Source organism: Cajanus cajan, chromosome 1 (assembly GCF_000230855.2).
Source record: "Cajanus cajan strain Asha chromosome 1, NIPB_CcT2T_4, whole genome shotgun sequence".
Classification (NCBI taxonomy): Eukaryota; Viridiplantae; Streptophyta; class Magnoliopsida; order Fabales; family Fabaceae; genus Cajanus; species Cajanus cajan.
In genome coordinates, this window is record NC_138517.1 from 86,519,770 (window position 1) to 86,659,490 (window position 139,721).

Consider the following 139,721-nt stretch of genomic DNA (forward strand, 5'->3'; position numbering starts at 1 on the left):
CATGATACTTTGAAAACTATACAATATATATTAACTATATTTTACAAAAAAGCCTGATTAACTTACTATTTATTACTGCAATACTGATCAAGGTTTTTATTTACATATTAATGACATGATTTCAATAATTGTATCGGCTTTTATATAATTTTATTAAAATAATTCATTATTTATTAAATTATTGTTTTTAATTATGACAATAAAATAAATTATAAAAAGATAAATTAATAAAATTAGTAATTAATATTACATTAAAAAGTGAAATTATCATTTTTTTTTCAAATACTAAAACTAATCATTATAGGATGAAAAGGGTATAAATTTTTTTATGATTTTGTTTTTTATTTTTCGTAACAAATTTCATATTATCATTGTTTATATTTATATTTATTGACACATACACACACCCAAACATACAAAATAAATAAATAAGGTTACTCTCTTGCCTTAATTTTTTTGGCTCAAAATATAGTTAATTATGGTGTTTTACAACAACTCATCAGTTTCAGTATGTAATATTCCAAATTTTATTAAAATAAAACAGGTTATTTTGATTTTAAATATTTATTAAGATTTTTAGAAGGTTTATCATATTTTTATACATATTTTACCATTTACGTATACGTATTTACATATTTATGAATAATAAATATATTATTATTTTAATGAATAGTAAATATATTATTATTTTAATGAATAGTAATATATATATAATAATTGTAGTAATCATGAATTCAATCAAATTCCAATTCCTTTCATTTGAATAAAATATTATTATGAATAGTAGATTTTGTAATAATGCACGGAAGTGTGGAATCCAAATCCAATCCTAATTCTAATATAATATTAAAATGAATAGTAACTAGATGATTATAATATTATTATATGAATAGTAATCATTATAAACTTTTGCTATAAATAGGCTTTAGAATTGAGAAGAACATGCAACTGAAATTTGAGAAGAAAGCAAAGGTTTACGAATAGAAGAAAAAAAAAAATTAGTGAGAAGGAAGAGAAAATAGAGAGAGAGAGAAAGTAAGAGGGAAAGAGAGGGAATTCAAAAGAGGAAGTTCTGCTCAAGTTGTAGCTCTTGTTTATTTAGGTAAGGGGAGGAGAACCTTATCTTTTTAAAATTTTATATACTATTATGTATATTTATTTATGTCATTTACTTGATTATATTTATTTAGTGGGGTATCTCTAACCTCATCTATTTGCTTATATTTATTTAGTGGGGTGCCCCTAACCTCATTATTGTTATATTTATTCAGTGAGGTGTTACTAACCTCATCTAACTCCTTAACTTTTAATTACCCTGTTTATTTATTTATGTTATTTCTATTATTTAGTGGGGTGATCCTAACCTCATTATTGTTATATTTATTCAGTGAGGTGTTACTAACCTCATCTAACTCCTTAACTTTTAATTACTTTATTTATTTATTTATTCAGTGAGGTGTTCCTAACTTCATCTAACTATTTAACTTTTGATTACCATGTTTATTTATTTATGTTATTTCTATTATTTAGTGGGGTGATTCTAACCTCATCTATTTGTTTAACCTTTAATTACTATTACTTATTCTATGATTATTCTTATCCATAATAATTATTAATATATTCACATTTTATATTGTTTAATTATTTTATAATAATTGTCATTGGCATTTAATTAATTAGTATTCTTAATATATTTTATTTAAATTTGTGTTATTTAATTAAAACTTAAATAATGATAAATTCTTAAATTTATTTTGAGTAATTTTTTTATGATTAATATAATTTGTTAAAATGTCTTTTACTCATTTTAAAGATAATTAATACTCTATGGCCATAGACGATAAAGTTTGAATTATTTGTAGCTGGAGGTTTAACCTTGGGGATTTAAATGAGTAAGAAATGGAGGTGGAATATCTTTTGGTTGGTGTTATAATGATGCTCATTTATCCTGACTAGTCACTACAAGTATAATTCAAATTTTATTATATCAAGAAAATCTAATATTTAATCTGTATAAATATTTATTTATATATATATATATGTTAAAATTTTATTTATAAATAATTATGTTTATTCGTTCGAATTATTGTATTTATTGGATATTGTTCTTACTCCTTTCTTTTTTTTTTCTTTTTTTTTTTAATTAAATATATTATAAATAGATGGATCAACTTGAGATTCCAGATCATTTTGCTGTTATTGTTACTGCTGTCCTACATGGAAGGAAATTGGAATATGGAGGCTATTTGATGGATCTGTTATAACTTTACTTGTCAATCATATTATTTGTAATTTTCTTTCCGTTATGAATATATATATTGTATTAAAAGAGTAAGGAAAAGGAATAATGTGTAAAATAATACGATATGTTATCTATTAAATTCACAAGATATTCTTTTCTTTACTTTTATTTTTATTAAATAAATATATAGATATTGTTAATGATATAATTGCGAAAATATTATAAAACATTATAATTTTATATTGTATAATTTGAGTATTAGAATTAGGCGTTACACAGTAAAAAAAAAAACTCATTAATTCCGCTACTATTATTATAATTACTATCTTTAAATTTATACTTTTTAAAATGTAAAATATGCTTTCTTCAAATAAAAAATCGTTGGAGTTAAATTAGTGATTTTAAATTTAATAATTGTAATTATTTAAAAATTATTGGTAGGAAAATTATTTGTGCAAATATCTTTTTTTTTATTTTTATATATATATAATTTTCTCTCTCTATTTTCCTCTTCTCCCATTTCAACCACTACAATTTATTAATATTATCTCGCTTTTTTTTTCTATAACTTTTATTGTTATATTTTTTTTTGAGATATGATGGATTGACTTGATGTTCTTAAGATTAATTCATATTAGTATTAAAATAATATATAACTAGATGAAGTCATATTTTATGAATGTAACTTAATTATTGCTTATTAGTTTTAGAACATTGTGTAAAATGTTGACAAAAAAATAATGCTTTCAATAGTATTGGTACAAACGGGAAGTCATTAATTATTATATTAATTGTGATGAGTAACATTTTTTTAATGTTTCAAAACTATATAATAAATAATATTAATTATTAATTATTGTCTACCATATGGATATAAGGAAGAGAGAGATAAAAATAAAAATAAGAAATAAACAGGGAGATGGAAAGAGATTAAAAATATATAGGTGAAATAAAAGAAAAAAAATATAAATGATTGCAAAATTTTACTTTTTGGAGAATTTAAAATTTTATAATTTTAAAAAATTTCACAAATATTTGATTTTTAATTTTTCTTTCGTAAGTTCTTCGTCCAAACAAAATATTTATTTTTAAACCTTTAAAACTCTAAAAAAAAAAAGTAATTATCCCTTTGAATTTTCTATCAAAAAATGAATTACTTTTTTTTCAAAAAAATAATGGGAAGCACTTAAGAATTATTATTTTTAATTCTTTATATAAGAAACAAATAATTAATTTATTAAAATCAATAAAAACTAGTTTAGATGGTTATTTTTCATTAATAATGTTAGAGAATTATATTTAATTTCAAAAAATACTTTTTGAATTGATTGATTTAAATAGCGATAACATTAAATGACATCACACATAATTTGAAAGATAACTTTTTTCACCAATATGATTATAACTTGTATTATTAATTCATCAATAAATGTATTTACTTATACGAGGATATAAAAAAAATTATAATTAATATATTTTAAAATAAGTATTTATTTCTTATAATTAAAAAAAAATGTATTAATTATATATATATATATATATATATATATATATATATAAAGGAATGGAGGAAGTATAAATTACTAGTATAATTAATAGGATACAAATTCTTCGAATTCTTTTAATAAATTTATAAAGAAATTATTTAAATGATTTTATACCCTTTTAATGAATGTATCTAATAGTTGTCTCGATCACTTGATATATATATATATATATTCTCACTTTTTATCGCATTAAATATGTATGATTTTATTTTAACTAATTAGAAAATTGTATGTTTAGAAAACTTAACATTATTACATTGGGTTTTTTCACATGTACCTAGATTGTAGAATCAATACACAACATTGTATGTACGTGCAAATTTTTCGATAGTTTTTATTGAACTAGACACATTTTTTTTTCCAATACTTCCTTTCCTTTCGCCCCTCAAAAAATCACAACATTTAAGTTTAATGTTATGAAAAATAAATTTTCACTATTCTGGAGTACTGTGTAGGATAATGAAATTATTGTTCTAGAAAGAACTTTTCGAAAATGTATTTTTTACATACTTTCAAAAAGTATTTTCTTGAATAGTAAATTTATTGTTCTGGAAAATATTTTTCGAAAGTATGTAAAATAACACACTTCAAAAAAGTACTTTCCAAAATATTATAATTAATGTTCCAGAAACACATTTTTTAAAATAGTAAAATTAATGTTTCAAAAAGTATTTTCTGAAAATATATTATTTTACACAAAAGTACTTTCTAGAAAATATTTTACATAATTTTGAAAAGTACTTTTTAGAAGTATGTTGTTTTGCATAATTCTAGAAAGTGCTTTTCATAATAGTAAATTTAGTGTTCCGAAAAGTACTTTCTAAAAGTATGTTAAAAACTAGAGCTATCAAAATGGGCTCAGCCCGGTGAGCCAACCCGGCCCACCACGGGTTCGAGCCGGGTTGGGTTAAAAAAAATTTGAAAATTTTAGTGCGAGCCAATTTTAGGCCCGACTCACTAACAACCCGGCTCACCCGGGTTAAACCCGTGGTGAGCCGGGCTGACCCACCAACCCATTAAAAAAAACAAAACTTGTGCTATTGCCTATTGCCTATTGGGTTGGGCCTTCTAAAATTAAAATCTTTTACACCGTAACCCTAAATCCCTAATGTTCTCATTTTGATTTCTCACACACCCACACCCTCGTCAGCGCCGCAAGCCAGGAGCTCTTCACTCTCGCCGTCTTCACTCTTCATCGGCCTTGCGTGGAACTCCGACGTCGCGAGAAAGTGAACTCGCGAACTGCTCACAAATAATTTTTCCTCCTTTAGCTTCAGTTCAGGTAACGTTATATTCGCTCTCCACCCACTTCCATTCTTGTTCTGCTTTTGCCATTGCCCATCCAATGTTTCATTCTTTGAGTTCGGTGACCGTATTTTGTGCAAGGAAGGAGATTTCCCGTTGGCCTATTAACCCTCAAGGTCATGCTTTGTGGCATACTGGCTTGTCTTCATGGGTTTCAAAATTTTAAATTTATTTGAAATAAATAATTTAAAAAAAAAAACTGGTGGTTCATAACTATGGTTGTGACTTGTGACTATTCGGTGAATAAATATTGGGATATCCTTATCCTCTAATTTCATCTGACATGCATTGGTCAAAAACGAAATCAAGCTTCCCTTTTGTGGTTAGATATCTTGCATTCAACACAGTAAAAACGATTTATTTAATTAGAAATTTTGTGTACAAATTTTTTGTTGTGATTTGAAAGAAAATTCGTGATATTGTGAGAGAGATTAATTAGTTTATAATAAAATGATAAGAGATATTTTGGATTGTTCCATTCAAGACTCTAATGTTGTAGATGGACAAGTGACAACAATGATTTAATGTTAGATTGTAATTTCTAATTTTTAAAATTTTGGATTATATTTAAAGTTGAAAATGATTTTGGGTTGTATTTGAAATTTGAGATAATTTTTAATTATATTTATTTTTGATGTGTTCAAATGTGCTTGCAGTTTCCTTCTTCACATCCAGGAAAATAGCAGCGCAGGAAGAGTTTACTTGGGTGTCTGAGTTTCGTTCTGTATTATGTTTTGGACTTTTGGTGATTGTAAAGCAAATATGGTTGTATTACTTTCGTTCTGTATTATGTTTTGGACTTTTGGTGATTGTAAAGCAAATATGGTTGTATTACTGGCTACTAATTTAGTAAATGACACATTTTTTCAAATTAGGTAATTTTTTCAATTTAGGTGAGCCAACCCGTTTAGCCCACCAACCCGTGGTGGGCCGGGCCGGGCTCAACTTTTTCCAGCTCACCAATAAACGAGCCGGGTTGGGTTGGCCCACCAAAGGCTCAACCCGTGGTGGGCCGGGCCGGGCCGGGCCGGGTTACCCGTTTTGACAGCTCTATTAAAAACTCAATTTTGAAACTTGCTTTCAGTAAAATTATTATTTTGAAAAGTAGTTTTTGAAACAATAAAATTATTTGATGTTATATTTTTTAGGTGTGTAAATGAGAGAAGTGTTCAAAGAAAAAATGCACATTTGACTTGGTACTTTCGACATTGTCGAGAAAGTCACATGCACATATAATGTTGTCGAAAACTAATTCTACGTTTTGGGTGGCTGTGAAAATTAAAAGTGGAGAAGGAGAAGATAATAGTGAGAAAAGTGAAAGAGGTGAGGAGAAGAAAGTAATATAAAATTAAAAGAATTAAAACTACCTATCGAAATAGATAGGGATGAAAAAAAGGTAAGAGAGTGTATATGAAAATTGATAAAAGAAAGAAATGAAGTGTGTGAAAAAATACTAAATTAAATATTGAAGATATAAAATTAAAAAAAAATAAAAATTAAGAATACTTTAAAATTTTAATTTTTTTTTATAAAAGAGGTATACTTATTAAAAATATAAATATAAAAATATATATATATATATATATATATATATATATATATATATATATATATATATATATATATCATGAGACAATATGATATCTTGCTCCTCAATAAAACCAGACCCAACAAATATTAGGCCCAGGCCCTCGTCTGATTAAATAAATATTAGGCCCAGGCCCTCGTCTGATTAAATTTCAAATTAACTTTCAACAAAATCTCTTGCTGATGCACCGTGAATACGTGATCCTGAGCATGCACCTCGAGTAGATAAATTCATACAAAACTAGCTTTTTAAAATGATAAAACTTCAAAATCTAAATAAGAACTAATATATCTTCAAATCTCCATCTACAATCCTTTGACCACGTCATCTCCATCATCATGTCTATCTCCATACTAAGTTTAAATTTATGTAATAGAATATTAAATAATTTTTAGAATTTGTAAAAAAATGTAAATTTGATGTATTTTTATATAATATATTAAATTTTAATAATCAAATTATTGAATTAAAAGTTTTTAATGTATAAATTAAGTTTAAATTTTTTTAAATAAAAAATTATTTAATACTTCGTTTCATTAATTTAAATCAACATATAATATATTTTTATAATTATCTGTTAATTTGAATTAATAAAATAAAATATCAAATACTTTTCAAATTTTTTTAAAATTTATTTGACCTATTCATTAAGAACTTTTAATTTTACAGTTGAATTATTTAAATTTGATGTAAAACATAAATTAAAGAGTTTAGAATAATTAGACTCCTTCTCTCTCTCTCCCTTTATATATATATATATATTTGTGTGTGTGTGAGCGCCGAATAATTCACTTACTTTAAGAATAAATTTTAATAGAATTACTTTCCTCAATAACTTGGGTTTATTATGAATTTTAACGATTTAACTATTAAATTATAATTATTTAATGAATAAATTAAATTTATAAATTTGTAGAAAATTTTAAATTTATATAATACTTCATTTTATAGATTTAAATTAATGTATTATATGTATTTACAAATAATATCATCAATTTGAATTAATAAAATAAAATAAAAAATAGTTATCAAAATTTGTAAATTTTTCTTGTTAAGAACTTTTAATTTAATGGCTAAATCATTAAGTCTAATAACTCTACAAAAATTTATTCTTAAAGTAAAATTTAATATAGGATATAAATTATTAAGTGAAGTAAGTGAGTCATTCCCTTTATACAAACGAATTATAAATAATGAAATATTCATAATTTTTTAATGTCAAATTTTTAATGATTATTAGATTCAATTCATTTAAATAATTAACTTATGAGTTAATTCAACAAACATACTTAGAATGATAATTGAAAAATCAAATTAAATAGTTCACAAATAACTTAAGTAATTTATAACCTTACATGAATTCACTAGAATCTACCCACACTTACTAAAAGACAATTTTGATTTTGAGTTGAACAAATTCATAGCCATTAACTCGTAAGCTCATTTGATTTTATCTAAACCTACTGGCTACTAAAAGTCAATTTTGATATTGAGTTGAACAAATTCATATATATAATAACATGTAAGCTCGTTTGATTTTATAAGTTTGGAAAATAATTTTAACCGATAAAACTTAGGTATGATTTTTTAAATCAAGTTTTTTAATCAAAATTATAGTTTTTTACCTCATTAATGTGTATTTATACTTCTCGCACACCAGTGTTTTAAAAACCGAACCGGTCATTGAACCGGTGAGAGTACTGGGTCAATGGGTCAATGGTTAGACCGGTGGGTCACCTATTAAACCGCATGACTCGGTTTCTATTAAAAAAAATTTTAAAAAATATTGTTATACATATTTTATACCTATAAATTTAAAAAAAAAAATCACATCATACCTTAAAAGAAACTTCAAAAAAATTACAAAAACACATTTTAACATGATTTATTTAATAATAAATATCAAAGGAGCAATACACTATCTTTATTCTTTAATTAATCAAACAATTATGTATGCCACAGACCAAAATGTGCTACTAGCTATACACTATCTTCTGGATCATATAATATGATACACGAACCAACAAATCAGAAATGGCACCAATATTTTACAATTATCATAATATCATACACAAACCGACAAATCTTCTCCTTATTTCTTTTAATCCTTTTTTTTACAATTATCATAATATTTTAGAAAATGCTACCAATATCTTAAAGAATCAAAAAATCGCACAGTTTCAATAAACCTTATAACTTGAAGCAACGGCGCGGTGGTGCGACGAGGCGGCGCTGTCGTGAGGCGGCGATGCTGCGGTGGTGAGTGCGACTATGCGGTGGTGCAGGCGTGTAGTGGTGCGGCTGTGTAGCTGTGTGGCTATGCAGCAGTGCGGCGGTGCAACTGTGCAACGATCCGACGGAGCAACGATTGTGGCTATGCAGCTGTGACGCGCGATTGTGGCTTAAAATCAAACTGAAAAAAAAACTTAGGGTTCTCAAAGACGAGCTTAAGCGTGCAGCAAATGCGAGAGACATTTCAAGGTTTTATTTTTTAAATTAAAATAACGACGCCATTTAATTTTTTTTTCCAAAAAAAGTGATGACCTGGTTTGGGTCATGAGACCCGCGAGTCGCTGGTTCAACCGGGTTTTTAGCCGGGTCATACCGAGTCAGCTGCACGTCCGGTTTGATCACTGGTTCGGCTCAGTCCAACCACCGGTTTCCGGTTCGACCGGTTCGACCGACCGGTTCGAACCGAGTTTTAAAACACTGAATATATGTAATATACATTTGTATGTATATAAAACTTTAATTTTAATTAAAAAAATAATATCAATCATACTTAAAAAAACTTATCCTTGAATTTTATCTTTAACAAACATGATCTTATCTATTAAGATTGAAATCCTAGAATGTATTAATTTAAAAACTTTGATAAATAATTTTTGTTGCACAAAAAGTTAAGAAATTGATATGAGAATCGCCAGTTTGTATTATATTGATTCTCTCTAAAATTGTCATAGGTCCTAAATTTCTAGATACAGACATGGCAGACCTTGACATTTCATACATTAAAATAGATGTTGTAGCTGCTTAGTTTGAAAACACATATCAATATCTAGGGGTGGGTATACGGACCGGTCTGGCCTGTTTAAGGTCTGGTCCGTAAAATTCGCGTTTTATACGGGTTGGATAAGTCTGTTCCGTAAAATAAATGGACTTATCTTTTAAGTCCGTATCCGGTCCGTCAAAATCCGCGGATAACGGACTGGTTTGCGGGCTTAAATAATAGTTCAAAAAAATAAATTTTTAAAAATAAAAATACATAAAATTAGAAGAAAAAAAATATTTTTTATTTATAAGCTAAATTTTATCATACTAAAGTTTATCAATAATTAAAATGGTTTAAAATACTAAATATTAAAATATTAAAATAAAAATAATTACAAATACTTAAATAATAGTACAAAACTTTCAATAATAAAAACATCAAAATGTCATAAAAATAATTCAAATGACAAATATATACCAACTAAACATAATTTTAATGTCTTAATAATTTTTAAAAATTAAATACACAATTTATATTAAAATCATAATATTTAAAAATATTAAATATGAAGTCCACGGACTAGCCCGCGAGCCTGAGAATTAAATCCGTCAAGTCCGCGTACTTAACAGACCAGGCTAAAAAATTAGACATAATCATTCAAATTTGAAAAAAAGGGGCCTTTTGACGATATGCTTACACATTCACGAATGGCGGCTGCTTCAAAAATCACAAATCACTCCTAACTCCTAACTCCTGAGAATGATTCAACACGAAAGCCCAATATTGACCACACGAAATATGAGCGCATTCGGAGCTAAGCGAATTTCACCTTCATTCTCCAAATTAATGGCAACATAATCAACCTTACAAGAATTAAATGCAAGTTCTCAAAGGAACAGAGTCAACTCGTGATTCAAATTAAAATATACAGACCCAAAAAATGAATTTTATGCTGCGGGAATAATTACCCGTGTATATAAATTTGTAGATAAGGTTTGATAATATTTATTTTTTTTTAGGTTTCAAGAATAATTTTAAACTAATTTTTTTTTTGATAAAAAATGTAAAATTTATTTAAAATAATTTCCTGACTCAATGCGAAAATATATTTATAAGAAAATATTACTAGAATTAATTTAATCAACATAATTTGTAATGATAAAAAATACATAAAGGAATTAAAATTAATAAATTTAAAAAATGTCTAAAATTATTTTAATTAATATTTTTAGTTTTAAATATGATTTAAAAATAATTTATTATATATAATATTAATTAAAAATTTTAAAATATTATATATTTTTTGATAATATGTTTACAAGATAAAAAAGTATTTTTTTAAACAGAATTCAATAATATCAAATTATATTTATTTAATAAATGAATATTTTTTATTTATAAAATATATCATTGTACTTAAGAATTAAAAAACTTAACCACAAAATATATAACAAGTTAAAAAAAAATTAAATCCAAACTAAATTAAAATAATGAAAATTATAAATATTAAAAATTTATTTAACTGTATATATGTTTTTTCACTTCAATAATGTTAATTTAAAAATAAATTAAAATAAATTTAAACCAATTAGAATTATTTAAATAGGAAAGTCAGTGAGGTACTGAAATTAAAAAAGTTAGTGAAAAATAAAAAGGAAAGTATTTTAGCTGGTTGAGTTGAAATTTAAAAAAGAATACATTTCTTATAAGCTGTGAAAAGATTAATTTCTCCTACTAACTCAATTAAAAGTATTTTCTTTTAAATTTTGTTCTGTGAAATAAATTACTTATTTTTAAGAGCCTTAAGAATAAGATAAATTAAAAAAGAAAAAGGAGCTAAACTAAACACTCCATGAATTGACTTTTTATACTGCATATAGTTTTTCTTTTTGTTGCAATTATTTATTAAACTCCGCCAAGCAAATCTGTCCTAGGTTATATATATGAAGATTAATTTTAAAACTAGGCTGATTATATATTTCACTTTTATTTAACTACATTCGAAATGAATGCCCTAAATTTGACGTTGTTGATGATGCTGGTCGAAAAGCCATTTTTCGTCATTATTAGGATATACACTATAGTATGGACAAAGTAGCTAGTAATATATATTCTATATGAAGAATGAAATAGAGAAGTCATTACATCCGCAAAAATAAAGTCTTGCTATGCTATTAAAGCAGGAAACTAAAGGCTGCATACCATGACTTTGTCTTAAAATGATGTATTTTTTAAGCCATTTGCACCAAGCTCATTGCATTTTTATACATTATCATGAGTCTATATTTTGGTTAGGTCATTCTGATAACGTTAGGATTTAGGACTTATTAGTCTAATTACCACTTCATAAGCTTGACTTAATGTTTTCTATACCAAATAGTTTTCTGCTTACCAAATTTTAGTTCGAAGGGAAAGTAGATTTACAATGAAGTGAACAATATAATTAATACTACGTTTACAAGGAATTAGTTCGCTAAAATTGTATTTATGCATTTTGTTGACTTTATAATATTAGTAATAATAACAAGGCGCTTTCATCGGTAATAAATAGAAGAATAGTCGTCTCTATCAATTAATAATTTTTATATGAAATTAAATATATATTTTATATATAATTCAAACTGATTTTCCTTCATTTGTTCTTGAGACAAGCATGGATGGCCGAGCAATGCAACAGTGTTTTTTGACGGTCAACCATTTGGAAATATTTTTGCTATGGGCAGTGCTACCATGGAGTTTAAAGCCCCCTTTCTTGAACATACGCGTGGATTATATGGAAAGAAACTTCACACACCATGGTGATTTGTACATGGTTTGAATACATTTGGTCCAATATAGTTATATAAAATTAATATATTTTTTAAAAATGAAGAGTATGTATTTGATTTAATCAATTTCAGGTATTTTTGGATATGGTTGCCAAACATGACGAATAATTTTTCATTTTCTTTTTATCAGTGGTCAATGCACTACTAGAAAAGTATTATTTTTCTGCAAAAAAATATTGGCATAAATTTTTTGCAAATTTATTTGTGAAAAATAATTTACAGATATTTCTTACAAATTTTGCTACAATTTTAGTAATCATAGAAATTTTTTTCATGGTTAAAATTTGCAGAAAATATTGTAAGAATTTATTTTGTTTCTTGCATATTTTCTTGCAAAAATAAATTTGCAAGTAATGTGTTTACTAAATGATAGAAAAATTTTGCAGGTAACTTTTCCTGCAGATTTTCCTGCAAATTTTAATTAATCCGCAGGAAAAATATTTTTTTTTTTAAATTTATAAGTTTAATATTTTAAAACAACTTCAAGTCCCACATCGATTGAAAATAAAACAATTAAAGAGTATATAAGTTGGGACAACACTTACCTTACAAGTTGATTTTATGGTTGAGTGTTAAGCTTATAATCTACAATCTTAACAGAAAAATTTGTAGAAACAACATTTCCTGCAAATTTTTATAAAAAATTAGCAGGAAAAGTCGCATGTAATAAGAGAAATTCTAGTAGTAATGAATCTGGTTGAACCTGTGAAGGGATTACAGGTGTTAAGTAAATTTATCGACAGTAAGTTATATGGTAGATTATCGTGGGAGTTCAAGGTCTTGTAGTTATGAGTGTAAGATATCTTGGCATAATTTAGTTTAAGGTTTAGGATACATACTATTTTGTTGTTTACAATTTTAAAGTGTATATCTTAAAATTAGTATTTATTTATGACTTTTTGTGTTTTTTGTATGCAATTTGTTTGACAGCCATACCTTCAATATTTTCATTCTCTTATATTGTGTAGAAAACATAAATATTTGGAGGGCGGTAGTGCCCTCAATAGACTTTCATATAATTGAGTATCACTATCCTGACCGCGTGTGATGCGTTAGTTTGGCATGGTACAACACATTCCTCGTCCTCCACGTCGACCATATAATTTGCACGATCTAACTTTACGTGGTAAAGATGATATTGATTGGCGAGTTCAGTATGTTGTCTTTGTACACGAGTGGAAAATAAGGTTAGACCGTGTTTGGATACAAAAAACTTGTACTACTACATGTTTAAGTAGTAACTCAGAGTACATGGTGTGATATAAAAGACACACTAGATGTTGGATTGGGCGCATTACTACAAAACAAGGTTATGTGGTAAGTCAAATATAATGATAAATGTTTTATAATTAATTATTTTGGTTGTTTATATTTGTGTTTTATATTAAGTTGAATATGTAAAATTAACAAAATTTTAAATTATAGGAGGACACAATTGAGAAAATGTATCATAAGGCCAAAATAGAAGTTAGAAGCAATTTTTTAATGGAAGAACTAATTGATAATCTTGGTAACTACTTAGCGGTATATAGTGAATTCGACCGACTTCAATATCCCTCTATAGGTGCTCCACCACACCATCACAAGACAAGCTTGGACTAGTTGTTGTGGAAAATATTAGGGCGGGCCAACGAGAGGGTCATGGCCTTGGACATTGACGCAGGCCTGTAGATCACGGGTTTGTAGAGGTATTTGTGCCATCACATGACCCCTTGCGGGTAGTTATTATGCTTATCTAATGACACCATCCGGGTGTTATAGTTAGTATGTATATACTTCAGGTGATACTAGTGTTGAAGTCCTAGTTTTGCTGCTTACATTTCATCTTCGTTTGATACATAATTACCACTTACATCTAGTACATATGTTCTTTCTCCACCAAGATGCACTCTAGATGCTTATATAGGGAACGTGATGACTCTGTCAGCACTATATTATCCATTTAGATATGGCAGAGATCATATGCATGATACTTCTTTTGGTGGTACTTCTTTTGGGGTACTTCTTTTGGACAACCTGGTTTAGGTATGACCTAAACCAAGCCTTTGGAGGTGAACAATCGACAAACGCTATAGAAGAAGTAGAAGAAGAGGATCCAGGAACCCAGATTGGGGTGTTAGGCATCGTGGCCATCAATGTATTTCATCAACTCATGATCCGACAAATCCATGATGGAGGCCTAGGAGATTATTCATTTGTATCTATTTTATTTTTGTTGTTTTTAGTACTTTGAATTATGTAATGAACTATAATTTATAATTCATGGTATTCATTGTTGCCATTTGAATCCTTCAACTATTTGTTGTGTTCTCTTTATTTGTGTTTAGGGTTAATTTGTTAAATTTTTTAAGTTTATTAAATTGAAGTTTTATTTGAGCTTATTGAATTGAAGGTTTAAGATTTAGTATTAAGTTATAGTTATATCAAAGTTATTGAATTGAATAAGATATTTATTTGAACACATAAACCTTGCCGTTCAAAACTATCAAGCATGCACACAACATCTTTATCGTCTCAATTTTTCCAGCTAGATAAAAAACAAGATTAAGAGAATGCAAATATCTATAAGTGATGCTAGAAACAATTTGGTTATGATGAAATTTCAACTTTGCATGAAGTTTTTTTCTTTAAAGATTCAAAATCCAATCCATGATTTACACGAATTGATTTTGTATCACTTATAAAAATGCAACCTTAATCATTAATTGTTAATTCTATTACCATTATAATAGAGTAAGCAAATGAAAGACATTTTGAAAATGAAAGTAGACTTTACTAATGATGCACAGAAACAAAAACAAAAATGTTAAGAGATGAGATGGAGATATGAAGAAGAATATAGAGCTGGGATACATATATGAAGATTGAAGACCTCAGACACTTTTAATAAATAATGAATGGTGCTATGCAATGAGAGTTCACGGGAGCCATCGAGAGGAGACTAAACATTCACGACATTGCAACTTGAGTATAGCGGGACTGCAACGGATGGGACTCAAGCTTCACGGACAAAGATGCTTACAAAATGTTAGTGAAAATGATGTTTTCTACCACATGCAAAACGTCAATTTTGGTAACATTTTAAAGTTGATTGGCTCCATGAAGAGGACATCACTTATAATGACGTTTTTAGTCTTTTTCTGCATGCAATTCATATTCCTAAACCTATGCACAAAATGTATATAGGGTATCGTTTTTTTTTTCGTAAACCCATGTAAAAAATGTCAAATGGGATGACATTTTTAAGTTCGTAAAACCTTAAAAAAAAAAATCAAATAGAATGATATTTCTCTCTCTTCATATATAATAATTTATATACGATAACATTTCTTCATTTCTATGATTCTACATAATCAAAATAATTTATTTTAATAAATTATTTTTTAATTAATTTTTTTAATAAATTTTTATTTTTATTATTTATTATGACCAAAAGGCCCATCATCTCATGTACTCGTCTATAATGAGAATAAAGACAAATAAAATGATTAGCCCAAGGTCAGACACGGTTATAGTGTTAGAGATGATTTTCCCTTTTTAATATACCGACACAAATATTTAAATGACAGCTACTGCAATGACGTGTCACTTTTTTCTCTTTTGGGTTTAATGACACATGTCACGTACAATTAATGGAGTTTACAACGGTTACATAGTAATCCAAGAATGAACGATCTATGCTACTTACAACACAACCTTGTTCAAACCATAAATAAAATGACCATATTATAGTCTATTGGTCATTCTATATTTATTTGAAGAGGGGAAACTCTTACAAAACACTAATCAAGCTCTAAATAATTAGCTCACTTTTATTTTTGACTGGAATAATTAGCTCAACTGATATATTGATATATATATATATATATATATATATATATATATATATATATATATATATATAATTGAAAGGCGATTATAAATATAAGTGCACAAGGAGAAGTAACCAATGAATTGTTAGTTTGAGTATAACTACATTCAATTTCTTTAGATAAAATCTCTCACTAACAGTAAAATTATAATAATTAAAATTAGTAAAAGTGTACATGTTAGGATATATATACGCTAATAATTTAATTTTTTTTTATCAGTATTATAAGACTTTTTCTTAAATTAATTTGGTTCGATTAGAAATTGTAAGTTATATCATATATATATATATATAATATGTTATAAGTTTTTTTTTCTGTTTTTTTGATAAATTTGGACTATATTTTAGTATATGTATATGTAAAATAAAATAAGATAAAGATAAAAAATAATTATATATAATATTAACTATAATGTGGTTTTTTTTTTCAAGAAACAATAAATCTGTTTGAATAAATTGTTCCACAAATATATTTAGGAGAAAAAATAAGAAAAAAATAAAAATAAATTTTTACAAATTAAAACTAATTTATATATGAATTAAAAACAAAATTTTGGAGAGATTAATAAGAAAGAAATTTTACAAAATATAGAAATCGGATTCAACTCATTCTTTAGTCGGGTTGAGCTCATTCTGTTTCTCAAGACGTTCTTTGACAAAAAAATTTATAGAATATAGTTGACATGTTCAAATTGGAAAGTAGTACGTATTGATTGACCAAGGATACAACGTCAGCGGTATGGTTAATAATGGGTATATAGTAAGATCTAATTCACGAAGAGGCAACACACAGTAGAAGTAAGGATTTCATTAAGAACCCTTTCCTTCCAAATTCCAATTTCTTTTGGACTGGCAATTGCAAAAATTGATCAACCTTTTCTCTTCGAGAGGTCATCCAATAATCATGCAAAGTTCGGTGAGATTCTCAAGCTGCCGAGGCGTGGCCTTTGAGGTGAAACCTCACGCTGATCCCTTCGCCATAACAACTGCACCACCCCAACACCTCTCAGAAAGCAAACGTTTTTGGCCTTTTGACACTTCCAGAGTCTTCCCTTCTTCAACAGAAAGATCCTTCAGCAGCGCCAGTAGCCATTTCTGTGACCTTGAAGATGAAGACCAAGAAGATGCTCCAGCTGAAAGCATCCCTCTAGAAAACTACGACGTAGAGAAACAAAACCCACTGCCCCAACTTGCTGTGCACAACGCTAACAGCAAGTCTCAGCAACCGTCCAAGCCTGCTAGAAAAAACGAATCAAGAGTTTCTGTCATACTTTTAGATCAAGGCTTGTTCACGGTCTACAAGCGACTTTTCGTTATGTGCTTGGCCCTGAACGTTACTGGCTTGGTTCTTGCAAGCACAGGGCATTTTCCCTATGCAAGGAACAGGGCTGCTTTGTTCTCCATTGGTAACATACTCGCTTTGACTCTCTGTCGAAGCGAGGCCTTCTTGCGTGTTGTGTTTTGGGTTGCAGTAAAGACTCTTGGGAGGTCATGGGTCCCTCTCTTCCTCAAAACAGCTACAACTTCTCTTCTACAAAGCCTTGGAGGCATACACAGTGGTTGTGGCGTGTCTTCAATTGCATGGCTGGTGTACGCACTAGTCCTCACTCTTAAAGATAGAGACAACACTTCAACGTTGATTATCGGTGTCTCCTCTTCCATTCTTGCCCTTCTTTGTCTCACATCTTTGGCTGCATTCCCACTTGTTCGGCATCTCCACCACAATGTGTTCGAGAGGACACATCGTTTTGCAGGATGGATGGCCTTGTGTCTCCTTTGGGCCTTCATCATGCTCACAATCTCTTATGACCCTAAAAGCAGATCCTACTCAAAAGAACTCGGATCAAGGGTGGTGAAAAGCCAAGAGTTTTGGGTCACGGTGGGCATCACGGTTCTTATAATAATGCCATGGTTGACAGTGAGACGTGTGGGTGTGAAAGTGTCAAGTGCTTCTGGGCATGCTTCGATGATAAGGTTTGAGGGAGGAATAAAGGCTGGGATACTTGGAAGGATAAGCCCCTCTCCACTGTCTGAGTGGCATGCCTTTGGAATAATATCAGATGGGAAGAAAGAGCACATGATGCTGGCTGGTGCAGTTGGTGACTTCACAAAGTCTTTGGTCTCAAACCCACCAACCCATTTGTGGGTTCGCCAAGTGCACTTCGCTGGCCTCCCTTATTTGGTGAACATGTATGGGAAGGTCTTGTTGGTGGCCACTGGCTCAGGAATTTGTGTCTTTCTTTCCTTCCTTTTGCAGCCATGTAAAGCGGATGTTTACTTACTTTGGGTGGCTAAGGGGATTGAACAAAACTTCGGTAAGGAAATTAAAGAAATGGTAAGTGGGTACCCAAAAGAGAAGGTCATACTCCATGATACTGCTGTGCTGGGTAGGCCAAACGTCTCTCATTTGAGTGTCTCCGCTGCAAAGAATTGGGGTGTTGAAGTGGTCATTGTCACCAGTAATCCAGAAGGAAGCAGAGATGTTGTGAATGCATGCAAACAAGTTGGAATTGCAGCCTTCGGTCCCATATGGGATTCCTAGTTTCTTTTTCCTCTCTTACTCTATTTCTTGTTTAATTCCTTTCTCCTACCTAGGCTTGGAGAAAATACTTCAAAACTCTTTATTTTATCGATTTAAACATCATACCTTTTTTAGGTTCTAATTCACTTGTGTCCTTAATTTTCTACTTTGATCATTTCAAAAGGAAACGTATATATATGTTTCGAAACTATGTCAAAATTAATGAAATATATATGTAATCTTAATGGCACACAGATTATCTAATGATTTTCTGATTTTTTGTGAGCCCTTTGTCCCATACTCTCTCATCCATGCCTCCATGGCCTTTGACAAATATCTATTGCGATCATTTATAGCCTTCTGCTGGATCTTAGCTCACACTTTCAAGTTTCAATGCAGAAAAATGATAGCTTGACACGTATGCACCTTGAAGTAAAGAGAGATAAGAAGAAAGGTGAGAAAATAAAATACTGCTATGGGTAATATTGGGGGTGGCAGGTGGTGGGAGGAAGAGAAATAAAAAATGTAACTTGAGTGTAAAAAGAAAATAGAATGTAAAAGAATAATTCAAGTTGTTGAAAATACAGTGAATATGATAGCTAGATTGATGATTTAAAGTTTCGTTTATGCAAGATATATTACGTTACACTCCATTAAACATTTTAGTATATTTGTGTTAAGTGACTCTTTGGAGTGGTTTAATTGGGAGCGTGGTGTTTAACCTATGAGGTTATTATTTTTAATTCCTTAATAACAATTTTTTATAAGCTCAAACTCAAAGTTATTTCTCATTATTCTCTAATTTCTTTAACTTTTCACTTTTAGCAATTCATTTCCATTCTCTTCATCCTTTTTCTGTTCAATTTTTGTTTTTATTAAATTTAGAATATCATTATTTCAATGATTTATTCAATAAATCACTGGTACAAAGAATACTTTAAACAACAACTATTAGATCATTTACAGGGGATATATCACAATCAGTCAACATAGAAAATGTGTGCTTTGTAAATGAATTTCAAATTCGATTAAAAAGTACACTGGTTATAGACACAATAAATGCAGGTTTTTATGTTCATAAAAACAATGTATTTTTTATTATTTTAAATTGCATAGAAATTAACAAACGCTTTCCTTAATACATATATATAATAAATCACAAAACTACATTTTTATAGCCGGTTTCACAATATATTTCATAGTAATATACACTATTATTTACACAACACCACTTTCAAAGCCTAAGTAAATAATGAATTCACCGAACTCAATATTTACTAACATTTAAATATTATGCTGTACATTTTTTTGTTTACATATTTATATGTACATTATGAATTTAAATACATATGATACAGTACATTCTAATTAGGAGCTGTGGTAGTAGTTATAAATTAAGTAACCTCCCAAATAATTCTTCACAGAATATATTTCTTCTAAAGAGAAGGGATTTGGATACTCAAATCTATACAATTTAACAGCCACAAATTAAAAGGAAGTAACACGTGATCCAAAACAAATTAAGTTGTAAAAAAAAAAAATTACCTCAAAAGAAAACAATCATTCATGCTTTGGATGCTATTCAACACATGTCTTGTCTATGGGTCATCTAATTAACTAAAAATTGATAGGTGATAAACATTTTAGCTTGTTTGACCCGTCTTTCTAATTTCTCAACTCACTAAGTCAAATGGTGAGGCACGGTAGATTAACCTGTTGTCTAATTTAATTTTTAAATATCATTTTTAATTTATTTTATAATTTATGATATTATGATATTTTAGTTTAGTTTATGTTTAATTACTTTTTGTAGCTTAAAATATCAACATTAATTTGAGACGTGTTACGGTTTTATCATTTCGTAGACTTATCTATGTATAATGTATGAGGGGAAAACTCCAAAATTATAATGTGTGAAACTATGTTGTATATTGTCCTTGTGTGCTTTAAGTATTTAGATGAGTAGTCATGCTTGCAATCCCTACTAATACCTGTAACTATGAATCAATGAATGCCTATGGTTTCCCATGGGAACCTTAAGGATTGAATAAATTGGATTAGTGTGAAGTAATTTTGAGATGCAATCAAAGTTTCATATCCTTAAAACATAAAAATAAACATGAGTTTATACAAACATATGTCTCCATTAGTTAAAAGTTTTTTGTGTGATGACCAAAATCTTAATTACTAATGTGGAGTCGTGTGTGTATGTGGAAATCTCTTATGTACAACAAGTGGTATTAGAGTTGTTTGTTTGACCAAATGACCATCTAAGCAAGTATGATGGTTGGTAGGTGGATCTAGGTTTATGATCCCTTATATTGAAAGTCTTCCTAATGGTAAGCTCATATATGAAAGAAAATCATCCTATTAACATAGAGAGTTAAAAGGCATGTCACGCTATCATGAATTAACGATGGAGTAGCGATGCACATACATAGAGCATGACTGAGCTCTATGCACCACCATTGAATATACTCGTGGATTAGCTTTTGCTACAAATGGGTATGGTCCTTTATTTGAGGGAAAAATTGTTGGGATATAATCAAAGTCCTACATCTTTAGAACAAGTAAAATCATAAAGACTTAGTCCAAAGTGGACAATATCTTCTTAATGTGGAGATCTGTGTGTGTAGAAACCTTTGATGCACAACATGTAACAAATTTAGCATGCTAAATAATGGTTGTGTAATGCTTAATCGTGCAATTATATGTTTTGATTAATTGGAATTCGTAAAAATGTATGTTAATGATAATGCATGAAATTAGTTTTTTTTTTTTTTTTTTACAGTTGTGACTGTATTAATGCAGTACCAAACACCATGAGTGGTTGTAATTGGGTGCGATTGTGATAGAGAACATAAGTTATTCTTAATCGCAATTAATCTTTTTTTTTTTCCGTTTAATCATAATGGCCTTTAGTTTTATGTTTATTGGCAACATTTGATTTACTTTAATTCTTTGGCTGTGGCTTTAATAGTCATTCAAGAGTATTCATAATATTGTTTTTGATAGCATTTGACTATCCTTAATGAAATGTCAACAATCTAATATTTTGCTCTATAAAAGGGTACAAACATCACACTTTAGATAAAAAAAATTATTCTTTATTATTCAGTTTTCTCTTTATAATTTTTTGGGCATTGTTTAATTATAAGACTCTAGTGTGTTTGACCTTGAGTGTATGAGTTTGAACACATTGTTGTGTAAATCTTAGGGAACAAATTAGTTATTAGGTTGCATTGGGAGGTCCACAAAAAATTTACTTTTAGGGCAATGGTTTTTTCCACAACACTAATTTTTTTCTCCTATAATTCAAAAAATAAAAAGGTTGAGATCAAATAGGGATGGTGAATTTTGTGAAAAGAATGACATATTACATGAGTTTATTGCACCTTACAGACCACAACGAAATAAAATAAATGAAAGGAAAAATAACTCTTAAAATATGATGAATGCCATGATAACTCATTTTGGTATGCCTATCTATATGTGGGGAAGCTATTTTAGCTGCATGTTATATACTTAACAAAGTCCCTCATAAAAATTAGATAAAACTCCTTTTGAGTTATGAAAATGTCATCCTCCCAACCTTAATTTCTTAAAAATGTGGGGGTGATTGGCTAAAGTTGGACTACACCAAGTTTCAAAAGAATATAAATATTGGTTCTAAAACAATTGATATTGTTTTTATTGGTTATGCCAAGATAGTGTTGCCTATAGATTCATGTGCTTAAACAATAATTTTATATTAGAATCACAAGGTGTTGATTTTTTTGAACATGTTTTTCCTATGAAAAAATTGAATTCTTTGAATGATGTTGTTACTTTTATTTCTATACCCAATCTTGTGCAAAATGTTGATATATGTGAACCAAGAAGAATAAAACGATTAGAATTGAAGTAAACTTTAGTTCAGATTTTATAACATCTTTCTTAGTAGAAATAAAATATATAGATAAAATAAAAAAAAATTATATATACTATATGTTATAAGAGGATCCAAATACCTATGAGGAAGCAACAAAATCAATACACTCTATCTTTTAGAAAGAAGCAATTAAAAGTGAACTAGATTCCATAATAAGTAATAACACTTCCAACAATTGTAAAATCATAGGTAATAAATAAATTTTAAAAATAAAATACAAGACTGATGATACAATCAAACACAATAAAAATATGTCACAGACAATTAATTTTAATAGCATAAAATTTTATAAATAAACATTTATCCATGTTGACAAATAATTAAGATTAGTGATATATATATATATATATATATATATATATATATATATATGTTATATTCACAAATGTGTAAATCCTTTTATGTAAAATGAAAGTATTCAACAATAAATATAAAATGTGAAATATGAGGAGACATATCTTTATCATCTATTATAATTTTGTTTAACTTGAGCATGACTATTTCTATAAAAAAGTATTTGTGGTTTCTGCCTAAAAGGCTATGCAAAGATTTGGGTTCTCTAAATTAAGGAATTTTCACTTTTGAGAAAATAAAATATAATAATGATTATTAATTAAAAATTAATTATAGATATTATAATTAATTTTAAATTTTATTATATGTTTATTTATTTATATTACAATTATTAAATATTAAATTCTTAATAAAAATTATAAGTGCCCTTTATTTTATAAAATACATTATTTCACGTTAGAAGAACAAAATCCAATGAAAAATTATTTAAATTTATGGAATTATCATTAATGAATATCTCTAAATTAAATCTAGTGATTGTCTCGGTCACTTTAAAATTAATTTAATTTTATTTTACTTTATAACACATATGAAATACTTATGCTTTTAATTAAATTAAGTGGGAAGATATTTAAAAAACTTAACATTACTGTTTGCCTTTGTAGGTCCAAAGATGATATGTTCAACCTGACGATGAATAGTTGACCCAGGCCCTTTGCAATTTAAATTTCAAAGTGCCAATAAATTCTCTTGCTAACCAAAATTGGCTTGACCCCGGAATGCTTTTGTATTTGACCACTCAGTAATGAATTTAATTTTTCAAACGTTTCCCGCAAATATCAAATCAATAAATTAAAGAGCCGCAAGTTTATTACATGACATGGTATGAAAGGTACTCACAGAAACAGAATTGTCGAAATTTTATTCTTAAGTAGAATAATAAATATCTTCCAGTAAGACTTTCACTGTCCATATATCAAAATGGAAGTTGCATCTGCTTATCAATGCCCATAACATAAATTCGAAAATATTCAAATATAGGGATCACAAAAAAATAAAAAAAATCTGGACTCACAGATAAAATTTATTATGAATTTTAAATCAATTTTTATATATTAAATATAAACTTCTATATTGTTTGAGAGTATTTTTATGAGTTTTTCTTTAATGAAAAGATTTATAAGAATATTTTTAACTTTTTTTTCTAATTCAATTTTTATTTATCATAATTATTTATGAATTAATTATTAATATTTTAAAACAAATTATTAATAAATAAGAATATTTTTTTGTTATAATAAATATTATTTATTATAAATTTAAAATATAATTTATGTCTAAAAATATTTATGTATACTAATTTTAAATATAATTTATAAATTCAAACATAATGTTTATATATATATATAATTTATTATAAATTTTAATTATACAATAAACATATTTGTATATTACACAAACTAAAATATTAGTAAATAATTAAATGAGTATTGTTTAATAATAGAGTAGGGACAAATAGTAAAATTATGAATATCTACACTTTAAAAATATTAAATATTCTCTTAGTTATATATAAAGTAGTTTAGTTTATTTTATTTTTACATTAAATATATAAGTCATAATTTTTTATTTTAGTATATATTACAAAATTGTTTTAATGTAAAATATTTTTAAAATTATTTAATTTTAATTTAATTTAATTTTTTTTTTAACTTTTTTATTTAAAATTTTAATTTTTTTCAAATACTGTGAATACTTACGAATATATAAATTTTTCATAGGTATTCAAATATCCGTACTAAACAAAACAGATTATGAGAAAGTGTTGCCATGCATCCTACTAGCCAGAGACTGGTTCTTCTAAAGAGAATAAGACATATGCTTGTACATTCAATTAATTGCAAGAATAATTCAACGTAAACCCATTGACCACGCCAAATATGAGCACACCGGATCTAAGCAAATTTCTCCTGCATAGTATATTCTCCAAATCACGACTTACTGACACTTGAAAGAGTTAAGTTTAAGTTCTCAAAGGAATTGAGTCAACGCTTGGTTTAAATTAAAATACACTTACTATCATCTTTATGTATTTTAAAGCTATGAGGCTGACTATTAATAATGCCCTAAATTTCACGTTGTTGACAATGCTGAGCCCAAGCCTTTTTTTTTTGTTATTATTAGGATACATTCACAAGTAGTTGCATGTAGTAGTAATTAATATTCTATAAGAATGAGATTGGCACCTTGAAAACCCATGAATGACAGAGCCGCAAATATCTAAAGTCTTTCTATACGGTGGAAAATTGCTATGACTTTGTCTTAAAGATGATGTGTAGAAGTAATCCAATAATTAATCTGCGAGACATGCATGTTTCATCTTTAACATTAGGACTTAATCTAATTACTGCATTAACTCGTTTTATTTTTCTATACTAGCTAGCAAGAAAGAAAGGGAAAAAATATATTTATATACTATATATTACATAAGTTGCTTGTTTAATTCACTAATCCAGTACATCATTTGTAGTCAATTCTGGAAGTGATCTAGAAAACACTTTTTATATTGACTGATTCTACATTCCCTAAAATCAATTAAGAAAGTTAGAAACAGTCTATGTAGACTATGCTTAATTATTTTTTTTTGGTGATTCAATGAATAAATTAATCCGTTTAAATTATGACACTTTAATTTTAATAAAAATAAATTAAATAGAAAAAAGTGAATATAATGGAAATAAAAAATGAGGAGTCAAAAGTAAAGAAATTAGAGAATAATTAATGAGAATAAACTTTGAGTTGAGTCTTTTTAGGAAATTAAATGAATTCAGTATTATAGAAGTTACAATGATTCACACACACTTACTTACCTAATTGAGTTATTCGTTACGTTGATTGACTTTGAGCTTATAAAAGTTTGTTAACGGCAAATAAAAAGATTAACCTCATTTGTACGATTGCAAAAGAGTCACTTAAAGACAAATGCGCTAAATTGTTAATGGGATTTTGCATGATACCTTACATAGATGAAACTAGAAGTCTTTAGTTTATTATATTCACTGTATTTTCGACAACTTTTGATTTATTTATTTATTTATATAATTGTATTATCTTTTAACTAAATTTATTTATTTTTTATCTCTCTTCCCCTTTCCCCCATATTTTCGGATGCTGATATTAGATATAAACAAATTAAATTGTAAATACTTATTATTTTTTTTATGTCTCTTTCTCTTTAATCACGCCAATCATATCAATTACTAAATTATTTATATATATTACATGTCCTCGGGTTCTATCTCTCTTAAAATAATTTCTTTTTATGCATGTCAAACTATACTATAAGAAATATTACATACATTAATATACAAAAAAAATATTATTATAAATACAAAATATGTAGATATAAATTTATTTAATATATGACTATAGAATTTTATTGTTGATTTTAAATGAGATTTAATAATATATATTGTATATCACTATATATTGAAAAAAACTCAAGTCCCACATCGACTAGAAATTAGATAATTAAATAGTATATAAGTGGAAAACAACTCTCACCTTACAAGCTAGTTTTGTAGGGTTGAGTTAGGCTTAAATCCACCATTGATACATGCATCATGGGTATGAGGGGGTCAATCCTAAATCATTAAAAAGGGTCACTTACCATTTGTTCACGTACCAAGCTCAATAGTGCTGGACGTGAGGGGAGTATATTAGAAAAAATTCAAGTCTCACATCGACTAAAAACAATAATTTTTTACTAAGGGAATAAAATCTGGGTCCCCATCCCCGCCCGCGGCGGGATTCGGGTTTGCTCGTCCCGCCCCGGCTCCTATTTTTTTTTTTAAATAAATATGAACAATTTTTAAAAAAAATAAAAGAAAAGTAAAATAAGATAAATTTTTACATATAAATATTTTTAATTTTGGTTTATATATATAAAAATATTTTTTTAATTATATTATTAAGTGGGGCGGGGTGGGTATTAACATCCCCGTCCCCGTCCCCGCCCCCGATTTTATCAATCGGGGAAAACCTGAACCCGAACCCAACCCGAACCTGATAAACACGAGTTTTTTTCATCTAAATCGGGGCGAGTATCCACGGGTTAGATTCCCATGCTTATTGTTGACAATTGTTTTGTAGTGTTGTCAATTTTCTATTTTCAAAGCGTTAACTAAAATCCAGCGGAAGACTAAATTACCGGAAGAAAAAGATGTTTGTGAAAGGCCATGGATGGGGAGTATATATGGGCCTGACCCAGAAGGGCTCACAAAAGATCAGAAAATCATCAGATAATATTTGTGTACCATTAAGAATCGTTCCATTTTGACATATAGTTGCGAAACATACACGTTTCTTTCTTAAATAGGGTATATGTATGATGTTTAAATCGATAAAATAAAGAGTTCTGAAGTATTTCTCCAAGCCTAGGTAGGAGAAAAGAATTAAACAAGAAATAGAGTAAGAGAGGAAAAAGAAACTAGGAATCCCATATGGGACCGAAGGCTGCAATTCCAACATGTTTGCATGCATTCACAACATCTCTGCTTCCTTCTGGATTACTGGTGACAATGACCACTTCAACACCCCAATTCTTTGCAGCGGAGACACTCAAATGAGAGACGTTTGGCCTACCCAGCACAGCAGTATCATGGAGTATGACCTTCCCTTTTGGGTACCCACTTACCATTTCTTTAATTTCCTTACCGAAGTTTTGTTCAATCCCCTTAGCCACCCAAAGTAAGTAAACATCCGCTTTACATGGCTGCAAAAGGAAGGAAAGAAAGACACAAATTCCTGAGCCAGTGGCCACCAACAAGACCTTCCCATACATGTTCACCAAATAAGGGAGGCCAGCGAAGTGCACTTGGCGAACCCACAAATGGGTTGGTGGGTTTGAGACCAAAGACTTTGTGAAGTCACCAACTGCACCAGCCAGCATCATGTGCTCTTTCTTCCCATCTGATATTATTCCAAAGGCATGCCACTCAGACAGTGGAGAGGGGCTTATCCTTCCAAGTATCCCAGCCTTTATTCCTCCCTCAAACCTTATCATCGAAGCATGCCCAGAAGCACTTGACACTTTCACACCCACACGTCTCACTGTCAACCATGGCATTATTATAAGAACCGTGATGCCCACCGTGACCCAAAACTCTTGGCTTTTCACCACCCTTGATCCGAGTTCTTTTGAGTAGGATCTGCTTTTAGGGTCATAAGAGATTGTGAGCATGATGAAGGCCCAAAGGAGACACAAGGCCATCCATCCTGCAAAACGATGTGTCCTCTCGAACACATTGTGGTGGAGATGCCGAACAAGTGGGAATGCAGCCAAAGATGTGAGACAAAGAAGGGCAAGAATGGAAGAGGAGACACCGATAATCAACGTTGAAGTGTTGTCTCTATCTTTAAGAGTGAGGACTAGTGCGTACACCAGCCATGCAATTGAAGACACGCCACAACCACTGTGTATGCCTCCAAGGCTTTGTAGAAGAGAAGTTGTAGCTGTTTTGAGGAAGAGAGGGACCCATGACCTCCCAAGAGTCTTTACTGCAACCCAAAACACAACACGCAAGAAGGCCTCGCTTCGACAGAGAGTCAAAGCGAGTATGTTACCAATGGAGAACAAAGCAGCCCTGTTCCTTGCATAGGGAAAATGCCCTGTGCTTGCAAGAACCAAGCCAGTAACGTTCAGGGCCAAGCACATAACGAAAAGTCGCTTGTAGACCGTGAACAAGCCTTGATCTAAAAGTATGACAGAAACTCTTGATTCGTTTTTTCTAGCAGGCTTGGATGGTTGCTGAGACTTGTGAAGTGGGTTTTGTTTCTCGATGTCGAGGTTTTCTTCAGGGATGATTCCAAGGGCATGTTGTTCTTCATCGTCGAGGTCACAGAAATGGCTACTGGCCTTACTGGAGGATCTTTGAGTTGAAGAAGGGAAGACTCTTGAAGTGGCAAAAAAAGACCAAAATGGTTTGGTGTTTGAAGGGTTTTGGGGTGTAATTGTTATGGCAAAGGGATCAGCATGAGGTTTCACCTCAAAGGCTACGCCTCGACAGCTTGAGAATCTTACTGGGCTTTGCATGATTCTTGGATGGCCTCTAAGAGGGTTTCTTACTTGTAGTTTGGGGTTGGCAAATGATGTTTCTATTTATAGACATCACTACGTTATTGCCGTATAGCTGACGTTGTATTCTATTATTATTTGGTTCATCATAGTATTACTTTCACGTTTGAACATGTCAATTTGGAGAAATTATGCCATGCTCCGCAAATGACATGATCCTTTTGATTGCTTAGAATATTCATGATTCGGATTTTTTTAAATATCTAAATTTAATTAAACCGATTGATTTTATATAAATAGATTAGTTAATCAATTTTTTTTATAAAGTGGATTTATTTTAAAAATATAAATTAAATTTTTTAAAATTGAATTAATTCAGTGCATTGTAATTATCCACTTTATATTTATATAGATCGATTTTTTTAAAAAAAATTGAACTAAATTAAACTAATTCACTTTGTTTATTTTTAAAAATTAATAAACAAATAAAAAGCTTTTCCATATTTTTATATATATTAATATGTGAAGATTGATAGGAAATAATAGGGATACGAATAATTCACGAATTCGATCCAAATCGACTCAATGAATTTAGAACTGATCCAACATAGTCTAATTAAAATTCAACACAATACAAGTCAAATAACAGATTTTGTATTCTTTTTTTTTTTTTTATCTATAATCCAATTCGATTCAATCATATAATAATAATAATAATAATAATTTAGTATTTTTATGACTACTTGCTCAAGTCTATTATTTGTCATCATTAACGAATTTTGTATTTTAAGGTTGATAACATTGTAATAATATAATATATTTATTTTAAAATTTAATTTATATCATTATTTACTTTATAAGTTTATAACATTACATTTGAAACAAAATATCAAATGATTTACATTAATTATAAAATATTTTTTTAAAATAAATAAATTTAATTATGTTTGACTCAATTAATCCAACCCAATTTAACTCATTCGTAATCGATTTGAATTGGTTAAATTTAAAAAAGAAATGCACAAATTCAACCTAACTCAATTTAATTTGTTAAATTTTTGTTGAGTTGGATAACACATCCATCTAAATTCGATCTAGCCTGACTCACTTACATCCTAGATAGTATGAGATCTTTTATGTTATATTTTTTTTTTGTCCACAAATTAACTACTCCAAAAATGTTTTGTTAATTATATTTATACAACCAATTTTTTTCTTCCTCTTTTCTATTATTTTTTTTTATCCTTTTTATTATATTTCCTATCAATTATCATGATCTTCGTTTTTTCTCTTTTTATTTTTTTTTCTTTCTATTTTCTACATTTATCCACCTCAAAATCGAAGTATATCTTCATTTTTCACTTTCGCGTTCTTTTCTCCCCTTTGTGCACATTTTGCCGTCGTCTCTCCCACTTCTAACGACCTTAAAATTTCCAGTATTTTTTTTTTTTGGCGCTGTTGAGCACGGCAGTGTCAAGCTTTGGTCTCATTTTCTCCTCCTTTTGTCAATATATTAGTATGAGGTATTTGTAAAATGTCTCAAATATATTTCTGCTTAAGTTTTGGATTTTATGGAGCCAAAAATGTGTGGTGTGGTTAAGCATTTAGCGGCCACACCATTTAAGGACCAAAAAATTAGTTAAAAAGTGAGAGTGGTTTAGAATAAAAGAGGTGGATACAATAATACCAAGATAGAAATAATAGAATAGATAATTATTTAAAAAGTGAAAATGATTTAAAAAAAAAGAAATATAAATAAGCTAATTAGAAGTAATTATAACTTTTAAATGTAAAGCAGTTTAGCAATTGTATATAAAAAATATAGAATCATTTTTATATAAGTATAGATAATTTGATAGTTTTGTTGTTCTAGAAACATGAATGGAAAGTAACAAAGTAATAAGTTGATAGTTCTAACACTTTGTTAGTTAATTAACGATAAAAAGAATAGAGAAAAAAAATGACAAAGATAGAGAAAAAAAAGGTGGTTTAAAAATGTGAATAAGAATTAAAAAAATGTGAAAAATTCTCCCAACTTATTTATTTAGTCAAACGAAATTGTTAGTAAAAAAACTATGAAAATTATATACAAAAACTTTTTTAACTGCCCTGGCTCAACCAATATTTCAAACTACTACTTCAAATAAAGAAAATAAATATTGAAAAGTAGATAAGTTTTCTCTTCTCAGTTGTCACCCATAACCACGAATCATAAATCTCATGTGAAGCGCAAAGTTTATGATCACGTGGGTTTTAGAAAAAGTTTTCTCCTTAATAATCTCCAAGTTTCAAAAAATGACATGCATTTCTCCGCTCACTCTCTCGTCTCTATTTCTTTGGTCCTTAAATCATCCACCCATCATATCCAAATATGAAGATGAGCTGAACCCACAACGTTTGAATGCCAATGCTACACTTGGTACTAGTCAACAAAGAATTGCTATTGAAAGTTCAGGTCCTACATAGATGCATTTGATTGGGAATCAAATTTATTGTAAAAAGCTTTGAGCCACTATTATAATCCAGGCATTACTACGTTAAATCTGCCAAACATTTTATTACAAGGAGGTCACTATTATAGATTTTTTCCCGATGCAGCGAGAAAATTTGTTGATAGCTAGCATAAACTCTAAGCTATCTTATTGGGAGAGGTCTTGAGGGGAGGATATGAGAATGGACCGTTAACTAGACCTTGGGCAATGTATCTATAAGCTGCTTCTGTCAAATGAAATCCATCCCAGTTTGCATATGTGGACGAATTTGCACATGCTTTTGAACCATTGTGACCACACCTTGCGGACATATTGAAATTGTAGGGTCCACCTCCGCCACAGCATGCTCTCAACGCTCCATTAGTAAACCCTGTGCATGCATTTAAGGTATGCCAATTTAGGTGAGTTCAATAATTAGAAAAGAAATTGGTCTACCCACTACCCAGCGACACTGACAAAATTTTCAAAAAGAAAACACATAAAATAATTTAATTGGTAAATCTATTGCGTTCAAACATACTATACTGAAGGGTAGCTAGGTAGGATAAATGAAAATAAAAAATAAAACTAATTAAGGACTGACCATGGTGTCCTGGTGCATGGTAAAAACGATTGGCAGCACCATAATAATCAGCATACAGTATCCTTGCTTGAGGATTCTTCTGCCTTACTGTCTCCAAAGCTTGGTTGAGTTGCTTGTTGTAGTACGCTGCAAAACCATTGAAAGTTTTCAAGCATCCACTTTCATCATAGTCCTCCTTGTTCCCACTTCTAAATAAAGTTAGGTAGAACGCAGAGCATCCAATTGGAAAATTCCCTGGCACCAATAGCTCTCTTGCTCCTTCAGCTATCAATTCCTGGCAAAATAAGGGGTAGAAAGTAGAATGAATTTGATGAATAGAATATTACATTAATGTAATTGCTATCAGAATTGCTTTTTTAACAAATTGATTTGAGACAGATATTAGTGTCTAAAAGAATACACTGATAGCCCTTGTTATTGCTTCAACGACCGGAGGAACGATAGCTTGAAGTTGAGTAATATTTCCCGCAAAGGCAGCATAGTTGATATCGTTACCGCCTATCTCCCCCACCAGAAAGAGAGAGCGACTGAAGTAGCTATCACAATCTGTGACATGTAAGTGGACAAAAATTGAATTCAAATTTTAATTTTGGAAACTTCATAAAAGTCATACATATGCAAGTGTTTGCTTTGGTGGTCAATATTAGCATATATGTTACCTTGTTTGGTGGTGCAAAGGGAGGGTTTCAGCTTCTTAAACCAGTCAAGCTGAATGCTCAATGAGTCATTTGTCCATAGAAATTTCTCAAGACCTGCCTTGATGAAGAATTTTGAATCAAGCGCTGTGGCTCCAGCTACGGCAAAATTTACTCCAGCATGAATGTTTTGGTCTTTGGTTAGTGCCAGATAGGGTGGTAAAAATGGCAACCCATATGCCTCAGCTACATTCAAAATTCATCAAAACTGAAGTGAGTATTACATAATGAGCTTAACTATATGTATAGTATATCATTACTATTTTATTTTCTTCTCTCCCTTTTAATTAGATGCGAGAGATAGTGGTTATTGTTTCATATCACAAACCTACCACGTACCTATAAAATCAATCACTAGTCGTCCATCTGAGCAACGACCGGTTGCATGTTTAAAATAGGTTCGACCATAAGGAAACTTTCCGATAACTGGAAATCTGATGGCACCAGAGTCAAGAAAATTGCCAGTGTCACTTATAGAATCACCAAAGTTGAAAATTGCATCATATGGACGAGAAGTAGAAATTGAAGCAACTTTTTCAAGGAAACAAAATGTGAAGGAAGCAATGACTAGCAGAATATAAATCTTCATGGTGTATAGATGAAGATCAGAAGATGGTTGAACAAGAAAACGTATATAAGTTGAGTATAAATGATTAATTATGGGGTAGAGTTATATAAACCAATTATACAGTTGAGCTTTAAATATTGCAGCGTTCTTTTTTCTTCTCACCTTTCCGTTTGATGTGTGTGTCACTTATTGGTCAAACTATTAGATTCAAGAAAAAATAATCGTTCGTTGTAAAATTTGTGCTATTAACTGAAGTTTTTAATTTATGGATAAAAAAAATGAAATTTCCAATTTGATTTAAAAGAGGTATTGTTAAGCATTTTTTTAAAGAATTAATAAGTAACATTTTTTTTTATTAAAAATTACATTAAAAAAATTATACGAATACACTTCTCAATAAAAACTTTGTTTTTTTTTAATTTTTTATTTTTTATTTCTTAACCAAAGTCCTTACATTTTTCAAATAAAAACTGAAGTTTTTAATTTAGGATTTTTTTATCTTGTACAATTTGCACAAGTAACATTAAATATCCACTTTTAAAGCATTTTCATCATCTAATTAATTACTCATCCCATTTTTTTTTTGTAAAATTTTATTTTTATTTACTTGTTATTTTCAAATTTTAAGACAATATTAATTGTTGTGTTAATAATTATTATCTCCGTTTCTGTTTTAAAGACTCAACTTAAATTAATTAATTATTTATTTTTATATAAAATTCAATTCATATTATCTTACATATTTATTTTTGTTCTCTTAATTTAGTAAAATGCATTAATTATAAATCCTTTAAAAATATGCAATCTAATTGACTAAAAAAAATATGAATATTAATTAGGAGAGATAAATTGTATAGGATATGCATTCTAATTTGTTAGAAGATATATGAAAGACAAATATATAAGAATAGTTTTAAAATATATATATATATATATATATTAACAAGACAAATTTATTGTTATTGACTTAATAGACTACTTTTCTTAATCTTGATGAATTAGATAATTGAGTGTTATATATAGAAATAGAGGACTACAAAAAAGATTGGATTTAGCAACCACCAAAATCGGTCGCTAAATTGTTAAAATCGGTCGCTATTTGTCTTAGCGACCGAATTTAAGTAGTCGCAAAAATCCTAGTCGCAAAGCTATATAGCGACCAAAAAATTTTCGGGAAATTTTGGTTTAGTGACCGAAAATTTTGGTCGCAAAATGGTTGCAATGATTTTGGTCGCTGATGTGTATGGGGACCAAATTAGTGACCGAATAAATCGGTCGCTAAATCGGTCGCTAAAGATTTATTTTTTATTTTATTAAATTTTATAGATGTTGCAAATTCGGTCGCTACGAAATACTCATATTTGGCCTCTCAAGGATTCTATTTCACAATACTTCACTTTTCAGCATGTTTTGTCCTTAATTACACAATTTTTGGGAAACTTTCCAGAAGGTCACCCATCCCTATATTACTCAAAGTCAAGCACGCTTAACTGTGGAATTCTTATGAGATAAGCTACAGAAAGGCATATGCATATTGTCAGTATAGGTAGTACAAATTAATTCATTTAAGTCATCCTCAAATATACAATCTCATACTTATACTATCTTTGGATCCCTCTCATTTCGGTGTATCCGAACCGTTATAAAAATATAATAATATATTTAATAATTATATTACCAATAATAATAATTATATTATATTTAATTAATCTTTATTTATATATACTTACTTTTATAATTAAAAATCTACTTATTTCTATTTAAAATTAACATTATGATACAATTTAAATTATCTATTATAAATTTAAAATTTAAAATAAAAATTTTTATATTTTAAAATGAGAAGGGTTATAATAACACTGGTATAATTTTTACTAAGTATTACATTGTTCAATAACTTTATATTAAATGTGAATTTTGTAAATCCAACCGTTAAATTGAAAGTTCATATCACTTTATATGTTTATATCAAGTTTTGTTAAAATTGAACAACAACTTGAAGGTAATCAAAGTGTCTATATTTTAATATATTTTGAAATGTATATCTTACGTCAATTTTATTTTACAAGAATGAAGTATCAAATCATCTTGAATTCATATAAAATTTTGTATATATGATCTAAGAGTAAAAAACTTTCAATCTAACGGTTGAATTTATAAAATTCACATTTAATATAAAATTATTGAGCGATGTAATACTTAGTAAAAGTTACACCTGTGTTATTATTATAACACTTCTCTTTTAAAATATTATTTTTATAAATTAAATTTTAACATTTTAAATAAATTATTAATTAACTTAATATATTTATTCATCTTAAATCTAAGATATAAAATTCAAAAAATGTATTTATCCTTGTTTTATTTTCTAATTATCAACCATTAATAAAATACTAATTTAAAATCTTATCAAGTTATATCATAATATTTTCATATCAAGTTTAAAACCAGATATTAGTTATAAAATATGTTAATTTGTGTTGGAATTTTATTTCAACATGAAACTTTAAAATAAATGTGCGAATAAAAAAAACTTCGTTAAAACAGTCACATATTCTATTTGATAGAGAAAAAAGCAAGGAAACGCATTGTGATGTATTAAAAACTGATAAAAAAGAACCAGTGGGTGGTTTGCCCAATTAGTTAAGGGAGAAGACTTAAGATTTTCTCCACGTAAGTATGTGTGTGGATTCAAGCTCTACTGTCAGCAATATTAGCCTTTTTAAACAAAGTAGGTGTAATTGTAATAAAAAGGAGGTGTATATATCATAAGTTAAATACTATGAACATCTATGAGTAAATTAAAATCAAAGGATAATAATTTTTTAAAATTCCTAAAAAATATTTCATTTTATAATTGTTTCACAAATTCTTACTAATTTTTGTATAAGTCAATTACTTTTAAACAATGAAACTAACACGATTATATCAATTGAATTAAATGATTAAGCCTAACTTTTAAAATAACAATTGAAATAAAATAAGATTCATGAAAATAATTTCAAAATATATTAGGTAAATAATTTTTATATATAATAAAATTAAAGATAAGGATTAAAATAATCAATGGAGTTAATGTAATATTCATTTATAAATATTTAAATAAATTATAAGTAGCAAGGTATTATTTAATTGATGTTTAAAATAAAATATTTTATAATATCTAAATGAATTGATTTTTAAGATAAACTATTATATATATATATATATATTTAATTAATATAATTTTAAAATATATATGTATAATTAGATATATTTTAAATAAATATTTTTATATTAAAAATTAATTTATCATTAAACAAAATAAAAATATTTCAAAATATGGTTGTTGTTGAATCAGTTTCCCATGGTGAGATCATATTCATATATAATAATAGAATCATGTCTCCTCAAAGAAGCAATATCTACCCCAAAGTAGTACGAGCATAATCGAAGATAAATGGTATAACGTATTTTAAGTAATTGATCTCATGTGTTATTGGTGTATATATTTATATATATATATATAATTTTTATTTTATAATTTTTATTTATTAAACTAATGGAACATTAATTATATTTTATCAATTTTAGATTTGTTTGATAAATTTTTATTAATCCTTATATAAGCCAATTATTTTTAATTTAATGGAACTAACATGTATATATCAATTGAACTAGATGTTTTAGTCAATTTTGAAAATAATAATGAAAATAAAATAAGATTTATGAAAAGAAGTTTATTTATCTTAACAAAATTGGAAAACACAATAAATTATGTATTTTCATATTATCTAATAATGTAATAAAATATTAAGCATGGTAAAAGAGAAATAAATTTCTCAAGAGAAAAATAAATAAATTTTCTACATAAACTATTATTTAAATTAGTCTATTTTAAAAAAAAAGATTCAATAAAAAGATTATTATTTAATTTTCATTTATAACATTATATTAATTATCTATTTTAAATTATATAATTTGTATTATTTTAAAAAAATATTAATTTTATTAGGAGGGTATTGATTTTTATTATTTCTTATCATTAATATTTTTATCATTATAAAAATAATATTATATATTTTTATATTTGCTTTCATTTAAAAGAAATATATTTCTAAATTTTTTAAAAAATTTACATTTAGCGACCGATTTTAATTTGGTCGCTAAAAACATTTAAATAATAATTTTTTTATTTATTTTTTTAGCGATCGATTTTAATTTGGTCGCTAAAATTATTATAAATAATAATATTTTTATTTTTTTAGCGACCGATTTTAATTTGGTCTCTAAAATTATTATAAATAATAATATTTTTATTTTTTTAGCGACCGAAATCAGTTCCGTCGCTATTTTAATCAACAATTATTGTTTTAGCGACCGATTATTTGCCACTAAAAAATTCGGTCGCTAAATTGGTTTCTAACTATAATTTGCAACCAAATGATATTCGGTCGCTAATTATGTTGCTATTAGCGACGAAAAAAAATTGGTCGCAAATTTATTGTTATTGGCTTAATAGACTACTTTTCTTAATCTTGATGAATTAGATAATTGAGTGTTATATATAGAAATAGAGGTACTATATCCTAACATCTAACTTAACTTTTTATTAATTTATATTCACAGCTAATATATATTTATTATAAAGAAAAAATAAAGGAAAATATAATAGAAAACATAAAAATCATTCAATACCTTAAATTGATAGATACAAAGGAATAAAGGTAGTATAAAACTTTAAAAAACACAAAATTAATTCACTCATAAGTATTTATTTAACCTATCTCTTCTTTTATTATAAACTATTCTTTTATTTTAGAGTTTAACTGTTTGACATTTTTTCTTGATCTATGTACAGCTTTTGTGTCCTTCATTGTTCATAGTTTCTTTAACTTCTACCCCGTCCCTGATTATAAGATTTTTTCAATTAAATTATATATCTCTTAAAAATACTTAATTTAGTTAAAAACATTATATATGTCAACATTTTAAACTATTTTCAAAATTAACCTTCTCTTTTTTTACTTAATTATTTTTTACTTAATTAATTAATATTTAAAAAAAGAATGATGCCAAACTAGGTAGGAGATATCGATTTGTATTTATCTTTTTAATCCTAATAAGAGATAATGTTTTAATCTAACAAATTTCAAATATTTATTATTTCTCGTCTATAAAAATTGTTAATTAAATAAAGACGGGTATTACACAACAAAAAATTAATGCGAATGACAATTAGAGAAGAATCTTATAACAAAAGACAAACAAAAATAATGAAAAATCGCTTCTAGAAGTATGATTGAGAATTTTACACGTTTGCAAGATTGACATTTCATGATGAGTGTTTTGGACATTTTATGTTGGTTTGAGATGCGACATAGATCTCGATGACATAAAATATGATAGATCAATACACGACATAGAAAGTTCATATTTTATGTCGAGTGATCATCACCCATCATAGTAGGAGATACAAAATATGAAGATTTAATATATTGACATTCACATTTTATGACGAATGTGACGTTTCTTGTCATAGAATATGATTTTTTTTAATATGTTATTTATTTTATGAATTTTTTCAAACTTGCATAATAGATATATATTCTAGTATATTCTAAATGGTTTAATTCGAAAAATTATTGTTCAGTTCAATACTAATCTATATAATATACACAATATATATCATTTAAATTAAAACAATGTATAAACTAACATTTGTAGCAATAAATCTTGAATTTAATAATAATTGTCATTGATTAACAACAAAGTACACCAATAAAACTAAAATAATATACACAAATTTAACCTCTCTTTCTTTATTATAAACTATTCATTTATTTTAGAGTTTAATTGTTTTCATTTTTTTTTGTTTTATGTATAAGTATAAGATTATTTCAACAAATTGTCCCCTGTAAAAAATAGCTAATTTAGTTAAGAGCATTAAATATGTCAATAATTTAAACTATTTTTTAAAATTAACCTTCTCTCGTTTTACTTAATTGTTGTTCACTTAATTAATTAATAATTAAAAAAAAAAAAGAATGATGTCAAATTAGGTGAAAAATATCGATGTTTATTCATCTTTTCCATTTCTAATAAGCGATAGTGTTTTAATATAATAAATTTTAATCATTTATTATTTTTTTTTGCATATAAGAATTGTTAATCGGTTACTTTGGTTAGTTTAAAAAAAGTTACACATAGGTAAATTTTATACCAAGTTAGTTTGGTTAGTTTAGTGTATTAGTATTATAGTTAGTGTAGTTATTGGTTATGAAATATAGTTTATTTATTCTATTTAATTGGACTAATTAGGTAGTGCAGTAGTAATTAATAATAAAATTAGTTTAGTGTGTTAGTAATTAGATTAAGTTAATTTTTTTAAGTAATCATATTAATAACATGAAATATCTATCGACTTTATTGATAACTAATTTTTCATTGAAAAATTAATTTAATTGATTAGCTTTTGCATGAGATTTCTCTTTTTAATCACTTTTTTATCTACAAAATTTGAACACAAGAGTTTATTTTAAAAAAATTAAATTTAATACTACTCAAATTAACGACTTGCTGATAGAATAATTAAGTTAAAATAGTGTATTATAGTAATTAAATTAGTTTACATGCACTATTAACTAGCGGAATTAGCCTAAGTTAAATTAGATCATTTAGTTTAGTATGTGCTAAGTTAAGTTAGTTTAGATATTAGTTGAATTAGTTTAGTCTATTACTATAATTAAATTAGATAAAATAAATTAAGTTAGTCTTACTAAGTTAAGTTATTTAGTTATAGGTTAGTGTATTTTATTACAAAGTTAGATTAGTTATTAATTAGTTTAGGATTTCAATAAATTAAGTTAGATTAGTTAGACTAAAATATTATTAAATTAAGTTAGTTTAAGTTAATTAGTTTAATCTATCACTTAAATTAAATTAAATTTAATTAAGTTAGTTTAGTCTTTTTTAGCCATTAAAATTATAATAACAAAATTAGAATTTAAATTTAAGATCACGTGGGTAATATTCCATAGTCAAATTAATTATATTATATCTGACCAAACTTTTTGTTTATATATAGAGTTCATGACACGCTAGTACCATATGTAAAAAAAAATAAAAAAATAATAATAATAATAATAAATAAATAAATAAAAAAAATCAACCTCCAATCACTTAAAAAGTTAGTTTAATTTATTGCTACATTAAGTTATTTTAGATTGTGAACCTCCCAGATACGGTTGTAGACACTTCTAAAGTTAATATTAGACTTTTTTCTTTCTTTCTTTTTTCCAATCACATTATTACTTGTCATATTTATTACTTTTTCTCACTTTCATTCTTATATTTCTTTTATTGAAATCGTACTCTTTCAAAAAGAAAAAAACGCACTTTAAAAAATAAAAGCATAGTCGTAATAACTCTTTGATTAAAAAATGTAATAATTGAGTTTTTAACAATTTTAATTAGATATTTATTAGTATTTATCACAACTTTATAATTATTTTCTAAATAACTCGTTAAATACATTTTATCCTTTATTATTTCCTTTTCTAAGGTATATAGCATATAGACAATGTCAATTTTGTCGTTTGAAAAAAATATTTTTGATTACAAAATAACAAACAAACATGTATTTTTAAGAGTGAAGATTGAAACTAATAATTAAGAATGAAGATTCCTCGCTTGTAATTAGTTTTGTTTGCTGTTCCTTTCTTTTTTATTTATTTTTCTTTTCTCAAAACACCAAAAAGAACATATATTTTTAAGAATGAAGATTGAGAACAATAATTAAGAGAGAAAATGTTATTTAAAAAACAGAAAAGTCTTTCTAATTAATGATATGATACTTTTCTAGTTCTGAAAAAAGGAACGGAAAGTGGCAAAGTGAGCGGGTATTCCTGACAATTTGTTTAGTTAAAGATTAAAAAAAATGGAGAAAAAAGAAATGACAGAGATGGAGAAAAAAAATGTAGTTTGAAAATATATTATTTAGATGAATAAGAATTAAAAAAAATGTGAAAAATTCTCCCAACTTATCTAGTCAGATGAAATTGTGAGTATCAAAACAATATAAAAATTATATACAAAATCTGTTTTAACTGCCCTAGCTCAACCAATATTTTAAACTATCGCTTCAAACAAAGAAAATTAATATTGAAAAAATATATAGATTTATTTTCTCTACTCAGTTATCAACCCATAACCACAAATCTCAAAATCTCATGTGAGATGTATTCAGGTAGGGTTTGACCAAGGAGAAGGAGTATACCGAGAACTCTTTCATTCCCTACTAAGGACTATTCAAATAAACACCGACAATATAGTAAAAACATAAAATAAGTGTAATCAGATGATTAATATGTTGGTTTTATATGGTGGATGTAAAGATGGAAAATCTGAAGAACCAAAAAAATTTGTTAGATAAGTTTTTCTTAATGCGTGATGACACTGATCTTAAAAATTTATCCGTGATATACGTATAAGTGCCGCTCCAAGAAACAATTGGGAGCTCGTGTGAAGTTCGCAAATAATTCAAAAGTTAAAGAGAAAATTCAACTAAGCTAATCTAACTGATAGAGAATAAAATATTTGAGTTAGATAAAATTTAATAAAATAGATAAAATTTTGAAGACCGAGTCAAAATTAAAACGACCATGTTTTGGATAAGATTTGTCTCAATTAAACAAAATAATTTAAAGTAATAAAAAAAATTTAAATCTCATTTTTTGCACTACAATGGATTTACAAGGGCCATTTTCATGAATTTGAATCCTTTCCTGCAATTTTCTCTCTCCAGTAACATTAATAGTCATTAGATATATCTAATGGCTCAAATTTAATCATTTAAGAAATTCCATTAATTATAAGATTAAATTTGAGCCATTAAATATATCTCATGACTATTAATATTACAGGAGAGAGGCTAGAAAGAAAAAATTGCAAGAGAGAATCCAAATTCCATTTTCATGGGATACTAGTCCAACATCCATTACTTACCTCATTTAAAATATAAAAAGCATTTTGATCTATAAAGACTTGAGTCTTATTATAAGGATCAATCAATGACACTTTTTTTGAAATACACATATATCACACACATATGTAACAATAAAGTTTGTCATCAAAATCCAAACTCAGTGAAGATTAATACAAATAAAGATTTGTTAAGGTAAAAATATACTTTTAGATCATATTTATTACAATATTAATTATATGTCATCTTGATAATACTTTTAACTTTTTGCAAATAGACTCCTTTCCTTTCTAAGGTAGGTAAGGCCAAAGGCATTTACTGAAATTGAAAAGGTAAGATTGAAAATATATATCCCATTTAGACAAAGTAGACAAAAAATATCATCCTTTAAATAGGAAAAGCCGAAGACAATGAGAATACGAGATAGACATTAATGAAGACTTATGGAGGAACATTAGGAGCTTTAGGAATAATGATAAAATTACTCTTGTCCCCCCTGTGCAGATACAAGGCGCAAAATTTATCACGTAGATTCTGCACCCTTTTTCTCTCCTTAATAATCCATCAAAGTTTCAAAAACAAGTCATCCACCCATCATTTGAAGCCAAATGCTACACTTGGTACTAGTCAACAAAGAATTGCTATTGAAAGTTCAGGTCATGCATATATGCATTTGAATGTGAATCAAATCTATTGTAAAAAGCTTTGAGCCACTATATATACTAGAATCCAGACATTACTATGTTAATATCTGCCAAACATTTTATTACAAGGAGGTTACTATTATAGATTTTGATCGACGAAGCGAGAAAATTTGCTGATAGCTAGCATCAACTCTAAATCTTAATGGGAGGTGTCTTGAGGGGAGGAGATGAGAATGGACCGTTAACTAGACCTTGGGCAATGGACCTATAAGCTGCTTCTGTCAAATGAATTCCGTCCCAGTTTACATACGTGGACGCATTTGGGCATGCATTTGAACCACTCTGACCACACCAAGTGGACGAATTGAAATTGTAGGGTCCAACTCCACCACAGCATGCTTTCAACGCCCCATCAGTAAACCCTGTGCATGCATTTAAGGTAAGTTCAATAATTAGAAAAGAAATTGGTCCTACCCAGCGAAACATTGAACAAAATTTTCAAAAAGAAAACACATTATAAAATAATTTATTTGATAAACCGATTGCATTCAAACAAGTTGTTCAAACATACTATACTGACTGAAGGATAACTAGAAGGAGAATAACAAATAAAAATAAAACAGAGGACTCTAACCATAGAGAGCTGGTGCATGAAAGAAACGACTGGCAGCACCATAATAATCAGCATACATTATCCTTGCTTGAGGATTCTTCTGCCTTAGTGTCTCCAAAGCTTGGTTGAGTTGCTTGTTATAGTTTGCTGCAAAACCATTGAAAGCTTTCAAGCATCCACTTTCATCGTAGTCCTCCTTGTTCCCACTTTTATATGAAGTTAAGAAGAACGTAGAGCATCCAATTGGAAAATTCCCTGGCACCAATAGCTCTCTTGCTCCTTCTGCTATCAAATCCTAGCAAAATAAAGGGTAGAAAGTATAATGAATTTGATGAAATAAAATATTACAATAATGTAATTGCTATCAGAATTGTTTTCTTAACGAACTGAGTTGAGACATATTTTAGAATGTATAGAATATAACTTTTTAATTAGCTAAAATTCATTGAAATTTACAAAATTCGATAAATCTCGTAACATATTTAATGAAACTCTCAATTTTGTTATTTTTCAATGAATTTCAACAACAACAAAAAAAAGAGAATGTGTTAAGAGGATGTAACATAACATGGTACTATAATACTCCAATAATGAAAAATGCACTTAGAGTTTGATGTAAGATACATTGGTCGCCTTTATTACTGCTTCAACGGCGGGACGAATTGTAGCTTGAAGTTGAGTAATATTTCCCGCAAAGGCAGGATAGTTGATATCGTTACCGCCTATCTCCCCCACCAGAAAGAGAGAGCGACCGAAGTAGCTATCACAATCTGTGACATGTAAGTGGACAAAAATTGAATTCAAATTTTAATTTGAAGCTTCATAAAAGTCATATATATGCAGGTGTTTCCTTTGGTGGTCAATGTTAGTATATATGTTACCTTGTTTGGTGGTGCAAAGGGAAGGTTTCAGCTTCTTAAACCAGTCAAGTTGAATGTTCAATGAGTCCTTTGTCCATAGAAATTTATCAAGTCCTGCCTCGACGAAGAATTTTGAATCAAGCGCTGTGGCTCCAGCTACGGCAAAATTTACTCCAGTATGAATGTTTTGGTCTTTGGTTAGTGCCAGATAGGGTGGTAAAAATGGCAACCCATATGCCTCAGCTACATTCAAAATTCATGGTAAGTGAAGTGCATATTATATAATGAGCTTACCTATATGTATAGTATATCATTACTATTTTATTTTCTTCTCTCCCTTTTAATTAGATGCAAGAGATTGTGGTTATTATTTATATATCCCAAATCTACCACGTACCTATAAAATCAATCATTAGTCGTCCATCTGAACAACGGCCGGTTGCATGTTTAAAATAGGTTTGACCATAAGGAGGGTTTCCGATAAATGGATGTGTGATGGCACCTGATTTAAGAAAATTGCCAGTGTCACTTATAGAGTCACCAAAGTTGAAAATTGCATTATACGGGGGAGAAGTAGAATTTGGAGCAACTTTTTCAGGGAAACAAAATGTGAAGGAAGCAATGACCAGCAGAATATAAATCTTCATGGTGTAAAGATGAAGATCAGAAGATGATAAGTTGAGTATAAATGATTAATTATGGGGTAGAGTTATATAAACCACTTAATATTGCAGCGTTTTTTTCTCACCTTTCCGTTTGATGCGTTTGTGTCTGACACTTGGTCAAACTATTAGATTCAAGAAAAAAGAATGGTGAGTTGTAAGATGTTTGCTGTTAACCGAAGGTTTTTGTTTGCAGAAACGATACATATTCCGAAAAATTTTGGCCGAAAAATCCTCAAATGTTTAAAATTTTAAAATAATAAGATTAAAAAAATATTTTATTTAAAATTTTTTACAAATGTAAATTGAATGATTTGTAATAATGATTTGGAACTGTAATTTAGAATGCATAACACTACTCTTTTATTTATGGTTAAAGAAAAAGTCTTGCATTGGTTAAAGACTTGATAAATATAAATTGCATACACACTTATCAATAAAAAAAGATATTCTTTTTTATTTTTTAACCGTCCTTACATTTTCCAAAAACTGAAGTTTTCAATTTAGGTATTTTTGTCTTGTGCAACTTTGCACATATTAAGTAGATCCACTTTTAAAACATTTTCATTGTCTAATTAGTTATAAAACTTTGAAAAAACTAAATTAACTCACTCATAAGTATTTAACCTAAATATTTAATCACATCTAGTCATAACTATATATCCAAGCCCAAAATGTTATTATAATATTAATATAATGTTATTAAGAGCTAACTATTTTTTTATATGGAATATTTTGAGTTTTATTAAGATTATTTTAATTTTAAATTGAAATAATTACTTTTTATAATTTTAATTTTCAAATATCTTATTATATAAAGTGATTAATATTTAGATAAGCTTTTTCCTCCAAAAAAGGAAAAGTTGTCCAAATCATATTATATAAAGTTGTTAACATTTATAGAAATTTTTCCTTTAAAAAAGTTTGTCTAATAGATGTTACTAAAAAAAAAAAATTACTATGTATAGTGATACACATCTTATAGTAATACAATATGTGTAACTAAATATTACTTTTATTCACACTATAAATATAATATATGTTGATATATTGTAAAATAATGTAAGTAAAAGTTACAATGACATAGAAAATATATTTTTTAATCTCATTAAAAATTAATACTAAAATTGTTTGTGTATATGTATTAAATATATTTATACTTGCATATATTTTATCTAGTGACACTTTTATATATTATATATATAACATTTTTTTTTGTAGTATGTCACTGGTAATCTTTTATTTTAATCATTAATTATTTCAACTATTTTATTCTAATACAAAATCAATTAAAAGTTAATACATACTTATTTAATCTTTACCTCATTTTCTTCATTTTTTCTCTCTTTTTGGTATGTGAAATTTTTTTTTTAGCTATAAATGGAAGTACAAGATTAAGGAAATTTGCCTCTTAGTTTTGCATATTTTCTATTGATCACATGTGAGAATAAAAGTTGTTGTTCAAGTTTTTCTGCAATCCAATTTTTAATTTTAGATCACAGTGTGATGCATGCTTTCTCTCCAATTGAAAATTAAGATTGCAATTTTTTGTGTGTTTTAAATGTAGGTAGCATTTTTTTACCTGTAATTAACACTTTACTTTATAAAAAAAATTATCGCATTTTACTTTAATTGTGATTTTCAACTATTTTTAAAAAAATTAGGAACTATTAACAATTATTTAATATATTAACAAATTAGAATTAAATTTAAATGTGTTTTTGTCTCTATCTATCGTAATTATAAGAATTTAGTCTTCAAATTTTAATTATACAATTTTAATTTCTCAAATATCGTAATTGTGATATTTTGATCTTTTAATTTTTTAACTGAATAATTTTAATCTTAAAATAATATAATTCTATAATTTTAATTTTTCTTATTAAAATATGATATTTTTTTTTGTAGATGAAGTGTTACCAGGTGATATGATATATCGGTAATTTTAATCAAATTTCTTCTAATATATTTATCTTATTTAATACATTTATACTTATATCAAAATATATTAATATATATTGATTTATATTTATGAAATTATTAAATATTAATAATTATTGTATTATTTACTTGATGTGATATATGATTAATATTATAATTTTAATAATTATGAATATTTGAGAAGATGTCCAAATAAATAACACTGAATAACGTATTAAATGACATAACAGCTAAATATAAATGTCTGTATACTATTCAACACACCAGGATCGGACACCAAAACATGCTATACAGAAGATGTATCAAAAACTTTACTTATATCCGATCCAACCAAATTAGTTTGAAGTGTAGTTTTAAAATATTTGTGTGAAAGAAAAGAAGAAAAAAAAGCCTTATAAGTTGAAAAATAGATGGATTTTCTCTTCTCAGTCGGGACCCCCCTAACCACAAATTTCATGTGAAGCGCAAAATTTATTACGTGGATTCTACATCCAGAAAAAATTCTCTCCATGATAATCCATCCAAAGTTTCAAAAAAAAAAAAAAACAAAGAATTATTATTGAAAGTGCAGGTCCTACATAGATGCGTTTGATTGTGACCCTAATTTATTGTAAGACGCTTTATATTAGAATCCAGACATCACTGTTAATATCTGCCAAACATTTCATTATTTGGAGGTCACTATATATTATATAGATTTTTTCCCAATGCAGCGAGAAAATTTGCTGATAGGTAGCATCAACTCTAAGCTATCTTATTGGGAGGGGTCTTGAGAGGAGGAGATGAGAATGGACCGTAAATTAGACCTTCAGCAATGTACCTATAAGCTGCTTCTGTCAAATGAAATCCATCCCAGTTTGCATATGTGGACGAATTTGCACATGCTTTTGAACCATTGTGACCACACGTTGCGGATATATTGAAATTGTAGGGTCCACCTTCACCACAGCATGCTCTCAACACCCCATGAGTAAACCCTGTGCATGCACATCATAAGTTCATAAATCTATTGCATTCAAACATACTGAAGGATAGCTAGGAAGGTAAAATAAAAATAAAATAAAAAAATAAACAAGGACAAAAAAGTAAGGCTAACCATAGTGTCCCGGTGCATGGCAATAACGATTGGCAGCACCATAATAATCAGCATACAGTATCCTTGAATGAGGATTCTTCTGCCTTACTGTCTCCAAAGCTTGTTTCAGTTGTTTGTTACAGTACGCTGCAAAACTATTGAAAGCTTTCAAGCATCCAATTTCATCGTAGTCCTCCTTGTTCTCGCTTCTAAATAAAGTTAGGTAGAACGCAGAGCATCCAATTGGCAAATTCCCTGGCACCAATAGCTCCCTTGCTCCTTCAGCTATCAATTCCTACCAAAATAAGGGGTAGAAAGTAGAATTAATTTGATGGACTAGAATATTACATTAATGTAATTGCTATCATTATTTTTTTTAACAAATTGAGTTGAGAAAGACATTAATATTTAAGAAAAAATGTTGAAACTTTTGAACATATTTTTTTATTGATTAAAATTTATTACAAAATATAAAATTTGATAAATCTGACACTCAATTTAATGAATTTTTCATGATTTTGTGATTTTTTAATAAATTTTGACAAAAAAAATAGTTGTTAAAAAAATGTGACAAAGAGTGTGTTGTTAGCACCCGAATAATAATAAATGCATTTATAATTTGATATAAGATACATTGATGGCCTTTGTTTTATTGCTTCAATGACCGGAGGAACGATAGCTTGAAGTTGAGTAATATTATTTCCAGCAAAGGCCACATAGTTAACATCATTACCACCTATCTCCCCACTAGAAAGAGAGAGTGTTTGAAAAAGCTATCACAATCTGTGACATGTAAGTGGACAGAAATTAAATTCAAATTTTAATATTGGAAACTTCATAAAAGTCATATATATGCAAGTGTTTCCTTTGGTGGTCAATGTTAGTATATATGTTACCTTGTTTGGTGGTGCAAAGAGAGGGTTTGAGCTTCCTAAACCAGTCAAGTTGAATGCTCAATGAGTCATTTGTCCATAGAAATTTTCCAAGTCCTGCTTGAATGAAGAAATTCGAATCAAGCGCTGTGGCTCCGGCTACAGCAAAATTTACTCCAGCATGAATGTTTTGGTCTTTGGTTAGTGCCAGATAGGGTGGTAAAAATGGCAACCCATATGCCTCAGCTACATTCAAAATTCAGGACAATTGAGTATCATAAAAGACCTTATAATTATTTGTATATCTTTTCTATTGTATTTTCTTCTCTCCCTTATAGACGCAAGAATAGTGATTACTATTTACGCATCACAAATCTACCACGTACCTATAAAATCAATCACTAGTCGTCCATCCGAGCAACGACCGGTTGCATTTTTAAAATAAGTTCGTCCATAAGGAAGCTTTCCGATAACTGGAAATTTAATGGCACCCGAGTGTAGGAAATTGCCCGTGTCACTCAAAGAGTCACCAAAGTTGAAAATTGCATCGTATGGACGAGAACTAGAATTTGAAGCAACTTTTTCAATGAAACAAAATCTGAAAGAAGTAATCGCTAGCAGAATATAGATCTTCATGGTTCAATGATGAAGATCCGAAGATGGTTGAGCAAGAAAACATATAATAAGTTGAGTATAAATGGTTAATTACGGGGTTGAGTTATATAAACCACGTATACAATTGAGCTTTAAATATTGCCGGGTTTTTTTTTCCACCTTTCCGTTTACGTGTGATAATTGGTCAAACTATTAGATTCAAGAAAAAGAGAATCGTGAGTTGTAAGATGTGTGCTGTTAACTCAAGTTTTTATTATGGTTATTTGTTGGAAATTATTACATTCTATTTCAGCGGTGAACCATAGAGGAGGATGAAGGCAACTAACAATTATCGTTCAGAATTAAACATAAAAAGCAATTCTGGTTTTACTTCTTTTTCTTTTTTTAACTAAAGAGGAAAATAAAAAATTATTAACTTAAATGATTTGAAATATATGTTTTTTAATCAAGAATTGATATTCCATTTTTGATTTGTAATATAGATAGTTGCAACTGAATATACCACTTTAACAATAAAAAATGAAAATTTTTTAAAGAAGAATGAATTACATATAACTAACAAAATAGAGTTAACTCTATTTATATTATTTCCCGTGATATTATCAGTATACAATCAACTTGCACCCTGTATTATTTATGATCTTTTATTCTTAAATATAAAAGGTCATAAATGGCTAAACTGGAATATAACCACAAACAATTAAGTCAATATCGACTAAGTACATCAGCACACAAAATTGTTATTTAGCGACAAAAAGTAAGCAACTAAATAAATAAAGTCAGCCACAAAACCGATACAATTGGGTCTGATTAGTTGTCAAAATATGAACTATTATATACTATTATAACTTAACTTGCTGTTTGTTATATCAACAAGCTAGGATAGTCTTGTTTAATTCTTTATTTTATATCTTATTAGTCGAATATATTTTTTATCATAAAAAAAGAAGAAATAAATTAGGATGGAACAAAATAAGATATGTCTGTTCCCTCCTTTTTCTATATACATTATGTTATATATTATATTATATTATACAAAATAATAAAATATATATAATAAATATAGCAGCATATATGATATTAAAGATTAATTTATAAAATATATAGCAATATATATTATATGATATTTATTTATATTTTGATATATATAATATTATATATTATTATTTTTTATCAATAGAAATTAGAATGATGGCATCAAAATTTGTACTTTGAATTTTATATATACTATTTTAACCTTTACCACTAAGTTGATCGTAAGGATTAATATTATATACAATAATGTTTGAATAATAATTGTAATTTAAAAATACTGTATATTTTTATAATTCTAAGAAAAGTAATTACATAAATAAAAAATAATTTTGTATAATATAGTTAAAATATTTTTTTAATTTTAAAATTTTAAATTAAAAGTTATTTTTTTAAAAGGTTATATGTAATTTTAATGAAACAGAAAATTTTTTATTTCAACATAATTATCATCATATTTTATTGGTATATATGTTAAATATAAAAATATTGTTTGATTTGTTATCATAATAATATAAATCAAACATTTAATAGGATTAAAATTTATATTCCTTTTATCATAACCTAATCTTATAATATCTCATATATATATATATATATATATAGATATATATATATATATATATATATATATATATATATATATATATATATATATATAATATCCCTTACTGATCGCCAAATGTGGTACTAAATTTGGCAAAGCTAACCAACTCTAAGCCAACTGAACATTATTATTTATTATTATTATTATTATTATTATTATTATTTATTTACTCGTTTTAGAATCATTTATAGCTATATATTGGCTAAGTTGATACTTAATTCTAACTTTTTATGTTTTATAAAAATTAAAATGACAACAACAAATTTAAAATTTAAGATCTTATAAATATTACTCTAAGTAATAATAATTAAAAATTATATTACAATGACAAAAAAAATTCAAGTTTAATTACTAATATATCTTTAATTATTTTTAATTTTTTTAATATATATCTTAAATTTTAGAGACTCAAATATTTTTTTTAAAAAAAATACTTGAATATATTTTTTTTACAACTAGTTGAATATCAAATCTTAAAAAAAATAGATTAGTAGTAAATTAAGGAAGATATGAAAGAGATTAGTGAGAAGAAATTATTAAATGATCCTAAATTACATGATTCTCAACTAATCTTTATATAATATGCATGTAAGTATTATTAAAAAAATTATAAATTAAAAAAAGTACACCGTGAAAAATAATACTAACCTCTGCCAAAGATCATGAGCACATACAATATAAGTATTCTCCTTTTAACATAATTTATTCTTCATCCAAGATCAAGATTCAAAGTTTAAACAATTTGATTAAGGAACATAAATTGCTAAGTTGCTACCATTTGGGCATGTAAAATTATAGATAATAATCAATTGGGCATGTAAAATTAATTACCCAACCGGTAGCCACTAGCTAGAGTACCGACACCTTAAAACACTAGACTTACCGGCCAGAAATTTTTACTTAAATAATATTTTGTTTAAAAAAAATTACAAAAATGACACCTGTGCAAGTTTATTTACAGGAGTAGACCTGTTTACTGTTCATGCTCGGAATTCGGTTCTCCGGGAACCGAATTCTGAGCTTCAAACTTTTTTTTTGTTTTTTTTCTTCTCAGAATTCGGTTCCCGGGGAACCGAATTCTGAGTTAATTTAAATTTTTTTTTTTCGTGTTTGGGGCCGATTTTGGGCAAATGCTGAAAGTGGAATGGCCCGTTCCGGAAGCAGAACAGGTCGTTCTGTTTAAAGAAACAGAGTCTTTTTTTTTTAAATTAAAACGGGTTAAGAACGGGTCGTTCTGGTTTTGGAACGGGCCGTTGCAGGGCCGTTCCAGATTAAAAAAAAAGACGCTGTATCTTTCGCAGAACGGCCCGTTCTGCTTCCGGAACGGCCGTTCCACTTCCATCATTTGCCCAAAATGGGCCACAGACACGAAAAAAAAAAATTTAAACTAACTGAGAAGAAAAAAAAACAAGTTTGAAGCTCAGAATTCGGTTCCCGAGGAACCGAATTCCGAGCATGAACAGTAAACAGGTCTACTCCGGTAAATAAACTTGCACAGGTATCATTTTTGTAATTCTTCTTTTAAAAAATATTATTTACGTAAAAATTTCTACCGGCCAAGATCTATTTATTCATTCGTGTAAACGTAATGAAAGATATTAATTAACACGTGATTTTTATTATCATCCAAGATAGATATTTATTTTATATAACTAAAATTTATAATAAATAAACATTTTTAAATATATTAATTATATTATAATTAAAATTTATAAATAAATATATTTAACCTATAAAACATATTTTAATTTTTTGATAAATAACTTATATTATAATATATTTAAGGTTTAAGATTTTTCACACCCTTAAGAAATATTAAACACTAATATTTTAAGTCTAAAATATTGTCATTTGATATTTTTAGTAAGAACAATTATGAAAGTATGAATAACAATTAAAGAATTACTATTTTACCCGATCATATTTATAGGATTTTGATACAATCGATCAAATTTATTATGTCATTAATTCTAGACTATGTCATCATTTTACAATTTAATACTAATACTATTATATTTTTTACTTTAGTCCCAAATTAATTAAATTAATTTTACTTTTAAGTTCATGGAAATCAGGAACTGTTTAAGTGAGGAATGACATGAACAAAAGAGGAGAAGGGGAACTTGTTTTCGATGATATACTCGACATGGGACTTTAAAAATTCAACTGGTTAGAGTAAGCGTGTTTAGTTTTCGTTGGAAATTCACAAAATCACGTTAAGCGGAAAAGACAGAAAATGTTACTTTTTGATTTTATGCTTTTTGGAATGAGTGTTTTTTTCATTTAACAAAGTCGAATAATAAAACAAACATGCCATGAGAGAATGACTTTTCGGTAGTGTTTGTTTCTATGGATTTACTGTTCACGAGCAAAGAAAGGCGAAGAAACTTGTTGTTCGTTTCTGGTGATTTGCGACGACGAAAAGGCGAAGAAAAGGGGGGAGAAGCGTGATTCTCGTCCTCGCACAAAAACGAAGAAAACAGAAGAAAGCCACGTAGGATTTATAAAAACCCAAAAATACCCCTTCGCATGCATGCGTAGTGTGCCATGCAGCAGAGGAAGCATATACAAAGGAAGCATAATCGATTATGCAAGGCTACATAATCGATTATGCAAGGCCATAATCGATTATGTAGTCTTGCATAATCGATTATGCTTGGCCACATAATCGATTATGCTATATGTATAACATATAACATAATCGATTATGTTATATTATTATGTTATATGTATAACATATAACATAATCAATTATGTTATATGTTATACATATAACATAATCGTATATATATATAAAATATTAATATTTAATATATAATATATATTAAATATTAATATTTTATATATATATATATTTAATATTTAATATTTAATTTATATATATTTTTTAAATATTTAATATATATATATATAAATTAAATATTAATATTTTTATTTTTTCACTTTTATATATATTAAAGTTTGTTTATTTATATTATATAATTTTTTTATATTAAAAAAATTCTATTATTTAAATATTAATATGAAAATATAAAAAAAATAATACTTGTTTATAAAATTAAAATAATAATATTTTTTATTTTTATTAATATTAATATTATTTATTATAATTAGCATCATTATTATTTATTATGATTCTTATTATTTTTTTAATATTTATTTTTATTCTTATCATTATTTATTATTTTTAAAAAAATTATACTTATTAATATAATTTTATTGTAATTTATTATTTAATATTATACTCATTTTAATCTAAGGGTAAAAGTATAAATCATATTTATTTATTAAATTTTTAATTTTTATCTATCATTAAATTTAAAGTAAATATTTAAATTAAATTATTTTTAATATTTTATAATTTTTTAAATTAAAATTTATATATTTATTTTTTAATTATAATAATTATAAACTTTTTTAACTTAAGGATAAAATAGTAATTTTACACAATTATCAATTAAAAAATTTATTTTTATCTATCACATCAATCAATTCAGTCACAAACTTTCACAAACTTTCTCTACACTTTCCACTCACTTTCTCTTAATCCAAACAACCTCACTTTCCACTCACTTTCCCTTCAAATCTTTCCTTTTCCACTCTCCCTTTTCCATCTTCAAATCCAAACAAAGCCTTCCATGATGGTAATTAATAAGCCACAACCACGGTTTCGAATTCTTCAAGCGAGATGAATTTGAAAGGTGTCGAGACTGCGTCTTGGTGTGGTGCAAATTTAGAGAGCATAGTTAAGATTGTGAGTGGAGGGTTCTATAGTAAAAGGTACAACCTCACAAACCCCTTTGGATGCTATCACATCCTATTGGATTAAGTGGTCCACAATTAATTATACACTGACTTTTATTTCATTGCGTAGTTATTAAAATATGCAATGGTTTCACCTGTGAAACACGAGACATTAAATTCAGGAATGGTGTATGGTCCATTTAATAAACCTTGGGTGATCCATCTATATGCAGCCTCGGATAAATGATAACCATCCCAGCTAACATATTGCGAAGGATCATCACAAGCAATCACCCCTGCGTCTCCACACTTGGCCGTATCATTGAAATTGTAAGGACCTCCACCTCCACAACAAACTTTCAGAGCATTTCCACCAAACCCTGCAATAACATTCAAGCATATGCAAGCATTACTCTTCCAGAACAAGAGGTCATGTTTTAATGACATACTGAAAGATCATCACAAATATGCTCACAACAAAACTTAGATGCTTTTTTCAAGTATTCTTAGTATTATTCTCCGGTTAGAGTTAAAGTTTTACAATTGTAATTTGTATAAAAAAAAAAGGTTGCATTAAACATAGTAAAAGTTATTAAAGTAAAACACTAATTCTAGTTAGAAAACAAAACCACATTTAAACTTTGTTTGACAGAAAGGAAAAGTCATGGAAAGGAAAGGAGAAGAAGGAATATACATTTCCATTCCGTAGATACATACGAAAATAATAGAGAAAAAAAACTTGTAGACCCACAATAAAATTGGTTTTCTCCAATTCATGATAAATTATTAGGTGGTCTTAATCTTAAATCACATAAAATATATTTGGATACAATTTGAAAGGACTTTTGAGAACTTGTTTATTGAAAATTATAAAGAGTATTTTTTATATAAAAAAAAATCTTAAAAATCATTGTAAACTTATATCCAGACATGTTCATAGTCTATAACTAATATCTACACTACATGTAATCAATAGGGCCGAACATTCAATAAGACAATTAACGTTAATGCTTAGAGCCCTCAAACTTATAAGACCTCCAAATTTTTTTAATAAATAATATTATTGATATAAATTAATTTTTAAAAAATTAATAATATTTAAGATAAGGTCCAATATTTTATAAAATACATATTTTATATCTTTTATATCTCTTATTTTCTTATTATTAAAATTACTTAAAAGACCACAATCCATTTATTAATTTTTGTAAATGAAAAGTCACTTAACATTCAATAGTCACTACTACTTGTCTTTTACAGATGATAGATTTTCAACCTCTTTGTTTCCTCTCTAATCTCTTTCTCATTCTCTCTCCATTCTCATTCTCAATTCATTCTTCGCGTCTAATTTAAGAGCTTGATTGAGAATAATACGGTCCTATTCTGTCTTTTTTCTTTGTTGATTCCTATTCTATAAAAATCAAGGAGTACAAAAAAGATTGCTGGACATAAACCCTAAAGCATATTATACTCCTTGTCGTTGTCATAATTTGAATTTAGTTATAGGTGATATAGCAAATTCATGTACTAGAGTTTTTTTTTTGAGTTTTGCAACGTATTTATTCTTTGTTTACTTTTTCTACCAAATGGTGAAAAATCTTACAAGAAAATGTATCTAAGTTTTCAGTTAAATCACTATCTCAAACAAGATGGGAATGTAGAATTGAAAGCGTTAAAGCCATAAAGTTTCAAGCACAAAAAATAAGGGATGCATTTGTTCAGTTATCAAAAACTAGTGAAGATTCTAAAATAAAGAGTAAAGTCATGTGTTTAACGACTTATAAGAAGGAAAATTTTGAATTTTTATTGGGAATGAATATTTGGTATGATATATTTTTTGTGGTTAATTCTGTAAGTAAGATCATGCAATCTAAAGATATGCATATAGATGTTGCTATAGATCACTTAAGAGACCTTATAACTTATTTAAAAAATTATAGGGAAAATGGTTTTACATCTGCATTAGAATCTACCAAAGAAATGGTTATTGAAATGGACATAGAGCCTAAGTTCAATGAAAAACGTAAGATTCATAAGAAAAAAACATGTTGATGACATTGATAATGATGAAATAGCTCATTCTACTAAAGATTCTTTTCGCACTAATTATTTTTTTGTATATATTAGATCAATCTATTTCTTCTATTAAGAGTCGATTTGAACAATTTTTAGAATATGAAAACATGTTTGATTTTTTATTTGATTCAAATAAATTTAAAACTTTAGGGGAAGATGAATTGAAAAAATATTGTATCAATCTTGAAAAGATTTTAAGTTTTGAGGACCATTCTGATATTGATGGTCTTGATTTATTTTCAGAATTAAAATTATTGAAAGAAATTCTAACAAATGAAATTAACACACAATTAAAAATATTGAACTATATAAAAAGATCATGTTCTTTTCCAAATACATACATTGCTTATAAAATATTATTAACATTATCTGTAATTGTTGAAAGAAGTTTTTCAAAATTAAAATTGATTAAATCATATTTAAGATCAACTATATTACAATATAGATTGAATGGGTTAACTATATTATCTATTGAGAGTAAGATGTTAGAATTACTTGATTATAAAATTTTAATAAATAATTTTGCAGTTCAAGAAACCAAAAAAATAACATAAAAATTATTAGGCTATATTAACATAGACTATTATCTTAATTTTTGCCTAAAGCCCCAAATTTTTTTAGATACGGCCCTGGTAATCAAATATTATTAATTTTTCACATAAAGTAAAAAACAATAATGCATCTCATGTAATAATTGATTAAGGCAATGGATATTTGATAGTCTAATAATTTCTTCCAATTTAGGAGAAAGCTACAAAAAAGAGAGTAAAATATTAAAATGACTATGTCCTTCCTAATTATATCATATACAAACAAAAATAGTATATCTCATTTTTATTAAAGTCATTTATGTCATTTACAATTATACTTCTTTGAATTCTCTCACTATTTTCTTATCTTTTCTCTCCTACTACCAAACAACTAAATAGTAATCTTATTTTCAACTTATTTTTTCTTCTTCTCATTTTCTTTCCTGTATCTTTCTATTATAAAGCAATCAAACCAGTCTAAATCTAAGTATTGTTCGTATAATAAGTCTGAACTCAAGCAATCAACCTGAAATTTAGTGTCATTGTATTCAATCATATTAATTATTTCAATCAGTACTACTAACTAATGGCACATGGATAGACAGAACTTTTCTGTTTACTTGCAAGCCAGAAACGTTGATATGGCATAAAAAGCTAAAAGGATAGATTTACCAAATTGTTGTGGAGAATTGTAAAACTGCATTGCAGCGTTGAAGTAATCTGCATAAATGATGTTGGTAAGAGGATATAGCACTCGGAGCCTATTTAGTTCAATTTGAAGCAGCTCATTGTGGTATTCATAAAACATGTTCAACCATTTCAAACATCCAGCTTGGTCATACTCCTCTTCATCTATAGTTGCAAACCTTGTTAAATAGGCTGGATTGCATCCAAGTGGCAAACTTCCAGGAGCCATAATCGTTACAGCCCCTAAATCAATCAACTCCTGCATAGATTAATAAACTAACCAATAATTATTATGGTCATGTTTTTTCCTTTTTTCTTTGCTTCATACATTTATGTTCCTTGCCTCCTTCTACTCATTTCACACTCCATAAAAGGGAGTGAAAAACCCATCATCAATTCATTAATTAAAGTGGTATTTGAACTTGAAAAGTGATCATCAGAAAGGCTACCACTCAACAATCGAATCAAATTCTTACCCTGATCGCTGAAATGATTACAGATATTACTTGGGGTATGTAAGTCAAAAGATCTGCAAATTTGGTTGTTTCTGACAAGGGATAGCCATAATCATTGCCTCCAATCTCTCCCATAACAAATAAGGAGCTGCCAATAATTTTTTTGCAGCCTGCAAGAGTGAAATCCCATATGCCATTGGAAATAACTAGGAGTAGGAATAAATAACCAACATGCTGACAACAGTCGCAGAATAATTATGAGAATCAATCCTTGCTCATCAAATTTTAAGACTCGTTTAACTACTTCCCCTTCATCCTTATAATTTGAAGAGTTATAGATGACAACAATTGATTAGAGGGATTTTAAACTATTCTTAATTTCTAATAAATACCTAAAGAGCAAATAAGTGCTTGAAAATCTTAAATATTTAAATACTACGCTGGGCTAACCTACTGAATATACTAGACCAAACTTTTTCATTTTAATTTATCTCCGGATCCTTCTCCCTGTCAATACTCAAACTGCATACTTTATTTGGTTCATATGAAACAATATTAACTTCATTTTAATAAATATAAATTTTCTTACATTATCGATCAATTAAAAGTCACTTCATATATAACTTTAAAATAAGAGTTAATCACCTATATACGGTCAGTATAAAGTTTTTTTACACTGACAACCAATTATATCTTTGCATTGTATCATGTCACTGTTAAAAGTAAATATATTTACAGTGACATGACACAATTAAAAGATATAATTAGTTGTCAATGTAAAAAATCTTTATACTAACAATATATAGGTGATTAGTTCTTAAAATAATTACTCCAAAAGTTACTAATCTTTTCATATATGAAAGATCCTGAGTAGGTAACAAAGTAAAAGCCTTTTAAGTGCATTAAAATTACATTTCATATATATAAGGATTGAAAATATCCAACAAAAAGTTTAATTAGAATGCAGGCAATACAGTAACTTTTACACATTCAATCATTTTTTTTATTTTGTAATAATTATTTAAAAGTGGGTGACATTTCTAATTGAGTTAATCATTTATACATTGTCAGTGTAAAGTTTTTTTACACTAATAATTAATTATATCATTTAATTGTGTCATGGTACTATAAATAAATTTACTTTTAACAATGACATAATATAATTAAAAGATATAATTAGTTTTCAATGTAAAGTTTACACCCACGGTGTATAGGTGATTAAGTCATTCTAATTAGTCTATCAAAGCTACAAAAGTGAAGAAAAGATATAACTTCACTTGAAGACGCATTGCAGAGAGAAGGCAGCAACTCCTTGAACCAATTCAACTGAACCCTCAGGGAAAAGTTAGCAGTGGCACCAACAGCGAACCCCTTCTCTTCAAAGAAGCGGCGGTCCAACGCGGTGGCTCCGGCGACCGCAAAATTCACTCCCTGCTCAATATTCCGGCGTTTCACCGCCCCATGCTTGAAACCCAGATAGGGTTCCACGTAGGGAAGCCCCAGATACTCAGCTTCACAGAAAACAGTAAAAAGAATGAATTTTTATGCAGTAATTGGTTGAAAAAGAAGTGGGTATGGTAGAATACCAATGAAATCGAGAATAAGGCGTCCATCGGAGCATCGTCCATTGGGGTGGTGAAAATGGGTTAGCCCGTAGGGAGAGACCAAACAATTGGGGCTCTGCGGTGAGGAAATGAAATACAAGTTGCCCGTATCAGTGAGGGAATCTCCGAAGCTGAAGAGTGAGGTATAGTAATTGCAAGCAGTGGCAGTGACAGTGACGAGAAATAGTAGTGGTAGCACAAGCACAACACTTAACAACCATTGTTGTTGTCGCAGTGACGAAATTTTAGTGGACAGAGGCATGGTATGGCTGATCAATCATGGATGCTTCGCTTGCACATTTGTGGTAGGTAGAGACTTAGAGTGGACTCTGTTACTTAAGTTAGGAACTCCAACCATTGAAAATAAAAACTTGTAATTTATATCTTTTTAACTATCCGTTAAATTCTTGATAACAATTTGGCCAAAACGGTTAGTTAGAATATTTTAAAATTTTAATTTAATTTTACTTTAATCTAAATTAAATTCAATTTAGACTCACTTATTAAAAATATTATTAATATTTATCTTTTGTCTAAATTTTTTAAACGTCATTTAAAAGTGTCCATGTGATTGAAAATTATGGACGTAGTTCTCACAATTTTTACTTAGTATATTTTTTATGTGATTCATACCGTAGAAATCATGCACGGACGTGATTTTCACGACTCTTTAACGATTTTTAAGAAATTTAGATAAAAAACATATATTGTTAGTATTTTTTTATAAATGAGACTAAATTAAACACAAAAATTAAAGTAAGACTAAATTAAAATTTTAAAATATTATAAGAGAATAAACTAAGATTTTAGCCTAATAATTTTATAAATGGATCAAAGAGTACCACTCCATTTTCACGTTTCATTTAAAAAAAATGCAAGAGTCAAAGATAAATCATTCGTTATAAAAATATATCTACTTTTTTACTTATCAAAATTATAATAATGACACTAAAATAATTCAATTTTAAAATTATGTATATATTATCTCAACCATTATTATTAAAAGGACTCTATTCATTCAGATTAAAAATACACCTACTTTAGTGTGAAACCATACTTTCGAGGAATAAAGTCGATTTCAATAGTGATGATTGTTCGTTTGCATAATTTTGATGCTAGATAATAATAGAATTTAACCAATAAAGTATGAGATATTTTTGGTGACTTTGTAGTAAATATCAAGTTCTTTAATGTGATATTTAGAGTGTTTTTTTTTAATGTAAAGAATTTAAAAACTCTTTTAATTAAAATAATTTTTTTAGTTAATACGATAACTTATTTTATAAATTTGTAATTTATTTTCATAAGTTAATTAAGATAGTTTATATTTTATAAGTTTTTAATTTTTCTTTTTTTTTTCTTTTTTTATTAATTTACTTGAAATATATATATATATATATATATATATATATATATACTTATTTATTTTTTTTAATTTAGAAACCATTTTTTCTATATATTTTTTTCTCACTGTCCTTATTAAATAAATGTCTTTTATATTAACTACCTAACTTATTAGTTTATCTTATCAAACACTTTCAATTTAATAATTAATGTGTAATTTTTAAAATTTTCAATTCCTAACCTATAATTTATAAGCTTTCCGCTAATTATAAGTTGGTTTTACCAAATACAGACATGTTTTTAGTAATGATATAAGCTTTTCTTGTAAGCTAAAAAAAACTTAGCACTAGTTAAAATGAGTTTTTTAACAAGTTAAATGGATTTAAATCTAAAAAAATGAATTTTATTTTATAATTTTTTTCATTTTTCTTCTTATTATTTTTCAAGTTTAAGATGCAATTTATTTGAATATAACTTTATTCTAAAGTACAATGTTGAATTCTTTTTTATGCTGTTAAACCTTGATTTTTCAACTTATCTTCAAAATGGAGGAATGACACTTGCGACAATAAATATTTGGTTGTTAGAATGATGATACTCATAGTGAATAGCAACAAGGATGATGAAGTGAATGGTGGTGGATAAAATGTTGGTGTTTCGTGGAGAATTTCGTAGCATTGTTTTATATGGAAGATTTACTTTCTATTTGGTAGCAAGGAAAGAAATCCTAATTTTAGAGTAAGCTCAATATTAGATTTTCTTCTGTTGTGCTACCTCATAAATACAAAAATTAAAAGTGTTTTATCTAAAGGACGTTTAAGATTTATTTTAGGCAAATCCTCAAAGTCAAAATATTCAAGAGTATAATCTATTTCTTAGGTACAGGATTTTAGACTTTATATTTATTTGTTCATGAGTTTTATAGGTCCCAGTAATCCTAGAATTTTATATGGTGATTTTAGTTGAGATTTTGATCAACAAAGATAAGATTTTATTTATGATTAGGATTTATGTCACGAAGTTATTCTGACTTTCCTCGCTTGGGGTAATGTGCATTAAGTCATCGATCCATTACCGATTCATCTCTTACTTCCCCTTGGCCGAAGTCTTAGTGTACTCGGTTGGGGGTCTCGTCTCGAGACCCTTGGTAAGACCCTCCTCAGCAAAGTCATTTCGGTAACACCATTTCAGAATTTTTTCGGGATGATACAAAAAGTATTAAATAAAAAATAAAAATAAAAAGATAAGTAAATAATGTAAAAAATAGTGATCAAGAATAAAAGAATTATGAAAGGATAGGTAAATGACATAGACAACAAAGATAAACAAAGATTAGAGATAGAATATTGATCACGCTAAAAGGAAAAGTGATGAAAATGATCTTAATTCAATAATAATAAAAAGTCAAAAGATGACACTATTTTTTATAACATTGTTAAATCATCAATAGATCATTATTAGAATTTGATATATTTATAAATGAGAAATACTAGTAACACATTTTTTTATATACTCTTTTAAATACATTCTCTTTAATCGGATGAAATTTATTAAAAATATAATTTTTGGTAATTTCACAACTTATTTAATGTTTCTCTCTCTTGATTTTATAAATTTCAATAAATTCTTACAAATGAAAGTGAGTGTGTTTAAAAAGAATATGTTGCTAACTAGGGGTGGGTATACGGACCGGTCCGGCCCGTTTAAGGCCCGGTTCGTAAAACCCGCGTTTTATACGAGCCGGATAAGTCCGGTCCGTAAAATAAATGAATTTCTTTTTTAAGTCCGTATCCGGCCTGCCAAAATTCGCAGATAACGGACCGGTCCACAGGCCTAAATAATGGTTCAAAAAAATAATTTTTTTAAAAATAAAAATACATAAAATTAGAAGAAAAAAAATATTTTTTATTTATAAGCTAAATTTTATCATACTAAAATTTATCAATAGTTAAAATGATTTAAAATACTAAATATTAAAATATTAAAATAAAAATAATTACAAATACTTAAATAATAATACTAAACTTTCAATAATAAAAGCATCAAAATGTTATAAAAATAATTCAAATGACAAATATATACCAACTAAACATAACTTTAATGTCATAATAATTTTAAAAAATTAAATACACAACTTAATATTAAAATCATAATATTTAAAAATATTAAATGTGAAGTCTGCGGACTAGCCCGCGAACCCGCGGATTAAATCTGCCAAGTCCGCGGACTTAACGGGCCGGGTTCAAAAATTAGACATAATCATACGGATTTGAAAAAAATGGGTCCATTATCCGCAAAATTCGCGGGCTTACGGATCAGTCCGCGGACCCACTCCTATTGCTAACACTCCTGATTTGTACATTTTCATTGAATTTATATTAGTATCATTAAGCATTTTCTTAACAAATAAAACTTTTGATTTCATTATCATTGTCTTCTTAAAAGATTAAGATTGTAAAAATTGATAATTATATTCTTGAAATATATGTATGTCATAAACAGACCATGTAATAGTGGTAACTATATTGAATTTATTTCATTTCATTTGAAAAGAAGAAACAATTTAGCTATGGAAATAGCCAGAGCTTACATTCATCAAGCACAAGGTACTAATTTGAGGAAGAGAATATGGTCCTTTCATCAAACCATTAGCAATCAATCTGTATGCAGCCTCAGTCAAATGAACACCATCCCACCCAATATGCTTAGAAGGATCATCGCAAGCAATCACGCCTGGATTTCCACAATCTACTGATTCATTGTAATTGTATGGACCTCCCATTCCACAACAAATTTCAAGACCAGTAAAACCTGCATAGGCATCAAAATATTATAGTCATGAAGCAATGCATTAATTGTGACAGCATTATTTAGAACAAACTTCCACTAAATTATAATAGTCGGTAGTTGAGAAGGTTAATTGAATTACCAAACTTTTTGGGATCTTGAAATAATGGCAATGCAGCATTGTAATGATCAGCATAAACAATATTAGCATGAGGATGAAATCCTCGAAGCCTATGTAATTCACTCTGGAGCTTCTGATTGTAATATTCAGCAAAATGATTTAACCACTTCAAACACCCATATTGGTCATATTGGTTCTTATCCATGGTTTCATATTTTGTTAAATACAGTGCATTACATCCCAGTGGAAAATTCCCGGGAACTATGAGCGTGCGAGCCCCTAAACTAATCAACTCCTGTAAAGAAACAAAATACAAATAACAAAATCTGGTGGCCTGAATTTTTAGAAGATTAATGTGATAACATGCAATTTTGAAGACCTAATTAAGGATTAATCAAACGAAACTAAAATCTTACATTGATGGTTGAAGCTATTGCATTGATTACATACGGCACATACGTTTTAACCTCTGCTATGCTCTTTCGTATAAACAAAGGATAATTGAAATCATTGCCTCCAATTTCACCCACAAGAAATAACGAGTTTCCAATTACTTCATGACAGTCTGCAAATTTAAACCTTTATTCAGAAATCAGTATTATCAAGCTAGATTTTTAAGGCATGGGATTGTAACTTTTGTCTTCACTTTCTATAAACCAGAGCTCATTTTCATGTAGGATATTAAAATTTATATTAGCGAAGAGGCTTTAGGATAAGAGTTTGATAAGATGTCTCGAATCTAAGACGATGAAAGGTACACAATCCCACAAGCTTGAAGCTATTAACAAAGAAGCTTTGGGATAAGAGTTCAATAGGATGTCTCGGATTTAGGACAATCACATGTACAAGTTTAAATTTTGTATATGAAAAAAATGTAGATGAAAAATAAGACTTTATTAAAAATGACCAACTAAATTTTTTAATGGAGATTAGTTATCAATAATATTTAGTAAAACTTTGCACTAATAATATAGTTATCCAAAAATACACTTGAGATTTTTTTTTCTACGAGATAATTTAAGATTAATCAAAAAATCATTATTAATTATGACTCTTAATGTATTTATTACAAGGTTTAAAAATTCATTTGGTTATTTGATTCTTATAGTTTATGAATTTTACTTTTTAATTTTTATAGTTAAAAATATTTAATTTTAGTTTTTATACATATTATATTTTTTTTCTTTTTAATCCTATTATTTCATAGACATGATAATTCTTATTATAACAAATAGATTATTGCAAAGAGTAAAATAAAATAATACTATATATAAAAAGAGGAGATCTGTTTACTTTAAGAATAAGTGTAACTCATATTTTATATTAAATTTTAATAATTTAATCATTAAATTAAAATTTTTATACATATATATCTGCAAATTTTTAAAAAATGTAAAAATTATTTAATATTTTATTTTATTAATTTAAATTAATATATAAAATAATTTTATGATTACGGTGGTTTATAAAGATGAGAAAAAATAGTTGAAAAGTTACTTGCAGAAGAGTGGCAGAGATGATGAAGCAAATCCTTGAACCAATTCAATTGAACTGTCAAAGAATAATTGGTTGGGATATGAATGCCCCTTTCTTCAAAGAAAGAGGACTCTAACGCCGTGGCTCCAATAACAGCAAAATTGGCTCCTCCTTCCGCCTTCCATCCTTTCATTCCCAAATACGGTTTCACCATTGGAATTTCCAGCCACTCAGCTATTCAACAAAACAAAAACGGTTAGAGAAACAAACAGTGAGAGAGATCCATATGTTTATTTATTTATTTATACCGATGAAATCGATGATGAGGCGGCCATCGGAGCAGCGTCCAGAGGGATGGTGGAAGAAGGTTTCGCCGTACGGAGGGAAGAAGCAATGGTTAGAGGGTGACTCCGAGCTCAGAAACAAGTTGCCGGTGTCGGCCAGGGAATCGCCGAAGCTGAAAATCGAAGAGAAGGGGCATGCCGTTGCCGTTGAAAAGAGTGATGAAGAAGCTATCACAAATGCAATTGCAATAACTGACCACATTGGAATGTGTTGTCCTCTTTAAACATCAATTAATAAAATTTGGGATTTGGGAATGATACTTATACAGAAAAGTTAACGACGTCTACGGTATCAATGTAAAAAAATTTTCTACCGATAATTAATTATATCTTTTATATGTCACGTTATTATAAATATTTATTTTTAATAGTGATATGATATAATTAAAAGATATAATTTGTTATTAATGTAAAAAATTTTACACTAACTTTACATTGATAGTATATAAGTAATTAACTCTTAAAATTTTTTACACCGATAACTGATCATATTTTTTAATAGTACCATATTATTTACTTTTTAATGAAATAAAAATAAAATAAAATATTTTAAAAAATATGATTGATTACAAGTGTAAAAAAACTTTATACTAACAATGTGTATAAATAAATAACTTTTTTTTTAAACAGCTGACGTACTAGCCTTAGTTAAGGAGAAAATTTTCAAGATAATATTTATTTTTTATATTACACAAGATATCCCTATAAGCATCATTAAGAAACTAATTCATGAGTCAAGGATGATAGTCAACTAAATTAACCATCAAATATTATTATTATTATTATTATTATTATTATTATTATTATTATTATTATTACTAATATAGTGTTTTATTAAAAAAAAATTAAGAATATTATTAGAAAAGATCATTATTACTTTTACGATAATATAAAACTGATGTATTATATTTATGGGGTAATACTAATATTTTAAATTTATTTGGTGTTAAAATATAAATATATAAAACTGGTTATAACTTGTGTAGAGATACTCAGTACTCACCCGAAACTTACAAAGTACAAAATCCACTTTCTATAAGCAAATTAACTACATTCCTCATTCCTCAGCTCAGCTGGTAACTATTTTTATCCTATCCCCTCACTCTCAAAAAAAAAATACTAGTGTTTGGTTTGTAGATAACAACTCTCCAATCGTCCTTTAAAAAAAAAAAAACTTATTTCTTAGTTTTGTACATTAAAAAGTGAAAATTTCTGTTTACAGGTTTTTCAAGTACACACTACACAGCGTAAGCATGAAGTCCAATCTGTCATGTATTTAAAATAATAAATAAAAAAGATGGTCATTAGTGAGCTGGTGTGTAACCTATTTTTCTAAATAACTTATCTAGTTAAATTTTTTACTCTTGCTGATAAAGACTTGAAATAGAATTCAATTTTTTTTCTTCATATTTTATATATATATATTTTTTTATAAATTTACGTTAAAGATATGATAGATAATATGGAACCGTCGTCTTAAAAACATTTTTGATTTATTCTAACTTTGTATGAGGTTGTATCTTATCTTAAGTTAAATCAATTTTATGATTATTTATCGATATGAATAATAAATGAAGTATAAAATAATTTTTAAATTTTTTAAAAATTTACAGATTTAATTTATACATTAAAAACTGTAACGATTAGATCGTTAAAATTGTATATAGAATATGAATTATAAAACGAAATAAATCAAGTTAACTTTTGAAGTAAATAGATATCATATATATATATATATATATATATATATAAATATATGTGCACACGTTTTTGTGTGTGATGTACACATATTTTATTTTTGGACATTAACTATGTCTCAATATCCGTATTTCTATCGTGTCTATATCATATTCTATAATTCCATATAAGTTAACCTTCTAAAATGTTATCTTTTAAAAGATATACCATAAAACTATTAAACTTATCAAAACATACCTTTATTAACCCACAAATTTATAATTATAATTTATGGGCTAATTAATTGAGTAAAAGTTTTAGGACGATCATACGAAACCTGTTTGGTTTTAGTGTTACAGATTTTCAAATCAGTTTACAGCTTCTTTAAAATTATCAAAAATCAAGTGCTTGATGTTCAACTACAAAACACATAACCCCAAGCGTGTGGTTCAGCGGTAGGGGTTGATCCACGTTTAAGCAAGGTTAGGAATTCGAATCCTGCCTTGTGTATGCAGCCGCATTAAATCTTGGGGCCAGCTATCCCACCCTTTGAGGTGCCTCCAACGTAGCAAGAAGATTAGTCACTGCTGTCGGCGGTGGATACTCCAGGGACGAACCAAAAAAAAAAAAAAAACTACAAAACACATCCGCCACATGTATTGGTTTGGTGTCAATTCAAAACACATCCACCACATATATTGGTTTGGTGTCAATTTTAATTCTTTCATTTTCTATCGATATGTCCAAGAAAGCCTAATTCAATGGTCATTGACAATTGAGACTTGAAAGGTTACTAAAATAATTTATTTCGTAACAAAATGCATGTAAAATCACAATTCAAAGAATTAGAGGTATATATGGCTAGTCTCAAATTCCAAATCCTTTGTCATTTTAGAAAGAAAAACAGTGAATAAAAGTAATTACGAGGGACCTTTGGGATGGGTTGTGAATTCTGCCTGGGTGTTTTTGGCTGCGGTTAAAGAATATATGTGCATAGCAGAGGATATATGAGTTAAAAATAAGGCGCATGAGATTTGTGAAGACTTGTTGGTGCAGGATGTTAGTATGATGTTGGGACACTTTTGGAGTGGTGAAAATCTGTATAGTAGGTTCAATTAGTTGTCCAAAAGGAAATATGTTTGACAATTGGCTTACAACATGTTATTTTGAAAGAAGTTGGATAGCTTTTGGATTGATCACATATTTGTATTTATGTTTTTGATGGAGAATCATATGATGTACGATTCTTATATTTTGTGTATTGTGGTATCATGAATTGGCACGTTTTGTGGTTTTGGGTTTTTCTTGATAACACTTTTGCTTATCCAAAAAAGTATAGAGACTTTTCCTACCTTGAATTCAGATTTTGTTTATCCTAAAATTTCAACAAACAAATAATATAACTATATAAGTGAATTTGTCATTTTCTATCCCCTTAAATTACTTTTTTTTTAGCTACACATGATTTTTGTTTCCTTTTCTCGATTAAACAGTAAACTTTAAGAAAATATTTTATTATACAAATACTAAACTATTCTCGTTTTTCCCTATTTCAAAATATTTATATAAAATCTTAAAATGACTTTTGACCTATTTACTTCCTCGTAGAATCAGATTAATTTAAAATGAAATCTTATAATATTGATATAAAATCAAAAAATATAAGAAATAGAAGACAATAAAATATTTTTGTATCATTTCTGTACAAATATTTAAAGACAATAAAATGTGGAGAAAAAAAATTTATATATATATATACATAATTTTTTTTTTCTAAATCAAACAATCAAAACATCAAGCAAAACTAAAGTACACCTTGAGTAAGGGATTAACATTTGTTCCCATTTTATGGAAGAGCAATGCTTAATAGTACCAGACGAAAGGCATGATAGGCATCTCAGTTTTGCTCAATATCAATCTGTGTTATAAAATACCTTCTTTGATTCAATTAACAATTCTAATATACAGGATCTTGTTATAAAACAAGATTATTTCATGATTACAACAGCACGAGAAAACAGATACAAATCTGGAAAAGGAAGCATTTATTTCAACTTATTTTGCATTTTATCCTAATCTATTCAACAAAATACACAAATTGTAAGAAGGAAATAATTAGGGGTGGATTTTCTATTGTGGATTAGGAGGACGGCTGTTAGCAGCAGCAACTCGGGATCCCCATTCCAGCAATTCTTTGCTGGTGTCATCCTTGTGCACAAAAACTTCAATAAAACAAAGTGACTCTTTCTGTGGTCCAGTAGCTGTTTCAATTGCTTCTAACAGATCATCCTCTGTACGTACCTACATCCATAACAATAACAAGTCCTTTAGTACCACGAGCAAACAACTAATAAAAGGAAATTCTGAGGTATTTCAAGAGCAGAAATATACCAGTCTACCAACTCTTGTTAATTAACTTTTTTTTTTCCTTCTCTTTGTACTTTTTAGTTCATTGGACTAAACAAATCCGCGATGTATACATGAATTTGCAGTATAAAAATCAGTATGGTCTTAAAATAATATCCATTTTCAAATGGATTCCTACTTTCCTTATTTTACTATATCTTAGTTTGGAATAATACAATCCGAGTCAGGGACTATATGGCTATGATGTACAAACAAAGGAGCTATTTTTCTCAAAGAACAATCTTCAATCTGTATCTGTCTAGAGCATGCTATTCACTAACAAATAAACAGAGTCCAGCCATCTAAAATTAGCATAGTATATTAAAGAAAGATCAGTGATTGCACAAGGCAGTAGCACATAAGGCCATCCCATACAGTAATAAATGGAAAATATAAGAATCCTCGCCATTGTCTGTAGTTCTACTTCATTAAAATTTAAAAGATTAAATCAAATGTAAAGCGTAGAACCTTCAACAAACATACTAACACGGTAACACAAGGTAAATTATTCAAACGTGAAGTACGCTTTCAGTTCATGTTACTATAATTAAATTTGGTTTTAGTCCTCAATTTATTTATTTTTGTCGATTTTGATCCTTAAATTTTAAAAGGTTCCAAAATAGTTCCTATTACTACTCACTGAAAGGGCATGTATTTGTACATGACACAAATTACATGCAACATCACAACACTAAGTAATGACAAGACCATTTTCAAAAAAAATTAAAATATATAAGTACCAAAGCTAATTAAGAAAATTAGAGGAGTAAAACCAAATTTAACCATATTTAATGCATTATACAATTTATGCTAACCTTAGTAGCCCAGCATTTGCCTTGTCCATTGTGGATAGCTTCCACAAAGCGAGTGTAATCCCAATTCTTGATCACGTTGTATGGGCCATCATGAATCTCAACTTCAATTGTATAACCTCCATTATTAATGAGAAAGATGATGCTCTTTTGTCCACAGCGAATCATTGTTGAAATATCCTGTGCTGTCACCTAAATAAGGGAAGAGGGGTGCTATTTAGTATGAGATCTATCGGTACAAAACACATGCGAATTTAAAATTAGCCAATCAAAATAGTGTGGAACCATTCACCTAGAAACGGTAATAAAACAGTCTCTAACTAAATTCATGCCACTTGAGATCCGTATATATATTTTTCCTACTAATTATCATTTTCCATGAGGGAAACTGATCAGTCCAACTGTCCAGGTGATTCATGAAGCACGACGAAAATAAATTAATGAACAGATTTACTTTCTGTTGATGCTAACCATTTATACAAACATCTCGGATATGTAATAATGGTTGATATAACCTTACTTCAAAGGAATTCACTTTCTAACTTCAACAGCAGCAACTAGGTCAGATACTTGAATCAAATGAAATCATAATATTCTTTATTCAATTGATTACATACTGATGTAAATGTAACAAACTTGATTGACGCAAGGACTATCATATATCTACATGGATACTTAATTAATAAAGAAAACCCTTCCCCAAGCTTAATACGTTGTTAACAATTGTGATTATGGCCATTGTTTATTGCATAACTTCCATTTGGCACAAAAATGTGATACTATTCCGGTCTACCATAAAATAGAAAAACAGTTGGATATTATTAAACACTCTGGACACAGATAGTTTCTATTCTTTTAATCTTACTAACCTGGAAACTGCCATCGCCAATGCAAGCAATTACACGCTTGTCTGTTGCAGCCTGTGCATATCCAAGAGTAGCGCCTACCGACCAACCAATGGATCCATACTGCATCTGGAATTCATACCTGAAAGATGGAATTCAAAATTAACAACGTAAATTCCAACAATATAAAGGTTGCAATTAGCATATTGCCAGTTGCAGTCATAGACATGACTCACCCGCAATTCTCAGGCAGACGGAGCTTCTGACAGTTGAACCATGAATCGCCAGTTTCAGCTATTACAGCAGTATCTCCGCTCAGTAGTTCCTGATTAACACATTCAATTGTTGGTCTATATTTGCTAAAAGATGTTAATCAGATTGAAACCATGCAAAAAAATGTCACATATTTCATATTTGGTAATGTTACATGAATCATCTGAAAGTGCTGTGTTCCCCATTTTTGTGCAATGTTTCGTACTTCTAGTCCACTCACAATTAAGTTACATACAAACCATGAAGCTAATTACGAAGACAGTATAACACAGTTTATCATGATGAATCTGATTAAGGAACAATGCAGTTACTACTACGATAGATGAAGAAAACTACTGGACCTAAAAACTGTTGGTAAGCTAGGTCATGCTAATTATTTTCAATTAAGTATAACTATATAACCCCGATTCCCCGAATGTGGAGCTCAGAACGTTCAAGCCTTGACAGAGAAAATGCTCACAACAAACTTGTTCTTAAATATAAAAGCGAAAAACAAGTTTAGAATGAAATCTTAATCTTAGTTATAGAACAAAGTAACAGGAAGAGAGCAGCGCGCAATTACAATCCCTGCCAAAGAAGCAATTGAGTAAAAATTTGAAGGAGCTTATAAATAGAACTTACTTGAATGTGCTTGAATAGAACATTAACTCTTAGAGGTTCATCCTTCTCTCGCCTCAGAGGAATGCCTGGGGGAACATAGATACGCCGGTAATTCTCCAATGCTGCGGTGTTAGTCTTCACTTTTTTAGCCAATGCAGTTAAGAAATCAGCCATGAAAACCCAGCCCAAGGAAGGACCATTGCCAATGGTTACCCGATTAGGCTGCACTATTATGGATTTCTCCTTCTGTATCAACAATGAGTATCCAACGGAGCTATAATCGTTGAAGATGGGGCCAACAAAAACATAAGCATCAGCAGACTCCACTATCTCTCCACAATAGCTAGTACTGACAGCACCCCAGTATGTCCCAATGAAGTGTGGATGATGCTCCGGTACAAGTCCCTTCCCCGAGGGCATAACTGCTATTGGATATCCACTAGCTTCTGCAAACTCCAGAAAGGCCTTCTGTGCCCTTGCTACCCTTAGTTTTGGCCCACCCACGATGACTGGCTTCACAGCTTTGTTTAGAAAAGCAGCCGTTGCTTCCACTGCTGCTTCTAATCCTACTTGATTGCTTACTCTATATAAAATAAAATATTTTTTTTCTCGCCATTAAAATAATGACAAATGTGGATGCAAGAACAAACATGATTCATGAATATGGTTGCCAGTAACTTATGAAGCAAGGGTACTTTTGAAGTCATGTCATAGGTACACATTGGATACGAACCAGATGCGTACCAAAAAAAATGAAAAAAAAAATAGTACTTAATTTTTGTATGTATAAATGAGTACTATTTGGGTAAGCATTACATTGAGGAAAAAAAAAAAGTGGGTAAGCATTGACTTGTATACAAAGACCTTGTAAGAGTTGTAATAAAGGTGAGAACAACGTGTGGGATATGGACACAGATGAATGAGATCCATTTCAAAGAGCAAATATTCATGAAATTGCTACTTTTTCTCTCGGGCATTTGTCTTGCAGAATGATATAGAATTCCCAGAAGTCATATTCCTAAGAGTAATATAACTAGGAATAATATTTCAAAATACGATTGATAAGCTTTCTTATGAATAAAGTCATATTCCTAAGAGTAGTATAACTAGGAATAACATTTCAAAATACGATTGATAAACTTCTTACGAATATTTTAAAATTTAAAATAATTAAAATAAAAAAAATAGAGTTATAATTGAATTACATAATAACCTCCCACCTCTCACCATGGGAATCAAAATGACTTAAAATCATTACATAACTACTTTTCATGAATAAAATACAACAACTTTTTCAAGAATAAATAATATCCAGAAATATATTTTCAAAATACCAAACATGAGATTCCCCACTCACATTTTCAAAAATAGTTTTTTTATCCATGAAACAAACGCATTCTTAACAATGAGATTCAAAATGTTAAAGTGTAATGTTATATAGTCATGTTTACGTGATACAATATTGATAACTAATTAACTATTAAACTTTTACATATTATAGTTTTTTATTATGATATATTTTTTGTCATGTTGAATAATTTAATCTGCTTTTATAATATTATAATTATACTTATTTGTGTTTTTTATCATTTATATATTTTAGTTATGTTTATACAAAATGTTGTTTTTAATATACGTATACTTTTAAAATTTTATATTAACATACTAGAATCCTAGATTAAATTTTCCGTAACCCGTGTCCATGCAACTTATTCGGAAACTCAATTCATAATCCCTGCCATGTGTCACACCTTCTATTACTAGGGTCATAAGTCATAAGTAATAAGATGTAACATGCAAACAAAACCTTCTTTCTAACTCTATCATGGATCTAATGAGAATTAAAATTAAAGTTGAAGCAAGAAATACATACTTTGGTGCAAGAAAGAAGGGAACAGGGTCTCTAGCAAAAGTTGGATGAGGAATTCCAGGAAGATTACAACTAATGCTGATATAAACAGGTTTGCTTTCCTTCAAAGCAGTGGAAATTGCGGTGTCAATAAGCTCATGCGCATCGTCCAAGTTATTCACCTCTGCCTGATGAGTCATCAAAACCGATATTAAACTAATCAGATAGCGTTCGTTCATTAGAATCCTCAAAAATCAAGACAACACAGTTCACCTGAAAACACGTGATCGTCTGAAAGCAGCGAAGCTCTTGGGAGAAATCGGGTAAGCCGATGGTGTGGTGGAGGATCCGGTTGGTGCCGTAGTCGTTGGAATTGGGTCCTCCGACGACGCAAATCACCGGCAAGTTCTCGCTGTAAGCTCCGGCGATGGCGTTGAGGACGCTGAGTCCGCCGACGGTGAAGGTCACCACGCACGCGCCCACGCCCTTGGCGCGCGCGTAGCCATCGGCGGCGTAGCCGGCGTTGAGCTCGTTGCAGCAGCCGACGAGGTTGAGCTGCGGCTCGGCGATCAGGTGGTCGAGGAGCGTCAGGTTGAAGTCGCCGGGAACGGAGAAGACGTCCCTGACGCCGATCTCCGCCAGGCGCCGAGCCAGGTGGCGGCCGAGCGTGCCGTCGACGGCAGAGGGACGGACTTGAGTGGCACTTTCCATGTGACCAACTTTTGGTTTTTAAGTGATTGGATTGGTGTGTGTGACTCTGACTGTGACTGTGGTTCTGATTGTGCAGTAACCGAGGGGTTTATGAAGGGTTTCCGAAACCATGTGCCATTGGTCACGGGATCCAAAAACAACTGCGACCACAAACCATTTTACTATCTTTTTAGTATCACATTTTTTTTTTCTTATTCCAGCGGTTTTCCCATTTTGGAACAAAGTATTCTTATTACACAAGTATATTTTACAACAATTAAATATTATCTGTAACCTAAGTTCTCGTAATTTTTTTTTTATCTTATTATCTAAAAAGTCTCTTTCTCGTTAGAATAAGTGTGTATTTTATAAGTTGTTATTTTTTATTTTATTTTATTAATATAAAACTTGTTTATTTTTTAACATTTCTTTATATTATTATTAACAGAATTTTTTACACAAATATAATTTTTTTAAAAAATTATCCAAAAAAAACTTGTTACACATTATTTATAAGAATAGCACGGTTCACTGCTAAAGCTCAGAATTTAGTTCCCGAAAAATCAAATTTTGAGCAGCATTTTTTTTTTTTTTTTTTTTGCGTTTTGAATTTAGGTCATGTGTTAATTTTTGCATCTAGTCTCAGAACAGGTCGATACAAAATTAACACATGATCTAAACCAAAAACACAAAATATATATATAATGCTACTCAAAATTCGATTTTCCGAGAACCGAATTCTAGCAGCCAAAATTGACAACGCTAGCGACAGAAAAGCTCATAATTCAGTAACAATGAACCGTGAACCATGCTTGAACAGTGAACCGTGAATCATTCTTGAACAGTGAACCGTGCTACTTATAAATAATGTGTAACAGATTTTCTTTGAGTAATTTTTTTTAAATTATATTCCTGTAAAAAATTCTTATTAACATAGTAACATTGTTGAGAATTTGAATTAGTTGAAATAATATTTTAATCAGTTTACACGCATGCAGATTTTAATATTGGTAGAATAACATAATGTGTATATATATCAGTCCAATTTCTCGATCACTGGGAACCTAGTGGGTCATTTTAATATTGGTAATGTCATGGCAATGCACAACACATGATGGCACTCTCAAATGGGAATGCTGAGGCAAGACTATTCCACGGCGTGACCTTCGATTGGCTTCTATGGCATAGTCGAGTATTTGGTGGTTTGAGACTTGTTTAACTTTTGTAGATGGACCACCAGGGTTTTGACGTTTTATATAGAAAAAGATGAACCAATGTTGCGAATATTCCAATTCTTAGATAATAGGTGAGTGTTCATATTTCATAATGATCTGCACTAATTCCATTCCCGGTTTCTGAATCCGGCCATTCCTTGTGGCTTGTTGCCACCGCCTTGGTTTTCAACTTTTTTAATTTTTTATTAAGTATATGAGTTAATTACTTATATATTGTTAGTGTAAATTTTTTTAGATTAATAACTAATTATATTTTTTAATAATATAATGTTAGTTATTTATTTAATAAAATAATAATAAAATTAATTTTAAAAGATATTATTGATTGCTCATGTTTTACCCTAGTATATATCTTGATATCACTTATTTACTTTATTCCTTATTATTTTAATTGATTGATTAAGGGTTTCTTTGTTGCCGAATCTCGTGCATGCAAATGGCTTACTCCGAGACTAGTCTACGGCCTGTATAAAGATGTAAGAGTAAGACTTGTTTTGTCATCGTAAAAAATAATAAATAAATACCAAAAGCATTGAAATATCACAACAGAAAGACAGTTTTTCAAACAATTCAGCGTAATTTACATCCAATATTATTCAATAATCATAAGGTTGGTATGCTTGACTGGTTATAAGATTTAAATAACACATAATAATGTCATTTTTTAAAAAAATACAGAAAAATATTGAAATATTTTTACATTTGTTTAAAAATAATATAAAAATATTTTTTTTGTGTAAAATTACTAATGTATCGGATAAATCTCATACTATCTTGTTAAAGATTGTCGTAACTGAAATCATGAGGGATGACACAAACATTTTTTTTTAATGGAACTGCCACCAATATTTTATTTTAAGGAAAAGGTATTGAAAAATCCTTTTAAAAATAATCTTTAAAGTTAAAATTGGGTTTGGAAGTCAATTATTGGGAAGGTATTAGCACCCTACGACGCTTGTAAAAAATAGTACTTTTAATTAATTGCACAAAATTATATAAATTTATAAATATTTAATTTACCCTAAAAATATATTTTGTCATGTTTTATATATAACCTTTATAGATGAAGAAAAAAAATCTTTTTTGCATTTTTATTTGAAACTTGCATAATAATTTAAGTTAACAAATAAATAAATGTTGAACGATCATAATAACGCTAAAGATAGAATTAACGTTACTATTTTTTTTTTAAATAATCATTACACAAGAATTCAAGCTAACAAGTGGCTAGTCATTAAACTTTCGTAATCAAATAACGTTAAAGATAAAAATGTTATTCAATTAACGTTATTATTTGTTGTATATTGAATACTTTCTAAACAATAATCTTGAAGACAACAAATCACATTCACTTCGTACATATAATTATTTTCAACAAATAAAAATAAGGTTAAGAAAAGAATATGATACCAAATGTGAGGCGAATAAATTGTTGAACTTGTTATCGTGTTGAATCTTTAGATGTGAGGATCTATTAGGTGTTTTTTGGCTACCTTTCACACTACACAGATGCTTCACAAATCTCAAGAAATACAAAGAGAGAGAAAGAGAGAGGATTTTCGAGCTATAAGGAATCTTAGACCAATTTTTTCCCCTTGAGAACAATGCCCGAGTCTGTTATTTCGTTCTGGATTCGGAATGACCCGTTCTGAATCATTCAATTATGAGCTAAATTTGAACCTGGAATGGTCCGTTCTAAAGGCAAAATGGCCCATTCCAGATTTGAACGTGTTCCATAACGAACTGCACTAGAACGGCTCGTTTTGGCTTGTTCTCAATTAGGATTTTAGGTCTTTTTAGTGACTTGGAACGACCTGTTCCAATTTAGGAACGACCCGTTTCGACTTGGGAACGGCCCGTTCCGGTTTTGGAATAACCCGTTCTAGGCTACTAAAACCAACTTGTTTGGGCTTCAAGCCTCCTTGTTGTCATATGGTGTTGCCTCCATACTTTAGGAGCTCCTCCGCTTCATAATAGACGTCCATTTCATTGCTTTTGTGGGTCTGGATAAAATTAGTTATTCACAAAGATATCTTGGACTCCACATACAATCAGGAAAATAATTAATAAAAAAAAGAGAGAGAGAATCAGAACCCTAATTAATTACAAACCAAACACTAACTTATAAGTCCAATAAAGAGTACTTAATTTCAATCCAAATAGTCCTCGAAATGTAAAGAACTATCAATTGAGAACTATTACTCTGTGATTATGCCTAGCAAATAGTAACATCTGATTGTTAATTACACAACAATAAAAGACTTTGAATGCACTTACATGTCCTATCGATTAACAGTAATACCTATATACTTTGGTTATCCACTCACTTTGGCATCAAAGTCCCTTTTATAGGTAAAATCATCAATCCAAAGATCAAAAACTTAGTATTGATGATTGAAAATTGAGGATCGAAATTTGAAAATTTTAGAAAGAAAACATGTACTTTTTCCAACAAGTACATCAAATAATAACATGAACATGACCCATTAAATAACATTCAAATGCAAGTAAGAGAGACAAACTTTAGATACAAAATTATTCCCAACTTGCAAGTTAAAATAATTTTTAGTTACTTAGACAAGATAAGATTTTTATAGTAATATTATATAAAATTTTAAATCTTAAAGAAATTAATTTTTGATATAAAATAGATTTATATTTTTTTATTCATCAAAATTTCAATAATAAAACCAGAATTGAAACCTAAAATCTAATGCATTTTAACACAATTCTTATCGGGAAGTTCCAGCTTAGGGATTTTAAAATAAACATGTCTTAATTTTATTATTATTATTATTATTATTATTATTATTATTATTATTATTATTATTATTATTATATATCGATTTATCGCAATGCAATATACTATTAAATATTAAATTATATATATATATATATATATATATATATATATATATATATAAGGAATGCTAATATACTCTCACTTATTTTTTAGTGGGAGTGTTCTTACCGGAAATCTGCTGTAGAGCTGATCTTCCGAGTAAGATTGATGAGCCTCCTTCGCTGGTACGCGTGATGCTCCAAGATGGGGGTGGTACCTGCAAAAGAGACTCCGATGCTAAAGTTAGTGTTTGTGGGAGTATGAATCTCGTATAAGTAATGCACATACCTTAGTGTGAATTAGGGTTGTTTTGGGCTTTGGGCCTGAGATAAGATATGATAAGATTACGGAGTGGATCTCGTCTGAAGCGAGATCCCCCGAGATCAGTTATGATCTGCTTAAATGTCGAGCTGACGTCGCGTAGCGCGTGCCCGACCTCATCTTGTGCTGTGATGCCGAGCTCGGAGCTCGGCTTCGCGGTACGGACAGTACACTAGCCCCCCGAGCTCCGAAGACCGTAGGTCGAGGAGTTAAGACTGAGCTCGCTGGGGGGAAGTGACCTTTCGCGTACTTCTGCCTGTTAAGATGCCATGTGTCGTAACTGTTCGTTTTCCGAAAACGTGCAAGTGGCGCGTTAAGGGAAATGACGGTTGTGCAATGATGGTATGATAATGTTAATTTTTACATACATTCTAGTACCAAATTTGTTAACACATTCAACTCTTTCCTAACTTTTGACTTGTGTAATCCTCAATTTAACTTCTCTTTTGTAAGTAAAGACACTTTGGTTACACACACAGGGTTATACATAATTAATCCTCATTTTTTGTGATTTTTTGGATAGGTAATCATGTTGGAAGAGGCCATGTCAAAGAGAAGAGGCTGGATTGAACTCCAATGAAGCTAGCTGCCATTTTCAGTAGACTCGCGCTGAGCCCATAGCTCAACTCGCTCAGCGCACTAGATCAGGGAGTTGATGGAGAATTGGCATCGCGCTGGGCGTGCCCAATCATGCGCCAAGCGCGCCTTCCGTCATGCGCCGGGCGTGTATCGTAGCGCGCTGGGCGCATCACTTAAAGAGTAGCGTGGCTTGATATAATTTCTGGCTGAGCGTGAAGGCAAATCAGTCTAGGAGAAGGGGACCAAAAGGAGGAGCGAAGTGCAGACCAAAGGGAGAAGCTAGGGCTCACCTATTGATCATTTGTTTCTCATTGGTTTTCTTCCATTCTTCCTCTTTTGATGTATCTTGCTATTCTCATGGACATTGATTGCTAAAACCCCTTTGTTGGGGTTAGATGTAGCCAACTTGACTCTCATGTAACTTGTTTGAATATATATATCTATCTTCTTCATTCAAATGTTAGTATCATGTTCTTGTGCTTAATGCTTGTATGGAATGATCAACTATTACATGATTTGTGATTACTTTTGGTGTGGGAATATCATTGGTAATCTTGTTTGAGAATGTGGTACCTTGTAAACTTGTGTTTAGGAATGGAACATGAGTTACTTGTTGTGTGAAGCCCTTATACTTAATGCAAGTGGATTTATTGAAATATTCAAGGGATTGATATTTGATAATGAGACTTAGGCTCTTTTAACCAAGGAATTGGAATTTGAGAAAATTAGTGGGCTAGCATTAATGTTTGAATGAGAAGGAATGTTTTGTATGCATGAGATTAAAGTTGGTGAAGTCTAACCCTAACATTTCACTCATATAAGTTAATTCCCAAATTTGCACTTCAAGTGTTTGATGAAAGTTCTCTTTGAATCATTTTGCTCTTTTTAGTTTAAAAATTACAATCCATCAAATATGAAATCATTCTTTGGTCTATATTAGCTTAAATTCCACATATTGCCATTGTATTACTCAAGTCCCTTGGGAAGAACGACTATTACTTCTACTTACTACTTGTGCGATTGGTTCGCTTGTCATATTGAAAGAAATCGTCTAACATGGTCTTGCAATTAATGTGTTGTCAGCGTGCCCTTAGGTTGACACGTGGCATGGCCGTTTTGAAATTTGGGGAAAAAGCCTTTTTCTCTTTCTCTCCCGCGTCTCTCCCCATTCACTCTACTTCCTTCCACTCTTTGGATTCTTAGGTACGATAGTCCTCTTTGCCTTCTCTTTCCTTGCCTTCTCGTTTCCGCTCGCTTTCCGTCTCCATTTTCGGTAACCCCGTCACTACTAGGGTTATTTTCTGAGGAGGAGTACCAGGTACTTCCTTTCGACAGTTCTCTCTTTTCTTTTCCCCAGATCTTCTTTTTCTTTAATGGCTGGTGGGAGTGGTGCCGGCTCTTCTGCGCCTGCTAGGGGCAAGGCGCGCGGTAAGGCGGTGGCTACCGGGAGAGCCGCCGCCGAGAAGAGGGATCTGCCTCCGTCCCGGGGCTTAGAGCCAGGCATCTCTGGCTACGACTAGGTCAAGTGTGAGATGGCGGGGGTCCAGAGCGTTTTTCGGTCCTTTCTTGAGGTTAACGGGATCCCGCGGTCGTGCAGGGTTTGTGACCCTTCTATTTCCCGGATGATCCGGCTTGAACCTTGTCAGGCCGGTGAGGGTGTGTACATGGGGAAGTCTACCGACCCTCCCCATTTCTATATGTACCATTATTTTTTTAGGGATTTAGGTGTCTGTCTTCCCTTCACTCAGTTTGAGTGTGATTTTTTGAACTTCGTCAACTCGGCTCCTTGCCAGTTGCACCCCAATAGTTGGGATTTTTTGAGGGCTTTTCAAGTCCTGTGTACAGTTTTGGGGATAGAGGTGTCTCTTCCCGTCTTCCTTCATTTTTATCAGTTGAAGGTAGGCGTTCCGCCATACGACATATTATCTGAGTGGGAGTAGGGATGGAGGTTTGTTTACTCTCTACTCCCAGTCGTACAAAAATTTCAAACAATAATTTTTCCGAGTCGCTCTTGTGGACGTTGACCCCTTGGAAGATGGGGCGTTTTATTTCGGGGGCTGCTGAGATTTCCCTTCTATTGGTGCCCCCGACCTTCTAGGTTTCACGGGGAGGGCCAAGTGAAGCTAGCGGCTTCGGAGGCGGCTGCCATCGAGAACCTCGCCGCGCTTCCTCATCCGTTGGATTGCAAGCTCGTTTTGTCGCTTGCAAACTCGGCGCTCAGGGAGAGGGGCCTAGAGAGTGAGTATCCTGTGTTTTGGTGGTTTGTTAGGGTTTGAGCTCGGGGTTTCTTTGCTAATGTGGGTTGTATTCTGTTTGCAGGCATTGTGAGGAAGAACTTGTGGCACGACCTTAAGCATCACTACAATGTTTCTGAGCTGGAGGTTCCCGAGCCTCAAGAGGAGGATGTTCCCTCCCTGAAGGTCAGCTGGAAGAGGAAGAGGGGGGGAAAGGAGGTCGGGGGGACCTCCGCCACCCCTGATGCCGAGGAGGTGACCTCCAAGGCCGCTGATGTTGATGCGGTGGATCTCACCGAAAGTCCGCCGCCAAAACAGGCTCCTCCAGTGGCTACGGAGGGGGTGGCCCGGGTTGCTGATAGGGATGGCAAATATACCCGTACCCGCGGGTAATACCCGAACCCGTCCCGACTTTGACGGGGAATACCCGGTTTGACCGGGTACGGGTACGGGTAAAACTCGATATATTAAATCGGGTACGGGTACGGGTACGGGTATGTACTTACCCGTCCCGTACCCGTACCCGTACCCGTCCCCGTTTCTATTTTACTTCATAGCAGTCTGCAAATTTAAACCTTAATTCAGAAATCAATACTATCAAGCTGGAGTTTTAAGGCATGGAATTGTAGCTTAATTTGTCTTCACTTTCTATAAACTAGAGCTCGTTTCTATGTATAATATATGTGTGAGTAGGGACTAAGAGGAAACGGTTTTTAACTAGGAACTAAGTGATGGAATGAAGAGGCACAAAGGCTCACTCAAATTCATTAATTTCCAAAGTGGCTACAAGGTGGGTTACCTAGAGTACTTATAGGGAAAGAAAGGCATCTAGGGTTTCTTGGGAGCATTTGGCCGAAATTTTGGTGTCCAAATGCACCCTAAATGAACTCTAAATGCATCCCAAATGAAATGGGTCTTATCCCTCCTAAAAGACTAAAGTACCCTTAGGTCAAAAAAAGAAAGAAATGGACTTTTGACCTTAAAAACAAGGCTTAAGTCCTAAAATAAATCCTAAGACTAATTTTTTCCCATAATATAAAGGCTAAATAAAAATACAAAATAAAATCCTAATATCTAATGTACCCCAAAATACAAGGAAAAAATGGGAAAAGGAAGCGACAAATTAAGGAGATGGCTAAAATTCCACACACATGATGATCATGGCCTTTGGTGTGGTGTGTGCTTCATCTTCCTCTACTCTCCTAGCCATGGTCATCCATCATCCCCTCCTTCTTGAGAAGGATTTGACCTCAAATCGTCATCCTCATCCATGTCATTAGTCCCTACAAAAGGTGTAAGATCACAAACGTTAAAAGAGAAACTAACTTCATAATCAGAGGGAAGGTCTAGAATGTATGCATTGTCATTAATCCTTTTGAGAACTTGAAAAGGGCCATCCCCCCTAGGGTTTAGTTTGGACTTCCTTTGAGTAGGGAATCTATCCTTCCTCAAGTGAAGCCAAACCCAATCCCCAATTTCAAAGGTTACCTTTTTCCTCCCTTTGTTGTTGTACTTGGCATATTTTTCGGTTTGTTTTTCAATTTGGCTCTTGACTTTTTCATGGTATTTTCTTATAAATTCAGCCCTAGATACTCCTTCTTTGTGGTACAAGGAAGTAGTATTGGGGAGTGGAATCAAGTCAAGAAGGGTAAGGGGATTAAAGCCATATACAACCTCAAAAGGAGAAAGGTTAGTAGTCTTGTGGACTACTCGATTATAGGCAAACTCTATGTGGGGGAGGCATTCATCCCAAGTTTTCTTGTTCCCTTTTAAAATGACCCTCAACAATGTGGATAAGGACCTATTCACTACTTCGGTTTGTCCATCGGTTTGTGGGTGACAAGTAGTGGAATAGACAAGCTTTGTTCCTAGTTTTTCCCAAAGAATTTTCCAAAAGTGACTAAGGAACTTAGCATCCCTATCGAACACAATAGTCTTGGGTAACCCATGCAAACGGACCACCTCCTTGAAGAAAAGTTTAGCAATATAGCTAGCATCATCTACTTTGTGGCATGGTATAAAATGAGCCATTTTGCTAAAACAATCCACAACCACAAAGATAGAATCAAACCCCCTTTGGGTCCTTGGGAGACCAAGCACAAAGTCCATACTAATGTGTTGAGATTTCCGTTGAAACACTTTTGTTAATATTTGTAAATTCGTTTACTTCTATCAACGGTCTCAAACACGGCAAGTATACCGGCCGTTCAAGTAGTAAAAATATCGTATCCACAGGGATTAGAAGGTAATATAAGCATTTATTGACTATTCGTGACTAAAGAATAATTCCAATTTCATAGTTTGTGCAGTGAATTCAAAGTTGTGACTATTGGAATGAAAGCTGTAAATAAATATTGTTTTGTGAGTGGAAAAGGTAAGGAATGGTATTGTGGTATTGTGAGGTTGTGGGGTCAGATTTCACCAAACGTAACGCTAATGTATCCTTAATCTCTTGTTGAATTCATTGCTTAGTCAACCCATAAGTTTACTCAAACCTAATCCCTTAGAGAAAGAGCCTAGGTGCGGATATTGAATATCAATCCCTTGAGTACCCAATATCTACACCTGCATTACGGGCTAGGGTTTAAGACTACTAATGGGTCAAGCTCTATCCCTAGATACAATCACCACTAGGCATATGTTTCAGAACTAGTTTCAAAGGTTATTTTCCAATACCCATGGAACCTTAAATCATGCAAAGGGTGATCAATCCAAAGCAAGCATTAAGAATAGAAACAAACACAACAAAGAATAAAACAACATGTATATATATCATTAAAACCGTAAAGATTACAATAGAGTACGTTGGTTACATCTAACCCCACAAAATGGGTGAAACCACTCAACAAAGAGGGCAAATACAAAATAGAGATGGAAGAGGAAGTGAAGAACCGAAGGAAAGATCCGCACACGGACGATCCCAAGCCCTGGGAATCCCTTCCGCAGCTCCTGGAGGCGCCCAATGTGAGAATGGAGAGAAAGATCCCCGAAAATGGCTTCAAATACGAGCCTGGGAGATCAGATTAGGGTTTCCCAGAGAAGTCAAGCACTCTCTGTCTCAACACAAGCCCGGCGCAATTCTTTTTGCGCCCGACTTAATTCCTTTTGCGCCCGGCTTAATTCCTTTTGCGCCCGGCGCAATATAACTGGCAGAGATGAAATACTCTATTTTTGTCACGCCCAGCGCAAGTTATATTGAGCCCGGCGCAGAACCTCTTCTCTGCTCCTTAGCTTCTTAGGTTTCCAATCCTAAGAGTCTTCAACTTTCCACTCTTCCTCAATACCTGCACAAAAAATGAGGTGGATTAAGGTATTGTTAGATGGATTTGGGTTAGTTATATCTGCACACAAAATGAACCAAAAAGAGAACAATTATATTGCAATGGTTCAAAGGATGAGTGGAATTTGTTCAATAAGTCTCATCCAAAAAGAGGTAAAATTGAGACTTAACAACTCCCCCAAACTTAGAACCTTGCTTGTCCTCAAGCAAAAGGTAATTAATCTAGCAGATAACAAGCAATGCAAGTGAGTCAATTTCTACATCCTAGTTTACTTGTATCTTCTTTTCGCAAGCATGAACCTCAGATGAATTTCCGATCACAATTATTGCAATAGAACATGACAAGGTGCAAACAAAGGTTTCAAAAGAGATCAAAGAGCTGAGAAGAGTAATGACTATCTGTGTAAGCATCCTCACTAGGAAAATGTTTCTCTCTATGCACACTAGTGTATCAGGGTGAGTGTTTCTCTCTAGTCTACTACTCACGCCACATAATTCAACTTTGCTCTTCGTTTCCAAATGAAACCAGTGGTAAAACAAATGCAGACACTTATCACAAGGTCTTTATTAGGGCAATCTGGGTCAAGCAGGGTCCAGCGGTAGCAGTTTTATGGTTTTTCAAGGATTGAAGGTGCTATAGCTTAAGAGAGCAAATAAGATTTTACAATGATGTCCCTCTCCATACCCCATTACAACAATTTGGCACATGCCCTTTACCTGATCCAAGCCATTAGCCTTTATGAGATGCATATTTACATTTTTGCATCTTAATATTTTTGTTTTTGTTTTGCTTTGTTTTTCTCTTTTTTTTTTATTTATTTTGTTTTGTAATGGCTGACCACATACTTTCTTCTTCCCAAAATTTCCCATTCTTCAACTCCCCCAAACTTATTTGATGTCATCAGTTTGCTCTCTTAACCAAAGCAAGGGTTATGGTTAATTTTTCATGGTTTGGGACAAGTGGAAGGTGTGGTGTTTAGGCTTAGAAAGGTATGGGTCAAGTGAAGAGTGGAGATGGCTTTTTGGCTTAGATGGTTAACAAAAGATGGAAATGTGAATGCCTTGATCATATAAGTGCACAACATAAGCAAACCACCAGGGAAACTCAAGCAAAGTCTATCATGCAACCTAAGTGTAGTTCACTCATAGGTATTTAGGCTCACACCTCACCCGGCTATGCATGCACAACTATCAAACTCAACTCAGTTCTATGATCAACATTGAAACCTGTATGCAACTAGTTATGAACTAAAGATCTAATGTGACTTGAAAATGTCTAGGGTACATGCACCATAACATCAAGCAAACTACAATCCAGAATTGACCACAAGCAACGCAAGTATCAACAAGATTAAAACCTGTGCTAAAGCAGAATATTCACAAAAAGAACCAACAGTGTAATCACCAAAAGAGATAGATATAAAAATAGTTAAAATACTGAAAATAAAAGACAGAAAAATAAATTGCAAGAAACAAAGGCAAACTAAGGTGAGCTCCATCTGCTTCCATCTATGGGGTCTGGTCATCATCATCTTTAGGGGCTGCTCCACCATCAACGGCTCCGTCTGCATCAGCAGCTCCACTCCCCCAAACTTAGGAGCCTGGTCCCCAGGCCAACCAGTATATGCCTGAAAGTCCTAGAAACCAAGAGTGGTCGCGGAGTATAAGCATGAAAAAGAATGGTGAGCACAAAAATGTATACATAGTGATGACCAAGCGACTATAACACAATGGAGAATATCCTTAGACCAAAATTAAGCACAAAATGCATGTACATAGAAATGGACTAAGACAATGCAACACAAACAGAATACAAAGAAACATGAATGAAAAATAGTTAAATACAAGGTATCAGGAATGCTTTTGCGCCGGGCACAAAACAGATGCGTCGGGCTTCATATCAGTAAAACTCAACGAGGTCCAAAATCTGATATCGCGCCGGGCATGCATTAAACGCGCCCGGCGTGGTGGTTCCAGAGACCAAAAATTGAGTACTAGGCCGGGCGCAAAAGAGTCACGCCCGGCGCGTAGTCACTTTAAAAGGTCAATTTGCCCAGGTTTTAAATTAGGATCAGGCCTTATTTCCACCTAGACACAGAATTGCCTCATTCCTCACATTCCAAACAAAATGTACCCTATATTTACCCATTCAAACATGATTCTAACAACTAACACATAACACAAACAACATATACCACAAAACATATAACACAAAACACAACACATAATACAAAACAACACTTATAACACAGAACAACATGCAACAAAAATCTAAAACACAGTTCAGATCTCTGGGTTGCCTCCCAGGAAGCGCTTGTTTACTGTCCCGAGCCTGACAGTGACCAACTTGAAGTGCTCTACTCTCCTTCTCCTCCTGTTGCTCTTGTTCCTCCTTGCTTTGTGCTCAATCTGAGGATTGCTCAGCAACTGCTCAGAGGAATTGGTCAATCTAGTTCACAGTTCCTTGCATACAAGAGAAAGCAGAGGACTAGAGCGCACAGGTTAGCTTCAACAATTCATTACCAACACACAAATAAAAATAACAATAAAAACAAAGAATAAGTCACAAATAGCTACAAATACTAAATCGCCATTCTAATCCCCGGCAACGGCGCCAAAAACTTGTTGAGATTTCCGTTGAAACACTTTTGTTAATATTTGTAAATTCGTTTACTTCTATCAACGGTCTCAAACACGGCAAGTATACCGGCCGTTCAAGTAGTAAAAATATCGTATCCACAGGGATTAGAAGGTAATATAAGCATTTATTGACTATTCGTGACTAAAGAATAATTCCAATTTCATAGTTTGTGCAGTGAATTCAAAGTTGTGACTATTGGAATGAAAGTTGTAAATAAATATTGTTTTGTGAGTGGAAAAGGTAAGGAATGGTATTGTGGTATTGTGAGGTTGTGGGGTCAGATTTCACCAAACGTAACGCTAATGTATCCTTAATCTCTTGTTGAATTCATTGCTTAGTCAACCCATAAGTTTACTCAAACCTAATCCCTTAGAGAAAGAGCCTAGGTGCGGATATTGAATATCAATCCCTTGAGTACCCAATATCTACACCTGCATTACGGGCTAGGGTTTAAGACTACTAATGGGTCAAGCTCTATCCCTAGATACAATCACCACTAGGCATATGTTTCAGAACTAGTTTCAAAGGTTATTTTCCAATACCCATGGAACCTTAAATCATGCAAAGGGTGATCAATCCAAAGCAAGCATTAAGAATAGAAACAAACACAACAAAGAATAAAACAACATGTATATATATCATTAAAACCGTAAAGATTACAATAGAGTACGTTGGTTACATCTAACCCCACAAAATGGGTGAAACCACTCAACAAAGAGGGCAAATACAAAATAGAGATGGAAGAGGAAGTGAAGAACCGAAGGAAAGATCCGCACACGGACGATCCCAAGCCCTGGGAATCCCTTCCGCAGCTCCTGGAGGCGCCCAATGTGAGAATGGAGAGAAAGATCCCCGAAAATGGCTTCAAATACGAGCCTGGGAGATCAGATTAGGGTTCCACGCCAGGCGCACAATTCTTCGCGCCCGGCGCAAGTTCTTCCAGAGAAGTCAAGCACTCTCTGTCTCAACACAAGCCCGGCGCAATTCTTTTTGCGCCCGGCTTAATTCCTTTTGCGCCCGGCTTAATTCCTTTTGCGCCCGGCGCAATATAACTGGCAGAGATGAAATACTCTGTTTTTGTCACGCCTAGCGCAGGTTATATTGAGCCCGGCGCAGAACCTCTTCTCTGCTCCTTAGCTTCTTAGGTTTCCAATCCTAAGAGTCTTCAACTTTCCACTCTTCCTCAATACCTGCACAAAAAATGAGGTGGATTAAGGTATTGTTAGATGGATTTGGGTTAGTTATATCTGCACACAAAATGAACCAAAAAGAGAACAATTATATTGCAATGGTTCAAAGGATGAGTGGAATCTGTTCAATAAGTCTCATCCAAAAAGAGGTAAAATTGAGACTTAACATAATGTCAACCCAAGGGGAGCTAGCTATAGGAAGAGGGGTGTAGAGTCCATGAGGCATTACTCTTGATTTTGCTTGAAGGCAAGTGATACACTTGGAGCAATGCCTTTGAACGTCCACTCTCATGTGTGGCCAATAAAATTTAGATTTCAAAAGGCTTAGGGTTTTATCAACCCCAAAATGGCCCATGAGACCTCCCTCATGACTTTCCTTAACCAAAAGCTTTCTAATGGATCCTTGGGGTATACAAAGTTTTCCCATTTTAAAAAGGTACCCCTCAAGAAGATAAAACCCATCAAAAGGCTTTTGGAGGCAATTGGTGAAGATGGATTGGAAATCTTGATCATCCTCATACAACTCCTTTATATTATCAAAACCAAGGATTTGAGACCCTAAGGAAAAGAGTAATGAGTGCCTTCTAGATAAAGCATCCGCCACCACATTATTCTTTCCCTTCTTATATTTGATAATATAAGGGAATTGCTCAAGATATTCAACCCACTTGGCATGTCTTTTGTTTAACTTTCCTTGCCCTCTAATGTACTTAAGTGACTCATGATCGGTATGTATGATGAATTCCCTAGTCACTAAGTAATGCTCCCAAACTTGGAGGGCTCTAATAAGGGCATAAAGCTCTTTGTCATAGGTAGGATAGTTCAAGGTGGCCCCATGAAGTTTTTCACTAAAGTAAGCAATGGGGTGTCCTCCTTGAAGTAACACGGCACCTATGCCAAAACCAGATGCATCACATTCTAGCTCAAAGGTTTGAGCAAAGTTTGGAGGGCTAGAATGGGTGAATTGGTAAGTTTTTCTTTAAGATCACTGAAAGATTTTTCTTGGGCTTCACCCCAAATGAAAGGGACATCCTTCTTAACAAGCTCATTAAGAGGGGATGCAAGTGTGGAGAAGTCTTTGACAAATCTTCTATAGAAGCTTGCTAAACCATGGAAGCTCCTCACATCTCCCACACTTTTTGGGGTGGGCCAATCTTGGATGGCTTTTATTTTCTCGGGGTCAACTTGCACTCCCTCTTTGCCAACTATAAAGCCCAAAAAGTTCACATTTTCTTTACAAAATGTGCATTTCTCTAAGTTGGCATAGAGGTGGTTGTCCCTAAGAATTATTAACACTTCCCTTAGATGCCCAAGATGTTCACCCAAGGATTTGCTAAAAATTAAAATGTCATCAAAATATACAACTACAAATTTCCCTATGCAATCCCTAAGTACATGATTCATGAGACGCATGAAAGTGCTAGGGGCATTGGTGAGACCAAAAGGCATCACTAACCATTCATACAAACCAAACTTGGTTTTAAAAGCGATTTTCCATTCATCACCCTCTTTGATTCTAATTTGATGATAACCACTCTTAAGATCAATTTTGGAGAATATGATTGCCCCATGTAGTTCATCCAACATATCATCTAGCCTAGGGATTGGGTGCCTATATTTTATGGTGATGTTATTGATGGCTCTACAATCCGTGCACATCCTCCACTTGCCATCTTTCTTAGGCACCAAAAGAACGGGAACGGCACAAGGGCTAAGGCTCTTTTGAACCCAACCCTTCTTCAACAAGTCCTCAACTTGAGATTCTATCTCTTTGGTCTCTTGAGGGTTAGTCCTATAGGCGGGACTATTAGGAAGACTAGCCCCCGGTATGAGGTCTATTTGATGTTCTATTCCTCTTAAAGGTGGAAGCCCACTTGGAACTTCTTGAGGGAATAGGGCATCAAATTCTTTCAAAAGTTTTTGAACCTCTTGAGGTAGAGACTCAAGTTCATGACTAGTGGCAGCTAGTGTCTCTTTGAAATAGAGGAGGTATAAAGGTTGCTCAAGCAAAAGTGTTTTTTTGATGTCATTTTTAATGGATAAGTGACTTTTGTGAGCAACTTCTTTAGAGGGGACACTTGCCTATAAACTTGATACCTTCTCTTCCTCTTCTTTAGCTTTTAAGGGGAGACCTTTTTTTTCTTTCTTTTGTTTTCTTTTTTTTTTTTTCATCCTCTTCTCTTTTGGCTTTCATTTTGAGTTGGTCCTCACTCACTTGGGAAGGTGATAGAGGACATAACACAATTTTCTTGCCCAAGTGGTGGAAACTTATTTTATTAGAAAGGCCTTCATGAATAGTTTTCTTGTCAAATTGTCAAGGCCTTCCAAGTAAAATGTGACTAGCATCCAATGGCACTATATCACATAAAATTTCATCTTTATACTTGCCAATGGAGATAGGTACATTTACTTGTTGGTTGACCACAATACCTCCCTCCTCATTTATCCATTGTAACTTGTAAGGTTTAGGGTGAGGTAAAGTAGTCAAGGCTAACTTGTTAACCAATCTAGTACTACAACAATTACAACTAGACCCACTATCCACAATGAGAGAACAAGTATTTTCTAAAACCTTGAATCTTGTATGAAACAAGTTCTCTCTTTGGGATTGGTCTAAATTACTAGATTGGTTCCCAAGAAGCCTTCTTACCATTAATAAGTCTCCTTCACATGGGTAAGTTTCTTCCTCGGACTCTAAAACTTCTTCTTCATCACTCGAAGATGAGGAAGTAGCTTCATCAAGGCTACTATAGTGATCTTGGCCCCTTAAAATCATGGTTTTCTTTGTTGGGCATTGAGAAGCAATGTGCCCACGACCAAGACACTTACAACACTTGATGTCACTTGTTTTAGCATCTTTGGAAGGTGCTTTAAAAGAAGATTTTTCTTTTTCTTGCTCTTTTTCTTTGGAATAAGGTTTGGAAGAGGGGCCCTCCTTCTTGAAGTTCTTGGAATAAGAGGGAGTGAAGTCTTTTCTAAAAAATTTTCTTTTGAGTTGATGCTCCACTCTTGAACAAAGTTGAACAAGCTCATTGAAATCTCTATAAGGTAAGAGTTCAACTTTCTCTCTTATTTCAAGATTTAGGCCACTTTGAAATCTAGAAATGGTAGTCCTCTCTTCTTCCCTTATACCCGCCCTCATCATAAGTAACTCCATTTGTTGCCTATACTCCTCCACACTAGATGAACCTTGTTTCAACCTTTGAAGCTTATCCATAAGCTCACGGTCATAGTATGGGGGAATATGCCTCCTCCTTAAGGCACTACGGAGTTCATTCCAATATTGAATTGGGGGTTCATGATGCATTCTTCTTTCTTTTTCTAAAGAGGTCCACCAATACATAGCATGCCCTTGGAAGCTAAGGGTTGCTAAAGAAACCTTTTTTTCTTCACTTATTCCATGGCAAGAAAAAAGTTGTTCAACTTTCATTTCCCAATCTAAATATGTTTCAACATTGTCTTTGCCATGAAATGAGGGAAGAGTAATGTTGGGTTCCTTATTGGAAGACTCCCTTGGTCTTGGTCTTTGTGTTCTTGGTGGCCTTTGATAGTAATCATCATTGTGATGACTACTATAATGGCTATCACTTAGGGGGTTTGTAGGGTGTTGACTACCCTCACTTTCACTTCTAGAGATGCTTACCCTTGGGTTGGATCCCCCAACTCCCCCTCCCATGACTAGTTTTGCTAACATCTCTTTTATTTCCTTATTGTTTTTCTCATTTTCTCTCTCTTTTCTCTTATATTCTTCCTCTCTTTTTGCATTTTCTTCTTCTTTTCTTTTTATATACTCCCTAAGTTCTCTAAGTTCTCTAAGTTCATCCCTAAGACTATGTCTACTACTATGAGTATTTTGACCCCTTACACTTGAATGATCACTCATCTTTGATCAAGAAAGGTTTTCACAAAGAGGTTCTTGAAAATATTTTCACAAAGAGTGAGTGATAAAAGGTTTTCACAAAAGCTTTGGAGTGCAAGAGTAGTGATAGGTGGCCTAAGTGCACAAAGTGAACTATCAAGGGAGGTGGACTACAAAGAGTCTCTTAAAAACCAAGCCTTTTCAAGTAGAAATCACTAAGCCCCTTTTCACTTTTCTCACAAAAACAATTTTAGCACAAGAGTGAGTGTGTGTTCGGACCCTTAGTAGGCAACTTTGGAAGCCTCTAAACGAACATACAACAATCTAAGGAATTATGCTAACAACTAAGAGAATTAAAGGAAAGCAATAAAGCATATACTAGTCGGAAGTCCTAGGGTGGAAGCTTGAAGTGACCTTGGGGGTTTTCAAGACACTTCCACAAGTACTAAACGAAACTACTCCTAAAAACTAATTAATTTAAGAGGCCAATTTACAACCCAATTGAATGAATAAGGACCAAGACACAAGTGGCCCAATCAAAACAACACAAAATTGGCACAAAAGAAAGAGTAAAGAAACAAAACAAGAAAATTCTTCAAGCTCCAATTTGGTGTTCCCTTCACAATGAGAAAACTTGGTTAGTTTCCTCCCGATGTGTTTGGCACTCTATGTTTGTGATGGTTCCCTCCCAAAGCTCTTTGGATCTCATGGCCAACTCCTCCAACTCAATCTTCCCCAAAATTGCATGGAAGTGTGGAAGTAGGCTTCATCTACACCAAGTGAAACAAACCAACCAAGAGCAAGAAAGGAGGCCAAGAAATAAAAACTAAAAATGCTCAATTAGGAAGGCTAAACTCAAGAGGAATATTGATGAGACAAAACACAAGGAATTCCAAGAAAGACAAGCAAAAAATTAAGGCACATTTAAGAAGGCAAGCACTCAAAGGAAAATCCTAGAAGGGTTCTAGAATAGAATTAAGTGTTTAATGTTCCTTGTCCTTAAATGAAATCAATTAGTGTAAGGTCCTTTCCTTAATGTCCAGCCACGGTTTTTGTCATAAAATGGGTCCAAATATGGGTACAAAAAAAATGGTCCAAGTCCACTCCAATTGTGCAAGGGTAAAATGGTAATTGTCCACAAGTCTAGCAACAATTTCCTTTTGAATTTTTTTTTTCTCTTGTATTTTTTTCAGCCAGCTTTTGGTGCAGCCCCTTGGTCAGTTTTTTTTTTTTAATTTTAACCTTGTTATGTTGCTTGGTTTTTACACTTGTGGGTGAATTAAAAGTAGCACAAAAAAGTAGGAGACAAAAAGGACAAGTGGCATGCAAAAAACAACTTTTGTAAGGTGGAATGTGTCTTGTACTATGTACTAATTTGGTGCAGTTTTTTTCAGCAAACAAACACACATTCTTGGCAGATTTTTCAGCAACAAAACACTACTTGGTTGTCATACAAAGGACAATGGACAATCATGTGATGATGAGCATGTAGGGGTGGCTAACCATGCATGTATAGGAGACAAATTCACATGGAATTCAACAAACTTTTAGAACATGTCATGAACTAAATAACATGCATGAATGACCTCTAAGAACATGCAAAATGTTTGGCCAGCCACTTAGGAGAGGAAACATGCATCATTCATTTCCATATTACATGCATCAAGTGAAGGTATCATGCATATACTTGGTATTTGGGTGAAAAAGTGAGAGAAACACAAACTTGAGACAAAACTTGGACAAATAAAGATTAAAATGGGGTTCATAAAGTGTTCATCATGTTCTTGACAAAATTTTCCAGCAAAGGTGAAAATGGAGAAAAGCACACAAGAACCTATTTTAAAGGAAACCTAGAGCACAACAAAGGAAGGCTCATGAACCAACAATGAACCACTCAACAAGAAGACAACATTTTAAGCAATATTTTAGAGGATAACATCAAGACATATGAGAAGACATAGACATGACAAGAAACATTTAGAAGACACAAAAGAGAAGAGACAAGTTACCCTTGAAGACAACCATGGCTTTGATACCACATGATGGAACCAACTTCTCCATGAGAGTTAGTGGTTGATTCCTTCTCTTCTCCAAGGTTGATATGATGTGAAGGATGATCTCTTCAAGGGTATGGAAGTGGAGGATTTGGTGTTTGGGAAGGTGAAGGGTGACGCACAAAATGAAGGAGAGAAATGGATGGTGTTTGGTGGTGTAGCTCCTTTAGGCTAGCTCACTTCACTTAGGATGATGAAGGCCAACCAAGGAAGACCCAAGCTCACTCTAGGTAGAGAGGAGAGGATAGGGGGCCATGGAGTTCCTAGGGGACTAAGGAAGGAATGAAGAGGCACAAAGGCTCACTCAAATTCATTAATTTCCAAAGTGGCTACAAGGTGGGTTACCTAGAGTACTTATAGGGAAAGAAAGGCATCTAGGGTTTCTTGGGAGCATTTGGCCGAAATTTTGGTGTCCAAATGCACCCTAAATGAACCCTAAATGCATCCCAAATGAAATGGGTCTCATCCCTCCTAAAAGACTAAAGTACCCTTAGGTCAAAAAAAGAAAGAAATGGACTTTTGACCTTAAAAACAAGGCTTAAGTCCTAAAATAAATCCTAAGACTAATTTTTCCCCATAATATAAAGGCTAAATAAAAATACAAAATAAAATCCTAATATCTAATGTACCCCAAAATACAAGGGCAAAATGGGAAAAGGAAGCAACAAATTAAGGAGATGGCTAAAATTCCACACACATGATGATCATGGCCTTTGGTGTGGTGTGTGCTTCATCTTCCTCTACTCTCCTAGCCATGGTCCTCCATCACTAAGTTTATAAAAATATAGAGATTAAATGAATAATTACATAAATTTTTTTAAATAAAATATTTGAAATGATACTTATTAGACTTATAAGTTTGGTTATGCCTAAACTATTTCTTGTATTATAAAAAGAGTTGTGCTACACCTTTTGAATTTCATGTGTCGAATTATTGTCCAAAAGGTTAAAACTTGAAAATATTAACTTAAATTATCATTTTTATTTTAAATTAACTAACAAAATATTAAACTACAAAAAGGCTGGGGGATTTTGCGATCTTTAAAATTAGGATAATACAACATTTTTCTTATAAAAATTATCTTGTTACCTGTATAAATTAACTTAAATTATTATTTTTATTTTAAATTAACTAACAAAATATTAAACTACACAAAAGGTTGGATGATTTTACGATCTTTAAAATTAGGATAATACAACATTTTTTTTTATAAAAATTGTCTTGTCACCTATATAAATAGCAAAAGTAGGAGTCCACATTACTATAGTGGCATTGATAACCATAGACAAATTTAACATTCTGTCCACAAGTGGATAAGTGAACAATAATTGTATTTATTTTTATTTATTTAAATTATTTAAAATGACTAAAAAATCATTTTTTTTATATATAATTTGACATCTTCCTTGTGGTACCATTTCTTATCACTACTAAAATTTCTCTTAATACATACGATTTTTTTTGCAAATTTTTATGAAAAATTCGCAGGAAACGTTGTAGAAATTTTCTTAAGAAATTTTTTGCGAAAAAAATTAGCAAAAAAGTTTCCTGCAAAAAAAAAAAATCGCAAGAAATTTTCCTGCAAATTTTTTCGCAAGAAATTATGTAGAAATATTTTTTACGAAAAAATTAAATAAATTATATAATTAAATATTTATTATATAATTAAATTTTATAATAAATTATATATACATATAAATCTTATATTTAGATGTATATAAATTATAAAATTTATGTAAACATGTATTTTAAATATCTATATCTATATCTATATATATATATATATATATAAATTACATTTTTTATTTAAGATAAATAATTTATATTATAATATAAGACAATTTTTAATTATTAATATTTTTGAAAAAGTATTAAATTTTAATTTATAAATCAATTTGATAATTAAAAATTAAATTAAATAAAAATTCATACAAATTTCAAAAAGTCTAAAACACTATTATAAAAAATAATTTATAAACTTTTTATATAAAATAATTATTCATATTTAATATATAAAATTAATTTAGCATATTATGTACACGATAGAAAAATCACGTCACAATAATTGATAATGGTCTCTTGTCTCGCGTGCTACTACTTTTAAGCCTTTGGTTTTTTTATGTTTCATGATGAATCACATGTTCACAACAACTATCACTTAGTTTAGATAATAATGATTACTTTATTTTGCGTCAATATATTTTATTTTTATAATTTTACATTTATATTACTCTTTTATAAATTACAAGATTTTAATTTTTTAGTTCATAAATTTCATTTTATAACTGTTAATATTTTTAATAAATATTATCTATTATATATATATATATATTTTATTATTTGTCATTTTTTTTAAAAATAATTTACAAAAATATAAAATATCTTTTATATGCAAATAATAATAATAATATATATTTAGTAAGATATATAAATTTAAATATATTTTTATTTCTTTTTTTTTTTTGAGGTGATATTTTTAATTCTTTAAAATTAAAAAAATTTAATTTTAGTTCGATGTGAATCTTTTTTTTATTTTTATCGTTTTAAAATTGAAATTATTTTTAAATTTTTATTTTTTATATAATTATTTAAGTGATCATCATAAATATTATTCATCCATATTAATTATATTATATATCAATGTTTGACATTATAATTTTTTATATATTTTTAAAATAAATGATAATAAAAAAATATATTAACAGGAATAAAACAAAAATTATATATATATAGAAAAGGTAGGAATATTGTGATGGTGTATAGAGATGAGAAAAATAGTTGAGAAGTTACTTGGAGAAGAATTACAGAGATGATGAAGCAAATCCTTGAACCAATTCAATTGAACTGTCAAAGAATAATTGGTTGGGATATGAATGCCCCTTTCTTCAAAGAAGGAGGGCTCTAACGCCGTCGCTCCAACAACAGCAAAATTGGCTCCTCCTTCCGCCTTCCATCCTTTCATTCCCAAATACGGTTTCACCATTGGAATTTCCAGCCACTCAGCTATTCAACAAAACAAAAACGGTTAGAGAAACAAACAGTGAGAGAGATCCATATGTTTATTTATTTATTTATACCGATGAAATCGATGATGAGGCGGCCATCGGAGCAGCGTCCAGAGGGATGGTGGAAGAAGGTTTCGCCGTACGGAGGGAAGAAGCAATGGTGAGAGGGTGGCTCCGAGCTCAGAAACAAGTTGCCGGTGTCGGCCAGGGAATCGCCGAAGCTGAAAATCGAAGAGAAGGAGCATGCCGTTGCCGATGAAAAGAGTGATGAAGAAGCTATCACAAATGCAATTATAATTACCATTGCACTAACTCACCTCATTCAACCCATACACAATACTGGTGTTTAATAAAAGTCATGCTGTATTTATAGTCATCTTTCTTTCATGTCAAATGTAACTTTAGCATTTCTTTAATACACAGTCTCCTCTCTCTATTATTAATTCATTTTCTTATCAATAAAAAAAGTTACACAGAAAGCAACAAACTCGAAACACAATCAGGCAAGTATTTCTCTCGCCGTAATCACATATTACTATTCAAATCTCACTACTATATTCATTAACTATTTCTCTTGCCATAATTCAGATTGGCAAATTTTAATCTAACAAATTTTGTTCTTCAAAAGTACCTTAAAAGTAGTTTTGGGATCTCAAGATTAGATGTTTCTCAAATATTTTATTTTATTTTTTCATTTTAAACTACCTATTGATAAAGTTTTTTCTTTTCTTACACTCGTACATATTAAAATCTCAATATATTATTTGAAGAGAGGAAAAAAATCATTTATAATTGTTGTCTTTCGTTCAACATTCTTTTAAAATTATTTATTTCAAGAAAATATATATTTAGAATAATAATAAAAATATATTGATTATTAATTTAAATAAATTACATCGTACAGTATTTCAATTAAAATGAATAGCAAACATATTTTAAATTTCAAACTTTAATTATTTTAAAATAAGATATTGTAATATTTTTATATATATTAAACTTTTTCTTAACTCAAAAAAGTTAGATTTTTATCCCTCAAGTTATAAAAATATTTTTGTAGGAAAATGAGATAAAAATAATTCTCTAAAAACTATGTTTCTGATTTTTTTTTAAATAGTTATCAAAATATGTAAAATTAAGATTCTCGATTTAAAATTTTTAAAAAAGTAAAAATATTATGTATATTTAATTAAATGTTCCAAGAGCTAGAAATGTAATTTTTTTTCATCAATAGAATAAGCATTTCAAGTTAATTTTGCTTTGTTTGCGGTAGATTTAGTATGATTTGGTGTTGTAATTTTAAACCCGCTAGAGTGTTATATGTGAAACCCCACTTCTGCAGCTTCTCCCTCTCATTCTCTTTTCACATATCTCTTCTCCCCTCAATTTTCTTTTCTCTCAAACTCTAAATTCTTGTTGCTGATTTCTTCTCCTTAGGCTAAGTCGGAAACACCAAGGTGGTCCTTTCCTTGTGAAGCTAGCTGAGAGCCGGAGCCTTCTCCTTTTCTTCTTCTCCTCAACTTCCTGGAAGCTTAGAAATTCTTCTCCTCCGAGGTAAGGGAAGTTAGTTTTGTGCAGATTGGTTGAGAATGTGTGTGGGAACTCAAATGTGACTAAATTTCAGAAGATTGACGATCGGATTTGAGGAATTGAGCATTTTCGGGGTTTCGGAAAATGGGGAAAAATGAGGAATTTTACACGTTTGATGGTTGCCTGTTGAAAAAGAGATGATTTTTGAGTTGTATGCTGTAAATGTAGTTCATTTGATGGATTGCATGTATTTGAGTTGGCTGATTTTGCAGGTTTTGAGTGAAATTTACGAAGTGGTGAGGGTTATTGTTTGAAATTGTGTTGTGCGTAGTTCTTCGCGCCGGGCGTGATTTGAAATGGGGAATCCCTGGGTGAATCACACCGGGCGTGGGGAGAACCACGCCGGGCGCATTATCAGACGTGAATCTTATGTTTTTGTTACTGATATTGTGTCGGGCACGGAGACCTTTGTAGGTCTCGGGTTGAGTTTGCGCTGGGCGTGATTTTAATACGTCGGGCATGAGTATGTTGGTCTTTGAGTCTTCATGAAAGTTGTAGTCTTGGATGTTAGCTTTCCAATGACGCTAGAATCACCCAAAAAGGAGGTCTAGAACTCCAAATATGGCTGTTTTAGTGAAGAGGAGTCAAGTTGGCAGCATTGGTTATAGCTGTTGCGGTTTTTAGAATTTTTAACAAGGTAGATGAAGGAATTAGGACTTGGTGTCTTCATGAGAGTTGTAGGAAATCTTCTTATCTTTCATATGAGATAAGGATGAGCATGGTAGTTGTAACATCTCAGTTTCCAACATGATTATTACTATTATTATTATTATTGTCATTATTATTATGTGGTATCTGGTCATAATTTGGTGGTTATATTTTACTTTAAATATAGATAATTCACACTCCATTTATGCTTAGAAAGATATGTGTGTTGTTGGATCTAATTAGATAGCTGTGAAATTTTTTTAAGAATCATTTCTCGCTGGACTGACTGACAAGTCTCGGTTTTTGGGGCATAACTTGGGTTGTAGTGGTCCAAATGATGAAACATTGGTCTCAATAGAAATCTAAGAGAAAAACGCACAACTTTTACAGAAATAGCCATTTTCAAATTTGGTCGTATAGAAGGACAAAATTGGAATTTTTTTGATACAATTGTTTCTCGCTGGGCTGATTGGCAAGTCTCGGTTTTTGGAGCATAACTTGGGCTGTGATTGTCCAAATGATGTAAAGTCGGTGTCTATGGAAAGATAAGAGAAACCTCTACAACTTTCATGAAGTAACCATTCACACATTCGGCCTTCTAGAAATTCAAATTCGGTGGTCAAAAATCGGTGCGGAAAAGAATATGGCATCCAACTCATCCCATTTCGTTTTGTCTAAGATTTTTTCATTATTTTCCATTATTTTAATGTGTCATGAAGGCTATAAATAGGCCTTCACTTCTCCATTGCAAACCATCCCAAGAAACACTTCTCATTATCTTCTCTTATACTCTCTTCTTTCCCTCTTCTTCTCTTTGAAGACCAAGGGAAATCCAGAGGAAGAGGTTCTGTCCTAATTTTAGCTCCGGTCCCTGTTTTAGACGGAAGGAGCCTTGGGGAGGCAGCTGTGCTATAGTCTCAGTTTCTGCCCGAGTTTCAATTCAGGTTTATCCAAGTAAGGGTGGCATTTATAAAATTAATCTAGTATGCTAAGTAAGGGTAGTACTTATAAGACTTAATCTAGTATACATGAGCATGATAGGAGTAGTATAACTTTTAATATGCTATTTTGTTTGTATGAAGGTTGTTATTTATTTAAGTTGATGGTTGTTATTTATTCAAGTTGGTGGTTGTTTTGGATATTTAATTTGGCATGGTTATGATTATATTTATATATATATAATTATGAAGTATGTTATGTGTATGTGGTTTGGAAAAGTAAATAGGACTGAGAGGAGTAAGGTTATGGATGGGAGATCTCTTGGTGAGATCAGGGATATAATCTTTGGAGAAAATATGGAATTTCGGAATCCCATTGTGAGGATTTCCAATTTGGAATTTTTCCAAGGATTATATAGTAAACCACTTCAGATGTTAGGTGGATTCTGAAGTACTCCTCTAAGTATCTATTTGCTACCGGTATGGGTCTGGGTCGAGTCATACCGATGGATGAGGTGACCCCACCAGGGTTACGTGACGACGTAATCCAACTGTATACTTTCCATGAGAGGTTAGGCGTGAGACATGGGTTGCTGACATGTTTCACCGTATCAACACTTGGTTTGGATAGGTGTTGAGGCCAACATTTGGTTTGGATGTGTTGGTTACATCATGGATTATACGGTGGTGTGACTTTGCTTTGGATGTGGATTATGTATACATATGGTATGGATTGTATACTAGGGTTATGGATTTCTTTAATTAATATGTATGCTATTGGTTTATATCTATCTTGGAAATACATGTTGGTTTGAACAAATAATTGTTAAATGATATTTATACTATGGTTGGTTTTATACGTGCTAACCCTTATGTTTCCATGTGGTGGAACTGTGATGATCTCACTATGTGGGGGAGCAGATCAGGTGTGAAGCCATAGGATAGCAAGGAGTCTTCTGGGTAGCTGCTTTGAGAAGTGGCTAGGCTTAGAGCTTGACCAGCACCTAGGGTGTTTCTGTTAATGGTTAATGTTAATATATTTTGGATGACTGTATGATTTTACTGAGAATGACTAATATACTTATGTTTGCTATTATGAAAACAATTTTTACACTCTAGCGTAGCTGGCTTTTGCTCTATTTTTTTTATTATAAATGCTCTTTTATTTTGGTTGGTTATTGATGTGATGACCTAAGGTGGGTCGTTACAATTTTGGTATCAGAGCTGGTCAAGTCTCTTTAGGGTTTGTGGGAAATGGTCTTGTTGCATTTCCGTTGTGTGGAAATGAAAGGAACTTCATGAGTTTCTTGATCTTGATTAGGAATTTCTTATGAGTTTTAGTGTAAACTCATAAAATTCCTTGATTTTTTTTAGGATGGTTGGTAGGGGAAATCATTCTAATTCTTCTTCAAGCATGGATGAGCGGCAAATTGCTCAAGCTATGGAGTTAATTGCTGCTGCTATTGGACAACAGAATACTTTGTTGGCTCAGATGGAGGCCAATCGGGCTGCAGCTGAGACAGCTAGGACTAACGTACCTGATGAGTATAGAGGCTTGTCAGAGTTTAGAAAAGGGAATCCTCCTCAATTCACAGGTGTTGATGGACCAGAAGTTGCTGACCAATGGATTGAAGAAATAGAGAAAATTTTCATGGTGATGCAATGCCCCGAGGAGAGGAAGCTTGTTTATGCTACTTATATGTTGGTGGGTGAGGCTAGCTGCTGGTGGAAAGGTGCTCAGGTTATGATGAAGGCCAGAGGGGAGGCGGTGAATTGGGAGAATTTTAAAAAGGTATTTCTGGAGAAATATTTTCCAGATAGCGCCAGATATGCTAAGGAAGCCGAGTTTTTGAGACTGCAACAAGGGAACATGTCAGTACAGGAGTACGTGGTCAAGTTTGAACACTTGGCTAGATACTATTCTCAAGCTATCACTGAAGCATGGAGATGCAGGAAGTTCAGTGAAGGTCTAAGATTTGAGCTGAAGAAAACCATTGTTCCTATGGGAATTATGGAATTCCCAATGCTGGTTGAAAAGGCAAAAACGGTTGAAAGATTTGAGGGAGGGAATAAAATGGTGAAAGGACCAGAAGGATCATCTGGAAGGGGGAAACAATCTCAAAAGAGACCATCCCAATTTCAGATTGGGAATGCTAATAAGAAACCCATGGGGACTACTACTACAGGAGCTGTTAGATGTTATACGTGTGGAGGCCCACATATGATGAGGGACTGTCCTACAAAGAATTATGCGTGTTTTAAATGTGGCAAGGTGGGTCACATGGCTAAAGATTGCAATATCAGAAATGCTCCAGCTAGAGAGAACCAAAAGGTGGATCGACCTACTGCAGCAGGACGTGTTTTTGCCTTAACAAGTGTTGAAGCTGAAACATCATCTGAGCTAGTAAAGGGGAAGGGCAAAATTGATGGTAATGATATTTCTATTCTATTTGATTCTGGTGCATCACATTCTTTTATTTCTTACGAATGTGTGAGGAGATTAAAATTAGTTGTGAATTCCTTGAGTGTGGATCTAGTTGTTTCTACCCCAGCTTCAGGGTCTGTTTTGACTTCTGAGGTTTGTTTAGGATGTACAATAGAAGTAGAAGGGCGTTGTTATAAGGTGAACTTGTTTTGTTTACCTTTATCGGATTTGGATGTGATTTTAGGGATGGACTGGCTTTCTATCAATAAGATTTTGATAGATTGTTCAGAGAAGAGATTAATCTTTCCTGCTGTTAAACAGGAAAGGTTTATTTCTAATAGACAGGTGGATGGGTTGTTGAAGGATGGAGCTCTAGGGTTTATGATCCTATCCTTTATTAGTGTAGAGAATGAAAAATTGTTGAATAGTATTGAGGTTGTTAGAGAGTTTCCAGAAGTTTTTCCAGATGATATTCCTGGATTACCACCAAAGCGAGAGTTGGAGTTTAGTATTGATCTTATACCAGGGGCGGGACCAGTATCCATTTCTCCTTATAGAATGGCACCAGCAGAGTTGTCAGAATTGAAAAAGCAGATTGAAGAACTTTTGGAGAAGCAGATGATCAGACCTAGTGTCTCTCCGTGGGGAGCACCCGTGTTATTAGTAAAGAAGAAGGATGGTAGTATAAGGTTATGTGTAGATTATAGGCAGTTAAATAAACTGACAATCAAGAATAAGTACCCATTGCCAAGGATCGATGATTTGATGGATCAGTTAAAAGGAGCTTCTGTTTTCTCCAAGATTGATTTGAGGTCTGGGTATCACCAGATACGGGTAAAGGAGGAGGACATACCAAAGACTGCTTTCAGGACTCGGTATGGTCATTATGAGTATATTGTCATGCCTTTTGGAGTGACGAATGCTCCAGCTGTTTTCATGGATTATATGAATAGGATTTTCAGACCTTTTTTTGGATAAGTTTGTTGTAGTATTCATTGATGATATTCTAGTTTACTCTAGATCTGTAGAAGAACATAGAGAACATTTGAGGATAGTTTTGCAAGTATTGAAGGAGAAACAATTATTTGCAAAATTATCAAAATGTGAGTTTTGGCTATCTGAAGTTAAGTTCTTGGGCCATGTAATATCTGGACAAGGAATCGCAGTTGATCCTACTAAGGTGGAAGCAGTTTTGAGGTGGGAGCGTCCGAAATCAGTTACTGAAGTTAGAGGTTTTGTGGGATTGGCTGGCTATTATAGAAGATTCATAGAAGGATTTTCTAAAATAGTTATGCCTTTAACACAGCTAACCAGGAAGGATCATCCCTTTGTATGGACGGAGGAGTGTGAAAGGAGTTTTCAAGAGTTAAAGGAAAAGCTGACGTCGTCTCCAGTGTTGATTTTGCCAGATCCTAATAAATCTTTTGAGGTTTATTGTGATGCATCTCATCAAGGTTTAGGATGTGTTCTTATGCAAGATAGGCAGGTTGTGGCCTATGCATCTAGGCAGTTAAAGACTCATGAACGGAATTATCCTACGCATGATCTAGAGTTGGCGGCGGTAGTTTTTGCTTTGAAGATTTGGAGGCATTATCTCTATGGGGCAAAGTTTGATGTGTTCAGTGATCATAAGAGTCTGAAATATTTGTTTGATCAGAAAGAGTTAAATATGAGGCAAAGGAGGTGGATTGAATTTTTGAAAGATTATGATTTTCAGTTAATGTACCATCCAGGTAAAGCAAATGTGGTGGCAGATGCTTTGAGTAGAAAATCTCTCCATATGTCTTACATGATGGTTAAAGAGATGGAGTTGGTAGAGAAATTCAGGGATATGAATCTTAACGTGGTGGTTGCCCCAAATTTCATTAGTTGTGGTATCACTACCATTACTAGTGATTTCTTAGAGATGGTGAAACAAAAACAAGTTCAGGATGCGAGTTTGAACAAGGTTAAGGAGTTGATGAGTTCTGGGAAAGCTGAAGGATTTGAACAAGGTACAGATGGAATTTTGAGGTACAAGAGTAGAATTTGTATTCCACAGGATGAGGAGTTGAAGAAATTGATATTTGAGGAAGCTCATAAAAGCAAATTGAGTGTACATCCAGGTATGACAAAAATGTATCAAGATTTGAAGAAAATGTTTTGGTGGAATGGGATGAAAAGGGAGATAGCTGAGTATGTTGCATCTTGCATTGTGTGTCAAAAAGCTAAAGTGGAACATCAAAAACCAGGAGGTTTGTTACAAATGATGGAGATCCCTGAATGGAAATGGGATAGTATAACCATGGATTTTGTTGTTGGATTACCAAGGTCTGCTAAGAATTGTAATTCTATTTGGGTGATCGTGGATAGATTAACTAAGTGTGCTCATTTTCTTCCGGTGAATATAAAGTGGTCCTTAGAAAGGTTAACTCAATTGTATATTAAGGAGATTGTTAGATTACATGGTGTGCCCTCTAGTATCATCTCTGATAGGGATCCTCGTTTTACATCCCGATTTTGGCAGAGTTTGCATCAGGCGTTAGAAACTAAGTTAAGACTCAGTTCTGCTTATCACCCACAAACTGATGGGCAGTCTGAGAGGACTATTCAATCTTTGGAGGACTTGTTGAGGGCTTGTATTTTGGATCATCTAGGGAGTTGGGAAGAGATGTTGCCTTTGGTTGAGTTCACTTATAATAACAGTTTTCACGCAAGTATAGAAATGGCACCATTTGAGGCTCTGTATGGGAGGAAGTGTCGAACACCTTTGTGTTGGTATAAAGAAGGAGAATCAATGATGGTGGGACCAGAGATTATCTTGCAAACTACTGAAAAGGTGAAACAAATTCAGGGAAGAATGAGAGCTACTCAGAGTCGACAAAAGTCTTATGCGGACAAGAGGAGGAAACCTTTGGAATTTTCAGAGGGAGAACATGTATTTTTGAAGGTAACTCCTACCACAGGTGTGGGAAGAGCTATCAAAGCGAAGAAGTTGAATCCTAAGTTTATTGGACCGTATCAAATTCTCAAGAGGATTGGACCAGTGGCATATCAGATTGCATTACCTCCATTTCTATCTAATCTGCATGATGTATTCCATGTGTCACAACTGAGGAAGTATATTCACGATCCGAGTCATGTCTTGGAATCAGAGGCAGTGCAAGTGAAGGAGAATTTAACTTTTGAGAAACAACCAGTTTCAGTGGCAGACAAGAGAGTTAAGAAGTTGCGAGGTAAATCTATCAATTTGGTGAAGGTTATTTGGGATGCAGACACTAATGAAGCCACTTGGGAGTTGGAAGACAATATGAAGGATCAATACCCATATCTCTTTTGAGTAAGTGAATTTTCGGGGACGAAAATTTTTGTTGTTGGGGAGAATTGTAACATCTCAGTTTCCAACATGATTATTACTATTATTATTATTATTGTCATTATTATTATGTGGTATCTGGTCATAATTTGGTGGTTATATTTTACTTTAAATATAGATAATTCACACTCCATTTATGCTTAGAAAGATATGTGTGTTGTTGGATCTAATTAGATAGCTGTGAAATTTTTTTAAGAATCATTTCTCGCTGGACTGACTGACAAGTCTCGGTTTTTGGGGCATAACTTGGGTTGTAGTGGTCCAAATGATGAAACATTGGTCTCAATAGAAATCTAAGAGAAAAACGCACAACTTTTACAGAAATAGCCATTTTCAAATTTGGTCGTATAGAAGGACAAAATTGGAATTTTTTTGATACAATTGTTTCTCGCTGGGCTGATTGGCAAGTCTCGGTTTTTGGAGCATAACTTGGGCTGTGATTGTCCAAATGATGTAAAGTCGGTGTCTATGGAAAGATAAGAGAAACCTCTACAACTTTCATGAAGTAACCATTCACACATTCGGCCTTCTAGAAATTCAAATTCGGTGGTCAAAAATCGGTGCGGAAAAGAATATGGCATCCAACTCATCCCATTTCGTTTTGTCTAAGATTTTTTCATTATTTTCCATTATTTTAATGTGTCATGAAGGCTATAAATAGGCCTTCACTTCTCCATTGCAAACCATCCCAAGAAACACTTCTCATTATCTTCTCTTATACTCTCTTCTTTCCCTCTTCTTCTCTTTGAAGACCAAGGGAAATCCAGAGGAAGAGGTTCTGTCCTAATTTTAGCTCCGGTCCCTGTTTTAGACGGAAGGAGCCTTGGGGAGGCAGCTGTGCTATAGTCTCAGTTTCTGCCCGAGTTTCAATTCAGGTTTATCCAAGTAAGGGTGGCATTTATAAAATTAATCTAGTATGCTAAGTAAGGGTAGTACTTATAAGACTTAATCTAGTATACATGAGCATGATAGGAGTAGTATAACTTTTAATATGCTATTTTGTTTGTATGAAGGTTGTTATTTATTTAAGTTGATGGTTGTTATTTATTCAAGTTGGTGGTTGTTTTGGATATTTAATTTGGCATGGTTATGATTATATTTATATATATATAATTATGAAGTATGTTATGTGTATGTGGTTTGGAAAAGTAAATAGGACTGAGAGGAGTAAGGTTATGGATGGGAGATCTCTTGGTGAGATCAGGGATATAATCTTTGGAGAAAATATGGAATTTCGGAATCCCATTGTGAGGATTTCCAATTTGGAATTTTTCCAAGGATTATATAGTAAACCACTTCAGATGTTAGGTGGATTCTGAAGTACTCCTCTAAGTATCTATTTGCTACCGGTATGGGTCTGGGTCGAGTCATACCGATGGATGAGGTGACCCCACCAGGGTTACGTGACGACGTAATCCAACTGTATACTTTCCATGAGAGGTTAGGCGTGAGACATGGGTTGCTGACATGTTTCACCGTATCAACACTTGGTTTGGATAGGTGTTGAGGCCAACATTTGGTTTGGATGTGTTGGTTACATCATGGATTATACGGTGGTGTGACTTTGCTTTGGATGTGGATTATGTATACATATGGTATGGATTGTATACTAGGGTTATGGATTTCTTTAATTAATATGTATGCTATTGGTTTATATCTATCTTGGAAATACATGTTGGTTTGAACAAATAATTGTTAAATGATATTTATACTATGGTTGGTTTTATACGTGCTAACCCTTATGTTTCCATGTGGTGGAACTGTGATGATCTCACTATGTGGGGGAGCAGATCAGGTGTGAAGCCATAGGATAGCAAGGAGTCTTCTGGGTAGCTGCTTTGAGAAGTGGCTAGGCTTAGAGCTTGACCAGCACCTAGGGTGTTTCTGTTAATGGTTAATGTTAATATATTTTGGATGACTGTATGATTTTACTGAGAATGACTAATATACTTATGTTTGCTATTATGAAAACAATTTTTACACTCTAGCGTAGCTGGCTTTTGCTCTATTTTTTTTATTATAAATGCTCTTTTATTTTGGTTGGTTATTGATGTGATGACCTAAGGTGGGTCGTTACAGTAGTAGTAGTATAACTCTTGATACGCTGTTTTATGTGAAGGTTGTCATTTCACAATTAGTCATTTGGTTAAGTTGAAAGTTGTTTTAGGTGCTTAGGTTGATTGGTGTTGTTTGGGTGGGTAATTTGGCATGATAGATGAGTTGTAATGGGTGAGTCATATTATGTGTTGAATATGTTGTTTGAGCTGTTATTGCTGTTAAGCTGAGTCGTGCCGAATGTTGTTTATGCTGATTAATGTTGTTAATGCCGTATGATGAAAAGTTGAGCTGTACTGTATGTTGTTTATGCTGTTAATGATGTAACGTTGAGTTGTGTTGTATGATGCTTATGCTGATTAATGTTGTTGAGCCGAGTTGAGTTTTATGTTGTCTAAGTTGTTAATGTTATTATGTTGTGTTGTGCTGAATGTTGATTTTGAGTTGTGTTGTGAATATAAACTATTGTAGGCCGTAAGGTTGAGCTGTTGTAGGCCGTAAGGCTGAGCTGTGTAGGTTGTAAGGCTGAGCTGTTGTAGGCCGTAAGGCTGAGCTGTGTAGGCCATAAGGCTGAGCTGTTGATCACTAAGACTAAAGGAGATGTTTTTCAAAATTGCTCATCCCTTTGTGTGGATTGAGTAAGCTGTGGTGCTCTTAGAGCCCAATTTGTTGAAAACCCTCCCTGGGAAGTTGTCCCTTGGAGTGATCACTGTGTTGTTCTCCTCTAAGTACTTAGTTGGTTCCATGTGTGGGCAAGGTCGAGGCACACGTGTACAAAGCGACTACGGTATAGGGGTCAGGTCGAGCTATACCGCTTACAAGCGACCAAATCTAGATGAAATGCGTGACGACGCATGAGCTGTTTGATGTTGATTTTTCCGAATGATGTGAGTTGTAAATGTGTAGTGTGTTGTGAAGCTGAGATATAGATGTATGCTGTTATGTGTTGTGTGTCAACATTGTTGAATTTGATGATGTGCTGATAAGTTGAAGCTGTTTGTAATTCTTATATATATATATATATATATATATATATATATATATATATATATATATATATATATATATATATATATATATATATATATATATATATATATATATGTTGATTCTGTTCACTAGCTTACCCTTGTCTGTTTTCATATGGATTGGACTGCAATGATCATATTATGTATGGGAGCAGAGTAGGGATAGGCTGGAGTATAGTAGCAGGTCTGCAGCTGGCAGATGGAGCGGATGTTTTTGTTGTTTTTGGCTACCTAGTGTAGTTAGGCTAATGTTTTTTGTATATTGACTTGTTGAGCCCCAGGCTAAACCTAGGTGTATATATTTTATTTTGATATATATATGCATATTTTATTCTGCGTGGTATTGTCGGTTGTGAAACGGCTAGGCGGGTCGTTACATTATCAAGGGAACCAAATGTCTCGATGCATATAAAATATTTAGCTAACGAAAAAAATAAAGATAAAAGGAAAAAAAATATATCTTGAAAATCGCTCAAATCAGAATTCAGCACAAGACCAGCAAAGCAATTCCTTGCTCCCCACATTCGTTTGAACATAATTAAACAAATGCATGAATCAACTAAGAACACAACCTAACAAAGAATCCATTACAATTTCTGATAAGCACCATCTCTTTGAAATTGCAAACATATCTTTAACATGGAATCTTGGAGATGAACCATTCCATAACCACAATTGGAGCCTTGATGAGTGCTAGAGCAAACTCAACTATGATGGTGACGCAAAGGCAACATGGACATATGCATGTCAAAATCAACCTGCACATACATAAATAATTCGAATCAAATAACCAAAATTAGAGGGTAATTGAATTAGAAGAAAAAAAAGAGGGACTTACCCAACGATCCAAACAACCACACCCACAAGGGAGATGAGAAGAGACAAGAAGGCAAAAGGCAGGCCCAACAAAAACCCAAGAGGCCTGCATTTACAATCTTCAGAGCAGCAGCACATGGTTTAGGTTTAACTAATAATGCCTTTGTTAATTTGATTTTCTCTGGGTTCTTCTATTGCTTTCTATCTTGAAGCTTTTAAGTTATGAGAAGCCAAATACAACATAAACTAGAGCATTGACGGAGAACACAATAAATAAAGTTAAAAAAACAAAATAAAATAAGCATAGAGAAACACGTAGTTAGGTGCTGGGTTAGCCACCATTGCTAGAAAGAATGGGGTTGATTACTAATACCAAACCTCCACGTTAATCACATCCTCCTACATCATTAACCAACCCTATTCTTTGCTCACGTCACTTTCTTCTTCTTGTGGATAAAGTTTTATTTTATTTTATATTTTTTGGGAAATTAATTACACTTGGCAGTTGCAAATACAATTGTGTGACACCATGTCCGCGTTGCCTATGCTAAGATTGAATAATTGAATTTGATGTGTCCAACTGGGGGAGCTATCAACTGAGAGGAGCCCACTCGAAATTTTTCAGGGATTAAAATTAAGATATGTATGTGACACGATATCTAGAATTGTATTTAGCTAGTTCTTAAAAATAATTACTAGTCATGCCATCAATAATATATAAAGCAGGTCTAAACATTATAAATAAAATTCTTATGATAATACACTATTATAAATTTTTTTTAAAAGATTTCAAGATATACTATGCCAATTTCAGTCATTTTAAAGTGGAGGCAGTTTTTAGATAAAAACTTCCTTATTTATATTTCCATCAGCCTATCAATTTTAAATGACAAAGATGAATCTAGATTTGCTATGCATTGGAAATTTAATAATTTGGACTTTTGTATGATTATGTAAATTTGTGAATTTGGCAACTAGTCTATTTCCATCCAAAATGGTAGGTAGAATGTTAATTACGATAACAATATACAAACCCTATTTCTGTTAGTTCATGTCTCCCAAACCTCACTCGTAAATTATCATCTTGGGATCACATGTGGACTTTCTTGCAGGGAATAAATAATATTTGCTATCCCAACTTTTTCACTGTTGAAGAGGACTATCATTAAGAGTAGAATTCTTTTTTTAGGGTATTTAAATATCAAAGATTTGAGACCAATATCGTCCATTCATTTGGAACAACTTCATTTCAATTGATTCGTTCTCTCAATTGAACTAAACTTTTAAGTTGATAATAAAAGTTTATTAAACTCTCTTAAGTGACTTCAAATTAATTTTATTTATTTATTTCTATTGTTGCTGGATTCAGATAGAAATAACTTGCGCATGTAGTTTTCTTCTTATCATTCGCGATATATCATCATAGACAAAGTATTCAGATATGAAAATATTCTTTAAAAAAAGAAATTCTTATTTTCTTATCTAATAAGTGATTATAAAAATATTATCTAAACAAACCTTGTGATGAACAGTTTAGGTTCCTCTAAAATCATTATAAAGAGTAAAATGAAAACTTACAACTATAATAAATTATATAGCTGTTTGCATCTCAATTGTTAGTATTACTCCTCACTTTATAAAGTGAATCGAGGTAAATTGAGACAATCTCCCTATAATCTAATCATTCAGACTCATCAGTAGGTGAGAAATATATAGGTATGAAAATGGGTAGAGACTAAGTAGGATCTTATAATATTCGTTTTCATACATGCGTTTAAAAATAGAAAAATGATATATCTTGATAGATCTTTCGAAAATCATTCCGAAAAAATAAAATATTAATTTAAATTATAAAATATTAAATTAAATAATTATTTAATAATAAGTTTATTATAAAATAATAATATTTTAACCTTTCAAAACGTGATTCGGACATTTTTTTTTGAGAATGAAGCACTGCTCTTAAAAATAATGTTTGTACCTAGGATCATACTCAAATGAATAACAATTTTAATCTTTATTCTCATATTTGCTAGATATCTATATACTAACACCCGCACACAATCCACATTTTATTTATATATAAAGTAAATAAATCAATAAAGAAATAACATTTTATACAAACAAATATAATATTAATTTGTCATATCTTTAATATTACAAAAATCTAACCTAACAATCCTTATATTTAAAGATTACAAAACATTCAATTCTTTTAAATAATATTTTAAAAAAATTCAATATAATAAAAGTTGTAATTAAACTTTCAACATCATGATAATGTGTTAACAATCTCCAAGACCTGTAAAAAAAATTATACAGAAATTAATTAAATTAAAATTATAGATTAAGTTATATAGTATAAATTTTAAAAAATAAATATGTAGACATTTGATTTTATCATTGGAATTAGCTTCTCCATATTTTTGCAAATGTTTGTTTTTCAAGTCTTTATATTGTTTTGATCTAATAATACCAAAAAATTATATGACAAAAAAATAAATGATTAGACAATACAACAATAAAAAATAAAAATAATTTTTATTAAATAAACAAAGTTTCTGTACTATCCGTACTGCCATGCCGAGCTCGAGCTCATTATCACAGCATGGAATAACCTCGGACACGCACTGGGAGATCTCAGCCTAAGCGAGATCCGCAATCTAATCAGATCATAACTGATCTCGGAGATCTCGCTCTAGATGAGATCCGCAATTTAATCAGATCATAACTGATCTCGGAGTTCTCGCTCCATATGAGATCCGCAATCTAATCAGATCATAACTGATCTCGGAGATCTCGCTCAAGATGAGATCCGCAATCTAATCAGATCATAACAGATCTCGGGCCCAAGGCCCAACACAACCCTAATTCACACAAAGGTACGTGCATTATTTATACGAGACTCATACTCCCATAAACACTAACTTTAGCATCGGAGTCTCTTTTGCAGGTACCTCCCCCATCTTGGAGCATCAACGTACCAGCGAAGGAGGCTCATCAATCTTACCAGGCAGATCAGCTCTACAGCAGATTTTCGGTAAGAACATTTGGCGCCCACCGGGGGGCCAATCAAGACAGCTCTTATCGGCCACCTGTATGGTTTTCAACAGAAGCCACAGTAGACGCGCAACAGACGACCTGGATCACTCAACTACCATGGATAGTGACACAGCAACGTTGAGAAGGCTGAGATGCGGCAACAACACGCCGCCGACCTACAAAGCATGCGTGCCAAGCACGAAACTGATCTAGCGGCAATGCGCGCCGCTAATGAAGCCGACCTAGCGGCACTACGCGCCGAGAACGAGCGCATTCGCGCCCAACTCCCTCGGCGTCCCTCAGATCAACCCCCTCTGCAAAGTAACCTGAATGAGGACGAAGGGCATTTGGTTTCTCAACCCCGAACTGCGACCAGAGCACCGACTCCGCGACCTGCCACGCATCGGTCTCATGCACCGACGCACAAGTCGACTCAGGATGTCAGCAGGGCCCCCACTCATGTCACAGAGGGTCAAGAAACTTTCCGCCGTCATCCTTTTGTGGATGGCATCATGGAGACTCCATTCCCCCGCAGATGGAAGCCACTCCACCTTGATCGCTATGATGGCACGACGGACCCCGATGAGCATATTGACCTGTATACGACCCAGGTAAACATCTACACTAACAATGATGCTATCTTGTGTAGGGTTTTCCCGACCTCGCTCAAAGGGGCCGCACTCAACTGGTACACCCAACTACCTGCCGAGTCAATTGACAGTTTCGGCACTCTGGTTAGACGATTCACGGCGCAGTATGCAACAAGTCGACCTCACCTCGTAACGTCGGCTGCTCTGGCCAGCCTCAAACAGGGCGACGATGAACCACTACGGACGTTCATGGAACGTTTTGTTGGCATCTCGGTGAAGATTCGCAACTTGAATCCCGGGATCGCCCTACACGCCATGCTCATGGCGCTCAAGCCGGGACCTTTTGTGGACAGCCTGTGTCGCCGAGCTCCCGCTGATATGAACGAATTTCGTGCCCGAGCTGCCGGGTACATACAGATGGAAGAGCACTCTGCTTTTCGTGACCAGGTTCGCAACAAACCACAAGGAAAGCAGGACCAAGGTCAGGCCACAAACATTTAAATTTGGCGACCTTGTTTGGTGGGGTGGGAGAGGCAAGAATAGACCCCTCCGAAGGGAAATTCGAAACTTGGAATGTCACCCACCTCAAATTTTATTTCTCTTAACTTGTAAATTCAGGTGATGTACTCTTTTTCCTCCTCAGGCTTTTTTCCCACTAAAGAAAAGGTTTTTGGCCAAGGAAGGTTTTAACGAGGCACACCTCAAAAATAATCAACAAAGCAACTCTATTCCCATACATTTTTGGTATTGGCACATTAATCATGACGACTTGTCAAGGTCGAGTCCGAACCTTGAGATTACATTTTCTTAACCAAGGTCGAGTACGAACCTTGTTATGCCAAGGTCGAGTACGAACCTTGTTATGCCAAGGTCGAGTCCGAACCTTGAGATTACATTTTCTTAACCAAGGTCGAATTCGAACCTTGTTATGTCGAGTTCGAGTCCGAACCTCGAGATCACATTTTCTTAACCAAGGTCGAGTTCAAACCTTGATATGCCAAGGTCGAGTCCGAACCTTGAGATCACATTTTTTTAACCAAGGTCGAGTACGAACCTTGTTACGCCAAGGTCGAGTCCGAACCTTGAGATTACATTTTTCTTAACCAAGGTTGAGTACGAACCTTGTTATGCCGAGGTCGAGTCCGAACCTTGAGATTACATTTTCTTAACCAAGGTCGAGTACGAACCTTGTTATGCCAAGGTCGAGTCCGAACCTTGAGATTACATTTTCTTAACCAAGGTCAAATTCGAACCTTGTTATACCGAGGTCGAGTCCGAACCTCGAGATCACATTTTCTTAACCAAGGTCGAGTTCGAACCTTGATATGCCAAGGTCGAGTCCGAACCTTGAGATCACATTTTCTTAACCAAGGTCGAATTCGAACCTTGTTATGCCGAGGTCGAGTCCGAACCTCGAGATCACATTTTCTTAACCAAGGTCGAGTACGAAACTTGTTATGCCAAGGTCGAGTCTGAACCTTGAGATCACATTTTCTTAACCAAGGTCGAGTCCGAACCTTGTTATGCCGAGGTCGAGTCCGAACCTCGAGATCACATTTTTCTTAACCAAGGTCGAGTTCAAACCTTGTTATTCCGAGGTCGAGTCTGAACCTCGAGATCACATTTTCTTAACCAAGGTCGAGTACGAACCTTGTTACGCCAAGGTCGAGTCCGAACCTTGAGATTAAATTTTTCTTAACCAAGGTCGTGTACGAACCTTGTTATGCCGAGGTCGAGGCCGAACCTCGAGATCACATTTTCTTAATCAAGGTCGAGTTCGAACCTTGTTATGCCAAGGTCGAGTCCGAACCTCAAGATTACATTTTCTTAACCAAGGTCGAGTACGAACCTTGTTACGCCAAGGTCGAGTCCGAACCTTGAGATTACATTTTTCTTAACCAAGGTCGAGTACGAACCTTGTTATGCCGAGGTCGAGTCCGAACCTCGAGATCACAATTTCTTAACCAAGGTCGAGTTCGAACCTTGATATGCCAAGGTCGAGTCCGAACCTTGAGATCACATTTTCTTAATCAAGGTCAAATTCGAACCTTGTTATGCCGAGGTTGAGTCCGAACCTCGAGATCACATTTTCTTAACCATGGTCGAGTCCGAACCTTGAGATCACATTTTCTTAACCAAGGTCGAATTCGAACCTTGATATGCCAAGGTCGAGTCCGAACCTTGAGATCACATTTTCTTAACCAAGGTCGAGTACGAACCTTGTTATGCCAAGGTCGAGTCCGAACCTTGAGATTACATTTTCTTAACCAAGGTCAAGTACGTACCTTGTTATGCCAAGGTCGAGTCCGAACCTCGAGATCACATTTTCTTAACCAAGGTCGAGTTCGAACCTTGTTATGGCAAGGTCGAGTCCGAACCTTGAGATTACATTTTCTTAACCAAGGTCAAGTCCGAACCTGGATATGCCAAGGTCAAGTCCGAACCTTGAGATCACATCTACTTAACAAGGTCGAATTTGAACCTTCAAACAACAAATTTGGGAACTCCTCAGAAGCCCCTTTGCTCTTATATCACTCGGTGCTTGGGGGGCAAGTGTACTGGCCAGCCGAGTTACCAACTTGTCCTTCACCAAACTGCTGACTCGGTCAAAGGTTTACCAGCCTAACCAAGCAGTAAGCTCATTATTGCCGAGCTCTTCAGCTCGACCATGAAACATGGACATCGGAACACCACATCGGCCTAAAAAGGCCACGCCATCAAAACAAATAAAAATACAATCTTGTCGCCGCGCTGCCCACGCGTTATGGGAACGAGGTGACGGCTATGACACATGGCATCTCGACAGGCAGATGTACGCCAAGGGCCACAGCCACTTGACGAGCTCGGACTTAACTCCTCGACCTACGGTCTTCGAAGCTCGGGGGGCTAATGTACTATCCGTACTGCCATGCCGAGCTCGAGCTCGTTATCACAGCGTGGAATAACCTCGGACACGCACTGGGAGATCTCAGCCTAAGCGAGATCCGCAATCTAATCAGATCATAACTGATCTCGAAGATCTCGCTCCAGATGAGATCCGCAATCTAATCAGATCATAACTGATCTCGGAGATCTCGCTCCAGATGAGATCCGCAATCTAATCAGATCATAACAGATCTCGGGCCCAAGGCCCAACACAACCCTAATTCACATAAAGGTACGTGCATTATTTATACGAGACTCATACTCCCACAAACACTAACTTTAGCATCGGAGTCTCTTTTGCAAGTACCTCCCCCATCTTGGAGCATCAACGTACCAGCGAAGGAGGCTCACCAATCTTACCAGGCAGATCAGCTTTACAGCAAATTTCCGGTAAGAACAGTTTCATTATTTATTACCTTTTTATTTATATTTTAACCAACTTTATGCACACATAAATGTCTTTAAAGTAAATTCATGAATTCTGAAGCTACAATTAAAATTGAAATTACCAAAATACTTTAAGCAATGCTTTTTGCAAAATTGAATGTTTGATCCCATTTGTTTTCCATCATTCAAGAATGTCAAAAATAGTACTTCTAGACAATTTTTTCTTTCAAGTAAAACTCTATTTCAAACTTTGTGTTTCAATTGTATCATTCACAAATGAGTCATAATCACTAAAAAAATTGTTAATATTTAGATTATCCAAATTTAACTAATTGACATTTGTTCTTGAAATTGAACTTTTCACTATTCCTTTATCTTTAGTTTGATACTCTTAAAATAATGAATAACATAATTTCTTAATATTATTAATTTTACTTAAAGATGAGCTATCATAAAGCTTAAGAAAAAAAAATATTTCAACAACTTCAACTTGCATTTTAGATCTAAAATAATAACAATATTATTATATTAATTAATATATATTATTATAATAATTTATATATATATATAACTACGAGACGGGATGAATTGAGTATCATAATACCTATACCGGCACACTAAATTTTATGAGTCTATACGTGTACCCATCCTCATATAAATGGACATTTACCTGTCTCATATGAGGGTATTCTTACGGATACACGTAGGATCTGGATCTATTTTGTCATCCTATCTTCCAAGTATCCGAACTTGATTTCAACCAGGCTCAAAATAGCCAGCAACTGCATTATGTTTTTATTTCTTTTTGGTCAGTTGGGATTAACCTCCTTGAACCATGCTTTCTGCAACCTCCTCCTAAAGCCACTGTTGCCTTTCCACTTCATCAAACATATTGTTTCATATTTCTTTGAAGTTTAAATACTTTACAGTATTGTTGGAAGCACAAGAAGACATGACAGTAAGAGAAGCAATCAAGAGGGGTCATCTCGTCAACAAAAAAAATTGCCATAGTGAATTTTTGCACCTTCCTAAGAACTAAAAGACACCATCAGTTCCAACCCAACTGCAACCAGTGTCCTTGGATATTCCTCTCTCCTTCATTATTTCTCTAAGTTCAGTTACACTTTCCCATTTCCCAGCAGCTGCCAAAGTATTAGACAGTGCAACATAAGCCCCTGGTCTTCCAGTAGCATTCAGCTTAAAAAGCTCATTTGCAGCTAATTTTGCCATATCTATATTACCATGGAGTCTGCAAGAACTAAGTAAAGCAGCCCACACATCCGAATTCGGTCTCTCTGGCATCCTCATGACAAACTCCCAAGCCTGATTCAGCCTCCCTGCTCGTCCTAACAGATCAACCATGCAAGCATAATGCTCCATCCCTGGCTTTACCAAGTATTCACTCTCCATGCTATGAAAGATCTTCAAACCCTTATCCACAAGTCCAGAATGTGCACAAGCCGAGAGAGCACTAAGGAATGTCACATAATTGGGTACAATGCAATATTCTTTTTGCATCTTTCCAAATAGCTCAAGTGCTTCATCAGGAAACCCATTCTTCCCATATCCATCAATCATAGATGTCCAAGAAAAAACATTCTTCTGAAGCATGTGGTCGAAAACTCTTCGAGCATCCACAACTCTTCCACATTTAGCATACATGTCAATAAGGGCACTTCCCAATTTTATGTCAGCATAAAATGGAGTCTTCATAAGCTGACACTGTACTTGCTGCCCAATTTCAAATGTCGCAAGCATGGAACAAGCACCAATTACGCTAGCAAATGTAGAAACATTTGGCCTAAAGTTCAACCGTTGCATGTCAATGTAAACTTCAAGAGATCTCATAGCATATTCAGATGTCGTGCTGTATCCTTCAATCATTGCATTAAATGCCACCACGTCCTTGCCCAACGTTTTGTGAAATATACACTCAGCATCATTGAAAGAGCCTTGATTCATGTAACCAGAGATGAGGGATGTTGAACACACCACATTCTTCTCCGACATCACATCAAACACAGTCCTCGCGTAAGCAACCCTCCCATTCTTGACATAAGAGTCTATGAGAGCTGTACAAAGAACTTCATCTCTCTCTACATCAGATTTAAGAATCTGGGCATGTACCATTCTACCTAGATCACCAAGCAACGCAACATTACACCCAGAAGTAGACGCCTTTAAAATCATGGAAAAAGTAAACCCATCAAGCTTCTCACCAGACGCTAAAAGCCTATGCACCAAACCAAGAGACTCTTCAACTTGGCCTTGTTTAAGATAGCCACTGATCATATAATTATAAGAAGACAAAGTTCTGTCCCGCAAATCATCAAACACCTGGCGTGCATATCTCAAACAATTACATTTGAGGTATAATATAAGTAGTTTGATGGAAATATTGGTGTTTGGAAAAAACCCAGTTTTGAGAATGCGGGAATGGATCTTTTGGCCATGAGAAGGAGTCTCGGAATTAATGTAATGTTGCAGAGCATTGGATAACAAAGTAGAGGGAGGAACAGAGTCATGGTTTAGTGAAAATGGTTTATGGGGTGAGATTAGAGAACTACAGAAGCCACGTGACAAGAAGAAATATCTGAATATTCCATTGTTCATCTTCTCATCAACATCACCAGAGCCAACTTAACCAAACCGCATCATGGGTCAGAGTGGTGCGAAAATGCAATGGAACAAAAAGATAACAATTTTGATTCCAAACACATTGAATAATGAATCTAATGATCGTTGTATATGTAAATCGTGCATACAGGCACGTACATAATCACTTATATAAATATAATTAATTTATTTATCAAACAATTAATTATAATTATTAAATATTTGAATAATATTGTAATATTACTAATTACTTAAGAGCCAAAATTAATAATTTTTTGATATTTCAACATTCTCGCATTGCTATTAATAATTCGTAAATTTACGCATTTGTTTTCCATTTGTAAAATAAATAAATAATTATATTTATAACTTTATTTCATTATTAATCAATTATAATGTAAAATTAGTCATTATTAAATATTTTAATAAACATCTAAAATTTTATATTGATAAATTTTATTTACTTGTGAAATATAATTAGTTCCAAAGAACTTTTGGGTGTGAAATTTTCTTTTGTACATTGTTTTTTTTTTACACCTCATGTACATTGGTCTTGGTTACCCAACAATTATTTTTCCTCCTCCCCTCCTTCCTTGGTATTGGATCTCTTAAATGTTTCTTTAATATAGGATACTCTTTATTTAGGTAAAGCACAATTGCATAAAAGAAATTAAACTTAGGAGTATAGGATGTATGATTGTTACACTCATGAGTTAACTCATAAAATCGTACGACTTTATGATTTTAGGGAAGAAAAACTGGCTAACTCGTTTATGAAATTATTTTCTAGTAGACTCGAGCAAACTCAGTTGGACTCAAACAGAATCACGAGTCTATGAGCAAATCAACGAGTTGGAGATTCAACTAATCCAACTTTAAATGACCTTGAAGATTTGGTCTTTGATGATGTGAATATTAAAGAACCCTTATAATAAGACAAAGAGGATGAGCTTGAAGAAAATGAAGATGATGCATGTGAATTTGATGGAAGATTGGACTTTGATTAATATATTTAGATCTTATTTTATGTTTTTGACTTGCGAACTTGTGTGTTTTGAACTTTGGATCGTTCATATATGGTTAAAACTTGTATTATGATATTTTATTGTTATTATTTGACTTATTTCAAGTTTAAAATGTTGAATTGATGATATCACATTGTGTGTTCATTATTTAATTTTTTTTAATATTAGATAAACTCTTACGAGTTTATGAAAGTTCCACGAGTTTGGTAGACTCTCAAGTTTGACAACCTTGCTAGAATGTTACAAATCTATCGATTGAAATTTTTTTTATATCATATTTACTTTTTAATATTCTCTTTCACAAAACAATATTTTAAAAAAAATACAGTAAAATTAATTTTGATGGAATAAAACTTCCAAGTTCCAACCATAAAATTGAGGTACAATCGTTTTGTCACAGAAGTTTATGTTGAATGACTTGGACCTGCTGGTTTGTTTGACTTTGTCCTGGTTTGGATGGCATTTTAAGTAAAATGAAATATAAGTATATACATATATAATTATAAGCATAAACATACAAATGCAAACTTTCGATATTTCATTAGCAATACCTACTATAATTATATTCTTGTTTTTAAAAATTGTCATACCCAGTCCGTATGGTTTTGATTGTGATACATCCATACAAATTCCATACTCGTAAGCATTACTTTCTTTTCTGAAAACAGTCAAACAAAAGAAAGAAAAACAATTAAAAAGAACATATGGAGTGGAGAAAACCCCAACTATATTGAAGGAAGGGTTACACAAATTATCATAAAAAAATTCCAAACGAAATGCATTTAGAATTTACTAAGGTCTAAGCTCTTGCATAATAATAATGATCTTTCATTTACACAAGGTTCCTAATCACTGTAGGAAAAGAGACCATGATTGAAATGTAAAAGATGTTACAACAGGAAGACAGATATTCAGTCTATTACTGGTCAATTGCCATTGCTTCCGCCCCACTTGCGTCCTCCATCCCATTCTTAAGCTCCTCGTTTGCCATTCTCATCTCCTCAACTAGGCTCTTCTGTTCTTCCTCTATTGTGTTCTGCAACTCATCCACCTGCAGGAAGCAGAACAAATTATCATCAACAGTTAACATTGGCGACATCGATGACAATTCACCAACAATAGCCTTATCTCAATTAACAGTTAACATTAACAGAGATATTAAACAAGAGATACCACGTGTCTGAATTTTGGAAATCATGACGGTGACAGTTTCATAAGATATAGGCTATGAAACACTCAGACACAGCACACTGAAGAACAAAGTTCATGTGTCATGCGAAATAATTGATAAAATATACAACTTGTTTAGAAATCCTTGAACCATAGAGCCTCCCTGAAACACTAGACTCGTTAAATTCAAGATTTTTAGTTTGCACTGCCAACAAAGATTAGCATCACAAAGAAAAAGTCTCCATTCCACAGGTCAATAAGTAAAAAACCAAGAAAAAGCAACAGGAATAACTGAATCGTATCAAGATTGAGAATGAGATTGGAAATCCTTTTCAGAATGGCACGTATGGGTCATTTTTGGAGAAAAATACATGGTCATGATTTGATACCGAGGGAAATTAGGGAATTATGACACATTCACACTGAAGTCCCGAGTAAAAAACTCCAAAGAGAAAATACTGCAGAATGATTTCATTATCAGCATATAATATTATTTGGAAACAACCTCATAAGTTGCATAGCCATTTTACGTGATAATTTTAAGAATTACAACACTTGTTCCAGTCGAGACCTACTAACACATTTACATGGTTAGACAGTTTTCATCCTAATCAAGTATATCAATTGATCCTTCCCATTTGATTCCTCATTGTTGCACAGCTAAATGATTCCTCCATTGTTCCTTCCTCACTTTCACGTTGCCAGCTGACCATTTGCGTAAAAAATCATTTGTCTTTCCCCAATCACCCATTCCAAATCCAGTCACTAGTGGCCAGCCTTTCCCATTTCAGACCTCCTTTTGCATAAATGTCTTAGTACATGTTTGGATTTTAAATGGAGAAGCTTAAAATTACTTTTACTCCCAAAGCAACAATTTTTTTCATCTTCATTTTGTGCTTCAGAATTCGGGAATGTTTATTGAAATTCCCAGAAGCACAATCCCAACTTTTATCCAAACATAACCTTAGAGGCGAAATGAAGGACATATCAACTTCTCACCCCACATGCTTTGTTTATTATTCTGTTTCCATGAGGTTCACTATATCTGTTTTAGCATTCTTTTAGTTCCTTCAATTTCTCTTCATCCTCTCTGCTTTGACTCAGGATATTTACTTGCAAGATGAGTTCTACCAAAAAAAATTCAGACCCAAACTAAAAGAACAACACCTAACAACCCCAAAAGAATAGCACGTAACTTCTAAGATACCAATTGTTGCTTGTATGTATGCAATTACTATCGAATTGCAGGAGGCAGTTATATTTTCAATGAGTGTAGTTTCTCATATACATTAGTGGTTTCATCTGAATATTGTCATTTGAATAATAATCAAAATAACACAGAAATCTTAAGTGTGCTGAATTTTGAAAAACAGCACAAAATGGCCCCTCCACATCATAATCATAGAAGAGAATTGTACATACCACATGTAACAAGAGTGAAAATTGCTTCTTCCTGAGGTCCAACAATCTGGAACCAGCGGTGTTCTCGGCGTCCAAAGCGGCAATCTCCTTCTGGAGGTCCGAAATAAGGTTCTGCGTCTGGGACCTGGGCGGTTGCAGGGCAATCAATTTCCTAATGGACTCGCACTCCTCCTTGTGTCTTCTCTCAACCTTGCTCTCCTCAAGCTGTTTCTTCAGATCCTCAATGTCAGCCTGCGCCTGCAGGATCTGGCGATTCATCTCCTCCTTCAACTCGTTGAAATTCTCCTTCTCCCTAACGTTGGCCTCCACAATCGCCTTGCTCTTCAGCAGCGGAATCTCGAACGTCGTCAGTTCCTGCAGAAAGGCCCTCGCCAGCTTTTCGCAATCGCCGTAGTTGTCCTCCTCCTTGTCCACTTCCGACACGAACGAGGTGAACTTCTTCTGAAGCTTCTTCAACGGAGGCTCGCCCCTCGTGGTGGTCGTGCGCGTCAGAAGCCTGTGTTTGATGATTACGTCATCCTCCGCGGGACCAAAGGCGTAGTTCGCTGCCACCCCCTCTCCGCGCGCCGAAACCTTCCTCGTCTTTCCCAGCATCGCAACCACGATGTGTATTTTCTATTAGGACTGTCGAATTCGGGTCAAAAGGGGAGAATGTGGTGAAGAAGAAGGTTCGAACTTAGAATGAATGAACCTTTTTGTTTGGGTGCGGTGGTGCCTCTGCTACGGTGAATGTCGTTTTCAGTTCATAAGATTGGATTGGGCCCAATTGTTTTCTTTAGCCCAGCATCTGTTAATTCATACGACTGGGTTTGGGCCGTTTACCAAGCTTCAATTTGGTTCAAAATGGATGAATTGAGGTTGATTTCTTATTAATAATAAACATATCGAATGTATTTATCTTTATAAAGTATTAAAAGAATTAGATAAAAGATTATACTCAAGTTTGTATATGAAATAATATTTTTTTTAGGAAAAATCAACTCTTAAAATGAATTCACGTATCTCAAGAAATTAATCTTTAATTCATTTAGAGAAATACGCTAAATTCACCTAGAAAAATAAATTAAGAAAAAAGAGTTTATGAAAAATAAAAGTCAAACACAATTTCATGAATTTTTCAATTATATTATAAAGCCTATAGTTTATGTACTTTCCAGCTTTATTACACAACTGAGGTAAAGAAAAAAAAAAAAAAAACCCTCCAAATAATAAGTTTTAAAAAGAAGTTAAAAAGAAATTATGTGTTTCATGGACAGAGGTATAAGAGGCAAGTCATGTTTTGAAAACACATTTTCGTAATTATTTTTTAAATTTAAATAATAAAAATATGAAGACTTAAATTCAATCCTTATTTTTATAAAAAAAAATTATTTTTTAAAAAAATATTTATATTTTTTTATTAGAGAAAAATTGAAATCGTGAAATAAAATCACAAATATTTGAGGTTTTAATTATTTTTTTATTCCAACAAAAGTTTAGAAATATGAAACATGAATTTTTATTTTATTTTTTACGATAAAATTGAAGTCGTGAATGGCACTTCTGACATTTATTATTATTATTTTTTAAATGAAAGTCGTTTATAAGTAAGATCACAATTTCTTTTTATATTTTTTAATTTTAAAAAGTCATGTTCTTAAATAATAACATATTAAGTTATTTAATTTGATTTTTTTCTCATCCTTTTTTGAGTCCAAATTTTAAACTGTTTTTCATAAATATTTTAAATAACGATTAGATATTTTATAAAATTTAATTTAATTTAATTTTTTTGATATATAATTTAACTTGTTTTTTAAAAATGTAAAGAAAATAAAAATTAAGAAAATATATGCTCTTAAATTTAAAAAAAATAGTGAAAAGATATCTCATGAAAGTCTTCTTTGAATATGTTGTAGTCTTTTTTCTCCTATTTTAAGACCACTTTGAACCTATTACACATTTGCACTTCATTTATATATCTTCTTCTTTTTTTTAAGATCGACACTAGGCATGGCAACGAGGTGGGGCGGGGATGGGTTTTATGTTCCCGCCCCCAGCCCTGCTCCCTCCCCCCCCCAAATTTAAATTGTCCTTGCCCCTGCCCTCGAAACTTGTTGGAGATAAAATCTAGGTATTCATCCTCGCTTCTAATGGGATTCAAGTTTCCCCGCCCCACTCGTATCCCATTCTCAATTTTACCAATTGAGAAAAATCTGAACCCAAATTCGATCAACACGAAATTTTCCCGTTCAAATTGAGATGTGTTCAGGCAAGTACCCATAGGATCGAGTTAGAATGTCATGCCTAATCAACACATGTAATTGTTTATTATTGTGGTATTGAATTGTATGCAAATGACAAAATTTCAAGTAGGTTAACATGCAATCGACTTCACTATAAAATTAAAGAAGTGGTATGTTGTAACAGCCCAATTTTCACTGGGCCTTGGGCCCAATTCGTTGCCCGGAACGGGCCGTTTCAAAAGTGAAACGGGCCGTTCCGGAATAAAAAATTTGCCTAAAAACATAGTTGAGAACGAGTCGTTCTAAAACTGGAATGGGCCGTTCTGCTGGGATTGAGAACGGGCCGTTCTGGTTTTAGAACGGGCCGTTCCAGTTGAGAAATTTACGTAGGTTTGAAGGACCCAGAACGGGCCGTTCCGATTTTGGAACGGGCCGTAGTGGTAAGTGGGCGAAAAATCCTATAAATAGGCCTCAAATCCTCTCATTTCTTTACACCTCTCATTCTCATTCTTTCTTCTCTTCTGTTTTCTCTTCTTTCCCTCTCCTTCTTTCTGAATACCAAGAGGAATCTAGAGGAGGAGGTTCTACCCTAGTTTTAGTTCTGGTTCCTGTTTAAGGAAAAAGAGGAGGAGGTTCTACCCTAGTTCCTATTTATCCAGGTACGGGAGAAAAGGGAATTATTTATATGTAGAGTTGGGTAGAGGAAGAACCCTAATTTTATAATTATTTCTGTTTGGGGAATTCTTGGTTTTATGTGATTCTATATGAATTTAGGATTATGAATATATGATTTAATTGTAAAAATGATGCTCTGGAAGAGAGAACGAAATTATAGAAAAGTGCCTGTAAGCTAGGTTTTGGGAAAATTGGAATATTTCTGTTTGAGAAATTGATGATCCTAGTAGATTTTGTACGTGTTGAGGATTAGAAATACATATTTAATTTGTAAGAATGATGATCTGAGAGGGAGAATGAAACTGTAGAAAACTGCCTGTGAGTTAGGTTTTGGAACAATTGGGGGTTTCACTGTTAGTGTTAAAATTATATTAATTTATGAATGTTATTATTGTATTGATTGATAAGAATGAATGATCTTGATGTGAATTACTTGAGGGGTATGTAAACCCTTATTTTGTTGGGCTTATCTGTTGTGTATGTGAGGTGGAATTGTGTACGTGATGTGAATTTGAATTATGAGATGAGATGTTGTATGGATGTGATTATGATTGTGATTGTGGTGCCTCACATCAGTGACTAGGGATGACACGACCCCTGGGTAAGTGGTGCTACAGGGAGGGCGTGACCCTAGCATGGTGTGAGATGAGTAAGATAGTTAACACACACCACTTATGTCAATTATGGCAGCCTTGACATAGGGTTAATTGCAAGAGATTGTGTGGATTGTAATGTGATTGTGGTTCCTCACACTAAAGGATCAAGGATGATACGAACCCTGGTAGTTGATGCTTCAGGGACGAGCGTACTCCTGGATGATCAGGGATGATACGAACCCTAGGTAGTTGATGCTTCAGGGACGAGCGTACTCCCAGATGATCAGGGATGATATGAACCCTGGGTAGGTGATGCTTCAGGGACGAGCGTACTCCTTAATGACTAGGGATGGCACGACCCCTGGGTAAGTGATGCTACAGGGAGGGCGTGACCCTGGTTTGGTGTGGGAGGCAATTAACCCGTATCACTTGTGTCAGATGTGGCGAGGTCTTGGCATATTGTTAATTGTAAGATTGGTGTGAATTATGGATGTGGATATGATATTGTTAATTGTAAGATTGGTGTGAATTATGGATGTGGATATGATATTGTTAATTGTAAGATTGGTGTGAATTATGGATGTGGATATGATATTGTTAATTGTAAGATTGGTGTGAATTATGGATGTGGATATGATATTGTTAATCGTAAAATTGTGTGGATGGTGATGGATTGATAAATTATGATACATGCTTATATATATGAATTATGATGAGATTGTTAAGTGTGTAGTCTAAGTTCTAAAATTGAAGTAGTCCCACATTGTTTAGTTTAACTTACTTATTAAGTCCCACATCACTTAGTTTGTAATGCTTGCCTCTTCCTTATGCTATATATATAGAGGCACCTTGTAAGGTTTAAGACACACCAAAAACAAATACTCCTAGTATTGTTTATTTCTCTCTTCTATCCTTTTATTCTCTCTTTTAATGCCAGTTGCCTAACAACTGGTATCAGAGCCTGGTTCGGGAGAGTATTCTTAGTATGCTCTGTGGTTGCAGTTTTATCTGATCTTCCACAACAGAAAAGAATAATCTTCAGTTTAGAGAGTGAGAGGAGAGTATTCTTAGTATGCTCTGTGGTTGCAGTTTTATCTGATCTTCCACAACAGAAAAGAATAATCTTCAGTTTAGAGAGTGAGAGCTTTTCTCAGAATTCCTCAGTTTAAGAGGAGAGAGTCTCAGTTTAGAGAGCAAGAGCTTTTCTCAGCAGCAGAGCAATGGCATTAGAAGAAGGGAAGGTGAAGATAGAGAAGTTTGATGGTAAAGACTTCGGCTTCTGGAAGATGCAGATAGAGGATTATCTGTATCAAAAGAAGTTATATCAACCCTTAATAGGGGAGAAGCCAGACGATATGAAACAGGAAGAGTGGAACTTGCTAGATCGACAGGCTCTTGGCGTGATCAGGCTGACATTGGCCAAGAATTTCGCGTTCAACATCGTCAATGAAAAGACAACTGCAAGTCTGATGAAGACACTATCAGACATGTATGAGAAACCATCTGCAGCCAACAAAGTACACATAATGCGTCGGTTGTTCAACCTTAAGATGGGAGAAGGTAACCTTGTGATTAATCATATTAATGATTTTAACACTATTCTTGCTATGTTAGAGTCAGTACAAATCAAATTTGAAGATGAGGTGAAGGCATTGATACTATTGTCATCATTACCGGAAAGTTGGGCTGCAACTGTTACTGCAGTCAGCAGTTCTGCAAGGGATAACAAGTTGAAGCTCAACGACATTCGCGACCTGATCTTGAGCGAAGATGTTCGCAGGAGAGATTCCGAGGAACCTTCCAGTTCTACTTCCAGTTCAGCATTAAATACTGAAAGTAGAGGAAGAACCACTCAAAAAGGTTACAACAGCCGAGGAAGATCAAAGTCAAGAGCTAAAGGTCAACCAAAATTCCGGAATGACATTGTTTGTTGGAATTGTGACAAGAGAGGTCACTTTACCAATCAATGCAAAGCTCCGAAGAAAAACAAGAATCACAAGAAACGTGACGATGATGAATCAGCAAATGCAGCAACTGACGAGATAGACGATGCATTAATCTGCAGCCTAGATAGTCCTATTGAGTCATGGATTATGGACTCAGGTGCGTCATTCCACACCACTCCTTCTAATGAATTGTTGACTAACTATGTTTCTGGAAGGTTTGGAAAGGTTTACCTTGCAGATGGCAAACCTCTGAATATTGTTGGAAAAGGAGATATTGCCATCAGGACCTCAAGTGGGAGCCATTGGACACTGAAAAATGTCAGACATATCCCTGCCTTAAAAAGAAATTTAATATCTGTAGGGCAACTGGATGATGAAGGGCACGGAACCACTTTTGGAGATGGAGCATGGAAAGTCAAGAAAGGCAATCTCATTGTCGCTCGTGGAAAGAAGCGAGGGTCACTTTACATGGTTGCAGATGAGAACATGATAGCAGTTACTGAGGCTGCCAATAATTCATTCTTGTGGCACCAAAGACTTGGGCACATGAGTGAGAAAGGAATGAAGCTAATGGCGACAAAGGGTAAGTTATCAAAACTAAAGCACGTAGATGTCGGCACTTGTGAACACTGTATCTTGGGAAAACAGAGAAAAATTAGTTTCTCAAGGCAAGGAAAGACACTGAAAACAGAAAGGCTTGAATTGGTGCATACAGATGTTTGGGGGCCAGCTCCAGTGAAATCTCTTGGAGGCTCATGCTATTATGTCACCTTTATCGATGATGCTACGAGAAAGGTATGGGTTTATTTTCTCAAAAATAAATCTGACGTGTTTTCTGTGTTTAAAAGATGGAAAACAGAAGTTGAAAATCAGACAGGTTTAAAGTTGAAAAGTCTGAAATCTGACAATGGTGGAGAGTATAATAGCCACGAATTCAAGAACTTCTGTTCAGAACATGGGATCAGAATGATCAAGACAATACCAGGAACACCAGAACAAAACGGTGTTGCAGAAAGAATGAATAGAACATTGAACGAGAGGGCTAGGTGCATGCGGATCCAATCGGGCTTGCCTAAGGTGTTTTGGGCAGATGCAATCAACACAGCAGCATATCTCATAAATAGAGGACCATCAGTTCCTTTGGGTTATCAATTGCCTGAAGAGGTATGGTCTGGGAAGGAGGTAAATCTTTCACATTTAAGAGTATTTGGCTGCGTGTCATATGTTTTGATAGACTCTGATAGTAGAGACAAATTGGATCCCAAGGCCAAAAAGTGTTATTTTATTGGTTATGGTTCTGACATGTATGGCTACAGATTTTGGGATGACCAAAACAAGAAAATCATCAGAAGCAGGAATGTCACTTTTAATGAGAATCTATTTTATAAGGATAGATTTTCTGCAGAATCTATTGATACAAACAAGTTGCCAGAGCCTTCTGAGAAAGTAGAACTTGAAGAAATTTCAGAAAGCGACATAACCAACAGAAGCCAGAGTACAAATATAGAGGTTGAATCAGAACCAGCATCTCCTCCTTTGAGAAGATCCTGCAGAGTTTCAGTTGCACCAGAAAGGTATTCTCCTTCATTGCACTATTTATTGTTGACTGATGCTGGTGAGGCAGAATACTTCGATGAGGCTATACAGGGGAATGATTCTGTCAAGTGGGAGTTAGCAATGAAGGATGAGATGACATCTCTTCAAAAGAATGGTACTTGGTCGTTAACTGAATTGCCAGAAGGAAAGATGGCTCTACAAAACAAGTGGGTTTACAGGCTGAAGGAAGAATCTGATGGCAGAAAAAGATACAAGGCGAGACTTGTGGTCAAAGGATTTCAGCAGAAACCAGGAATTGACTTCACAGAAATTTTCTCTCCAGTTGTAAAAATGACTACCATCAGAGTCATACTGAGCATTGTTGCTGCAGAGAATCTTCATTTGGAGCAGTTAGATGTTAAAACTGCATTCTTGCATGGAGATTTAGATGAAGATATTTATATGACTCAGCCAGAAGGTTTTAAAGTTTCAGGCAAGGAAAATCTTGTATGCAAGCTTCATAAAAGCTTGTATGGCTTGAAACAAGCACCAAGGCAGTGGTACAAAAAATTTAATGAGTTTATGCAAAACTCAGGATTTAGCAGATGTGACATGGATCATTGCTGTTATGTTAAGAAATATGTTAACAGTTATATTATCCTTGCTCTATATGTTGATGACATGCTAATTGCAGGGCCAAATATGACAGAAATTAACAGGCTAAAGCAGCAATTGACAGACCACTTCGAGATGAAGGATCTTGGTCCAGCTAAACAAATTCTTGGCATGAGGATTTCTAGAAACAGACTAGAAGGAGTCTTGAAGTTGTCTCAAGAGAAATACATAGAAAAGCTTCTTGACAGATTTAATGTTGGAGATGCCAAAATCAGGAACACCCCTTTGGGAACTCACATGAAGCTCTCAAAGAAGCAATCTCCAGAGACAGTTGAAGAAAAGGACCACATGTCAAGAGTACCATATGCATCAGCAGTTGGGAGCTTAATGTATGCCATGGTGTGCACCAGACCTGACATAGCACATGCTGTTGGAGTTGTCAGTCGATTCCTATCGAATCCCGGGAAGAAGCATTGGGAAGGTGTAAAGTGGATATTAAGATATCTGAAGGGTACTTCAGGAATAAATTTGCTCTTCAAAAGAGGTAATTTCACTTTACAAGGGTTCTCTGATGCAGATTTGGGAGGAGATTTGGACACTAGAAAAAGCACCACTGGTTACATTTTCACCTTGGGGAGAACTGCAGTGAGTTGGAAGTCTAAGCTTCAGAATAGAGTTGCTCTCTCAACTACCGAAGCTGAGTACATAGCTATCTCAGAAGCAGCCAAGGAGATGATCTGGCTAAAGAACTTTCTCAGTGAATTAGGGAAAGAACAAAAGAACGCTCCATTGTTCAGTGACAGTCAGAGTGCTATATGTCTTGCGAAGAATCCTGTCTTCCATTCTAGATGCAAGCACATTCAATTAAGATATCATTTCATTAGAGAATTGATAAATGATGAAGAATTATCTCTGCTGAAGATTTCAGGATCAGAAAATCCAGCAGATATGCTAACTAAGACTGTTACAACTGACAAACTGAGGCTCTGCATTACCTCAGCTGGTCTTCAGGGATAATTGAAGATAAAGAAAGTTGCACTAGGCGAAGGAGCATATGAACTCGATGCTTACAAGGAAGCTAACTAGAACTCAGACTCCAAGTGGGAGAATTGTTAAGTGTGTAGTCTAAGTTCTAAAATTGAAGTAGTCCCACATTGTTTAGTTTAACTTACTTATTAAGTCCCACATCACTTAGTTTGTAATGCTTGCCTCTTCCTTATGCTATATATATAGAGGCACCTTGTAAGGTTTAAGACACACCAAAAACAAATACTCCTAGTATTGTTTATTTCTCTCTTCTATCCTTTTATTCTCTCTTTTAATGCCAGTTGCCTAACAGAGATTTCATTATGATGTGGTTGTATGTACTTTGCATATAGATATTTTCTTTTCTCACCGTATAAATTGTGGATGTTTTAGGTGAGGAAGATCCGGCTACGAGTAGAATGTCAACAGTTGAATTGTGGGTATGCTCTGATATTGTGACATCGGGGCAGAGGATTTTTAGGACATAGATTTTATATGGATTTGGAATTGTAAATATGATTTTGAAAACAATTTGTAAATTTTCAAGTTTTATTTTAAATTATTATGTTGGTTATTGATAAATGAATATGAAGGTTTTATGTGAACCCTTTTACCAATGTTAAAAATTTTATTCTTTAGTTTATTTATATGATTAATATTTATATATGTGTTGGGGTAGTAAGGGTGTCGCATATGTGACCGTAAGGAATTTAGATACAACTAAATTCTTGTTCTCATTGTTGCGGGTTGCATCAATTGTCCCGTGGCGGAGGCTAGGTGGGCCAAGTCACCGTCGAATCATGGCGCTTAGGCTGCTGCGCTCTTAAGTAAAAAGAGTTGCGCCCTGACTATCAGCTATAGCTTTTGGCCTAGTGGTAAGCGTTCGATCCAACAATTGGTATCAGAGCCAAGGTCATGAGTTTGATACCCAGCGGGGCAATTGTTGAGGGGTGATTGTTGCGGGTTGCATCAATTGTCCCGTGGCGGAGGCTAGGTGGGCCAAGTCACTGTCGAATCATGGCGCTTAGGCTGCTGCGCTCTTAAGTAAAAAGAGTTGCGCCCTGACTATCAGCTATAGCTTTTGGCCTAGTGGTAAGCGCTCGATCCAACCAACACTCATGTTATTGCATCATAGACATATTGTAAGTTAGATTATGACATAATTGTTCACTTCATACATAAGTTGGAAAACATTTACAAATCAACACGAATTTTTTCACCATGGAAATGAAAACTATCATATTTGAGACCAAAATTTATGTTCAATTTAATCATGTGACAAGACACATTCAAAATGTCAAATAAATAATAAAATAGATCAACCATTTCAAAATAACTTCAAGCAATATTTATTGTCAAACTAAATGACATAATTGTAACAATTGTCCATTTCAAAAAAATTAATATGTTAAAAATAATCTATAACTTTTCATTTCTACTGTTTGTTTAATTTATGTTGGCGAATGTCTATAATTCTTATACATCTTTAAATTTAATATGTTATGTTGTTAATACTTTAAAATTTCAATATTGATTATTAAATATATTTTCTAACTTTAAGTTTTGGTAATGCAATTATATCTATTTAATTATAATTCTCGATTCAAAATCTTTAAAAGAATATATTTTAAAAAAAATAGAGAAAAAATAGGATAAAAAAAATTAAAATAATAAAATATGTCGTGATTTAAGAAGATGACTTCAACTAAAGTATAAACAAATGTTGTACTTTTTTAGGCAGCTTTCATCTATAAAAAAAAAAAAAAATCAAACATCCTGTGTACTATTCATTAGGAGTGAGTAGGGGTGTTCAAAAAAATTAAAAAAAAATTGAACTGAATTTAAAACTAGACCGAACCATTTTTAAAAAACTAGAACCAATTATAATAAAACTGAACCAAATTTAATTTTTTAAAATAAAATAAAAAAAACTAAACCTATTTTTTTTAAAGGTTTGGTTTATTAATATGTTTGGATTTCCAGATGCTCGCTAGACACTCGCATTCACTCTCACACTCACTCTATTGCTCGCTCGGACTCACACTCAGTCACTCACTCTGTTGCTCGCTCCTCGCTCGGACTCGAAGAGGAGACTCTCTCTGTGACTCTGTCTCTCGGACTCGCACTCTCTCTGTCTCTCACATCGCAGTCTCTCTGTCTCTCGCACTCACTCTGTCTCTTGCATTCTCTCTGTCTCTCAGATGCTCGCACTCTCTCTGTCTCTCGCACTTGCATCACCCATTCTCAATAGTTGGCAATGGTAGTACCTAAAGCCCCAAATTTCCAAGTGAAATCAGAGGAAGAACCCTAATATTTGGTGTAGTTTCACAAGTTCAAGGAGGTTAGCTTATGGGTTTTAATCTAGTTTTTGTTCACGGAGGATATTTGTATGTTGTGAACAATAATTGTTGATATATGGATATTTAAAATTTTCAGGTCTATGAAGGAGTTTTATTAATGTGTTATTGTGATTAAATTTATTGTTGTTCAATCTATAGATCTTCAAGACAGCTACATCAATCAATGGCTGATCAAGATGACATTTTGCCCTTTGAGACAACAAATCATTTAGTTTCTCCTCCACCTACTATTGTCTCTAACGCAAGTAGAATGCCACCTCCTCTTAGTTTTGATTCACGTAAAAATCGATCTAAAGTATGGGATCATTTCACTAAGGAATCCAATGAAGATAAGATAGCTAAATGCAACTATTGTGATAGGTTGATCAAATTTGAAAGCGGAACAAGTGCAATGCGAGCTCATCTATGTAGATGCCAAAATAACCCAGATAAAGAAGCAAGAAAGAAGCAAAAGTCAAATTCATCCACAAATGTTGTTTCTTCTCCTTCCTTGGCTAAGCCTAAAATTGACCAAGAAGCATGTTGGAATGCATTGGTCAAAATGTTCATAGCAATGGAACTCCCCTTTCGAAATACTGAGCATGAAGCTTTGCGAGAATTTTTAAGCATTATAGCACCTTCTCTTACTGTCTACTCACGCACTACCCTAGCACGTCATATTTTGAAACTTTGGGATAGTGAAAAAGCAAAGTTAAAAAAGTTTCTTTCTCGACACTGTCATAAGGTTTGCCTCACCACTAACATGTGGACTTCTCGTCAAAATCTAGGTTACATGTGTTTGACAGCTCATTTCATCGACAATAACTGGAAGTTGCAAAAGAAGATATTAAATTTTTGTCAAGTCACAAGTCACTCGGGAAAAACTATGGCTAAGATAGTTGAGCATTGCTTGAGTAGTTGGGGCTTGAATCGGGTCCTTAGTTTAACAGTTGATAATGCCTCATCGAATGATGTTGGAATCCAATATCTCAAGAAGAGGCTAATGTCATGGAATAGTTTGGTTATGAAGGGAGATTATGTTCACATGCGTTGTTGTGCACATATTCTTAATTTAATTGTGAAAGACGGATTCAAAGAAAATATTGATGTTGTGATAAGAATTCGTGCCGCTATCAAATATGTAAGATCTTCCCCTTCTAGGCTATCTAAATTCAAGGCATGTGTTGAGCAACAAAACATTGAATTTAAAGGAATTGTTTGCCTGGATGTTGAAACCAGGTGGAATTCTACATACTTAATGTTGGAAGCTGCATTAAAACATCAAAAGGCATTTGAAGAGCTTGAGATGCAAGATAAAAAAATACATTGAAGAGTTAGAAAAAGGGAAGGGTGTTCCTACATTTGGTGATTAGGAGTTTGTGCATGGTATCTTGCCATTTTTAAAGTTGTTTTATGATGCTACTATGCGTATCTCTGGTTCATCTTATGTGACTAGCTATATGTACATGTTTGAGGCCTTTGGGATTGGAATAAAGATTAAGCAAATGTGTGCTTTCAAGGATGTCATTATAAGTATGATGGCTGAAAACATGAAAAAGAAATATGAAAAATATTGGGGCAATCCTGATCGACTGAACATGTTATTATTGATTGCTCTTGTATTGCATCCAAGATATAAGTTAAAATTCATGCATTGGTTGATTAATCAAAGTTTTGATGGTGTTGTGGCATCTAATTTGAAAGACAAAGTGGAATCAAGTATAAGATTACTTTTTGAAAAGTATAATGGTGGGAGAATTGAGTTTGAAGCTAACTCACAAGAAGCTCGACTCAATGAAGAAGCAAGTGACGATCCTTATGGCTACAACCAGTTTTTCAAATCAACTGGATCTTATAAATCTGAATTAAGTAAATACTTAGAGGAATCCTTAGAAGAGAATCAAGGAGATTTGGATGTTTTAAATTGGTGGAAGCTAAATTCGGGTCGATTTCCAATTCTTTCAAACATGGCAAGAGATTTGCTTGCTATACCTGTTTCTACTGTGGCCTCTAAATCTGCCTTTAGTACCGGAGGAAGAGTTCTTGATGCTATCGTAGTTCTCTTACACCACAAATGGTGGAAGCACTTATTTGCACGCAAGATTGGCTCAAAGGGAGAACTCCACCATTATCCTTGAATGAAATAGAGGATTTTGTGGAGCTTGAGAAATTTGAACAATGTAATAATTTTTTTTTAATTGCCTTACACCATTATTTTATCATCTAATTAATATAACATGACTAGCTACTAATAGAATATTTTTCTTTATGCTGCAAATATTGTCCCCTCACAAGATGGTGCTTATTCAGCCTCCTCCGTCACACTTGATGATGATTAGAGAAACACTTACATTGTAGTTTACATTTGTTATGCTTTTGTGTAATCCCATTTAGAGAGAGAGAAGGAATGGGAGTTGTAGGCAGTTTTGGGGAATTTTGTTAGTAGTGGGTCAGGAGCTGTGCTCTGTGGGTATTGTAGATTTTATCTCTGTAATACATTTCATCTTCTTTAGTAATTCAGTATCTTTCATTTCTTTTGGTTGGTCTGATATTATCTTATGCTTCCCTTAGCTGTATTTATTTTATTTTTCCTTTAATGAGTTTTCTTCTGTTTATGAAAAACATAATTTTGTACGTTCATATCCTCTATATAGATTACCAATGATTCTGTTTTATGTTGTTTTAACTTTTAAAGTGTTTGGTTCCTATTTTGGCTTTCAGCATTACTGCATCTGTTACATGCAGCACGGAGAAAATAAAAACAAAAATTGTTATTGTGATGGAAAATGAGAAGTTGTGGTTACAATTGAATCAATTTCCTAAGAAGGTTTTACTTTTTGCTCATTTTAAATATGACTTTTGTAATTTTCTTTTCCTGTAATACTATAGGTTCCTCTTATGGTAGTTATGAAAGCTATGGGGATGGAAAGTGATCAAGAAGTTATACAGATGGTTGGAAGAGATCCTCGTTATAGTTTGCTATTGTTGCCCTCTATTGAGGTAATTAATATCCATACTTGTTATGTCAAATGCTATGATGCTTCTATCAACAATAAATTATAAGAAATTGGAGAAACAAGGGACTTCTGTGATACATTACATGCTTTCTTGTTCATTCTTAGTTTATGTACAATAAATTATATTATTACTTTTGCTATTAATTAACTGAAATATGTTGTGCCCCATAATCAGGAATGTACAAAATGTAAGGTATATACGCAAGAGCAAGCATTAGAATACCTTGATTCAAAGGTTTGTTTTTCTTTCTTATTTGTGTCTAATTGTCATTATTTGTTTCTTGTGTTGAGGTGGACCACTGATGTTAAATCATCAAGTTACATTTTGAAATTTGAACATCATTTTACTTTGTATTGATGCCACCAAAGACACCAAACTTTGTTTTTTCTTATTAATTTTTATTATTATTATATTCTAGTCAATTAGATAATTTATTTTCTCTTCAAAAACAGTTAGTTTTATTGTACATCTCAAAGTCTGTGGCTTTTGTATTATATTTTATTCGAACTTAGGAGGATAGACAAATTCTTTTGGTGATGGTTCCTTGATATGAATGTGTTATTGTGGAATTGATCTTCCTTAAGTATATTTGTAGATATTCTTCCTTCCTTTATCCTTATTCCAGTTTTGTTTTGAATTTTGTGTTGTCTTGGAAATTAACAGTGTGAGAGGGAGAATCTAAATGTAATACTTGATCTTTATTAGATGTCATTTTTTTCTGTTAGAGATTGCTTTTCCA

The 139,721-nt window shown here is 32.2% G+C and overlaps 12 protein-coding genes and 1 pseudogene across 15 annotated transcripts; 2 read left to right on the forward strand and 11 right to left on the reverse strand.

Moving 5' to 3' along the window:
- The first annotated feature begins 16,733 nt into the window (after positions 1–16,733).
- On the forward strand, positions 16,734–19,137 carry LOC109794675 (adenylate-forming reductase 03009). Its single transcript, XM_020354116.2, has one exon. The coding sequence runs from the start codon at positions 17,278–17,280 to the stop codon at positions 18,913–18,915; it is 1,638 nt and encodes a 545-aa protein (XP_020209705.2). The 5' UTR covers positions 16,734–17,277; the 3' UTR covers positions 18,916–19,137.
- Positions 19,138–27,255: 8,118 nt separating this feature from the next.
- On the reverse strand, positions 27,256–31,472 carry LOC145952984 (adenylate-forming reductase 03009-like). The gene has a single exon (XM_083066174.1). It carries the CDS (start codon positions 29,211–29,213, stop codon positions 27,609–27,611), a length of 1,605 nt encoding a protein of 534 aa, XP_082922300.1. The 5' UTR covers positions 29,214–31,472; the 3' UTR covers positions 27,256–27,608.
- Positions 31,473–31,615: 143 nt separating this feature from the next.
- LOC109817763 (GDSL esterase/lipase At5g45910) lies at positions 31,616–33,624 on the reverse strand. Its single transcript, XM_020383105.3, has 5 exons — positions 33,305–33,624; positions 32,930–33,151; positions 32,671–32,816; positions 32,271–32,544; positions 31,616–32,057 (listed from the first exon to the last, which is right to left on the reverse strand). The coding sequence occupies exons 1-5, from the start codon at positions 33,552–33,554 to the stop codon at positions 31,825–31,827; spliced, it is 1,125 nt and encodes a 374-aa protein (XP_020238694.1). The 5' UTR covers positions 33,555–33,624; the 3' UTR covers positions 31,616–31,824.
- Positions 33,625–42,862: 9,238 nt separating this feature from the next.
- Positions 42,863–45,306, reverse strand: LOC145949160 (GDSL esterase/lipase At5g45910). Its single transcript, XM_020383100.3, has 5 exons — positions 45,010–45,306; positions 44,634–44,855; positions 44,377–44,522; positions 43,774–44,047; positions 42,863–43,561 (listed from the first exon to the last, which is right to left on the reverse strand). The coding sequence occupies exons 1-5, from the start codon at positions 45,257–45,259 to the stop codon at positions 43,332–43,334; spliced, it is 1,122 nt and encodes a 373-aa protein (XP_020238689.2). The 5' UTR covers positions 45,260–45,306; the 3' UTR covers positions 42,863–43,331.
- A 2,653-nt stretch (positions 45,307–47,959) lies between these two features.
- On the reverse strand, positions 47,960–49,082 carry LOC109817759 (GDSL esterase/lipase At1g28590 pseudogene; annotated as a pseudogene).
- A 5,784-nt stretch (positions 49,083–54,866) lies between these two features.
- Positions 54,867–60,865, reverse strand: LOC109817769 (GDSL esterase/lipase At1g28600). 2 transcript variants are annotated; one of them, XM_020383113.3, is made up of 5 exons: positions 60,495–60,865; positions 60,186–60,419; positions 58,930–59,078; positions 58,439–58,712; positions 54,867–55,540 (listed from the first exon to the last, which is right to left on the reverse strand). In XM_020383113.3, exons 1-5 carry the CDS (start codon positions 60,772–60,774, stop codon positions 55,275–55,277), a joined length of 1,203 nt encoding a protein of 400 aa, XP_020238702.2. In that variant the 5' UTR covers positions 60,775–60,865; the 3' UTR covers positions 54,867–55,274. The 2 variants fall into 2 exon arrangements, with proteins under 2 accessions (XP_020238702.2, XP_020238701.2); XM_020383112.3 differs by having other exon boundaries at positions 60,180–60,419.
- Positions 60,866–64,367: 3,502 nt separating this feature from the next.
- On the reverse strand, positions 64,368–66,815 carry LOC109817768 (GDSL esterase/lipase At1g28600). Its single transcript, XM_020383111.3, has 5 exons — positions 66,549–66,815; positions 66,262–66,474; positions 65,181–65,329; positions 64,786–65,059; positions 64,368–64,667 (listed from the first exon to the last, which is right to left on the reverse strand). Exons 1-5 carry the CDS (start codon positions 66,784–66,786, stop codon positions 64,420–64,422), a joined length of 1,122 nt encoding a protein of 373 aa, XP_020238700.1. The 5' UTR covers positions 66,787–66,815; the 3' UTR covers positions 64,368–64,419.
- A 3,365-nt stretch (positions 66,816–70,180) lies between these two features.
- LOC109817765 (pyruvate decarboxylase 1) lies at positions 70,181–75,857 on the reverse strand. The gene is made up of 7 exons (XM_083066182.1): positions 75,320–75,857; positions 75,071–75,234; positions 73,219–73,780; positions 72,561–72,649; positions 72,349–72,466; positions 71,483–71,671; positions 70,181–70,562 (listed from the first exon to the last, which is right to left on the reverse strand). Exons 1-7 carry the CDS (start codon positions 75,755–75,757, stop codon positions 70,392–70,394), a joined length of 1,731 nt encoding a protein of 576 aa, XP_082922308.1. The 5' UTR covers positions 75,758–75,857; the 3' UTR covers positions 70,181–70,391.
- An 8,282-nt stretch (positions 75,858–84,139) lies between these two features.
- Positions 84,140–99,552, reverse strand: LOC109790338 (GDSL esterase/lipase At1g28580-like). 2 transcript variants are annotated; one of them, XM_083066191.1, is made up of 3 exons: positions 99,050–99,552; positions 98,763–98,975; positions 84,140–90,058 (listed from the first exon to the last, which is right to left on the reverse strand). In XM_083066191.1, the coding sequence occupies exons 1-3, from the start codon at positions 99,279–99,281 to the stop codon at positions 90,024–90,026; spliced, it is 480 nt and encodes a 159-aa protein (XP_082922317.1). In that variant the 5' UTR covers positions 99,282–99,552; the 3' UTR covers positions 84,140–90,023. The 2 variants fall into 2 exon arrangements, with proteins under 2 accessions (XP_082922317.1, XP_082922319.1); XM_083066193.1 differs by lacking the exon at positions 84,140–90,058 and adding an exon at positions 95,131–96,739 and having other exon boundaries at positions 99,050–99,547.
- Positions 99,553–101,037: 1,485 nt separating this feature from the next.
- LOC145952992 (uncharacterized) lies at positions 101,038–105,553 on the forward strand. 2 transcript variants are annotated; one of them, XR_014430499.1, is made up of 2 exons: positions 101,038–102,166; positions 103,072–103,517. XR_014430499.1 is itself a non-coding variant. In XM_083066196.1 (2 exons), the coding sequence occupies exon 2, from the start codon at positions 103,526–103,528 to the stop codon at positions 105,551–105,553; it is 2,028 nt and encodes a 675-aa protein (XP_082922322.1). In that variant the 5' UTR covers positions 101,146–102,166; position 103,525. The 2 variants fall into 2 exon arrangements, 1 of the variants encoding a protein (XP_082922322.1); XM_083066196.1 differs by lacking the exon at positions 103,072–103,517 and adding an exon at positions 103,525–105,553 and having other exon boundaries at positions 101,146–102,166.
- A 5,900-nt stretch (positions 105,554–111,453) lies between these two features.
- On the reverse strand, positions 111,454–111,967 carry LOC109790350 (signaling peptide TAXIMIN 1). Its single transcript, XM_020349483.3, has 2 exons — positions 111,852–111,967; positions 111,454–111,771 (listed from the first exon to the last, which is right to left on the reverse strand). Exons 1-2 carry the CDS (start codon positions 111,965–111,967, stop codon positions 111,648–111,650), a joined length of 240 nt encoding a protein of 79 aa, XP_020205072.1. The 3' UTR covers positions 111,454–111,647.
- A 7,310-nt stretch (positions 111,968–119,277) lies between these two features.
- Positions 119,278–121,536, reverse strand: LOC109790347 (Tetratricopeptide repeat (TPR)-like superfamily protein). Its single transcript, XM_020349478.3, has one exon. The coding sequence runs from the start codon at positions 121,384–121,386 to the stop codon at positions 119,809–119,811; it is 1,578 nt and encodes a 525-aa protein (XP_020205067.1). The 5' UTR covers positions 121,387–121,536; the 3' UTR covers positions 119,278–119,808.
- A 1,588-nt stretch (positions 121,537–123,124) lies between these two features.
- Positions 123,125–125,714, reverse strand: LOC109790345 (THO complex subunit 7A). Its single transcript, XM_020349476.3, has 2 exons — positions 125,007–125,714; positions 123,125–123,465 (listed from the first exon to the last, which is right to left on the reverse strand). The coding sequence occupies exons 1-2, from the start codon at positions 125,598–125,600 to the stop codon at positions 123,334–123,336; spliced, it is 726 nt and encodes a 241-aa protein (XP_020205065.1). The 5' UTR covers positions 125,601–125,714; the 3' UTR covers positions 123,125–123,333.
- Between the last annotated feature and the right edge of the window lie 14,007 nt (positions 125,715–139,721).

Bases quoted from the DNA above. Each gene is read 5' to 3' on its own strand.
- LOC109817769 (XM_020383112.3), bottom strand. From the start codon at position 60,774: ATGCCTCTGTCCACTAAAATTTCGTCACTGCGACAACAACAATGGTTG. The intron at 60,420-60,494 runs GTATTCTACCAT...TTTTCTGTGAAG, and splicing joins CCTTATTCTCGATTTCATTG to CTGAGTATCTGGGGCTTCCC. The intron at 55,541-58,438 runs GTAAATCTATCC...ATGTTATTGCAG, and splicing joins CAATTCTCCACAACAATTTG to GGTTTGGTGGAAATGCTCTG.
- LOC109790347 (XM_020349478.3), bottom strand. From the start codon at position 121,386: ATGAACAATGGAATATTCAGATATTTCTTCTTGTCACGTGGCTTCTGT.
- LOC109790350 (XM_020349483.3), bottom strand. From the start codon at position 111,967: ATGTGCTGCTGCTCTGAAGATTGTAAATGCAGGCCTCTTGGGTTTTTG. The intron at 111,772-111,851 runs GTAAGTCCCTCT...ATGTATGTGCAG, and splicing joins GTGGTTGTTTGGATCGTTGG to GTTGATTTTGACATGCATAT.
- LOC109817763 (XM_020383105.3), bottom strand. From the start codon at position 33,554: ATGAAGATTTATATTCTGCTAGTCATTGCTTCCTTCACATTTTGTTTC. The intron at 33,152-33,304 runs GTACGTGGTAGG...TTTTGAATGTAG, and splicing joins ACTAGTGATTGATTTTATAG to CTGAGGCATATGGGTTGCCA. The intron at 32,817-32,929 runs GTAACATATATG...TACATGTCACAG, and splicing joins CCTTTGCACCACCAAACAAG to ATTGTGATAGCTACTTCAGT.
- LOC109817768 (XM_020383111.3), bottom strand. From the start codon at position 66,786: ATGTGGTCAGTTATTGCAATTGCATTTGTGATAGCTTCTTCATCACTC. The intron at 66,475-66,548 runs GTATAAATAAAT...TTTGTTGAATAG, and splicing joins CCTCATCATCGATTTCATCG to CTGAGTGGCTGGAAATTCCA. The intron at 65,330-66,261 runs GTAACTTTTCAA...TTAAATTTGCAG, and splicing joins TCTCTGCCACTCTTCTGCAA to ACTGTCATGAAGTAATTGGA.
- LOC109790338 (XM_083066191.1), bottom strand. From the start codon at position 99,281: ATGGTAATTATAATTGCATTTGTGATAGCTTCTTCATCACTCTTTTCA. The intron at 98,976-99,049 runs GTATAAATAAAT...TTTGTTGAATAG, and splicing joins CCTCATCATCGATTTCATCG to CTGAGTGGCTGGAAATTCCA. The intron at 90,059-98,762 runs GTAACTTCTCAA...TTTTTTGTGCAG, and splicing joins TCTCTGTAATTCTTCTCCAA to GTATTGAGGAAGAGTGGAAA.
- LOC145949160 (XM_020383100.3), bottom strand. From the start codon at position 45,259: ATGAAGATTTATATTCTGCTGGTCATTGCTTCCTTCACATTTTGTTTC. The intron at 44,523-44,633 runs GTAACATATATA...TACATGTCACAG, and splicing joins CCTTTGCACCACCAAACAAG to ATTGTGATAGCTACTTCGGT. The intron at 43,562-43,773 runs GTTAGAGTCCTC...ATGCATGCACAG, and splicing joins TCATGCACCAGCTCTCTATG to GGTTTACTGATGGGGCGTTG.
- LOC145952984 (XM_083066174.1), bottom strand. From the start codon at position 29,213: ATGCAAAGCCCAGTAAGATTCTCAAGCTGTCGAGGCGTAGCCTTTGAG.
- LOC109794675 (XM_020354116.2), top strand. From the start codon at position 17,278: ATGCAAAGTTCGGTGAGATTCTCAAGCTGCCGAGGCGTGGCCTTTGAG.
- LOC109790345 (XM_020349476.3), bottom strand. From the start codon at position 125,600: ATGCTGGGAAAGACGAGGAAGGTTTCGGCGCGCGGAGAGGGGGTGGCA. The intron at 123,466-125,006 runs GTATGTACAATT...TGCTTCCTGCAG, and splicing joins TTTCACTCTTGTTACATGTG to GTGGATGAGTTGCAGAACAC.
- LOC109817765 (XM_083066182.1), bottom strand. From the start codon at position 75,757: ATGGAAAGTGCCACTCAAGTCCGTCCCTCTGCCGTCGACGGCACGCTC. The intron at 75,235-75,319 runs GTGAACTGTGTT...ATGACTCATCAG, and splicing joins AGACGATCACGTGTTTTCAG to GCAGAGGTGAATAACTTGGA. The intron at 71,672-72,348 runs GTTAGTAAGATT...TCCCTTATTTAG, and splicing joins TTGGCGATGGCAGTTTCCAG to GTGACAGCACAGGATATTTC.
- LOC145952992 (XM_083066196.1), top strand. From the start codon at position 103,526: ATGGTTGGTAGGGGAAATCATTCTAATTCTTCTTCAAGCATGGATGAG.